This window comes from Pogona vitticeps, chromosome 6 (genome assembly GCF_051106095.1).
Source record: "Pogona vitticeps strain Pit_001003342236 chromosome 6, PviZW2.1, whole genome shotgun sequence".
Classification (NCBI taxonomy): Eukaryota; Metazoa; Chordata; class Lepidosauria; order Squamata; family Agamidae; genus Pogona; species Pogona vitticeps.
In genome coordinates, this window is record NC_135788.1 from 25,597,867 (window position 1) to 25,719,762 (window position 121,896).

General features: G+C 41.1%; 1 protein-coding gene and 2 long non-coding RNA genes across 3 annotated transcripts; 2 read left to right on the forward strand and 1 right to left on the reverse strand.

The window, feature by feature from the left end:
* Window positions 1–29,376: 29,376 nt before the first annotated feature.
* On the reverse strand, window positions 29,377–36,261 carry LOC144583829 (uncharacterized). The gene is made up of 2 exons (XR_013537800.1): window positions 32,998–36,261; window positions 29,377–32,754 (listed from the first exon to the last, which is right to left on the reverse strand). It is a non-coding gene; the product is annotated as an uncharacterized LOC144583829 (long non-coding RNA).
* Window positions 36,262–53,712: 17,451 nt separating this feature from the next.
* On the forward strand, window positions 53,713–59,047 carry LOC144583830 (uncharacterized). Its single transcript, XR_013537801.1, has 2 exons — window positions 53,713–53,930; window positions 58,610–59,047. It is a non-coding gene; the product is annotated as an uncharacterized LOC144583830 (long non-coding RNA).
* COL1A2 (collagen type I alpha 2 chain) lies at window positions 59,044–121,377 on the forward strand. Its single transcript, XM_073002786.2, has 50 exons — window positions 59,044–59,162; window positions 60,125–60,160; window positions 64,570–64,653; window positions 65,407–65,463; window positions 70,015–70,059; window positions 71,575–71,628; window positions 72,233–72,286; window positions 72,825–72,878; window positions 73,990–74,043; window positions 74,890–74,943; window positions 76,503–76,547; window positions 76,909–76,962; window positions 77,062–77,106; window positions 79,810–79,863; window positions 80,465–80,563; window positions 80,666–80,710; window positions 80,831–80,929; window positions 82,390–82,443; window positions 82,567–82,674; window positions 85,293–85,346; window positions 85,486–85,584; window positions 86,164–86,217; window positions 86,412–86,510; window positions 87,502–87,555; window positions 88,266–88,319; window positions 89,008–89,061; window positions 90,058–90,111; window positions 91,421–91,465; window positions 93,187–93,285; window positions 95,623–95,730; window positions 97,047–97,100; window positions 97,706–97,759; window positions 99,580–99,633; window positions 99,763–99,816; window positions 99,910–100,017; window positions 100,880–100,933; window positions 101,044–101,097; window positions 103,232–103,393; window positions 105,006–105,113; window positions 105,950–106,057; window positions 109,467–109,520; window positions 109,632–109,739; window positions 112,511–112,564; window positions 113,245–113,352; window positions 114,545–114,598; window positions 114,708–114,815; window positions 116,681–116,927; window positions 118,446–118,636; window positions 119,413–119,655; window positions 120,902–121,377. Exons 4-50 carry the CDS (start codon window positions 65,461–65,463, stop codon window positions 121,046–121,048), a joined length of 3,819 nt encoding a protein of 1,272 aa, XP_072858887.2. The 5' UTR covers window positions 59,044–59,162; window positions 60,125–60,160; window positions 64,570–64,653; window positions 65,407–65,460; the 3' UTR covers window positions 121,049–121,377.
* The last annotated feature ends 519 nt before the right edge of the window (window positions 121,378–121,896 follow it).

Sequence of the window (121,896 nt, forward strand, 5' to 3'; positions counted from 1 at the left end):
TGATTCTATGAACAGGATGGCATGAATCTGTCTTCTCCACCGTCATGCTCTCCAGTGGTGTTGAACTACAACCCCCATCCATACCAGCTGTCCTGCTGGTTGGGGATGATGGGAACTACAGTAACCCTCTGGACACTCTTGGTTGGGTGAAGTTTTTTTTTTTTTATTTCATTTATACCCCGCCTATCTAGTCAATTGTGACCACTCTAGGCGGCTTACAACATGCATTTAAAAAAGTATCACATCACAAATAATGATTTACATAAATTAAGATAGAATAATAATAATAATAAAAAAGTTCATATAAGAGATCGACAATATTTCCCTGTGTTTGAGCTATCCCAGCCCAGTTTCTCAGATTTCACAGACAGCCAGCTCTGCTATTCTCACAAAGTTTAATTTCTGAAATGACAAGAGTTAGAGCCCTGGTTTGTTAAGATGTAGTGGCTCCTACCTTGAAACCTCTTGTTTAAGTAATCACATTTGCTTTTTATTATTGGTATCAGCAGCACAAGATGTTGCCCTGTGGGACAAATGCTACCACTGCTACCACCACTGTGTCCCCCACCCAATAAGAGCAGGTGCAAAAGCTTTTCTGACAGCTGCCAAGGCCCAAACCCCTCATTCTGAATGGTTTCCCTCAGAGCAAAGCGTAACGAGAGAGGGGGCCATAGAGGAGGCCTCAGCCACAGACTACTCCACACAGCCTGGCCAACCTCTCAGTCTCAGGGGAGCCACTCAGAGGGAGAGACTTAGTTGCTTCAGGAATATTTGCCACGGCAACTGTGACGCCTTCCAGAACATATGTTATGCTGCGTTGCTGAGCTGGTGAGAGCAGGATACATGCCAGCAGTGAAAACAGGGACCTAATTCACCACCCCTCTGTTGTCTGAGGGAGCAGGTCTCAGCACATAGGAGTCACAGAAGAGGTCCTGACACTAATGTCAGTGACACTAAAGCTTAACGACTTGGTTCAGGTTAGCTCCATCTTTAGCTATTGCCTGCTGGTACATTATTTGCTGTTCAGGCCCTGCAAGTAGAGTTCCATATGATACAGAGACATGTCTATTAATCATCAACAGAATACACTACCCAAGACAAGAGCAAGGAAGATTACATGAAATACATGATGAATTCCAAAAAGCTTATTTCACAGCAAATCTGTTTCTTAAGAAGCCAAGAAACTACCTTCATGTATCTGTGTGTTCCCACTAACTTAACATTAAAGTGTTCATATAGATATTGTGCACCTATGTGTTTGGGACATGGTGGCGTTGCGGGTTAAACTGCTGAAGCTTCTGTGCTGCAAGATCAGAAGACAAGCCGTTGTAGGATCAAATCCATGCGACGGAGTGAGCTCCCATCACTTGTCCCAGCTCCTGCCAATGTAGCAGTTTGAAAGCATGTAAATGCGAGTAGATAAATAGGTACCACCATGGTGGGAAGGTAACGGCGTTCTGTGTCTAGTCGTGCTGGCCACATGACCATGGAAACTGTCTACGGACAAACGCTGGCTCTATGGCTTGGAGACAGGGATGAGCACCGCCCCCTAGAGTTGGACACGACTGGACTAAATGTCAAGGGGAACCTTTACCTATGTGTTTAGTAAAATAATGCTCCACCTTATTATTTTAAGCACGTAGATAAACACACGAAACCGGGCCTTCTCGGCGGTGGCTCCTCACCTTTGGAACAATCTCCCTCCTGAGATCCGCGCGGCCCCTTCCCTGGGCACATTTAAAACTCAGCTAAAAACATGGCTTTATGTTAAGGCCTTCCCTCCTGCCAGCATTTAATTTAATTTAAGTTATTTTTCTCTTTATTTGTTATTTATGATTTATGTTATCTTTGTTAATCGATATTTTTATTTTATGTTCCTATAATTGTATTAATATTGTTGTTAGCCGCTCAGAGTGGTACAGATGTATCAGATGAGCGGGATATAAATCAAATAAATAAATAAATAAATAAATAAATGTATGACTTTGTAATCATTATGCAAGGGCCCATCCCAATCTTAGATTTTGGCCCTAAAATCTCAGAGAAAGGAAAACTGTTTCCCCATCAACCTTTACTGTTGTTATCACTCCTCCTACATTGTCTGAATGTATCCTATTGATGTTAGATGCCTTACTGTGGTAACTCTAATGAGATGTCTGAGGTATGTGAGATACTGTATTCAAGAAGTGGTTTACCCTGGCACCCCCGAATGACTTTGCATAACTGAGCAGAGATTTGAACCCAGATCTTCTAGTCTGACACTTTTTCCACAATACCAGACAGGCTGTCTGCCTGGGTCTTCATAGTACCCTGTTCCTAGAAGTGTTTCTGTGCACAAGGCAAATAGTGTAGAGGGACATCTGAAAAGGAAATTTCTATGGGCTGAAGAATCACAGAATGGTCTCCCATGATCATCTACTCCCATAAATCATGGGTGGCAAACTTGCAGGCTATACAGTTCTCATTCTGCGCAGCCCATTTTCGTGCCCTAATTTCCTGCACACACAACAGATGAGAGCGAAAGAGAAAGGCACACACAGAGAGAAACAGTGTGTTGTACAATCCTGAAGTGTTATAAACTGCTTCCCGTATTTGCCTCTGACCTGGGCCAGCCCAAGTGATTCTGCTGCCTGAGGCGAAGCTGCAAAATGGTGCCCACCCCACTCAAAGTACAGAGTGCCAAAAAAGAAGACCCTTGGGTTTTTTAGCAACTGAGATAGAAAATTCCACAAGCACCTCTCTTCCAGCTTGGCAGTAAAATTATATCTACAGCAGATTAAATAACTGATAACGTCCTGCTTGTTCATGGCACTGCAAACCTACTGCCTGAGGCAGCTGCCTCACTCTGGCTGAAGGGTCCTGATTTTGACTCTGCCAATGCTGAAATCTAGTTTCACCAGCTGATGATTTGTACCTTGGCCACTATGGGCATGTGCCCCCCCCCCGGCCGCCAGTGTAAATTGCCTGAAGGAAATGCCATGGAGGGAGAGGATCCTCACCCCTACCGGAAATTAAAAGCTACAAATGCACCCTTCGTTATCAGCTTAGCTTAATAGTTTTTCCCTTTAAAAAGTTACCAACCCTGTTTAGTTTTCCAGAAACCAGACCGACACATATTCTGCCCTTTCATTTTAAGTGGTGTTGCTGGGGTTTCTTTCTGGATCAAATCATTAACTTTTACAAAAGTTCCTGTGTTGGTGTTGCTTCAAACCTTTTTTAAAAAAAAAACTACTGCCCTTCTCCTTAAATTCGAAGAGGGATCTTAATTAGAACCTCATGGCCCTGTCTGGGCAACTGGCTTCTCACTGGCAAAACCAAGTCTGTGGTCTGTTAAAGCAATGTGGGTCAGCTGTAAGGGAGCAGGGGGAGGAGAGAGGGAGGAGTGAAAAAACGGTAAAGATAAACACTTTGCTTTTTCAGAGGCAAAGAAAAAATGTGGTTAGGAATTATTGCAGGGAGGGGGACAGAAGAATTCAGCAGTAAGAGCTCCATGGCATGGGAAGAAAATGTGCAGGGTGGGTGAGTGTGAACAGAATATGTACACATTTTATTCAAATCCCATTGCCTCTGCTTTTGCTCCAGTGGGTGTGAGTAGTTTGCTCGCAGTATCTGTCATTCCATGCTCATCCTCCTCCCCTTTCTTTGCAAAAGTGAAAAAGGACACCAGCCTCTCCGTTTCAAACTTGCCAGCATTTCCTTTCCTTAAAAGGGATGTGAACTGTGCTTCAGCCAACAGATCTGGCTCTCAATGCCCCTTCCCTCCCTCCCCCCACCACCCTTCAACTTAGTCTACGTGGCTAAGCCTTTTTCAGCATCAGATCTACAAAGAAATCTCCACTTAGTAAGAAAGTTCACTAAACATTCTTATGATCAGCTTTTTAAAATGTCAGTTCCAAAGGCTTAAGGACCTGGAAACTGCATGACTGATCAATATTTCAAGGCTGCTGGACAGGACCCCATAACATACCACTGCTTCTGCCAGAATAGAAGATACCCCTCTTTTTGTGCAGTCTCTTGTGTATCTCGAAAACCTGCATGAGAGTGTGCCATGGGGCATTATTTTTGGTACAAGAAAAGTTTTAATTCCACTGGTGTTTGATCTGGATATGGAAGTACATCAAAAGATCTTCATCCATTTCCCATTGTATCAAGAACCACCGGTTCAGATTTCTACTTTCTAATAAAGGGAAGAAAAAGAGGAGCACAGCAGCTAGAATCCTGTTGCTGGTTTACATGGGCATAAGTTACACTGTGTAACTCACTACAGCAAATGATCACTTACTAACAAATTGCTGGTTCCATTCCTAGGTGCCAGCCTACTGTGCACTTAAGCACACAACATGTGATGCAACCAGGACTTCGTTAGCAGCAATTAGCCACAGTGAGTTATGCAGTTTAACTTATATACTGTATATGTAAATCATCAACAGGATTCTGGCTAGATTTACATAAGTGTGCACATACAGATTTCTACATAGAAAGAGTTATTGTGATTTAAATAGAAAAGCCTTACATCTCACCATAGTGGAAGAGACCAGTCAAGTAAGTGATGTGCCTGTCCAGTCTGCTGTTTAGATGTTAACTGCTGACTAGTTGCCAGCTTTAAGGCCCCGGCTGTTTTTAGTTAAGAGTTCTTTATGTTTACACCAGACTTAGACTGGATTGTCCTTCAAAGAGAGGGTACCTTTATAGACAGAATTGATGCTCTATGTAAAGTGCAGCACAAAAACTACTTTGAAAGTAAGGCACACTGTGAAAATACAGGGCCAGAATTTTTCAGTAATAACTGCCAGCATAACTCCATTGGTGTAAATTTCAGCAGTGAATTGCCACCAGTGAAGAAGCTGATGCTGTTTTTAATTGTCATTCTGCAGTCACATAACTTGGCATGTGACCAGAAAAAACAATACTAACTTCTTAAAAGGCAGCTGAGTTTTATACCAGTGCAGTTAAGGTAAAGGTAAAGGTTCCCCTTGATATTTTAGTCAGTTGTGTTCAACTCTAGGGGCGGTGCTCATCCCCGTTTCCAAGCCGTAGAGCCAGCATTTGTCCGAAGACAGTTTCCGTTGTCACGTGGCCAGCGCGACTTAGATCCAGAATGCTGTTTACCTTCCCACCGAGGTGGTACCTATTTATCTACTCACATTTACATGCTTTCAAACTGCTAGGTTGGCAAGGAGCTGGGACAAAGTGATGGGAGCTCCCTCCGTCGCGTGGATTCGATCTTACGACTGCTAGTCTTCTGACCCTGCAGCACACAAAGACTTCTGTGGTTTAGCCCGCAGCGCCACCACATCCCCACCAGTGCAGTTATGTCAGCATAAATATGGAACAGGATTCCAGTCATTATATTTTAACTGACCTTAGCCCATGTTTGAAGAAACAAATACAGACAACAGCCTGATCATTTGATTCTAAAATTTACCAGGTGTTACATTTCAGCCACTTATGGATTTCCTTAGGGAGCTAGTGTGAACCAATGATGTCACCTTTTCCACTTCAAACTAGCTAAGCATCCCTACTCTGCTGGTGAGATTAGCTAAAATCCTCTTGCCTAGTTACGCCAGCATAACACAAATGACAATATTTGGAGGCAAATTGCCTTGATTAAGAAGTCACCATGAGTAATTATTTGTTATGTACTGAGTGGCGTGACTCAGCATGCAACAGATGTTTATGGTGATTTCTTAAGTTGAGGCAATTTGCCTCCAAATATTATGCTAGTTGCATAACTATGTAAGAGAATTTTGGCCATTGAGATGTCAGCAGAGTCCATGACAATTCCACACTAAGGACTATGATCTCTCCTAATTTGAGGTATAAACTTAAAAGCACTGAAAGGACAATGTTTAAGGCCATTCTGGGTTTTCGGAATCTAAATATGGTTTCTAGCAATCTTATCTATAAATTCTGACCTCGAGTACATTTGCAAGCAATAATAATGATCACCGAACACTGCTGGCTTTATTTTTATTTTGTATCTGTTGTAATTGCAGTTATTGTAGTCCTAGAAATAACTATGATCAAAGCAAAGGAAGTAACTATACCAGCAGTATAATCAGTGCTACATAAAATGAGAGAAACACAAGTGTTGCTTCTACAGAAACTGTACTTCTGTTGGCCAGAAATTGCATTTGTGTAGCACTGAGAGCAATATCTTTTTATCTCAAAAATGAGGTGCATCCTCTATATCCTGCGTCTATGCTGCTGCTGAAATGGTCCCATGGAACATTGCGTTGCTAGAGATGAAAAATGTTCTTCATCCCATACCTGTCCATCCTTGAGATTGTAAACTTTTAAAAAATAAGTTGCTTTGTTGTCTAACACCTTCTTGAAAAGACACATTTAACAAGAGGATTAAATCCCATGCTGATTCATAGCATTGTGGGGTTTTTTGTTTGTTTGCTTCTTTTGTGAACAAAGTACAAACACTGAGAATTGCATTGTGGCCCCTTGCAAAAACTCTTGTAACATTGCAAACATTCTGGCACAAGATAAGCCAATCGTCACAGGTGGTGTGATAAGAAACCTTTTTCCCAATTCTTGCCTCTGGAGGTAGATTGGAACTTTATAGTGAAACGTTGCATAGCAGACCTGTCTTCCTCTCTCCATTTCCCTCATCTCTCTTGTGTGCAGACATGTTGGGATGCTGCAACTAAACTAGACAGGGAGGCATGAAGCTGAGCTTGAGTTGTGAGGTAGGAAAACGGGGAGTTCCAAGAGATGGCCTTTTCTCCATGCTCCCCAGATGAAGAAAAGTGAATCGTAGGGTCGTTGCTTACATGCCAGCAGAAAAGAAAACATGAATCAACAAAACATACAGTGAGGACACTGAATAGCATTAAATTCTATATATTCAATTACAGGTACATATGGAAAATCAGAAATTTTGAGGCATTATCTAAGCAGTGGTACCTGCCAAATGCTGTAATATTGGCACCAAATGGTCACTTGAAATTTTGGGGGTGTACTAGGGGACCATAGCTCAATAACAGGGCACATGGTTTGCATACAGGAGGTCTCAGATTCACTGTCGAGAATTTCCAGGTTTGACTGGCAAAAGATTCCTGCCTGAGATCCTGGGGAAATGCCGTTTATCCCTGGAAACAATGTTGAGCTAGGTAGATCAATGGTCTGACTGGGCAGGCCTCAGATTATCTCCCTACATGCTGCTGAAATGTCTTCAGACTGAGATGACTTCACCATCAACTGTGTGGAGGAGCTATCCTTCTCCCCCAATATTGGCCTCTCAACTTTATTCCTTCCCTTCCTCTCTCCCTCGCAGTTTCTTTGTCTGTTTTCTCTATTACTTGGCCTCTCCCACTCACTTGCTTTTTCCTTTGAATGTTGCCCTCTGGTCTGGTTTATTCAGCTTCTTCTACTCCAGGCTGATTTGCACTGACTTTTATGCCATGTAGTCAATGGAAAATAATGCAAATCAGACCATCCCAATCCTTGCATTTGTCAATGTAGTCTCACCTTCAATCTCTTTCTCTTTCTCTGTCTGTCTACATCTCTTTCGGCCTGCTTTAAACACTGTCTTCTGGCTTTATGTGGAATTAGCTTTCTTTGCTTCATCTAGAGCAGTGGCCTCCGAACTTGAGTCCCCAGAAGCCTTCACCAATAGCTGGGCTGGCCAGGATTTCTGGGAGTTGTAGTCCAAGTGGACCCAACATTGGGAATGACAGATCTAGAGCTTTGCTACTGAAAATATTATAGTGTCAACAAATATTTCCCTATTGTTAGATAAAGTGCAGAAATTGGGAAGATACCCCTAGCCTTAACTAACACACATAGACACTGAGGCTTGTCTTAGTGGGACGCATGAACTGCACCATCTTGGTAGAGCCTGCTCTAGACCTAATACAATTCATATTGCTTGAGAAACTCTCCTCCAACACCATATTTGGAGTGAATCAAACACAGGCACCCGCTGTGGAAATGACACAAATATGGCACATTCTAGTTATGACAAACTAGGAAGATCTTTGTTCCAGCTACCAACCAGCCCCATGATTTCAGCCAGCCTTCTTCAACTTTGTACCCTTCACATATTTTAAACAGGAACTCCCACGAGCCTTCACCATAGGCTATGTTGTCACTGGGAGTGAGCAGTTTGAAGCACCTAGAGCACACCATGCTGGGGGAGGCTGACTTTGAAACCTGAATGAGAATTTGAATCCAGATGGCCACTAAGCCAAGCCAAAGTTCAGTTGGATTTACCATACCAGTATAGCAGTTGTTGTTGGTTAGTCATTAAGTTGTGTCTGACTCTTTGTGAACTCATGGACCAGAGTGCACCAGGCCCTCCTGTCTTCCACTGCCTCCCGGAGTTTGGTCAAATTCATCCTGGTCGCTTCGATGACAGTATAGCAGTGGCATTATGCAATTAATGAGAAGGAAGAAGTGTTCGGGAATGCAATTGCTGGCTTCTGCTGTAATTCTTGACTCACTAAAGATTTCCTATTGTTTCAGAAGATGAGACATTGATTTAGTGACCACTGACAATATCTTTTTTAGTTCTTATTTTATGTTTTAATTGATGCTTCTCCTCAAAGTTGGCCCAAGATATTTTGCTGCCCTGAGAACAGGCACTGATTAAAGTGTCAAATAAGAAATAACAAAGGTATTCTCAGTAATCTCTAAATCAATGTATCATCTTGTTTCTCCTAAATTAAGGTGCATATTACTCAAAACCAGCCAAGGTAGCTTGATACAATTGGTAAATAAATCCCATAAACACCCTGTCTCAATCCTTGGCATAAACATACAATGATATCAAAGTAAATAAAAGTTTGCTGCTCAGTTATAACACCCACAATCTCCTGCATGTGACACCCTTCTCTCTTCTGCTAATGGTAGGGAAGGCCTTACATTTACTACTAGCAAACTAATCACTTCTCAGTCTTCACTATAACTTGTTCAAGATACAGATAGAGGTGCTCTTAAGTTCATTTAGAGGGGAATTATATTTAGCTAATTTTCTTTGGCTCATTTACAAAGACTTACACACTTTTAGAACAGATATGTATTCTGGCTGGCGAGAATCCCTGAAGCTTTCTTAAATAGAGGACTATTTTGCATTTCATTTAATATGAATGAATTTTCATTCATTCAAATGAAGCCCTGGTCTTCAGAAAGGGAAAAATTAAGGCAGGTCTTTTCTGTTGGGAGGTGTTTTAAACAGCAATCAAAAATGGAATTCAGCAAAAGGTCCTAGATATTCAATAGACATACTCTCATTTTTTTCATTCTATGAAAATACATCTTTCCTCCCCCAAAACGAAAGTAGCCTAATGTATTTTACAGACATCACTGCACAGCTGCTATTCCTGAATTGTAGGCATACCCAGTGGAGAAACACATGAACTCTTTCTAAACAAGCCTTTGATATGACTCATAAGGAGCCTAGGTGGCACAATATTATCTGCTATTTTGATTTTTTGAGGGGGTAGAGTGGGGAGGTCTACTGCCTCTCTGCAGGGAAATCTTTTTCTCTTGCTCTCCTCTTCCTTCCCTCTCCCTTCCCCCTTTCATTTCTTCTACAAAAACTGGAAAAGGAACACAGAGGCAGTTTTTATAAAACTGCAGCAGCAGCAGCAAAGAGAGAGAAAGATGAGAAAGATCCTATTAATTTATACACTTCATTTTATTGACCTTATACAAGGTGACATGTATAAATTCAAAATAATACAAAATATACGTACTCTTAAATCTAATTTAAAATAAAATCATTAACCAAAATGGTGTGAGAAATTACGTAGAAATTACGTAGAAATTGGTAGATGGCAGCCAACAGTGACTAAGTCATGCCAAGACCTACAATCCACGTCCTATTTTTATAGTTCAAAGATCAAGCACAAGAACACTATGTGTATACAAGTGTACACATATCAGTTCTTGTCTACCTGAATGGAGAACTTGCTAGGAGAGATACTATGCATGTAGGGAAGGACCTACCTGCACCTTCCGCCATATGCAGGAAGGCTGGGGGAGCATTTAAAGGCAGACACATAAGAACAAATGTATCTGTTTTGTACCAGGTTAGAGGCTGACCACACAGGCATTTAGCCCACTGTTCGATCTGTTCCAGGGATGGGCTGGTTTGCTCCTAAAGCTGCCAATCAGACAACATCTTTGTTGGAGCGAACCAGCCTACTCCAGAGCATTCCTGCACACACCTTCCTGGCCCCTGTCAGGGGCTTCTAGGTTTTTTTATTTTATTTTATTTTATTTTGGTGTGAATTAGATCACTCTGGTTTGGTCTATTTCCAGAGTGCGTGATCACTGGAAACAAACCAAAATGAACCTTCCTCTTTTTATTTGCCAATATTGTGGAGAATGCTACTTGATGATATTGACAAAGTAAACTCTTCTTTGGCTCCATGTAGAGTCCAAGAAAGTTGTTTAAAAACATTTAAATGTGCATTAGAGCAGCAACTACATGCTGCATCATTTTCAAAACAGGTATGTGTATTACAAGTTAGATATAGGTATTACCTAATTCACATACCAAATTTGTAATACCCATACCTAGTGCTGTTTTTAAAGTAGCAGTGCATAGTCAGTGCTCAAAGTAGTGCATAGTCGATGCTCTAATACACATTTAATTCCCTTCCCCACTTTCTTGGCCCCTCCACAAAGCCAAGGAAGTGTTCAGTTTGCCAATATCATGAAGTGTCTCTCTTCTTAAGCCACTTTGCTATACAGTACTGGCAAACTGATAGCAGGCTGCTGCAGACCGCATAGGATTGCTTGAGATTGGTATGCCATTTGGATGTAAGGATTGCATCAGATGGCATGCCAGACGTCCCAGCAACTGTGTTGAGTCCACTCCAGCCCACTGAAATTGCCATGTGTAGACAAGCCCTTAGATTATTTGCCCATCTTGCCTAGGTCTGTGTAAGGCAGCTTTCTAAAGTACAGTAGCTCTCTAAAGTCTCAAAGAGAGAAAGACTCTTTCCTATCAGGTGCTGTCTTCTTCTAAGTGGCAATATCAGGATTGAACTTGGGTTCTTCTGAATGGAATGCAGGTACTGTACTTTACCAAGTGAGCTACCAATTTTTCCCCCTTTCCCTTGCACACATTTACTAAGCTGTGCAGATCCCTATTGTAAACTCTTCCTGGCAATTTTAGTGCCTGGGGCTTCTGTCCTATTAGTTAAGCTGAAGTCACATGAGAATGAAGAAACAATATGAAAGAATGGGAAGAAACATCTGAATCTGGATGTATGATAGCCATATTGGTTCTACCTGTCTGTTTTGTCTTTCCTTCTCATTCAGGGCGCAGTGGCTGGAGGTGGTATAGACGCTTGGGGCAGACAGGCTTTCCACCTCTAAATTTTATTACCCTCTATCTTCCATCATGCTGGGTCAAATCCTTGGTCACCCTACCTTTGTTACAGCTCTGCTACTACTTAGCTAGTAAAAATGTTGCCTCTCTATGTCTTGAATGAACTGCATGAAAAGCAGAACCCCAGAAACAGTTCTAGGCATTTCAAATCTTCTTAAAAGACCTGCCTTCATGTCCTTTCACATACGTACTTTCTGTGTACTTATGGTTTCTGGATGAAAACTGGGACCAGGATGAAGACCAAATCTTGAAACTTGAGGCCCTCCCCCCCACCAGATAAAAAAGAAGGGAAATGATACCCTCTTTACTCAAAATGCTCTGTTCCTATGACATGGTAAACACTACAATTTAGGATACTGTCACTTATGGTTATGATAATTGCTATTCCTAGCATCGTAGGCCTGGTAACAGCTGTCTGCCTCTCCACTGGAACAGTGACTATATCATTTAGAAGCACTTTATTTAGAATTCAGAATTTACAATATAGTTGCTCATCCCAAATGACTGGTATTCCCATCAGCCACATCCCCTCCACCACCTAGCTTCATACCATTTTCAAATTTTATTTCTTCTTCCTACCAATGATATAAGGATTTAATGTTCTCTCTTCAACAAATGTTTCATTAAGGTGGTAAGTGCACAAAGCTGTGCTGGAAGTAATATTTGCTCTGGGAAATATGCAGAGCATCAAAAGTGGGCTATAAAGATTCTTCTGTCATTTGCATGCTAATGACAGAACATTGTCCCAATGTTCTTATAATATTTAACATTTTCAAACAAATATTAATAGTAGCATGGAACGTTAGACATTATTATGTCACGTTTGTGCATACACTGGCCCCGCACCACTCCGTGAATGTTTAGATCCTCGATTTCTAAAACAGTTAAAAGATGCAGGAACTACTTTTCTGGAAAAGACCAAAGGCCCATTTAAGTCATTTTTTGTTTCTCTTCTGTAAACGTCTGAAAAACTGTCACAGGACAAAGAATTGTCCTGTACTGTCACAGAAGGCAGGAGCAGATCTGTGAAATCATGCACACAACCAATTGTGTGACTGACTGTGCCAGAAGTAGCTTGACAGAAGGGGACAGCTACTGTGTGATTGCCCTCCCTCCCCTTTTTGATGGGACATTGGCGTTAATATTTTGTGGTAATATGTTTTTTCTGTTTCCATATGATCTCTGGTCAGATTTCCAAAGTGTTTGCAGTACAATAAAAACTCGTAAATTCCAGCTGATCAGAGACCACAGTAAGTTTTCTTTCAAAAAAGAATTATTGCAAGCAGTGATCGCCTTCTGTTGTACTGCCTCTGAAAATCTATTACCTGTGCACATCTGAGGAGCTAACGAGAGTGGCCACTAAAGTTGGTCTGATGTGCCTAGACTCAACAATTGCTATTTAAGTAACTACTTCTGCACAGTCCTCCACAGAGACTAAACATACCGGGGTTAACTTCTGGCATAAATGTGGCAGTATAATAAGAGGTTCTCACATTGTAATTAACAGTAAAAACATTTTTCAAAAGAAAACCAAGCCATCTGATGGTTAACAGCGCAAGGCTAAAGATGGTCACTCAGAAGACTGCTTTTGTGGATCTTGTTCCCAGGGAAGCAGGCATAGGGTTACAGGTGAAGTATTTTTGTTTTATGGTTGTTGTGGCTTTTTCGGGCTTCTTGGCCGTGTTCTGAAGGTGGTTTTTCCTAACGTTTCGCCAGTCTCTGTGGCCGGCATCTTCAGAGGACAGCAAGCTTTTTGTTTAAGTTCTCTTCTGCTTTTCAAGTTTATTCAAATCTTTTATTCTCTGATTTTATTGTTTAATTTTCTAATACTGTAGCTCTATGCAAGTGTGAATTATTCAGACTACTAAGTACATAGCATCTACATATCAAATAATAATAATATAAAGTCAATTCTGACTTGTGGTGACCCTTTTTCAAGGTTTTCCAGGTAAAGAGTACTCAGAAGTGGTAAACCATTCTCTTCTTCTGAGGGGTGCTCTGGGACTGTACAGCTTGCCTAAAGCCACACAAGATGGCTCTTCTCCGTGGAGGAACAGTGGGGATTCAAACTCCCAGCCTCTGGCTCCACAGCCGAATACTTAAATCACTGAGCTCTCTGTATCAGAATTGCCTTGACGGTGCATGATTATTATTAAATATCAAATAAATTCTTCTCATTTCAGTGCATTATATGTGACCCAGCCCTTTCTCAACCATTAGTACTCAGCTGCTCTGCAAACAAGGAAAAGTTCAAAAACAAACAAAAAGGAGCCAACTTTCGTTGATCTATATTGAGCATCACTGCTTTGTCGACTTACTTTTTGTGGTTCTGGACAAATGAAGCAGGGCTCTGTAATTCTTTTTTTTTAATCACATGTTTTAAGGTAATGGGTGGTTTCATGGAATGGATGTGTGCCTATACTTCCAACCATAATTAAAGGAATTATATGATCCTGGACTCATTCTTTGGAAACCTGAAAATGGAGGCTTAGTTGACGGATAGTAGGGTGGAGATTGGAATAGGAAGTCAAAGAGCCAAAACTGGCAGGTTGTGGCATTTATACGTTTATTCTGAAGAACATAACCTTCTGTTATACCCCAAGGAACTGATTTACTTCTCACAGGATTTTAAAGTGAAGGTCAAGGAAGATTTTCTTTTTAATTGATAGGGAAAGACATAAAGGATTTGTTGACTTTAAAATTCTAAGACACAAGAAATGATTTCAAAAAGTGGCAGGTATTTATGCATGTTATACAATCATAGAATAGTAAACTGAAGAATAATGGAATAATGAAGTTAGAATGGGCCCATAAGGCCATCAAGTCCAACCCCCTTCTCAATGCAGGAATCCAAGTCAAAGCATATCTGACAGGTGGTTGCCCAATTTTCTTTAGAGTGCCTTCAACGTTGGGCGCCCACTATCTCCAGAAACAATTGGTTCCATTGTTGTACTGCTCTAACAGTTAAGAAGTTTTTTTTACCTGGTATTCAGCCTCAATCTGGCTTCCTGTGGCTTGAGCCCCTTATTATGTGTCCTGCACTCTGGGATGATCGAGAAGAAATCCTGCCCCTTCTCTGTATGGCTACCTAGTCCTTCATTTCTCTCCTTCTAAGATGAAAGAGAGAAATGAAGGACTTAAGACGTAAAAGGTTCAAGTGTTGTTAACTATTTTAACAATAGTGTTTCACAAACAGGAAATGGAAGGTATATGAGACATACTAGCAAATATAAACATCAGTTAAGATGATCACAATTTCCTTTATTAGTTTCATATTTGGGTAGGACTGTGCAAATAGGATACTTCCTCCTATGAAAGAATTCCCAAGAATTCTCCAAAGTAGGGGAACTGGCATTAAAATAACAGATGCAGCTCAATGTAAGCAAATGTAAAGTGATGTACACTGGGACAGAAAACCTTAATTTCATAGACATGCTGATGGGAAGCTGAGCAGGAAAGCAATCTTTGGGTTATAGTGGATAATTTCGCAAAAACATTAACACAATGTGCAATGGCTCTGAAAAAAGCTGGGAATAATTAGGAGAGGAATCAAAAATGTAATTGACAATATTGCAATGTCTTTATACAAATCTAGGGGGTGAGCATATGATGTATATATCTGATCAGGGCACCTAAAAGGAATATTGTGGATGTGGTGGAGTGGCAAAAGCTCATAAAAGACCGACCAAAATGATTAAAGAACAGGAGCTTTGGGAGGAAATGCTAGAACAGTGAGGGCTTTTTAGGTTAGATGTAAAGTGGGGGAGCATGGTAGAAGTTCTGCATGGTGTAAAGAAAGTGCAAAAGGAGTGTTGTGGATTTTAACAACCACTATAGCCCATGGTCCAAGTGGAAATCAGAAAGGCAGGTGCAAACCGCAAGGTAATCTATAAATTTATTCAAACAGACAGAGAGAAAAGCCAGCAAATTAACAAAATGGTAACAAGAGTGTTTAAGCAAAGAAAAAGTTAAAATGCATATGAGCTCATTCTCAATTTATCCCTCCCTCTCACAGAATGACGGCCTTCCAGCCATGATGTCAGGAAAAGCTTTCTCCAGTCAAGATCACCATCTAGTTCATAACCTATGCGAGTGAGATAAGAAAGAGGTGGAGAGATTTTCAAAGTTTATCTACCAGTCTCTGGAAGCCTGCTTACATTTGTTAGGCATTTCCTGTGTACTCATATCAACATTTATTCTCCTCTTTATCTTCACAGAGTTGACTGTCTGATTCAGCCAGACAGTCAAAGAAGCATATGGAGTTTTTTCTTTACCTTTGCTTAAGCATCTGAGAATGTGAAATTTATATACAGTTATAATGTAGAAAAACAAGTTTGATTATCATAGGGAGAAGCTTTTCCTTTTCTCCTGCAATATAAAATCCTGGGATTATCTAACGAAGCTTTGAGTTGGAGATGAAGAGAGCCAAAAGGAAGCTCTTCATTCAGAACATAATTAAATTGGCATCAAACCCTGGAATTCATTAACAAAATAGTTCTGGCTTTAGTGTACCGATGGTCAGTTGGTTGGGTGGCTCTAAAAGGGGGTTAGACACACTTCTGCAGAATTTATCAGAGGCGTAGCAGTGTTTCAGAAACAAACAAAAACAGAACGGAAGAGAAAAGAGAGAAAATATACTATGACATCTTAAAAATCCATGAAATGTATTTCAAAGTGAGCTTCTATGGACTTACCAATTGTTTCTTCAAGTGTTTGAAGAGGACTGGATCGCAAATTTTAACAATTCACATTGAAATATATCTATTGCTTCTGTTTTTCCTTTTCCTTTTGTTTTCGTTTTACTCATGGAAGATAATACTATCTATGATCAGTCATTTCAGGGACCATATTACCTCCACCTTCAAGCATTGATAATTATTCTAACAGTGGTGATGGAAGCTAATGGAGATATCCTACCATATATGAACATCAGTTAAGATGAAAACTAACTGCTATATTTTAATTGTCACTTTGTTCCTCTATATCCCCACTTGATCATGGGCCCATGTATAAATGATTGACATATTGTCTCACACTTAAGTCTGAAGAAGAGGACTTGATCCATAAAATCTCAGCTTAAAATACAGCAGTTAGTCTTCAAGGTAGCAGAACATTTTTGCCACTTATTTTTGTTTTGTCTTGTTTCTTGCCTGACATCACATTTTTGAGTACGTAAGACCTAAGCAAGGCTGTTAAGGATAAAATACTCTGGAGATCACTCATTCATACAGTTTGCTATATGTCAGAATTGGCTTGACGGCACATAACAACCACCATCACCGCCGCCACCAGGATGAAATCTGGGGTGTTTCCTATTATACTGGGGGAAGTCATGAGGTGCACGTGTCGGCAGAATTTTTTGGGATGCTGTAAATAAAAAGGGTTATATCATTTCTTACACATTCATAAATGTAGTCCTTATTTTTTTTCTTTTTAAAAGCAGCACTAGGTTGGCTCAAGTATAACTTTTTTAGAAGGAGAAATTCCATCTTGTTTCAATCATTGTCCACAGCTAGTTTTCCTTAACAACTGCCAGCTGCATTCCTTTTATGCTGTTGATTTGGCTTCAATTCCAGACAAATTTTGGACCTCAGAGCATTTAAAAAAAAAAAAAACCCTCTCTTTCTGCCTTCTTCTCTCTTCTAACAGAAAACAGACATGCCTTTGGTTATATAAATATGTGATGAGCTGGAGGAATAAAATGGCTCCCATATACTTCCTTCGCATTCATGATCGTTTGGGGAGGAGTTGTCACAAAAAAAGGAAAGGAAAGGAAAAGGAAAAAAAAGAAAATTTATACTGAATTCCAATAAAAAGGAAGCCTCAGCTACTTTCATTATTTCCAAAGTTGGTCATCTGCAAAGATCCAATGCAGATGACCAATTTGCTGCTTTGGAATTTTTATTATTATTATTTTTAGCCACATATCCCAGAAGCTCCCAGGATTCTGGGAGTTGTATTCCAAAATATAACTTTTCTACATTCTGACATCACTGCACTCCTCCTCTTCTAGGAACATCCCCTCCATATGCATTCCCCAGTATGGCTATGCCTCTCCCATTGGAAAGCTAATATTCATGCATGCACACCTGTTATGGCGAACCTTTGGCCTTCCTTGTGTTTTGTCCTACAATTCTCATGAGCCTTATCCAGCATATATAATGACAAGAAATTATGTGAATTAAAGGCAAAGACATCAGGAAAGTCAAAATTTTGTGGCCCTGATTTAAATAACTGCATCCTGCTGGGTTGCCATCTGTCTTCTGAAAATCCTTCAAAATGAATTTTGTCCTCTGTGAAGTAGGATACATGGCAACCTATTCCTGGCAGGGTGTATTGGAACATGTTCTCTGTTTGAAGAGCTGCTCAGTCAAAATTCTGCTTAAAGATAATGGATGCCTGAGGTGCCCATCATTTGCTCTTGGACAGTGGACTTAGCAGGCACACTGGTCACCTGGACAGAGTCCACAATGTCAAAGTGAAATCTATTGCACTCCTATTGATGTTATACTAACTGTTGGTAAATGTGTATCTATACATTTGAATCAACATGTGCACATTTCATGCAAATCTGTGTCTTCTTTTAGATGATACAGTTCCTTTTTTTGACAGTAAATAAGGGAACACCATAGCAAAGAAAGGAAATGTATATTGTCAATCTTCAGGTAGCAGCTCAATCAATCACACATAATAGGAAATGCATACTCCTACACTTACATTTTTTCCCAAGCAGGCAATTATTTCAAATCTCCATGTCTGAGCAATAAGATTGGCAAATGAAGCTTGTGTTTATTTCCCACTGACCAATCACAAAACAAAAGCAAGCTAATTGTAACAAGAGGGCTGAGGTAAACTCATGCTGGGGAAAACAGCAAGAGTCCCTGTTAAGAGAGTTCCATTTCAAATAACATGCTGACTATATCAGCTACTTCTACCTTCATTTGAAAATGCCACCAATCTTGACAAAGATGGCTGGAAGCAATTGATCCCGGCTTCCAGTTGTTTACAAGCTGCAGCTCAGTAAACTAGCAGATTCAGCCCTTGGAATATTAGAATGGATAGAGGACCGCAATTCATCCTTGGAAAGGAATCACATACTTAATATTTTGAAACTAGAAAGCTAGAGTTTAATATAGAAATATAGTGGGATAGAACACATGAGTTCTTAGTTCCGGTTAATCAGAATGGAGATGCAAGGAGCCATGGCTGCCAACTACTTCTTAAAAGGAAAGACAAGACATATTTTCTCCAATAGAGGGCTGAGAGAGTTTGTGAGAAGAAAAGGAAGTGACATCAGTCTACATAGACGGAAGGTATAAAAACCAGTAACCAGAATTATTGCTTTCCTTTACACTTCATATTGGCCATTGTAATTAGGTGTGCAGGTTTTCAGAAACTAATAATTAATTAATAACATATATCAGTGAAGCAAGGACTAGATGCTTGGCTCAGGGAGAATGAGAATGAGGTTTCATAGACGTGTGAATATTCAACATGGTATTGTAGTGGGCAGAACTAGGGACACCCCTAATGGAAGACCTGGATTTAGAAGACTGGTTTGATTTCATCCCCTCCCCCCCCCCCACACTACTGTTTCAATCAAATTCCAGTTTACCTTTGTAGCAGCAAAAATATTTGGAGATTTGACAATGGATTCGATCATGGACCATTCACATCACCTGCAGTTTGTCGTTATGAGAAAGGTAATTTGTATTTTGAGGTAGGGTTGAACTGCTGATATTTTACATGCATGAAATCCCCTTCTTCACAAGACTGGATGACAGCTAATTTCAAATATGATGCCCAGTCTTTACCGCTGAAAAGGTTGGACCACTATGTGAATGAGGTTTTATCTTTATTTCTTCCCCAAAGTATCCCTTTCTTCATTACTAGGCATTTGCAGGTGTTGATGATGAAGCAGACAAGTTTCCTGGGGATCAAATCCTGAGATTCAGGCATGGAATGTTAATGCTCAAGAGTGGAGTCTGTTGGAGCAGGAGGTGGATCCTCAGATCTCGATTTTCCTCTGTTTTCTAGCACAGGAATATTATCACTCCCTTCATGCATTTTCTGAATATATTGTGCCTTGTCTGATAATGTCTGTTTCTCTGTTGTTCTCTAGAACAGAAGGAGGTAAAAACATCCTGGAAGTGGAAGAATATGAGGGGAAAGGCATGTGTGTTATATTTTTAACAGCAGGTAGGGCTAGGAAAAAGTTCTGTGAAAAAACATTTTCTCATTCATGCTTCTGATTCCTCATCCTGATATTTGACCCTGGTCCCAGAAGATTCTAATATGGTGAAATGTTGTGTCAGATCTTGAGATCTGACGAGAGGGTGGAGCGCTACTTTTCAAGATAGGTAAAGGTTCCCCTTTACATTTAGTCCAGTCATGTCCGACTCTAGGGGGCGGTGTACATCCCTGTTTCCAAGCCGCAGAGCCAGCATTTTATCCATAGACAGTTTCTGTGGTCACATGGCCAGCGTGACTAGACATGGAATGCTGTTACCTCCCCACCGAGGTGGTACCTATTTATCTACTCGCATTTACATGTTTTCAAACTGCTAGGTTGGCAGGAGTTGGGACAAGCGACAGGAGCTCACTCCGTCGCATGGATTCAATCTTGCAACTGCTGGTCTTCCGACCTTACAGCACAGAGGCTTCTGCACTTTTCAAAATACCTTGTTGCAATTATAGCTGCATTCGTAAAGTAATTAGTTTCCCTATTTACAATGTTGAAAGTTAGTCTTTGCTTAACCATTTCTTTAAAAATAACTAAAATAATCACCATTTTGTTACTTTCAAAGAAAATGGCATGCTGCTCCTGGCGTTTAGCCTATAGTACAAAACCACAGTCTTTTCATCTAGATCATTATCTCAACATACAACAGAGCATGAAACAGCAGCATAAGGCACAGCACAAACCAACATTGTGCTGTTGGAGTAGCTATAATAGAACTTGGTTGGAGGTGTTTAATATGCTATTTTCTTTACTCCACAGGGGGCTCCATCTTTCCAGTTATAAGTAAATAACTTTTCTAAAGACAAAGTCAGCCTGTAGGGGGACAGTTAGCAAAGAAAGCAATTTATAAAGATTCTGATCAATTCCAGATGAGGAGAGCCATAAACCTCTGAAGATGACAAGGCATTCCAACAAGGCAGATCCAGATATTTTGTAGTCATCTGAAAAGACAGCTGTTTCACAGAATATTCAGAAAGACAAGTAATCATTTCCATTATAATTTTCCACATTATATATTTCTTCATCATCAGTGTAAAGCATCACAGTAAAGCATCATCGTTTGCATCCCATTGAAAGAAACAGTAAAAATTGCTTTGAGTTAATGACCTTGAATCCCAAATGAAAGGAATCCAAAGGAGCAACTATAACAAGAGGAATAAAATTGGGGATAAGAAAGAAAACCAACAGTTTCATTCTGTTCTTTTATCTCTCAGCAGCTTTGCTGATAAAGGAGGATGTGTGTTATATCAGGTAAATAAAACTGTGATGAGCAAAACAACAGCGAACCACAGTGATTACAAGTGTTTATGAAAAATAGCAGTTGGGGGGGAACACATGTGGAAGATAAATGCAAAATAATGTTTCAGAGTCCATAGAGAACCTCTTGTGTTGCAGTCATCTGACCCCGGCCACTTCTATTATCAGTCTTTCCTGTTGCCGTGGTTCCAGAAGTGTAAGGTAGGCCTCAGTCAGTGCTTGTCCACATACTGCTGAAGTGCAAAACAAACGTTTTCTTGGACTGCAACACTCAGAATCCCACTGTTCGCATGGTCAATGGATACACTGGCTGTGGGATTTGGAGATCTGTAGTCCCAAAAAGCAACACATACTCCCTCTTGCATGTTGACAAGGCAAAAAGGATGGAGACACAGAGACCTAGCAGTGGATACCCTTGCTCCTGACACAAGAAGTATTTTTGTTTCCAGCTCATTTATTATAAATATACATTATAGTATAAATGGCCCTTCTGTTTTTTAAAAAATCAAATGCCCATTTCAGCTCTAGCTCATATAAGAATGACCTGTGCTATTACATAGATTCTGTCATACCTAGTATAGCAAGTATATATTCTTTCCCCATAGAATACCACTATGTTTGCAGTGGGATGCTAGCCCTGCAGACTGCACACAAACTAAACTAAGCTAACCCATACATTCCTGTCGTGATGTATGGAAGTGAGAGCTGGACCATAAAGAAAGCAGACCGACGAAGAATTGATGCCTTTGAATTGTGGTGCTGGAGGAGGCTCTTGAGAATCCCCTGGACTGCAAGGAGAACAAACCTATCAGTTCTAAAGGAAATCAACCCTGAATGCTCACTTGAAGGACAGATTCTGAAGCTGAGGCTCCAGTACTTTGGCCATCTCATGAGAAGAAAAGAGTCCTTGGAAAAAACCTTGATGTTAGGAAGGTGTGATGGCAAGAGGAGAAGGGGACGACCGAGGATGAGATGGCTGGACAGTGTCTGCGAAGCAACCAACATGAACCTGACACAACTCCGGGAGGCAGTAGAAGACAGGAGGGCCTGGCGTGCTCTGGTCCATGGGGTCACGAAGAGTCGGACACGACTAAACGACTAAACACACAACCCATCACAGTTGTCCATACTGGCTAAGAGGGTCCAGGACAGTGCCAGGCATTGGTGTACTAATGAAGCTGGATACTCTAAGGGGACATGCCTTCTACCCAAGAAGAAGCTTGAATAACTTTAGAAGGCTTCCTAGGACAAATATAAGAATCCCTGAATCAGTGGAAAGAGTCTCAGCCTCCCTGTGGAGGCCTAGGAAATCTCAGCCCTCCCACAATACCACCTCTTTGAAATAGACCCAACTTCTTCCTTTGCCTTATGAGAAAGTTGGGATTTTGTATTCCATTTTTTTTAATGTTTGGAACTCTGGAAACGGAATGCTGAGAATTTTAATTTTTATGGAGACTCTACTACTGTACTTGATCAGTCCAGGTAAGGATTGGGAAACAATAGCAGGCAATCTATGGTTGGTTGCCCAAAGTGTGAAATAAGAAGCAGTTTGGTTCTGTATAGACTAAAAGGCTGTGTAAACCTCTACTCAGAAGCAAACCTCATTAAATGTGGTGAGACTCGCTACCAGGCAAGTGTATATGTGACCGAATCCTTAGTGCTATCTCATAGCCTTGAATGGCAAGTGGTTTTATTTTTCTGTCTGGAAAAAAATATCAGTGAAATAAAATGTTAATTTTTTAAAAAAGGAAGAATAACACCCAAGTTAACAACACCGTCACAGCATCCTGTTTTGAAAAAGCTGTCACTTATTTGTGAGTTGTATTTGTGAAAATCCCAATTGTATATAAATATTGCATTTCCAGAAAGAACTGGAATTAATGTCATGTAGCACCATCCTGGTGGTGTTGTGGATAGAGTGACATCTTAGGACTCAGCAGGGCTGGGTTCAAATCCCAACTAAGCTACTGAAACTCACTCGAAGTGTGGGACTGGTAAACCACTCCTTAAATAGCTTACTTACCTTGAAAGCCCTCTTAGGATTCCTATTAGCTATTCCAAGTTGATAGCATATCACATCAACAACAAGAACAAGCACCATCCTAAATACATTTACTGTATTTTACTGTTTCAGTGAGCCCCACCAGAGAAGTGTTTGTAGGATAACAGAAACTGTTGCTGAGAAATAATAAAATAGAAATACTACTTTCTCACCTATATGTTTCTAAACAGTTTTGCAAAAGATTTGCTCCATTTTGACTCATTCTCTAAATGACAAATATCTGTTCTCTTCTGTCATTGAAAATACTGCAAGCATAAAAAGTTTAGGAAAAGGAGGCTCTGACTTCAACATACAAGCGTGTGTTTCTCAGTTGGACTCTTAATATACAGTCTGATCTCCATCGCCCTGACACGTCAGAAAGCAAAAGAAGCCATTCTAATCTGGCAGAATTCCTGCATGAGATTCCTTTTATCTTAGTGTGAGCAAATGGAGTCAAGCCTTTGACTCTCTGTTGTTTAAATCTGCATATGTTTTCCAGATGAAAACTTTTAACTATGCAGCTATGAGAACTGTGCTTGTATAGCAAAGAAACGGCTACACACACACACACACACACACACACACACACACGCGCACACTCACACTCACACTCACACTCACACTCACTCACACACACACACACACACACACACACACACACACACACACACATACCCCTCTACCTCAAAATCCTAAAATTTGTGGGTTTTTTAGCATTTTCATTCCTCTGGAGTATTTTCCCTTCCAATTTTACAGTCTTATATGTTTCACTCGTGCTTCAAAGTGAATTGCAGCCCTGGCTGCATTTACATCTCAAGTCTCTTTAAAACTGGAAACTTTAATATGATGTTGCAGGCTTATGTTATTCCTTGTAGGGCTCTGACACTTTATCAACTATAGATGTGACCCTTATCCCACTGAGCCTCTTTAGATAGATACGTTGCATTTGGATGTGAAAATCACATGTTTCTTGCAAAGAGAGAGAGAGAGGCAATCTAAGAGTGCATCCTTTTTTTCTCTCTCATTTCTTTTTTATAGTTTGGAGGGAAGGGGAAAAACATGGATAAACATCTGCCTATGTGTAAGATGCATAAGGGGTTAGTTGATTCTACAGACACCTGATAGGGTGAAATGTAGTAAGCAGGGGAGGGAAATGAATGTTTGCAAAAACCTTCCTTGGATTCAAGCTTCTGAGGATGACGTGGAAAAGAAGTCACTGAATTCTTTTAGGGGGAAAAGGAGTGTTCTACATCAGAAGCCAAAATAGTCACACAAAATTAAAAGTCTCTTATACAGATTGAGGATTGTTATTTAAGGCTCTAGTGCTATGCATGCTTATGAAGAAGTAAGCCGTTCTGAAAACAATGGGACGTACCTCTGAGTATATACGAGAATATGTTTCTGTTGCAAGCTTTCCTATTAAGTCATGTGAATGTAAGCAGACATTATTCCGGGCATAAGAAGCAATATTTATTTATTTATTGGTCTTGGATTAGGGCACCATATGTTATTTGTTCTCACAGCTGAGAGGTGAGTGCCAGTTTTAGCAACATCACCCAGGTATCAGAAGATGGAGGGAAACTGCTATGTTGGTAGCAGTACAGACGTTTTTACAAAGAAAACCCGTGAGGGGTGGGTAAGATTCTCCTCACAGCAGTGCAATACTGTAAAGACAAATCAGGCTTGTTAGCCACACAATGCTAACTGATGGGTGATGTGAGACAAAAGATAGGAAAGGAATAGGTGGAATGAAGCATTGATGAAGAAGACATGGCTGATTTCACACTGCAACTTTTTTTGGATTTTATTTTGTTTCAGGGACCCCTCATGGTTCTTAATTCACAATGTCTTTTCCACAGTTCTAATTATGCCTGAGACTATTCCTATTCTCTGAACGAGAAAATGGAAGATATGTTTATTGCACTCCTTAGAAATCAAAGAGACTAAAATAATGCAGGGAGTATCCTGCTGTATAGCAGTGATTTAGGCTGCTGCCACGTGTGTAGGAGTTAAAAAAAATAAGAGGCAAAGGCAGCAGAATACCTTCGATTTGACGAGCTAGAAAAGAATTAACCAGAACTTGGAATTCCTAACGCCACATCAGCAAAATTTGGAATCTTTGCAATGCAGAGTTTTTAAAATAGCCCAGGATGATGACTACTTTACAGACTAAACCCGCTTTCACAACACAGAAAACCAGTGATGTTTCTTCAGTACTTTGCCTAGAAAATAACATTCTTCAAAATTAAAGCACACAAAAGACAATCCCATGTACAAATGGGATACCGACATACATGCAGTGGCAGACCGACATTTTGGGGGGCCCTTCACAACCAGCAAAGAGGTCTGGGTAACCACTGTTATTGTCTTCAGTGGAGTTCTTCCATGACAGATCACAACAAATTTTATTTTAAAATGTGAACTAAAGTCACTTCTGCCCCCCCCTCCAGGATTAGGGGCCCTGAAGCTTAAGGTTCTTTAGTTTCATAGTAGATCTGCCCCTGCATATACAGTATATATGTATGGGTGTTGTTGAAAGAAACAGTATGAGACCAAGAAGAGACATAGAAACAGGACGTCTATAAATCAGCCTTCTGGCTATGTCAGTCCATGAGGCTACAAACTGGCTTGAAGAAAATGGCATTCTCTAGAGTTCCTGGAATATCAATTTTCAGATAGTCTTAATTATATAAAATACAGATATTTTCTCACATAGCATTTTTTTAAAAAATTCAGAATGTAGTCTTAATGCCACATGTTCAAAACATCCTAAATACAGTAGAATCTTTTTCATATGAATGAGTTAATATACTCCCAGTCTATAAAGTGAAGCTATGGTGAAACACAAATCTCAGATTATAGAGTCACCCATTCTCCACACTTCTATGCATTAGAAGATGTGATGCTACTGTTTCTGTTTAAGAGCCAAACATAATTTGCTCTTGCAACTGAATGCAACCATGGTTTGCTGGAACCCCAAACAGGGCTTAAACAACAGCAGAAAAAGTGATTTTGAGGAACCAATAGTTTGCCATACTATGGTTAAACTCCAACTAGAAGCAGAGTTTTCTGATCATCCTTCTTCACACAGAGATATTTAGAAGAGGAGGTATTTGACTAAGGCTCATTGTTCCTTGTTTAAGTACCTCCAAATGAAGATTTGGGAGGTGAACTAACTATAACCTGAATAACTAGAACCAACATTGACAAAAGGTTTAAAGGCCGAAGAAGATATATTGTGCTTTTATGGGCTTAAAAGCTTGCCTTGTTTGGCTCTTCATGCTCTGTATTCTCTAAAGGTCCAAATCCTACTCAGATCTTAAATCACTGAAATAGAGGATATGGTACATTTTCTAACAGAATGTCCTCTGTATGCAGATCTGAGGGACTAATATCTTAAATTCTTAACAACTGGGATCAAGAACACTTCCCCTTTACGTACAGTTTTATTTATGCCAGCTGGCATAGACTACTACATACCCTATAGGACCTCTAAATTTGCTAACCAAGCCATAGAAAGATAGAAATTATTGCCTGCTTCACAAATTATTCAAGTTAATCTTACATCTTGATACTTTTTGAGAATGCTTATTTTATTTCTTTATTACTATTATTTGATTATTTCATGCTTCTAATGCTTGTTTATATGTACTTACATTAGCAGCCAAATACCAGTTTAAAGACTAGTTTATGGCAGGGGTCTCAAACACATGGCCCACGGGCCATTTGCGACCCGCTGGATGATAGTTTGTGGCCCCCATCTTGCCTGCCCCCCCGAAGCGCTCACGCGTCCTCTGCTGTCAAGAGTTTAAAAAAAGCCTCGCCTAACTTGCCGGCTCTCTCCCAAGACAGCGCCTCTTGCACCCTCCATCCAGAACTGCAGCCTGCCAGCCAGCCCACCTTCTGCTGGCTGGCAGGCTGCCGTTCCAGATGGAGGGTGCAAGAGGCAGTGTCTTGGGGGAGAGCCAGCGAGCAAGGCGCACTGCCAACCTTTTTCCCTGAGCACCCGAGCCACTGCCAAGCGATGCATGAGAGTGGAGCTCGCTCCCGGCCCATCCACGAAGAGCGCCTCCAAGCCGCCAACAGCAGCTGCCGCCCTGCCACCTCTTCCAGGGAAGCGGCTCTCTGGTTCTCTTTCTCTCTTGGCACTCCCAGCACAAGCCCGGCCAGCGGCCACCTCAGCGCCCAGCGGTGCTTCCTCCTCCTCCTCCTCTCCGTCCTGCTTCACCCACCTCCACTCTGGAGGATGCCTGGGCTCGCCTCGCAAAGTTTGCTTCTCTGTCGTGGTGGAGGTAGCTGCTGCTGCTGAGTGTGCCTTTTTTGAGGGGGCCCTCAGAGGAAGGTTGCCAGACCTCCGTGTGTGTATTTGTGTGTGTGCGCACACCTGTGGGGCCCCCGCCCCGTTCTGTTTAATTTTGTGGGTATTGGTGAGGGCTTTTCTTCTTTGGCAAGGTGAATCCTGTGAGGGTTTTTTAAAAAAAATTATGTCGTGCACTCCTCCCCCAGGCTAGGTGGTAAAGAGCTCCCTCCTTTCTCCACTTCTTCATCCTGCTGCTGCTGGTGGTGGTGGCAGTGAAGAAGGAGCCAGAGGGGGTTGTGGCCAGCGACAATGGCTCTTGCGCCCCTCCTCCTCCTCTTCAGAGCCCCAGCCAGGCTAAGGAAACTCCTGGGCGGCTTCCTCAGGCTCTTGCTCCACTTGGCGGAAAATCTGATGCGGCCCAGCCTCACCCAGACTCTGCCTCCAGCGGCCCCCAGGTAAATTGAGTTTGAGACCCCTGATCTATGGTCTTGTGTACAGCCTAATCAACTACACAGCAATAAAGTAATTGTGTTTGTATACCACATAGTTTTATCTGCACCCCCTAAGCTTGCCTCCTGCCCCTTGGAATAGTGAACAGTGCTGCACCATTGCCAGTTATGAATTAAGATTCTAGATCACCTGATTTCTGCATAAGAATTAGAAAGAATGTTTTCTTGTTGTTCATGTTAGCAGAAAATTTCTTGGGCCTGGCCTACCTTTCTTTAGTATAATAAATTAGAAGCAATAAGCACACATTGTTAAGATTCATAGCATATGTAACATTTCCCCTGTTACTTTACCACACATATTTATTATACTGTATAGATAGATGCCCCTTAGAGGATTCATTAACTGCAAGGTATCTCATAGAACTAGATAAACAGTATAACTGTTTGCTTTTATAGAAGTACTTTAATTCCAATTTTCATAGCTGGGTGGCAAGAGCAAGGTCTAGATGCCATGCCTGAGGAAGTATCATATTTGTTCCATCAATATTTGGCTTTTCAATGAATATCCTAACGGCTCACAGTAGTGGGTATCATTATAAATGAGTACCTTGTTTGAAAGGTCTGTCATGTAAACAACTTACTGAAGCTGGTACTGTTTGCATTGGAAAGCCACAGGCTGTGTGATATTTATTTACCTCCAGGTATTTAAACACTATCAAACCACAAATGAAACATGCACTTAAAACTGTTGGCAGCTAAGTGGTGGGTAATTCATAGGCCACGATATCCTGGTCTTCTCCTGATGCTAAGAGTCTGTGGTACTCTAGATGTTGCTGGACTGCATTTCCTGTCAGCCTTTGTTACCATGACCAATAGTGAAGGATACTGGAGTTGTACTCTAAAAATGTATCTGGAAGGCCACACCTTCTCCTTTCCAAAACAGAGATCAGCACCTTGGATAACTCCTGTGAAGTTTAGACTAAAACCCAGAGTGTATGTACTGCACCTCTGAAATGCGAGATACCAGCCTGCACTGCCAAAGGTGAAAGGAATGTGTGGGGAATCACTTTCTAAACTATAAGGCAAACCCCTACATTGTACCCTATCCCTTTTTAGGCATAGCCCATGATAGACTCAAAGGCATGGTACTTCTAAGGTGTAAGAAGGGCAGCTCCAAATGGATGGAAATTGGCCTCCTCTGGTTGCAACGTACTATGCTAAGCAAGAGAATTTCAGCCATTGTTCCAATTTGCATACATTTATTTTTCTTCCTCTGCGGGTACGACATTCGTTTGCTCCTGTGAGATAAGGCCCATGCAATGCCAGTGCGGTTTAATGGATTGGGCTGGGAGATCGATACAACAATGCAGAGCCTGTATGATACAGTGGACTGGAAGAAAAAGGAGTATGATTAGATGTTCCTGGACCAGCTACTTTCCCCTAGGCTGATGTATTACCCCACAGGTCTCTTGTGAGGACAAAGTAGGGAGAAGAGTCCTTGAGAGAAAGAAGGGCTATAAATGTAGTGCGCGCACATGCACACACCAAAAAGAAGGAAAGAAACATATGTAAAGCATGCTAAAAGAAAATAAATGCTTAAGCTAATGCCAATATTTTTATAACTTCTCAGTATTTATTTGTTGCTTTTTAATATTTCTAACCTTAGGCATGTATCTAGCCCTTGCTGTTCCATGTGGGCAAGCTTTATTATTTCACTGTTTTTGAGAAATAGCTCCCCTCCCCCACTTCCATGGCTGAACGATGAACCACATCTTCTCGTCCTGAAGGAGGGAAGCAAGACTGGCTGTGATGTGATCATTCTTTCCATATGGCTTTGTTTATACGTTTGAGCTTGCCTTTCAGACCACAGCGCTCAACTGGCAGCTGTTTGTAGGTTAATGAAAAAAGGCCTTGCTCAAATTCCAGCAGTACCACATGCCCAGTACTTATATGGCTCAATGCCGCAGTGGGGGAGGGGCGCAGTAGAGGTGGGTCACCGGAGGCATTCCCATGTTCTTATTTATGCATCCCAACCTCATATTTTTCAATCTGATATGTTTAGATTACGCTTCTCACAATCCCAGCATGAACTGTTTTGCTGTCGATACTGGGGTTTGTAGGCCCACATGTCAATCAGAAAGAATCAGAATTAGCAGATTTTTATTTACCTCCAGGTATTTACACACTACCAAATCACAAATGAAACATACACTTAAAATTGAAGTTGAAAACTGAAAGGAATTCAGATTGTATGATGATATTTTTAGTGGTCTATAAAAGTATCACCTACTCATTTGTTTGAATTTTGTAATGGCCTCATAGCTCTTTTTTTATTTCAATTTGATTTCCTGATACTCTGAAGGACTATTGTGGATGGTGATACAATTCTGATGCTGCAGTTTCCTTGAAGATCAAGATGTAACCTAAGCCAGCAACAGCTGTCAGAAACAGTGAGCTGATATATTGCTAAAGACCTGTGTGAACAGCTCATGTAGACCCATAGAATATTTCTGTGAGAAGAACTCAGTTTCTTCTTGATTGCACTCACACCAATGTATGTATGTTAGGGAATAAAATCTCTGGATGTTATCATAGCAAAGGGTGCTAGCAGCAGTGTTTAAAGCTATTAATTATCCAGTTTAAAACACATTAACATTATAAAGTAAGTGCCTAATATGAGTCAGAAATCCTAACATTTTTTCCAGTACACTGGAAAATGTGTGATTGGAGCTGAAGCTTGTTAGTGTTGGAGAGACATGATTCCAGCATAGTTTAATGTCTGAAAAATCAGACTATTTTTTTAAAAAATCACACACCTAAGTCTTAAAGGCCAGTCAGGAAAAGGGAAGATAATTTACCAATTTATTTATTTTATTTATTTAGATATTTTTATCCTGCCTTTTTCCTTAAAAATGACCCAAGGCGGCTTACATCATTGAAGGACAATTATTAAAAGCTGAAAACAATGGGTATGCAACAAAGGTTTACATCATTACATGAGATAAGAAGTGTCCCTGCTGTGCACTCAGATGCTTTTATCACTTTTTCATCCTTTATCAAAAGGCACAGTTTTCTAACAACATTTTCCTGCCAGATTATTTACAATGCTTTCTTGTTCAGTTGACTTCTTTTGCCTTCAGTTACTCATATTATGCAGAGATTCACTATGTCACTTGTATGACTGAAGAATTTTTGAAAACCATAGAATTGTAGAATGAGAAAAGCAAAAGTGAATGGAAAAAATGGTGAACCACCCAGAGTGGTTGTTCATTAATGGGGCAGCATAAATAAATAAATAAATAAATAAATAAATAAATAAATAAATAAATAAATAAATAAATAAATAAATAAATAAATAAATAAGCAAGCAAGCAAGCAAGCAAGCAAGCAAGCAAGCAAGCAAGCAAGCAAGCAAGCAAGCAAGCAGCATCTTGGGAAACAGCAGCACCAGGTTCCTATTCATGGAGAATATTCATAGGAAACATTTCTTACCTTACACAAACATGTGGGATCACACACAGCTGTGAGAATACATCACAGAAACAAAAAAAATCAACTGCAGAGATAGGTGGTTCCCAAAGCATTTCAGAAAAGGTGTTTATAAATGGAAGCATTTACGCTCATTATTAAATAAAGAAAAATCATGTGATAATGCACCAAAAACAAAATTATGCTTAGAAGCTGGCATTTTAGGGTGAGCAGACAAGAAATACATCTATGTAACACAGATTTCCATTTGTTTTGGTTTCTAGACAAAGTTCCAAATAGATTAGTTGTGGACCCTTTGTGCACGGCAGGAGAGGAAGCTGAACACGTTCCGTATGTGTTGTCTCCAATGCATTTTTGGTATCACCCGGCAGGACAAAGTTCCAAATAGAGTAGTCCTAGGATGAGCTGGAATTTTTAGCATGTATACATTACTGAAACAGTGATGTCTACGTTGGCTGGGCATGTCATGAGAATGGCTGATGGTCAGATTCCAAAAGATCTCCTGTATGGAGAATTAGTGCAGGGAAAGCGCCCCAGAGGGAGACCACAGCTGCGATACAAGGATATCTGCAATAAGGATCTGAAGGCCTTAGGAATGGATCTCAACAGATGGGAAACCTTGACATCTGAGCATTCAGCCTGGAGGCAGGCGGTGCAGTATTGCCTCTCCCAATTTGAAGAGACACTTGTTCAGCAGGCCGAGGCAAAGAGGCAGTCATGAAAGCAGCAAAATCAGGGAGCTGGACAGGGGACAGATTGTATTGGTCTTCAGCGTGGAAGGCATTGTCACTCCTGAATTGGCCTTCTCAGCCACACTAGATATTGTTCCAAGACCTCTATTCAGAGCATGTTACCATAGTCTCTTGAGACTGAAGGATGCCTACTAACGTCATAACTGAAATCAATAAAAGTATACATTGTGGAGAAGGGAATGGAGACCCTTACTCAGATCTCTCGCTCTATTTGTGCAAATGTATGTGTCTGTTACTGTGAGTTCCTTAGAGAGAGGATGGGGTTAACAGTTAATAAATACCACATCTTCATCATAATAATTAAAAAGGCATTTTATTCAAACATTCCCCACAAACAGGGTTTTTACATTTTAAACATGTAACTTTTGTATCAAAGGGAAGGAGATAAGAAACAGGTACGTAAGTACAGCTAGTCAACTGCAATTCAGAAGCCCCCCCGCCTCAAAGTACAGGAATTCTCATAAGAAATAAACCTGCCACACAAATAAAAATCAGTACATCTGCTTGAGATAACTGTCTTCTTGATATGTCAAAGGAAGCCTCAGCCAAATGTTTATTCTGACCCCGAACCTCCCTCCACCCCACCCCCATATCCTGATGTGGACAAAGTTTCCTGATGTAGAAAGTTGGAAAAGAAAACATGGTCACTTGCTATGAACTGTTAACAGGCTCTTGCTTTACTCTGCTCGTTTTAAGTATCTTGCTTAGTTTGGCGCAGGACTCTGTTTTTTCTGGAAACATCGTTTTGCTTTTGCTCATTCTTCCAAAACCGCAATGTGCACCGAAAAGACGTTCCTGCTCCACGCTGTCAGCTTTTAAAAGTCTCCTCGCTCTTCTGGGCCTTCGCTTCTCCAACCCTTCCCAGCTTTGCCTATGTGGAGGAAGAGGAAAATGTCTCTTGGTTTGTTGTTAAGGTTCTTGGGGGGGGGGGGGAGAGAGGAGAAGATTTGGTTTCATGTATTGAATGGAAACAATTACAGCAGAAACATTTGCTGTCACTTAAGAATCTACTCCCACAATGCTTAGCCTTTAGCAGGAAAGAAGGATCCCAACGAACAATTTGAACAGAGAAGAACAAAAAGAAAAGACAAGAAAAAGACAGTCTGATCACCACCTGGAGCCTGCTAAGTAGAGGGCTCCACATTTGAGGGGAAGTCTCTCATCCCCACCCATTACTGTAGAGCAGACATGTTAGAAATATATGTCTGTGGCCAAGCTGTGATCATTAACATCTGTTTCAGTTTTATGCTATACCTCACTCTGGCATTCATTCAAAAAGCACCATTTGCCTGCAATGTAGTGTAAGATCTCTTAAAGGGCCAGATGTCCTAAGATCTTCCATGTCTTTCTGAACACAGCTTCAGTGTAATCACATTAGGCGGCTGAGTAGCAATTCCATCCTTCACCACTGAAGCATAGGAACAGAGGCGGTGCATGGGTTTACACTCTTCCATAGGCATTGATATTTGCAAAGCTGCTAATAAACAGAATGTGTTACTCTTTTCAGCATCTCTGCAGAATGACCAGAATGAGCACAGGATGGTCAGAGGGCCCTTTATATGAAACTAATGGGAAGATAAAGCAGGCCCATATGCCAGGGGTTCTGGAAATTCATTGCAAATAACCTAAGGAGAAGCACTATTTACCCATCACTTGAACAGAAAAGGCAGGGCTTCTTAGAACCAGAAAATAGCCTGAAAGGCACATATGTAGATACATGTGGTGGTATAAAGAAATGTTGGGTGAGAGAGTTCAGGGAATACTTATCAAATCTGCAGAGTACACAAATTTGGGAGGACTAGCTAGTACGCTGGAAGACAAAATTCAAAAAGATGTTGATAGGCTTGATCAGTGGGCTGAAAACAAGAGAATGAGATTTAACAGGGGTAAGTGCAAAGTTCTACACTTAGAGGGGGGAAACCGAAAGCACTGTTGCAAGATGGGGGATACTTGACTCAGTAACACTACGAGTGAGAAGGATCTCCAAATTGTTGTAAATCAAAAACGGAATATGAGCCAACAGTGTGATGTGGGTGCAAAAAATGCAGTTTTAGGATGCATTAACAGAAGTATAGTCTCCAGATCTCATGAGATACTAGTTCCCCTCTATTCAGTACTGTTTAGGCTTCATCTTGAGTACTGTGTCCACTGCGTCCAGGGTGTGACAGGGCAGATCCACCAAGATCCAGGTCTATAGAGCCTGTGTCCTGAGCACACTCCTGTCCTGCAGTAAGTCCTGGATCTTTTGTGCACGGCAGGAGAGGAAGCTGAACACATTCCATATGCATTGTCTCTGATGCATTTTTGGTATCACTTGGCAGGACAAAGTTCCAAATAAAGTAATCCTAGAATGAGCTGGAATTTTTAGCATGCATAAATTGCTGAAACAGCAACGTCTCATTGGCTTGGGCATGTCGTGAGAATGGCTGATGATTGGATTTCAAAAGATCTCCTGTATGGAGAATTTGTGCAGGGAAGTCACCCCAGAGGGAGACCACAGCTGTGATACAAGGATTTATTTATTTTATTTTTTTATTTTATTTATATCCCGCCCATCTAGACAAAAGTCTACTCTGGGCGGTTGCTTGCCCAAGGATATCTGCAAGCAAGATCTAAAGGCCTTAGGAATGGATCTCAACAGATGGGAAACCTTGACATCTGAGCGTTCAGCCCGGAGGCAGGTGGTGCAGCATGGCCTCACCCAATTTGAAGAGACACTTGTTCAGCAGGCCGAGGCAAAGAGGCAGTCCTGAAAACAGCAAAATCAGGGAGCTAGACAGGGGACAGATTGTATTTGTCTTCAGTGTGGAAGGGATTGTCACTCCTGAATTGGCCTTCTCAGCCACACTAGACACTGTTCCAAGTCCTCCATACAGAGCACGTTACCGTAGTCTCTTGAGACTGAAGGATGCTTTATCCAATGCTCTAGGATGACCAAGAACAGAAGAAACACAGTGAAACAGAAATTACCTGGGAGTCCTCTGCAACTTTTGAAAAATGGGTATTTGAACATGTTAAACACCATAAAGTGGGTAATTGCCATGTATTTTGAATCACTGAGCCTGGAAACTTCATGAAATGGGGATTTATCTTTCCCACCCCCCACCCCTTGCATAAAAGCAAATCTGGAAGTGAAACAGATATGGGTGCTTTCTATATTGGTTGCCATTTATTCCCAGTAAAAATGTAGCAGTGGCTGCATACGTATCAGCAGCATTTTAAAAAGTGCCAGGGACTGGGTTTCGTATAAGCAAGAAGAAGTGGAAACCAACATAAAAGTTCCATAGCTGAGAGGGGAGGTGATGGTGGACCTCTGTGCTACTCTGGCATCATTTAGCTTGTGCATCACAAACTAATCCACTACTGGTCCTGGAGCTTCTTTGTCACTTCATGTGCACGCTGCAGATATTTCATCTTTGGACTCAAGAGGAAACCTCTCACTCCCTCTTTAGCGATAGGCTTTTGAGTTCATAAATACAAATACCAGCTCCTGACCACTGCTCTATACTTGATGGTTAGGAAGGGAAACGTCATGATACAAGAATTCCCCCACCCTGCTTTCTTTTCTTGCAGCAGGAGCAACAGTGCCACATAGCTGACTAACTGGGAGGAAGCCAAGTCAAAGCCCGCCCTGAGTAGACGTGGCTCTCAGCTCAGCGATCCCAGAATGGAATCCCAAGCTCACCAGCAAAAGAGAAACCACAGCGGACCTTGCCACACACTCTTTCACTCTGGCACACTGGCTTTTAGCAGCCTTTGCTGTGCTTCCTTAGTCCCTCCTCTAAAAGGTCTCCATGGCAGAGTGCCACATTCCTATTCAGGTCAATGGCAAAATAAAACTTTGTTCAGCACACCAGGATTGCTCTGGTAGCTCAGAAGGAGGGGAGCTGCAGGAATGTCTTTTCTGCATCTTTAATTCTTCGGCTAAGGGAGATGGCAGTGACAGGCCTTGAGTACTACCTTCCGTACCATTGCCTCTTTTTCTTCTGAGGAAGTTCTTTCTTAATTCCAAAGTGCTGGCATCTTAATGTGAAGGCAGACAGTCTGCTAAATGCAGTTAGAATACAGTGGTGCCTTGCTTGACGACGTTAATTCATTCCAGCGAAATCACTGTAGAGCGAAAACGTCGTCAAATGAAATAAAAAAACCCATTGAAACGCATTGAAAACCGTTCAGTGCATTCCAATGGGCTGAATACCTGCTCGTCCAGCGAAGAACCTCCACACAGCGGCCATTTTTGATGCCTGTAAAGTGAGGAATACATCGTAGAATACAGCGAGGGGCCATTTTCTTCAGCCAGTGGCCATTTTGAAACCCGACGAACAGCTGTTTGCTGATCATCATAAAGCAGGGAACCGATCATCGCTAAGCAAAACTCCCCCATTTAAACCGTCATTTTGCAATCGCAAAAGCGATTGCAAAAAACTAATCGTGAAGCGGATTCATCGTTAAACCGGGTAATCGTCCAGCGGGGCACGACCGTACCGTCTTTTAACTAGCAATGGAAAAAGGCATCAGGCGCAGGACTCAAGTTATAACAGTTTTCAAACTGAGATAATCCATATTCCGAAAGGACTTAACCCTCAATTCCAAATTCCTGCTGGGAAAGTTGACAGCCTTCATTGAAATAAATTCAGGGACAAACCTTGCAAATTTAGGATGTAATCTTGTAAACAATGTTCATCATCCAGACTAATTTTCCAGAGACTTTGATCTAATGTCAATAAGGATCACCTTTTCCAAGACCCAGAAAGCAAGCAATTCAGTTATTATAAAACTACAGAAAAATTTAAATCTAGGCTTCAATGAACATATTTTCAAGCTTAAAATAAAAGGCTATTGCTAGAGATATATCCCAGAAAGAAACCATGGTCCCAGCCTAATGATTCCAGTCTTGCAATAAGACAGATATATTTAGAGTTTTTTAAATGTGCTTGGTTAAAATCCATGACTCAGATGGATTTTAGAAAAACCTAAATGGCTGTTATGCCAGTCCAAGGGTGTGCCCTTTTCTGGCCTTGTCATTTTGGTAAGTTTTGTGTTTATATATGTACATTCATGTGCAACAAATTCACTTTCAGTGGAACACTGAAAAAAGAACAACAGTTATCACATTTAAAACCTTTTAGCATCCCCAAAAAGCATAATTCCAGACATGTCCCTGATGTGATGAAGTAATTTCAGAGACTTTCACAGAATTTTACATAGGTATACAAAAGCACACACAGAAACACAAATTCTGCAGACTGAAGACCGTGGTATGTTCTCACAAACACTGCCATATAGTGTTCTTTCCTCACCAATAAATTGTTTACTTCCTACTCTTCACCAAAGCAGATAGGCTACTAATTCAGAAATGCAGTCCAATAGCTGGAATCCTGTTGTGCAAGTTAAGCTGCATAACTGTGCTGATATAATCAGCTGCAGCCATTTTGGGGGAATTAAAAGCTTCCTCTCCCCACCCTGACTTCTGGGGTCCCCTAGGGTTCTTTTTTGTCCCAGGGAATACCTTGGGAGCTATGGAACAGGAGGAAACTCTTTAATGTCACTAATTCCTGGTCCTGATCCTACTGTGTGGCAGTGGCTGATGACATCATCAGAGCTGCATAATATAACTTGTATGACAGGATTTTCCACTTATGTTGAATGGTGTCTTCCTGCAGGCCATCATTGCGTGTTGAACTCCCAGACCACAAACAAGTCAGATGTAGTGGTTGTTGTGGGTTTTTCAGGCTCTTTGGCCATGTTCTGAAGGTTGTTCTTCCTAAGGTTTCGCCAGAACTCTGTCTGTCTGATTCTTGTCCTCTGAAGATGATGGCCACAGAGACTGGCGAAACGTTAGGAAGAACAATGTTCAGAACACGGCCAAAGAGCCCGAAAAACCCACAACAACCATCAGATCCTGGCCGTGAAAGCCTTCGAGAATATGAGGCAGATGTAGGTTTTGAAGAACTTCTAATTCTCTCTGTGTGTACCTGTGTGTGTATGTGTCAATTACAATCAATACAAAATAAATAAAAATTTAATTTTCTAAACATTGCTATTGTTTCCTTGTACAGTAACACAAGTAAAACATTAAGTACTGAGGCTCCAAGGTTATAGTAATAGGTAGCTAGGCTAGGCCCAGCAAGTAAGAAGCCACAATAAAATCATATATCAAGCTAGGTAGGGAACGCTGACTCTGAATTCAGTCTAGAACAGAAAGAAATGGCTCTTTACTCAATACAGTACTTTTTTGAAGCCATTTTCTTTGCCAAAACTTCCCTTTGACAAACAGTACTTTTGTTTCTTGAGAACTCACCATTGCAAAGATTTAAGGGGTTCTGATTTTCTGCCTGCCATGAATTTGGGCACATGCTTAGCACTGTATACATCTGTAACCTTACTGATATCAGAAACACATCCACCATCTTACAGATGCGCACTGATCTTGTCCAGCTGAGTTGTTTTATGGGCCATGGAGAGACACTTATTCACAGTGATAAATTTATACAGGGAAACATTGCAGTTGATACATTTGTGGTAATTGTCCCCCTAGCCATCATGATTGCAAATGCTATTCCAAGCTCTACATTGGTTTCTTGCTGTAATATTTCTGCACAATAGTTCAGAAGCTAATACAGATTTCACGGCACAGTAACTGTCATCCATCCGTCACATTACTGACATGGCCAGCCGGAGCATATACAACCAAATCCTACTCCTTCCTAAGAGAACTGAAGAACACAGTGTGGGTGATCAGTGTGGAGGCTTCCCAGATATTGTCAGGTCAGAGTCCCCCTCACCTGCAGCCAGCATAGGGAGGAAGGCTGGGAATTGTAGTCTAACTACTGTATATCCGGAGGGCTAAACTTTTTACTGTATATAGGATTAAGAATCCTGGCTCAGCTGAGACTGACTACTTACCTTACTGGCTATGTAGCATTAACTGTCCACTAGAAAAAGGTCTTTGTAGATGTGCATTTTTTGTGCATCACCTAGGAAGCGAACATATTTGAGAAACAAGTATGCTTCATTTTTTTAAAGACAAAACAAAACTTTCTTTCTAAAGCTCCAAGCAAGCTTTGGCCATTTCTGTGAGTTTTTTGTAAGAGCCTTTGACATTAGGCTGTATGAGTAGCAGGAATTCTTGTGGTAAGCTTGAACAATTTCGTTCCAATTATGGTGAATACTTCCAGAAAGCCTTTTTAGATCTTCTCTTTTTTAAAAAAATCAATTTTCTGGATTTGCAAAGGGCAATATGGAAAAAATACCTACAATCAGAATTTTCTCAATTCTTTTCTCTTTTCTTTTTTGCCCCGATTCCAAAGTGTTGCTAAGAGACAAATGGAATGTCAGAGTTTTAGCACAATTTATTTTGTGGTCTCTTAATTTTTTCACTTCTAGTCTGGAATATACATTACTTTATGCACAAATCTGGCCCATCACCCAACCTTCTATTTCAGTTTATGGGATGCAAGTGGTGCACACAACATACTGCAAGACCAGTGATCTAAATGCTAGTATTTACCAAGAATGATGGCTGTGTCAGCTCTCATACCTTGCTCTTCAGATACTTCAAAGGGCCGGCAAGTCCAGATAGCAACTTGAAGCACAAAGTACCAGTTGCTAAAGTTGGATCTGAATGTTGCCTGTTAAATTATACATTTAAACTGCTATTAATAAGCTAAATGTCCCACAATCCCCAAGCAGACATTAGAACCCAACTGACCAGTGCAGATTTCAATTTGTACTTGGAGGTTTGTGTGTTGTCAGTAGGCAATTGGATCCACCATCTAACTCAATGGTTCCCAACTTCAGGTAACCCAGCTGTTCATGGACTGCAATTCCCAGAAGCCTTCATCACCATCTGTACTAGTCCAGGTTTCTGGGAGTTGCAGTCCAAGAACACCTAGGTTACCCAAGGACCACTGATCTAGCTCACCATTTTGTCACTGGGCTCCACCTCTGCAACCATTATAGTGCAGATGTTCTTCACTAACATACCTTTGGCTTCTGGTTGACAACAAACCAAATCCCCAAAAAATCAACTTCTCTGAGCAATATATCCAGAACCTTCCAATGCACATCTACCCAACAGTAGTTCTCACTAAGAGGAATTTTTAAAAAATGTATAATGCAGGCACAATCGTTGGTGTGCCTTGAGATTCACAAAGTCTCCAGTTTGCATTAGTGGTAGCAATCTGACTTGAGCAGCTAGCAGCAGGAAATATGAGAGTCTGGAAATGTAGATAGCCAATAAAGGTTCAGCTGGGACAGCACAGGCTTAAAACACATCTGGAATGTGACTGCGTCAACTACTTTCCAGGGTAAGTTATGAACTGGAAGGAGCTGCGGAAAGTGTAATTTACCAACACACACACACACACACAAAGAAGAAACATCCTTTTCATGCTAAGACATGCAGCGCTGCCTGCGGTTCCATTATTTATCTCCTCTCCAGGCTGATCCTCCTTATCCAAAGTACTGTATATAGATGTCAGAGCCTGGGGAAAGTTACTTTTTTTTTGGACTACAACTGGTCAGACTGGTTGAGTGATCTAGCAAAATAAATTTTCCAAGCTGTACCACAAATAGGCGAGCCCCATTCTGTTTTGTTCTACGCATAAATTTTGCACATACAGTTTGATCAGGTGGAGCACACTGGGAAGAAGGCATCTTGATCGTAACAAATGGTAGCCTCCAAACACAATGGTGAGCTTGCTTGCTTGCTTGCTTGCTTGCTTGCTTGCTTGCTTGCTTGCTTGCTTGCTTGCTTGCTCCAAGCATAGGACATGTTTTCTCAGGCCATGATCTTTTGTTTGTGTGCCTGTGCATGCACATGGAACACAAAATGAATTCAAGGGTGAATTGAACACACCCAGTTGCATGAATGAATAAGCAGGTTATATGGAGAATTAGTTATGCTTTCCACTCTGCGAAGTTTTTAGATGTCTGATACAAAATGACTTGTGCTTATCTACTAGGGAGGTGGTATGATTGTGCTCTATAAGCCTGGCCTGCCACATCGGACATGTAAATTGTAACTATCAGTCAAATACTGGTAACACAGTTGAATGACCTACCATTCACCATTACATGGAACTGCCGGATGCTGTACGCAAGGTCCTATAATCACACCAATGGCTTCCTGCCACAGAGTCCTCCTGCCTCTCATCCCCCATTGCTGAGGGCTTTTGGTCCAGCAATTGTATGGTGCAGTCATATACTCTGCAGTATTCTGGCCTGCACTGGCTTCTGAAGGATGGCCATAACAAGCACAACAGATTGGCTACTGTGATACAGGCACCAGTAACCAGAAGTCTTGATAACTGCAATGTGCTTTTTGTGAGTCTGCCCTTAGATTTTACCTAGAAGCTGAAGCGAGTATATAACATGGAAGGTTGTTTGCCGGATATCTCTGCATATATTAACTATCTGAGGGAACAGTACTTGCCACTAAACTAAGTTTAAGATTTTTGTTTTAACGGTATAATGACTCAGATACCTATCCCTTGTCAAGCTGCCTGAGGTCACTGGAAGACATGTTTAAAAAGTTAAGGGCCAGAATCCTCTTTTGTCTGTTTTTGCCACTAACTCCACAGCACAACATTTCATGGGGAATTGCTACAAGTTATGAAGTCAGTGTAGGCAGTTTCTGTCGTATACCGAGTCACTGTTAGTAAATGCCTATACTCACTTCTTAACATTTGTCAATTCTCTATGGATGTGATACTAATGGAGTTACGCTGGTAGACATCCTGTAAGTAACAAGATTCTGGCCAATTTGTTGCTCTTATATTTCCAAGCCCGCCCACCCTCAAATAATGAGTTACTATAATAATTACTTCTTTAAAAATAGCAACTCTTTACTGTTGTGTTACACAGAAGTAATTACAAGTAACCAAATTAATTACTTTTTAGCCTATTAAAACCTACACAATTTGAGTGCTGCAAGGCATGGACCTGTAATTAAAAACTCATTTATCTGCCATTTAATTTATCATTAGCTCAATGTCCGCAATGGTGTATGAGTCCAGCCCAAGGCAACACTTGATTCACGTGGGATTTTTCCTACCTGTTTCGTCAGGCCAGGTAGCATTAAAATTATAGTAGGTAAAGGTAAAGGTTCCCCCTTACAATTTGTCTAGTTGTGTCCGACTCTAGGCGGTGGTGCTCATCTCCATTTCCAACCCATAGAGTGTTTTGTCCGCAGACAATCCTCCGTGGTCACATGGCCAGCGTGACTAGACACGGAATGCCGTTTACCTTCCCACTGAGGTGGTACCTATTTATCTACTCACATTTTTGCATTTTGCATGCTTTTGAACCGCTAGGGTGGCGGGAGCTGAGACAAGTGATGGGGGCTCACTCTGTCACGTGGATTCAATCTTACGACTGCAGGTCTCCTGACCTTGCAGCACAGAGGCTTCAATGGTTGAACCCGCAGCACCACCACGTCCCTAGTACCACGGAAAAAGTAGTACTTTTCCTTGTTAAATTACAATTGCATTGTAACTTTGTTGTACCTTATTTATTTGGAAAGGTAATTTATAATAAGTAACCTGTAACTAGGTACTCTTGAGCTTGCATCCAGTTGGTTGCTGAGGGTAGCAAAATGGTGGACTAGGCAGGCCCTGGATCCTGCTCTTTTACATTCATTTTGGAAAGGCAGTGTTTTATCATAGCTACTATTTGTACTAGACTTGGGCACCTGGATCATAAAGAAACTTAGTAAGCTAGACTTTTCAGGTTTATGCTTTAGCTACAATATATCCAGCATGCATAACTGAATTATGATCCTATTGCCTCCCTAAATATTGACCTACACCAGAATAGGTCCAGGGGCATTGTCCAAGGGTGAACAGGGACACAGATGGACGTGAATGCCAGAACATGCCCACATCCTATTGACTTTCCATGTCTATATGTAGAATACTGCCATCACATTCTCTTTTTTTCAGCTGCACATTAAAATGAGGTATTTCTCTCCTGTGTGCACGCCCTTATGTTCTTCACTTCCTTGCAGATCTTCCTGCTCTATGGCTGAAATCCTGTTACACAGTTCCACATGGTGAACAGAGATGATGTTGTAATCAGCAGCAAATCACCACCTGCTAAAGGGAAATAGCTGCTGATTAAAGGCAATTCCTAGGCACACAGAACTACTACACAATGTGACATCATTGTGTTGCATGCTCAAGAGGATTTCACCTATGTATTCACTATCTTTCATACAAAAAGGGAACACAGAGAGAGGGAATTTTCAGTGGTGGCACTTTCTTACATTGTGGAACTTCCTAGATGTATTCATCTTGTTTCCTCTCTGTTAGGTAGGTGACTGTATAGTATTATTATTCTGCATACATTGAAATACTGGCAAAATGGTATGATAATAATGTTTTGAATTGTTAGAAACTGAGCAAAGTTATATCAGTTTATAATTTGGACCTGTTCTGGCATCTATACATCAATTAAGTATTATAGATAAGATAATAATTTTGAGTACATTTTACATCTAATATACAGTTTTAGAGGCATGGGTCAATTTCTTTTCATAAAAAATGAACTGACATCTCATTAATGTCCTCGTTCGTCTACTGTGACATTTCACATTAAGTGGTGTCACTGATGAGTGACTTTACCAGCAAGTTGTGTGATTCAAAGATATTATAATGAATGGGTTATGCACAAGCAGAACAGATTTTGGATGAAGAATGGAAATAGAAGAACAGTTTCCAAACTGGTGCCCATCCTTGCTATATATCTAAAGCTATTCATATAGGTAAGCTGAAAAGGGATTTGAATGAATTTATATACATACTGTTCAGCAAGAATGATAACAAAGGACTGTCTGCTATGATATATAGGAGGTATTTTGGTTGGAGCATTTTTTCTGCCCTAAGGACCAGATCTTTTTGGAAATTTCCCCAACAATGTTCCTTTTATTTTGCTATATACAGGCTCCCCCCCATGAGTTCTTTCCTTTTGCACCCTCCACAAGTTGTCAATTTGTTTTTGTACTGCTTTATGCCAGTGGTAGTATTGCCCTTTCCAAGCATTGGCACTAGTGCTAATGCAGTCTACCCATTTTAACATAACGCCCCTTTGTATTCTCAAAGGCTTTCATGGGTGGGATCCCATGGTTGTTCTAGGTTTTTCAGGCTGTTTGGCTGTGTTCTGGAGGTTTTTCTTCCCAACATTTCGCCAGTCTCTGTGGCTGGCATCTTCGTAGAGCAGGAGTTAGAACTCTGTGTTCTGGTGTAGTGTGTGGGATAGTTGAGTATTTGTAGCTGTGGGATCAGCTTTTTGTCCTTTTCAGGAGATTGGGTGATTATGGTGATCATGGTGTTTTTTTTTATGGGTGTTTATTATTATGATAAGATGAGATGATCTGTCACTGTGGTTGGTGGGTGTTGTTAGCTAGTCTTTTATGTGCAGTGATCACCAGTCCTTATGGCTGGGTAGAGTTTGTTGACCTTTTTGCAGGCTGTACTTTTCAGTGCTGGGAGCCAGGCTTTGTTATCTCCTCTTTTCCAAAACTGCTACTGAGCTGAAGCTGTGCATGCAAGGGCAGCCATTGAAAAGGGTCTCACATGGACAGCCGGCGTGTCATTCATCGGAGTGAAACAAGTGATCTTGCATGGCTTTCCCCCTCCCTTTCTCTGTTCCCAGGATGTTATGCATGTGGGGAAGTTTAGGGACCCTGATGGACTTTAGAGAGTCAGCTTTTTACCCTCCTACCTACTGCTGTGCTCTAGAAACCTCCACTGCCAGCTAACGATGTGGGACGAGACTCCCATTAAATCCCTTGATCTTGCAGTGCCAAATGGCCAAAAAAGAGAGAAGGGGATGGTGGTCTTCCACCATCTGGAAGACCCCCACAAATGTTACTGTTGTCATTAGCAAAACAGCACAGATATTTAAGCACAGGAAGGCTAAGATGACCGCTACCAAAATCATGAAAGATTTTGCTAATCCCATTGTGATTGGTATAAACTTATATAAATTTCAACACCATGAGTGTTTAACACCTGTGCACCAGTATGAGATATGCATGCAAGTTTCCAAAACATTGTTGGAGATGTGGAACATCAATTGCTACCTTTTTTTTCCATATTTGACAGAAACATTTTTTAATATTTTCCATATTTAGCAGTGCCTCTCCTAATTTCCTTCAAGCTGAACCATCTCATCATACAGTGTAGCTGCACTATAATGCTATAATGGTTTGATAACACTTTAACCATCCTTGCTGCATTCTATGGACTCCTATGGAATCTTGGAATTTGTAGTTTGGTGAGGTACTTAGAAATTTCTTCCATTGAGAACGCACTAGAGTTCTGGAGCAGACAATTCCAAGTAGGCCACAAGACCGCACATCCCAGGTTTTCCTGATACAGAGCCATGATAGGTCAAACTGCTTTAACTGTGCAGCCTATACGAGGAAGGTAGAGGCATCCCCCTTTCAAATATTCTCTAACCATTCAGAAGGCCAGTCCATCTTCCTGACAACTGGAAAGCACCCAGTATGGTACAGGGCATTGTGGGAAGCATAAAAGTGTGCCTTATAGCTAACCATCACTGGACAGCATGAGTACACGTCAGTACTGATGAGGCCAGATGGGGCACAAGAATTCCTGTGTGTACCAGAAGATGCAGCGTACAGATTTTGGCTCTTTAAAAGGTGGAGCAAAGCCAGCCAGGATGAAAAATCAGATTTTGAGCTTTGCTGTGCCTCTGTTTCCCATACAGATTCATCCCATTGGTTAGGCATCTTACTATTTGGCTATAATGCAATGGAAGCTTTCACTGAAATCAGTTAAGATGCAATCTTCAAAATTACTAATCCTGGTGATTTCCGTGATAATTAATATATATGGAAATATGTGGTTTCAGCAATGAAACGTCAATGTCATGTACACCCACGTTGATCCAGGTTCTCCTACTGCCGGTTCATATGCAGCCAAAACAGCAGCATCTCAGAACAAGTTGAAAGTATCAAGATGCTTTATGAAATCCTAAAAATTCTTCAGGAAAACCACCTACCCTGACTCGAGGCAAAACTATACATTACAGGGTGCCTGTCATTAGAAGCCAAAATCTTTTAGTCTTTCAAGAATGTGATTAAGGGCACGACTATATTAGACTCAGAGCAACAGGTTACTTATAATCAGAGCCAATCCCAGAGTATGACCTGCTGGATAACTCAGTGGGTTAGGCATCTGGATGCAAAGCTGGAGGTTGGGAGTTCAATCCCCTACTGTGCCTCCTTAACAGGACTTGTGCTGGACTCAGTGATCCATAGAATCCCTTCCAGCTCTGCAGATCTAACATTATTATAAATTATAAGTATTTGACCTTGTAGGCCTTTGTGACTGAGTAACCATATTTGTTAACAAAAGTGTGCGCTTACCTCTCAATGATGAATCACAAAGCCAAGCAAGCTAATAGTTGCGAAAGGCTCCAGATGTAAGCATGAGATGTCTTCAGCACTTCTAATAAAGCACTGTCTGTAATGTATAGTTTGATTCCATGCAGGATGTTAGAATCCTGAATAGGGGTGCTTCGCTTGTTTTTCACTATTAGAGTTGTGCTTTAAAATGGACTGAGGGTTCATCCACGCAGTGGAGCTATCTCAGCTTATTCTAGTGGTTGCTCTGTGTTATTCAGGTCTTGTTTTTGTTGCAGATTTGAATAAATCATCTCAGCATTTGCTTCAACACATGAGGAGAGTATTTGTTGCTGGATGCACTGGGTTTTCCTAGTAATGCTTGTCTGCACACATCTAGAATTACCCCCTGATGTCTCATCCTCAGCCCAGATGGCTCCTTCCTTTTGCCTGTCCTCTGTACCTGCTCCCTGCCTATGTCATCTCCTCCTCCCTCCCTTCTTTGTTTTACTCCTCTACAGGACATGGAAGAGTGGATGTGGATTAGCAGAACGATGCTCATAAGGAAAGGTCATCAGATGACACACGCCCACAAAATGTATAGATTTGTGTGAAAAGAACATAAGTACTAAGGTCCACATAAGCACAGGAGCAGCTTGGAGCAACTCATGATAAAAATACTCTGCCACCTGGTAGTGGTGAAAAAAGACCTGAAAAGCAAGGGTCATTTTTGTCCTGTTTTGAATAGAACACATTATTGAGTTTGAAAGGGCCTATAAGGCCATAAAATTCAACCCCTGCTCAATGCAGGAATACATATCAAAGGATATCTGCCAAGTGGTTGTCTAAATTTCTCTTGAATGCCTCCAGTGTTGGAGCACTTACCACCGCTCGAGGTAACTGGTTCCACTGTTGTACTGCTCTAACAGTTAAAAAGTTTTTCATGACATTCAACAAAAATCTGGCTTCCTCTAACCTGAGTCCATTGTTGCATGTCCTGCCTTCTAGGATGTTCGAGAACAGATCCTGCCCCTCTTCTGTATGCTTTTCAAGTATTTGAAAAGTGCTCTCATATTTTCCTCAGTCTTCTTTTCTCAAGGCTAAACATGCCGAATTCTTTCAGCCTTTCCTCATAAGGCTTGGTTTCCAGCCCCCTGATCATCCTTGTTGCCATCCTCTGAACTTGTTCCAATTTGTCTGCATCCTTCTTAAAGTGGGGTGTCCAGAACTGGATGGTCAAGATGAGGCCTAACCAGTCTGATATTACTAGTTTGCCTTGTGTTGTATGGATAAAAGGTAAAGGTAAAGGTTCCCCTTGACAATTTTTGTCCAGTCGTGTTCGACTCTAGAGGGTGGTGCTCATCCCCGTTTCCAAGCCATAGAGCCAGCGTTTTGTCTGAAGACAATCTTCCGTGATCACATGGCCAGTGCGACTTAGACACGGAACGCTGTTAACTTCCCACCAAGGTGGTCCCTATTAATCTACTCGCATTTGCATGGTTTCAAACCGCTAGGTTAGCGGGAGCTGGGACAAGCGATGGGTGCTCACTCCGTCACATGGATTCGATCTTACAACTGCTTGGTCTTCTGACCCTACAGCACAAGGCTTCTGCGGTTTAGCCCATAGTGCCACCACGTCCCTATGTTGTATGGATACTGGAGTGCAATACCAGTATCAAGAGTTAAGTACAACAAATCTTCAGTGTGGATGGTGGGCTCTCATCATTTTCTGCCTGTCCTCAAGCTCAGTGGCAGGCAGAATGCAGTGCACCTAGTTTCTTACTACCAGGATCCTGAATTCCACCTGTCAGAGGCAAATACCAGTCACTACAAGAGCCTTGTCCTACAAAACAATAGCACAATCCATGAAGTTGGAAGTCCTCAGCAGGTGAGTTTCAGAATGGAATCTTTGAAATAAAAGACAAGGATGTCTCTATGCGCATATTTGTTTCTCCAGGCATTTCCTTTCAATATAAAAACAGAGATTGCAATCTTCTCACACATAAATCCCCTCCAGGCTTTCCTTCAAAATTTTCTTCCTTTTACCAGCAGGATTTTTTTTATTTTATCTTGTCAAAAGTGCACACTTTTCATTGTTGCTATTGTCAAATAATTGGGATTAAAAATCCTTCTTGATCAACTGGAGATCACTCAAACGTCTACCACAAGATCCAATCCCCCCCCCCTCCTGCTCACTCCCACTCTGCTTCATATGTAGGCAGTGATACAGAAACAGACATAAAATTTTTTTCTTGGCCCTCAGTAAGATTTTCTTAAATAAAATAAAAGCTTGCAGCAATGATTTCTAACCAGAATAACTCTCAGCAGGAATGATGAGGTACCAGCAAGCAAAGGAACAAAGAATACTTTAATATATTCAATGTCATACTTTTAAAAATATCTTGATTCCAGGTTTTGAGGAATGTACCTTTCCTGTTTTTTAACCCAAGCAGCAGTACAGGCAAAGACATGTTAGAGACTGCAGAAGACAAATAGAGCAACGCATGGATTATAGGAAGCAAATTAAATGCAATTTAACCACAAAAGGCACTGAGGGTCTTCCCCTCCCTGCTCAGCAGTGAGCAGGTTATTATCTGGAAGAGACTTTTAATAAGACTGCTTTTACTCCTCAATGAACAGCATCTCACGAAGGAAGATCTCTGTCTTTCAGTAGTAATATCTGGAAACAGAAAAAATTGGAGGAACTCAAAAGTTGTGTAGAATCTCAGCAGCTTACATGGGGGAAGCTGAAATGCACACTTTCATTCCTGTTGTGATGGTGAAATGTAAATCAAGAAGTTAAATTACTTTGTGCAGGCATAACGAAGAAAGGGAAAAAATTGGGAGGCTCCCTCCACACATCTAGAATGTTTGAAAGAATGAACCATCAATTAATGCTTTCCACATTGACTTGTTGATGAAGTCAATGCCACAAACCATCATCACCCATCACAAAAGAAGGGACACTCTCAGGGTCACATCCAGGAGATCATCCATTTCTTCCAGTGAGCTAGAGGCTGTGACTTCAGAGAGAGGTACCCAGTTTGTGTCCTTCAGATGTTCTTAGACTATGACTCCAATTCCCTGTGGGCAGCATAGCCAAAGGGATGGTGGGAGTTGCAGTTGATCGATGTCTGGAAGAACAGATCCTGAAGTTGAGGCTCCAGTACTTTGGCCATCTCTTGAGAAGAGAAGACTCCCTGGAAAAGACCCTGATGTTGGGAAAATGGGAAGGCAAGAGGAGAAGGGGACAGAGGATGAGATGGTTGAACAGCGTCACCGAAGCTACCAACATGAATTTGACTAAACTCCGAGAGGCAGTGGAAGACAGGAGGGCCTGGCGTGCTCTGGTCCATGGGGTCACGAAGAGTCGGACAAGACTTAACGACTAAACAACAACAATGTCTGGAAGGCCATACATTTCCCACCCCTATCCTAGAAAATGCCTAGAAGTCCTCTCCTATGGTTGAAAACCTCAAGGAAAGATCCATCCATTTTACCATATCATCTTTGATATGATAAAATTTCTTGTAGCTCATTAACAAGTGTTTTTTTGGGGGGGGAGAAGGGGGATTCTTTCCCGTTTGGGGAAATGGAAAATAATTGGAACCGGAAAGGAGAATTCAGAAATAATGTAAGTCCATTTGAAAGAGATATGCCAATTACTTGGCAAACCAAAGCCCCTCCTGAGGTTTAGCTGATCACTGAATTGGTGCACCCTGGCACCAAATACCTTCAGGTCTGTCTGCCACTAATTTTGCTTTCCCTGCAAACACACACTTTGCAAGGTAAGTCTGGAACAAGAGGGGAGGGAGCAAACATAATGAAAGGAGATGTTTTAAATAATAAAAGCCACAGATTCAGGATCCCACTATCCTTCTTGCAGGGGTGGAAGTTTCAAAGCAAGCTTGAAGGTCTGCAATCTGTTATTGGAAATGCTGGGACAAATTGCTTTCACTCCTGCTAGTTTGAGTAAACTGAGAGGAACTGAGTGTGATAAATCCCAGGAATTTTCTGGATGTCTTCTGGATCTTCCAAACTTTTGGCAAGGTGTCTTTCAGGAGACCTTAGCCACAATCAATAATCTTTTTTCTTAGAATTGACACCAACCCTCAGAAGTGTTGCTCATGTTGGCAGGAAGAGTGCGACCTTTATGATGTAGCTGTGACTTCCCTAGCTTTTCCCCCCTCCTCTTTCTTACTTTATGAAGAAGGTTTAAGGAAAAAACAAATCTGTAGCAGGACAGCCTTCAGAACACAGAAGTCTAGCAGGGATCTCCAAATGGGTGTGATATTTCTGAGCTCTCAGATAATTTGGGGAGACAATGGTGTTCTTCCTATTAATTCTCTGAATATCTATGGAGACACTAGGCTGAGTCTAAATCGCACACACAGAGATATGCCTTTCTAGGTCACCTTTTGAGGCATGACCTTCACAAGCCGGCTTGTGTCACAACCACCAACACCACCCTAATAGTCATCATTATGGCGTTTCTACAAATGCAGAATCCCCCTCCACTTATTTTGTAAACCAAGAAATGTCAGAATCCCTCAGAATGCAGCCAAGAATCACTGCGAAACAGGGTTAAATTCTGAATCCAGAATCCAGTGGAGCTACAGTTCCGACAGGGGTAGGTGCGCCTGAAAAGAAACATCTGTTGCTTTCAATGGCATGCCAAGTGCCCACAAGGTTGGGGGAGTGTGAGTTAGGATGGTGGGAATGATGATGCTTCTGCACATGCTCAGAGGTGCTCTCCGCCGTTCCAAAGCTGAGAGCACTTTCCAAGGAGCACATTCCTGACTCCAGCTTTAGTGAGCTCAAGGAAAGTCAGATGTGGCAGATTTTTTCCCTCAGCCTCTAACTTGTTGCAGTGAGCTGATGGGACGGGGCAAGAATTTCAGCAAATTTCCAGAGAGAGAGAGAGAGAGAGAGAGAGAGAGAGAGACGGGGGATGAGGGATGGGTGGAAGGAGAGGCTCCCAAACTCCTCCCGCCCTTTTGGCAGCGGGGAGCGTAGGAAGCAAAGAAGAGAGCGTGGATGCTCTCGCTTCGGAGTCACTCCAGTAGGATCGGCTCGTCTCCCCAGCCCCGCCAGCCGAGTCCCCCTCCCTCCCCCCCTCCCACGGCCTTGAGATTCTCAGAGAGAGGGTGTGCTTCTCCAAAGGAGGGACCAGAAGCGAGAGGCAACCCTGCCCTCCTCGGATGGAAGTCGGCTTGGCAAGCGAGCAGGGACCACGTCAGCCGGCCCCGAGAGGGAGCGAAAGAGAGGTGGGGGGGGTGGGAAAAAGGAAGATCCGGGACGTCCGTGGGATGAGAGGGGGAGGACGCCCGACCAATCTAAGGAGGCGGTGGAGAAATCCGGGAGGGGGGATGAGGAGGGGGCTCTGCTAGGACTCCAAGCAGAAATCTGAAGCACGCTTTCTTGGAGAGCCAGATCCCTTGTGGCTCATGGGATTTGCTACCGAGCGCAGGGGCTTAGAAGTTAGTACAGAGGCTGGCTTCGGTTGGAGTTTTGGCGAACCCCCCTTCCCTTCAAGTAATGCAGGGGACCCTCCTTTTTCTGGAGGCTGAGGGCGGAAGAGGGGCGAGGCGGTCAGTTAGAGACAGAGATGATGCCTTTGGGCTCAGAGGACTCTCATATTTCCCCCCCTGTAAAATGGGACCATCCCCTAAATACCTGGCTAGGTTGTTAACCCAACTAAGGGGGACCAACTGGAGGCTGTCTTTTGCTGACTAAGCAAGTAAGGGAGGGGGGGACGTACAGAAGGAAGAAAGGAAAAAGTACATCCAGAAGAGAGGCAGGCGGGGCCAATGTGCTTCGACGTGAAATTGCCACAAAACTGACTAGCGCACGGAGAAGAACGCTGGAAGCATTTCTTGCTGCTTTTAATGCATGGGGACTGTCCAAAGCACTGAGCTGGGAAGCTCATTCGTAGGCTAGACTAATCTTATCTTAGAACCGCAGAGCTGGAAGAGACCCTGGGGGGTCATCCAGTCCAGCCCCCGTCAAAGAGGCACACTGGGGAATCGAACTCCCAACCTCCGGCTCCGCAGCCAGATTCCTAAACCTCGACCTAGTTTAGTGCTAATTTGTGTGACAAGATTTTTTTGGATTCGGGGCTATGGGGAACGTTTCTGCCTTGAGCTCTTGCAGAGTGAGAATCAAAGCGCAGAAGTCCGTCTCTAGATGGTGCCCTAATGTGGGACTGAGTAGGTGCCTCCCAGGACGCAGGCACACTGCCCGCTTGGCAGAGCCTGGGAAAGTTCTTTTTCTATGCGTCTGGACTACAACTCCCAGAATCCGCAGCTTTTCCGAACTCTGGCATTTCGGAGCAGAGAAGAGCGTTGGTCGCCCAACACTAGAGCTCAGTGGCTTAGGCAGGTGGGGAGTTCGATTCCCCAGCACGCCTCCGTGAGAGGGGCTGGACTCCATGATCCATAGCGTCCCTTCCAGCTCGGCAATTCTGAGATGATTATGAGCACATGCCAAATGATTCCTCTTTTCCTGCCGCAGTCCAGACCTCGTTTCTTCCAGTGTAGCTCCGTTCCATCGACTACGCCAGGATAAGTGAGGGACAGAGAAAGGACTGAAAGCAACTCCATAGGCGTCAGGATACTCCTGCTTTTGAGAAGCATCGAGGGGGAAATTACCTCGTTTTTGGACCGCAGCTCCCAGAATCCTCTAGCCAGTGGGGCTTCTGGGAACTGTAGTCCAAAAAAGTTTTTTAAAACCCCCAGTTCTGAAGCTCAAGGTGGATGCTAAAGCCATCAGGGTCCGACGTGCCCAGACGTCTCCCTTTGCCGGCTCGCTTCTCTGGGCCGTCACCTGGTTGACGGACCCTGGACAGCTCCCGCTTTGAACGCTGCTCGCTTCGCTGCCTGCCCGCCGAGTCCCAGAAAAAAGTCTCTCTAACGTGGAAACCTCCCCCCGAAAGAAAAGGAGGGGTGAAAATTGGGAGGGGGAGGGGGGAGGGGAAAAAAGAGAAAAGAATCCAGACAGCCAGTCAGATTTTCCTTTATAAAGCCTCAAAGTGTCCACGTCCTCAAAAAGAATGGAACCAATTTAAGGTCCCCACCTCGTTGCCTCTCCCCGCGCCTGAGAGCATCCCTCCCCCCTCCCTCCCCCCTTTCTCCCTCCTCCTTGCGCCTTCCTCTTCCCTCTCCCTTCCTTTCGCTCTGCCTTCCATCCCACCCAGAACAGCTGCCAAAACTGCTGGGACAGGTTGGAGGGGGAGGTCACGTGACGAGCCCCGGGCTCCCGGGCGCGCCACCCTCCACACACACACACACACACACACACACACACACACACACACACAGAGGCAGACACACGCCCTCTACCCCCCCACCCCTGCCAGAGGTTCGCCGACCTCCCATTGGCTGCGGCGCGTTCCACGGCTCGGCCCGCGCGAGGAACCTCCTGCCGTATAAATAGGGCCGTCGAGGGCTTTATTATTTTAGCATCCCGGGCAGCAGGTTTCTGCTAAGTTTGGAGTTACGCGCCCCCACGACTGTATGCCCGAGTCCCTCAGGTCCTAGCTCCACCACCTCCACCGACCCGACAGGGACTTTGAAACACAAGGAGTCTGCATGTCGAGCAAGTAGACATGCTCAGCTTTGTGGATACACGGATTTTGTTGCTGCTCGCAGTAACTTCATGCCTAGCAACCAGTCAATGTAAGTGCTTTTAGCTTGTTCGGAGCCGGGCGGGGAAGGGAAAAGTCTGCTGGGGGCGCGGGGGGGGGGAAGAGAAGTGTCCTGCCGTGGTGCTCTGCCCTCGATCTCTTTTCTGGAGGGAGAACCAAGAGGTTCTGGGCAGTTGGGGGGCCGTTCTCCAAAAACGACGGCAAGACTACCGCCAGTTTGCGGGTCGTGCTGGCTGAGGATGATGGGACTCGTGATACAAGGCGCCTGAAGGCACCAGAGGGGAGCGAGCTTATAGGTTCTCCTCTCCTCCGTTTCCATAAGAGAGAGGGATGGTTTGTTTTTTTGTGTGTGTTGAAAAGTCACTGAAGCCCCCACTGCACTCCCTCCCCCGCATCCATCCCCGGCTCTAATATGGGGTTATTGGCAGGAAGCCAAATCATCTACGCCCCCTCCCTCTCCTCCACCCACGCACTCCAGTCTCTTGGAGGAAAAAAAAGGAAAAGTAAAGAAAGAAAGAAAGAAAGAAAGAAAGAAAGAAAGAAAGAAAGAAAGAAAGAAAGAAAGAAAGAAAGAAAGAAAGAAAGAAAGAGGGTGGCATTAAAAAAACAAAACAGCAAGCAACTCCTAACCAAACCAAAATTTCAAACAGACACCATTAGATTGGCTTTTACCGACGGGGACCTTTTGGTCCTCATTAATTCGTAGGGTCGCCATAAGTCTGTGGTGACTTGAGGGCCCATTACAAGATCGACAGGGAGAAAAGTCGATATTTTAATCAGGTCTGCATTATCAACCTTGGAGAAGTTTAAAGATGATTGCTTTTAAAAAAAGCCCCACGTTGCGGAAGAAATTCGGAAAACAACAGAGCATCAAATCTTAACGAGCGCTCGCTTTTTAGGGCGTTGTACTTGAGCTTTGTGTAGCGCCGGAGCGCTGCAGACGCTCGCAAGGCGCCCTCTAGAGGGAACGAGGCGATAGCGCAAGGCAGCCGGCACTGAGGTCTGGAGTCCAGACAGAATTGAAATCATGAAAATGTTAGTATTATCGTTTCTAAGAGATCTTCCTTGCTTATCACACACACACAAGGAGAGAACAGGAAAAGTGCTTGAACTTCTTGCGGGTCAAGTTGTTCCAAAATGTTTTTAAAATATACTTTGGAAGGGGGAGAAGATCCTTTCAGAAAACTACGACCAACAGAAGTTTTGAGTTTCCTGGTCTTTTTGTTCAAGAAATAAATGGATGTGACTAATGGCTATTCCAGAAATCTTCCAGTGCGTTTTACTAAGCCCTGGCGACCCCTTCTGGTAGAGGAAATATGAAGAGATTTTCCTGCCAAACCATATACCTTTTTAAATGCAGGATGAGATTCAACAGCTGTTTTACACTTGGCAAGAACGTTTTCATTAAACAAAATTCCTTGAAATAATATTACTCCCGGTCTCCTAAATTTTCAACTTCTGGGTAATGACTTGGGGGAAAAACTGAGATGAGAAAGCGAAGTCTGGGCAGATTAATCCCCAGATGATAAATATCTGTTATGTTGGTATGTAAGGTCAGGATGATTGCTGAGTTAGATTAAGCTGAGATACAGCAATCCCTCAAAGGCCACTTACTCAGTTTCATAACTGAGCATGGACTTAAATTTGGTTTTCTTGTGCACAAAGGAAAGTTTCCAACCAGCTCACTATGTGAGACATGAAGATCATCTTTTATTGGATCTACTTCCATCAGTGTGGGAGCAGGCAAGCTTTAGTATCCCATCTTCCTGAGAAAGGATTCTGAGTAGCTCAAAACCTTGCATTCTGCAAAAACACAGGCTGGTCTACCAAAACATTGTCACCATAACTATTTTGAATATTTGCAAGCAATGGACTTCACATAAGCTCATGCAGTACATCTGTGTGCCAGTAAATCCTAAAATATGTAGCATGTTCCAAGAGTTGTATCTATTACCATAAAGGAAAGCACGCCCTGCCACGTTTTGTCTGGCAGTCAGCTGGGTTTTTAGGAGAAGGTTGGCAGCAAGGGATTTAGTTTAGGAATTGCTGCAGTTAATGCCACCGAGCAATTCAAAACAATAAAGGAGGAGTTTCATCTTCCTGGTTTAAGCCTATCTTCTACAGCTGAGGCAATATTAGGATTCACTGCTCCCTCTAGTGGCAAGTAGAAAAACAGCTGCTTCTTCACCAAAAAAAGTTCTGTTCATAAAGATAGATCGTATTTTCCAGAAGAATATCTGATATTATTTATTTATTTATTATAATGCAAATGCAGTACATGAGCCACCTCTACCAAAACCCACTTATCCAATGCTATTCCTCCCAAGACAGTAAAAGATTCCTATTATTCTTGATCAACTTTGCTTTTAAATTTTATCATCATCATCATCATCCATTGGAAAAATGAAGCAAATTATAGACTTTTCACCCAGTCTTTTGGTCTACTCTGTTGATTTAGATTGTCCTTCTAATTGCACGAGAGTAAGGCCCACTGAACATAATTTTTGATTTCCTTCTAAGCCAACATATGAACGATTGCACCACATAATCACTCTTAGTTACTCACTCTGAACATGCAACAGTCTTCCTAAATGAGTAGTTTTATTACTTGCCAACTCCCATGGCACATCAGATTCTCTCCCCCCCCCCATGTGTTATAAAGGTAGGGTTTCCAGATCTTGGCACAACACAAAGAGGATAATCATTGCCATCATCTTAGAACTGCAGAGTTGGAAGGGACCCTATAGATCATTGAGTTCAGTCTCTGTCAGGGAGGCACTGTGGGGAATCGAACTTCCAACCTTTGGATCTGCAGCCACAGTCCTAAACCACTGGGCAATATAACCGCATATTTCACTTTTGGTCTAACAGAATGTTCACCAGTCTTTTTCTCCTGTCTTCTGACACAAGTAGTGATTTAGTTGCCTGTCACAGCAGACCAGAAAGAAGAGAGTAGGAAGGAATATTATCAGAAAAAAAGCAGAACAGGAAAATCCTCTGCATGTAGCATCATTTCTTATGGCCTTTGAGCCCTTTAAGGGGCAAGCAGTGTTCTTTGTTCTGAACTGAGAGCCACAATTGCACGGCTATCGTGTTTCATGGGGTCATTAAAACTGGTATGTCGTGGGCAGTTTAGTGAAGGAGCAGAATCTAGGACTGTGGTTCCTAACATTTGGTAACCCAGGTATTCGTGCACTGCAGTTCCCAGAAACCCTGGCCAGCACAGCTACCGGCAAAGGCTTCTGGGAATTGCAGTCCAAGAACATCTGGGTTACCCAAGGTTGGGAACCACTGATCTAAGAGATTCAACATCAAGTTCCCACTCAGCCATGAAATTCAGTGGTGATCTTTAGCCTGTTAGTCTCTCCCAGCTTGCACTACCTTGCAGGGGTGTTGCTGTGACAGTGCTGTGGGAGGGGGGAAGGAAAGCTGGGTACGCCTTCCTTGAACACATGGGAGAGAAGGCAGGATATAAACAAAATTAGAAAATAAACAACCCAAAATTTGAAAATTTGAAAATATGAGATTCATTAGAATATGATGGAGCTGGAGGTTTGTGTGTGGAGTGGTGGTGGAGGGTTTTAAGTCTCGTAAACCTCCCAGGGTAGTGCTTGCACTAATTGGGGTGGTATACAGATTGAATAAACAAATAAATGAAGTTACAGTAATTTGTCTGGATTCCAAACAGTTCTTATGAGCATGTCCAGGGGACTTTTTGATCTTTTCCTTGGAGCAGCAAACCCCTCCCCTCTGCCACATCACAAAGTATGTGTGTGCATGCGCATGTTGCTGTTCCAGAAGCACAATTTTAACTCTCCTTGAGTGTACAAGATTAGCAGTCCGGGTTTCTGGATCTTGACTTATGCATTGTAGCTGTGTGCACAATTCAATGCACAACAGTTTCCCAATTTAAAGTTTAGCAAAAACGTCCAAGAAGAAAGAGGGATTCCTTTGTTAATGAAGCTTCTAAATGCCCCATACTGGTTACAGTCTCTCAGTAACCATGTTCACTGAAAGACCAGCCTGCCCAGAAGGCATTTTTTCTACTCACAACAAAATTAGTTTTGTGTTATTTCTGAGGGTGAGGGCTGGGGAAATGGCTTCAGCTTGACTTTGCTGAGGTTTGAACACTGTATTTGCTTTCAGCCATGATGAGGTGATTACAACATTTTCTTGGAGATATATTTTTATGGCCACCTTTACTGGTCTTCGTGAAGTTCCTTGTATGAGCTGGAAGTGCATACACGTATGCTTGAGGGGTGGTGTTGGCCTGTTTTTCTTTTGGGGTGCCTACATTCTCACAGACTCTGTCAGTTCCTACTCTGGAGGGGTCCCTTGCCTTATGAATGGTTTTAGGGCGCTGAAATTTTTTTTGGGGGGGAAGGAGGATAAGACAGGGCATGTTTGGCACACCACTCATGGCCCGAGCTAGAACATTTAAAAAAAATATTTTATTTAGTATGGACTGTAGATCCCAGAGTTCTCCATGCTGGCAGGAGAACGATGGGCATTATAGTTCAAAAAAAGGTAAATTTTCCTAGCTCTAGCCATTCACCACTGATATGCCACAATGACTGACATTTTAGCACTTTAAATATGTCAGGCCATGAATGCAACATTTTAATAGTGATAAATGCAGGACTTCAAATGAAAATGCTTTGTAACTTAGAATTAACCATCTTTTTATATTTTTCTCCTTATTTTTTCCAGATGTAAATGAGGTCAGTATAATTATTTTTAAAATACCACATACAGTTGAATGGTCAGAATAGACGTTTTGTAATTACAATTTCTGGGTGGTCATTTACTAGTTCCAGTTCCCCAGGAGTGCATGGGCAAGCTGCTGATTATTAGACATTATGGTACTGCCCTGAAATGTGCCCACCCCTAGTTTCCTAATGGGCTGTCCCTCTTATTAAAAAGCCTCCTACCTTCATAGGTGAAAGTAAGATTAGGAGGCTATGGCACAGCAGCAACAGCAAGAGTCACACTGCATGCGCAACAATTTTGGATATTCCTAATACAATTTTTAAACCAAAGTTCCTTTAAAAAGATCACTGCATTTGAAAAGCATGAATGAATTCAGGTATGACTTTGTGTTTGCCATTTACAACAGTTAGCAAATATTACTAATGTAGTTTTCCCATGGCTGCTAATATAGTCAAAGTTAGTGTGCATGTTCATATTTCAAATAAATATTGCTAATTTTAGGTTTTTCTCTAATTTCATATTCATTCCTTTCTAGGCAACGGCAGGACGGAGGGTAAGCTATTTCAAGAATATTATTCTAGTATAATAATTACAATAATACAACCTTTGAGGCTTCTGTTGTGGTGGTAGATAAGAAAATGTCAAAGAGGAAACCAGGGGGAAATAGGTCTCAATGTACAAAGTCATATTGTATTTATGTTAATATAAGTCTAGACCAAGAACATGAACTTGAAAATAAAGGCCATTAATTTCAGGTGACTGTGCTTAAGAACACATCTAAGCATACCAGCAGCCTACATAGCTATTGAGAAGCATGGTGCACTGTGTTCAGTGGTCTAAAATCCAATTACAAATCCAAACCAGAGTAGACTGGCTGAAGCACAGGGACTTACACAAGTCCAGAATTCCCATTTAGCAATTGATTTCCTCTGTCTACTGCAGCTAAGACTAGCAATTGGATTTAGGGAAGTGTGCTGTATTTTCAAGTAACAGAATGGAAGCCTTCGTTGGAAACTAGTTCACCAAAGTCAATGAGATTTCTGATGTGTTTAAGATTCAGGTATTTGGGGAATGAAGGCAGATTGTTATAGACATGCAGTTTTAATATGTATCCATAGAAAAGGAATAGCTGAAAGTGTTTTTGAAGCTTTATCAAAATTTAGTAGCAACAAAGGGCAGGGTAAATTACCCACTTACAAAATATCTCCAAGAAATGTGCGTGATTGGTTTAGGGATTAATGTGTAATAAATGAAAACTGCTCAATGCAGAGCTGATCAACAATAGATTTCTATGTGTTTTATGAAAGGAAATGAATATTTATGTTAACAGTATGTATTCAGACAGTTCTGGAACTGTGTACAACTGACTAATTTTGCAAAAGCCATTTTCCTGGCAGTTTTAGTCACATTTTAATCAATAGATGGTTCTTAATACTGTAGATTTCTATGCCTAAAGTAGAATAATTTCAAAGACTTGTTTACAGTTCATATTGTTTTGTGTGTGTTTTTTTTCAGGGCCCAAGAGGAGACAAAGGGCCACAAGGAGAAAGGGTAAAGAGCTGTAACTTACATTCATTTTGCTTGTGGTGTTTGAATTACTGCTAGGCAAATAGGAAAGAGCGTGGTCATAGGCTAACAAAACGCTAAATTTTTGTTAACTGTATAATCCTTCACATGTCTACAGAGAACTAAGAGCCAATAAGAAAAAGACTTACGTCTCGGATTTGTGGCTTCAGTCTCCAGACTAAGTTAATTGGATCCAGATGAATAATAATTCCATCCCCGTGAAATCACTGAGACAGTTTAATGATGATCAGTTAATATTCCTATGTATTTTAATGAGTCCCCAAAGTTATCTTTTTAAAAAAGTTCTATTCTATTATGTCCTTTACCCCCTTTCCTCCCTCTGAACCATTTGAGAGGGCACTCAGTTTGTAAAGAATCATAGTTAGCTAAACTTCGGCTTGCTAGCTCTTTTTCAGCGTCCATTTCCTCAGACAAAAGATGCGTACAAGCGAGAAAGTAGTCTGCATGATGGAAAAAACTTACTTGTGGAAATGTGGTGCATTTGACAAAGTCCAGTAGGGTCAAGAGCATCTGACCTCACTTGAAAATTAATTGAGGAGAAATGATTCTCAGCTCCCATCAAATACAAAATGCATTAGCTGATAAAATAATTTTCATTTGGCGGGGCTGAGGGGTGGGCAGCTATTTGTTTATGAAAACATATGATAGCTTGATACTGGAAGAGAGAAGAATAAATTTATTTATTTATTTATTTATTTATTTATTTATTTATTTATTTATTTATTTATTTATTTTTACCCCGCCTCTCTCCTTAAAAAGAAGCCCAAAATGGCTTATATCATTAAAATACATTATTTAAAAGTATACAGTGTTTTTAAAGATTCAAACAAATACCACACTAAAATGCTGTAAATAAATATAACACAAAAACACATTCAAAGCAGTAAGGCACAACAACCCATTTAAAAAAATCTACTCAGATGGCCAGTCACTAAGGGAAGGCCTGCCAGAAAAGAAAGGTCTTTGTCTGCTTGGAGAAAAATAGCAAAGATTGGGTTGACCTCCAGTGGGAGGGAGTTCCAGAGTCTGGAAGCAGCAACAAAGAAGGCCTTCTCCAGTGTTCCCAGTAACCACACCTGTGAAGGTGGTGGGACCAAGAGAAAGGCCTCTGCTGATTCAATACATATCAAAATCCACCCACATAATGGGCCTCAAATGTCGATTATGCCTGCCAGACAAGAAGCCTTGCCTCTTTGTTGATCACTACTGATTGTGTGATTATAAGCCAGTCATAGTTTCAATTAGCATTGGTGGTTTTCCACAACAATTTCATTGGGCCAATCAAGTGTTACCTTACTGAGATTTAGTTGATGCAGCTGTCTTGCTAATCGTTAACACAAGACTTATTTTATAGCCTCTTTGGCACACCTATCTGTGAAAGTTGTTGTTAACAAACACAAAAGGGTCAGAGACTTGCCAGCTCAGGAACGAAGGCTGCAATTAGACACTGTCAAAAAGCCTGAGAGGTTTCCTCCTATAGTGCCCTTTCCTGTGGCCTGCCCCTTCACACAAACACACAGCCGTAATCATTTCTCCTTCCCACAAATCTCTCTCACAAATCTCACCCACAAGGAACCTCAGAAAATCCAGAATGGACAAACGGAGAATATGCATTGTTATTTTCACTCATTGACATGTCCAGGTATTGGGATGTCATTACCCCTTCCTGTGGTGCTCTTATATCATGACTGTTAAATGGGGGAAGGATTGACTATGCTCACACATTGATTTCAAAGGTCAGAATTCTCTGTAGTGTGTCTGTCATAGAGTTAAAGAAACGAGTAGCTAGGACTTAAGAGTAGAGTTGTTAAGTGACTGCAATCTACATTAGGAAAAAAAATCAGGAAAAAGCCATATGGGCCTTCAAAACAATACAAATGCAAGAACCATCTACTTTGCACATTCCATTTTTAACATATATATGGATATGGGCTGATTGTGCCCGGCAAATTCATGTTTCCTACTGTCTATATGAAAATGTTTCATGTCATGATACATTTGTGTTAGGATTGGAAGCCACAAGTGGTTGCTTCTCCCCGCCATGATGTGCGTATCTGCAGTGGTAAACATGAATTTGGGTTTTGCTATTTTGTAAATGATGATGGTCATACAACTGGGCCTTCAGGACCTGCTTAAGTTTCATTCTTCTCTCAGTAATCGCTTAAACTGAAGCATTGAGTGTCATTCTCCATTCTGCGTAAAACAACACCCACTGAGCCTAATGCATCCCGTCAGCTCTGTATTATGGGATATTGGAAGCTGGAAAACTCTGCTCTCCTCCTCATATTTATGGCCTAGCTTGGCCACAGCCTCTAGGAGAGTGTGATAGGCAGCTGGTTTGTTTTGATGAATCAGTATGTGCAGGCATGACAGCATTCTACCCGTGTGCCATGGAAGCAAGATTTTAAGTAAATGTTAACCCCATTTAGTTGTTACCATTATTATTGTCAACACAGAGAGGAAAATTGAGGTCCACCCTGCCTCCCTTGTTGCTTTTTCTGGGTGAGCAGGGATACGTCCCAAACAGACAAGAGTTCCTGCTCTTGTATCCATTCTACCTATGAGTTTGGGCCCAGATTTTTCATTATGATTTGTGCAGCAGAGGTAATAAGACATTGCAAATTATTTATTAAGGTTGTGAACGCATCTCTGAGAGAAATTTGCCTTTGGTTTGCCAGACTGCCACATGGCATTTCATATGGTCTGTAGAGTTGTCTGGATACTCAGTAAGATGAAGCACCTCGTAGAGTAAGGGGTCTGCCTTATTAGGCAGACTACACAGTCCCAGAGCATCCCCAGAAAAAGTGAATAGTAACCCACATCTGAATACTATGTCCCTAGAAAATCTTGGAAAGGATCCCCATAAACAAGTATTGATCTGACAACACATATGTTAATTTAAAAATCTCCCATAATCATGAAAATCAAATTATGCAATCATAGTTTAGAAATGATTCTAAGTTTGATTCTGCCCCAATTCTCCTTCTTCATAGGAACAGGTATTGGGTCTGATTGCTAGATCTAGCTTGATATTAAATATGAATCAGGAATGCTGATATAAATTCTGTTTACTTAATTGGTATGGTTGTTTACCTATAAAATATGTTCAGTAAAGTCTGCCTTTGATTTCACCTGTAGATTAATACAGAATTTAAAAGGTAGCTTGACAGTAATAGCAAAATTGCATTGTTTTCACAGATAAGATCTGTAGTCTTTGCAAAGAAAAACAACTGAAAATTATGAATCAGAGAACACACCTGGAATTTATATTGTGATATTCAAGTAATTAGTATGGAACTGTACCAATAACTGATAGGAATTTTCTTGACTTTGTTCACCTGAGATTAATACTGCTTTAAAATACATATTTTACAGTGAAATAATATCATAGTTGTTTCACCTCACTCCACTGTTATTTACAGAAATCCTTGATTTATTTTTCAAATAACCCCAAGAAACAAATTGTAATTGACCCTATTTTGCCATCCCTCAATAACATCAAACAATGCATACATACAGAGTACATCGGCCTATCTGGAGACATACAGGATCAAGAACAAATATCGGCACCAAGGCATTTAAAATGGCTGTTAGGACACTTAGAGTGTTCTCAGCTGGCACCTTCATAAACATCCTAGTACAGAGCTGGGGAACATATGCCTACCAGATATTTTTGACCCCCTCCTGTGCTAGTTCTGCCTTTTGGGAGGTGCAGTCCAACAATTTCTAGTGAGCCATGGTTTTTCCAGCTTGTCCTAGTATGACACTGCCTACATGTGGCAATGGGGAATCTTTCCAGCTACAGTAACGTATGAAGAACAAGCATTTCTACTTGCTTATTGAATTTTTTAAAACTGTATTTATTTTTCAGTCTTACTCACTTGCAAAGGGCAATGCTCTGTCAACGCTTCTAAGAACAATATGGGTAAAACTTAGTGTAGCATTGGGCACAATTTCCAAATAGCTAATGGGATAATCCTTCTCCATGCATTAAGGCCTCAAACGTTATAATCCCATGCATTATTGACTAGCCCAGTATGCTTATGTATGCTAGAGGAGCATATATAAGATTACAGTCCAAATTTTCAGTCCTACCCTGTTTACCTGCAAGTAAGCTCAACTGAATTCATGGGGAGATATTTCTGAGTAGACATGTCTAAGATTGTACTGTTAATCTTTTACGAACAAATTAAATTGGGTAAGTGAGATGGTTCTAACTTGCAGATGATGTAAGATATGGGTGTATATATCTGGGGTTGTCCAAGATTCTGTCTTTGCATTCAAATGCCCTTTTTTCTTAAAAATCTCCTCTAGCCGTTTCTATTTTGCTATTGTAGTTATTTATTTAAGGTGGTATATATTTTTTCCAACAGGGTCCACCAGGTTCTCCAGGCAGAGATGGTGAAGATGGTCCACCAGGCCCTCCAGGCCCCCCTGGTCCTCCCGGTCTTGGCGGAGTAAGTCACCCAAAGTTTTATTTTATTGGCGATGTGCTTAGATTGCTGAATGATGCCTAGAATGTGAAGCAGGTCGTAATAAGTCTATCAACTTCAAAAAGCAGAAGCCGTCTCTTTGATCACCTCTTCTCAGGTGTGTCTCTAATTACTCTTGTGATCCATAGATAAGACAATCCTTTGAAAGAATGCATTTCTAATATACTGCTTTATTTGGTTCCTTCTATGTCCCTTCCCTCTGCGTACTCAAGAGCCATTGTCCTAAGCAAGGTTTAATTTAAGCATCTCCTGATGAGACAGACTGCTGCTCACACACTGTGTGACAAATTCTGAAGATGAATGATGATCTTAATGCAACTGTAGATAACACTGTCCGCTACCTTTCACTCCCTGTTCTTCCAATATTTTTGTTTGTCATTGCAACAATGGGAGACTTAAGATACAATAATGTAAATCTACTGCCCGGCATTAGTTTTTTTGTCGTGTGTGCATGACTGTAATGTGCCATTAAGTCGATTCTGATATATGGAAATCCTAAATAGGTTTCCAAAGTATGTGATATTCTTAAGTGGTGGTTTTACCAGTACCACCCCTGAGTACATTCTGGCTGAGTGGGGACTTGAACCCAGGGTTTCTGGATCCTAATCTACACTGTGTTGTATAAAGGGTATCTTATTTTTTATAGAGTATATTCTTTAAATTCTGAAGAGGTTTCTCCCAACGATATTAATTTCTCCTTTCCCCCCTCTCCCACAGAACTTTGCTGCTCAATACGACATATCCAAATCTGCTGATTATGGCCCCGGACCTATGGTAAGCAAATGTTTCATTTCTCACACACATGTACGTGGAAGCCCAATTTGCACTCATAGGTGCAGCCTCTGCTGGAGGAGCCCATGTATGAAGACCTCCTAACATTATGAGTCAGATTTTTTTATGTATGCCTAGCTGCCATTTTTTGGAAGACAACAATGTAATGGCTGCTGTCCTTTCCAGGTGTATAGTTTGGTCATTTCAGACTCAGCACCTGATGGATTCATGAAAGAGCCTCTCTTGGATGGTGAATGTATATTATTTTGACACATGCTCAGGCTGTTCTGCTGCACGTGGAGGCCTTCCAACCCATTTTCCTGAGTGAGATCCCAGACATCTGCCCTATAGTCCTGCTTTAACAGTATCACCTTAGTTAGGCATCCCACAGCTCAGGCAACCCTCTTGTGAACTATACATGTCTTAGGTGAGGAAAGCTTATGGTGAGAAAAGCTTCGCTTCACTTACTTGCCCTCAGGCTGTATTTCAAAAGCTGAGAGAATTGTAGAGAGGTCCAACAGCATCATCCTGCCACACTCATGAAAACTGAAAGTGGGGGGACCTCTGTTTTGCAACCCAGCTCACCACGGGCTACCTGATACTACAGGCTACAATAAGTGCTTGGCCTGATGGACTAGCTTTGCATCTAAATTTCTTACCCATCATGCAGCTACTCTAGATCCATGCCTACTGCTTGCAACCCCAAGCACAATTGTTTGGAAGTAAATCCAAGTAAAGATGGTTAATAATAACTATACCGCGACATGAGTCATACTGGATAACTCTTACTGCCTAGGGTATAAAAATTAGATAATGCAGAGGCAATTTTTCATTATTCGTCCATCCATTCATCTTTCTTTCTTTCGCATCTGTTTCACAGACATGTTAAAGAACAAATGTTGATCACAGATTTCATAGCAGTGTATTTGCTTAAACTGTCTATTTAGTTAGTCACTATCACTTGGCCAATGTAAGTTGGACAAGGTTTTCAAAGAAGCTACATTTATGATCATTCCAGCTCATTAGCTCAGTGGTGTAGCTATCTGGCTGTGGAGGCTGGGAGTTCAATTCCCTTCTGTGCCTCCCCGACAAGGGCTAGACTCAATGATCCACAGGGTCCCTTCCAGTTCTGCAGTTTGAAGAGGAGGAGGATGCTTAATTGGCATTATATATCTTATTGGAAGCAAGACTTGCCCATTTCAAAGAAATATATTTTAAAACAAGCTTATGCTCAGGGTTGCCACAAGACAGCAGTCCTTGAATTCATACAAATTATTTTTATATAAATGATATTTGAATGGTGATGTTTATCTAGGAATTCAATAGTACCAGACTGAATGATGAAACTGACTTCAAAATAATTTGGATTAGGGTAGGTTTTTTTAAAAAAAATTACATCCCATCTTTTTACACACTTCTACCAGTCTTATGTAAAGGTAAAGGTTAAGGTTCCCCTTGACAATTTTTGTCCAGTCGTGTTCGACTCTAGGGGGCGGTGCTCATCCCCGTTTCCAAGTTGTGGAGCCAGCATTTTGTCCGAAGACAATCATCTGTGGTCACATGGCCAGTGTGACTTAGACACGGAACGCTGTTAACCTTCCCACCGTGGTGGTCCCTATTTATCTACTCGCATTTGCATGCTTTCGAACCGCTAGGTTGGCGGGAGCTGGGACAAGCGATGGGCGCTCACTCCGTCGCGTGGATTCGATCTTACGAGTGCTTGGTCTTGTGACCCTGCAGCACAGGCTTCTGAGGTTTAGCCCACAGCACCACCACAGCCCATTAAAACAGTTCCAATCAAATCAAAAGTACAGAAATCCTTTGCAACAAATTAGACATCCCAAAGCATAATGTAAATAGTCATAATAAGATAATTACTAGGAAGTAAGTTAAATTGTACACAGTGGGACTTACTTTACAGGTAACTTACAAAGGCAGGCACCCTATTAGAACATGTAGTTGTAATAGATACAACAGTTTTATACTATTTTTACATATGTACCTGAATTTAGGGAAACTCAAACCACTTTGGTGGTTCTCTAGAAGCATATGGACACAGCATGAGCACGCTGGTTTTGCTTCCGATGCTTCCAAGTTCTGCCTAAGAAGGGCTGCCTCCAGTCCCATGTGACTTAGATCTCATTCAAAAGTGTTTCACCCTGGTACCTTGTGCTACTTGATGCCTCTACCCACCCTCATGTGTAACTCTTTTCTTAGTCCCTTGCTAGAGGTGGTCTGTTCAACACAGAAGCCAGCACCTCAGTGTCAGATATATGCATCATAGCCCTCATCTTTCCATTGTGTGTTGTCATGAAGCCAATGTAGCTGTGGAGTCACAGCCATGCAGATACATCCTGGGAACATTTGACTATGACTCCCAGAAGCCCCATGTACATGGGGTTTAACACTCCTCTCCTAGACTTTTTCTTGCAGCATGCAAAAGATCTCCAGGTCTTGTGTGTAGGCTTCTTTAGGCAGGATCTTATCTTCTGTTTGCTGTAGGATGCAAAAATATTCAAAGAGTTATTTTTACAAAGACGTATTAGGTGATGTGTGTCATGCCGTAAAGAAAATAAAGCACACACAGTTCAAAAGAAATTATAGCAACAGTTTGAAGTAATTGACTGTTAAGAGGTTAATGGCCATCTGCAATCACTGTTTTAGCATGGACAAAATACTGATAAATCTATTCGATTATTCCAGTAATGCTTCTGATCCAAATCTCCACATGACTTCCAATGCCTGATCATATTCAAAAGAGACTTCCAATGTATATATGGAGCTCTCCTGCCCACAGGATTGTTCCTATTCACTTAAATGGAGCAGCTCCACTTGTACAAATAGGCATCTTCCATTGAAGTTAAGAGATTTCAGTTGGGTCTGGTGGAAAATGCCTCTATGTTTATAATAGGAGTGCATCTTCCATCCCTTACACACTACATTGGGGGCTTCACTATTGAAGTTGTTCCACTGGTGCATGTGGAAACATTCTGGAGTAAATAGTGGGAGGATAGCAGGGAAAAGCCATTTTGCATTCCTTAAGTAATATCAGGGACAAGAAACAAAACAAAACAGCAGCGAAGAAGTAAAAAATGTTGTGACACCTTAAATATTAATATTTATAATTTGAAAGTGAGCTTTCATGGACACAGTCCACCTCCTCAGACATAAGAGTGATCTGAATAAGAGTTGTCACTCTTTGTAGAGATCTATGGGAATAGAAATTATAGTTTTTTCAGTGGCTGGGACCCTAAGATAAGTTGACATAAGGAAGTTCAAGGAAGGAAAGTTTTCCACGTGCTTCTCCTTCCTGCAGATGAAAAGTCTTAGTAGAAGCTTGGTGTTTCTTCCTGGAAAATGTGAGATGGGATGCTGGGAGAGGAGATAGTCTGCAGAGGCTATAAAAATAACATCCTTACTTCCTTGAACTTTTGTATGTTAACTTATCTTGGGATCCAAGGTACAATTTCATCTTCCTCTCAACAACTTCAGGCACCCACTCCCACTTTGTTAAGGAAACTCCTAGGACGTTTCCTGGGGGTCATGAATAACAGTAGAGAGAAGAAAGGACCATGAAACTTTCTTTCTTTGAACTTCCTAATGTTAATTAATTTAGGGTTCAAAGAAATTTATGAAGAATACTATGAAGAAGGATCAAGGATCGTTATGACACTGAGAGCAAGGCCAGGGACTTGGCTCTCCCCAACCATAGCTCCTTCCTTCTAAGCATAGAGCCAATATAAGAAGCCTGAAGGTGACTTGGTACAGAGCAAGGAGGATGGGGAGCAAGGGTAGATAAAAATGAGCTGACATTATGTTAGATCCTATATCTTCTTCTTTTCGCCAAAGAACAGCGAGAAAGGAGAGAAAGATTTTTTTTGTTGGAAAGGTAGCCCTATGGCTTATATTTGTGGAACTTCTCTGTGCTTCTCTTTACGGTTAAAACTACTGAGGAGAGCTGATACATTTCCATGTTTGAGTGTCTCCAGATGCTTTTAAACAGGAAGCCCCAATGCCCCTTGCTAGCATAGGAAATAGTGGAAGATGTGGGAGTTGCAGTCCACATATGGAGAGGTGTTGAATTTTTCACTCCCTTTCTGTACAGTGGTAATATTGGGTGACCTAGTTGTTGCCCATGGCTCAATCAGAAAATATGGAAACTTCAAAATGGATAATAATCAGAGATTTACTTGAAACTATTGTGGACTATGTTGTCGGACAACTGTAGCCAGTTGGTTCACTCCTTTGTATAGCTTCTCTTCTTCTCACCATAGACCAGAACAGTAAGAATTATGAGTTCAATCCACTGTGCCAGTAGGCAAGAGCTCCTGGACTCTGGAATGCACAGGAATACTTTATTGTTCATTTGCACCCACTAATTTATTGTGGCCCTTAGGACGTTGCACTGATAATCTGATTCATAAACTTGTCTCATCTCACTGTGATTGAGTTTCAGGTAAATAACTAAGCCATATTAAAAACTCACTATGAGGTCATCTGCTGATCATTTACAGCATTACATGATCCTGATTCATTTCTGTATTTTCCCTGCAGGGTATAATGGGACCCAGAGGCCCACCTGGACCAAATGGACCTCCTGTAAGTATATTGTGATTTTACAGCCATTGGGAGGAAGATCACTCTGTTAGATCAGTTGTTCTAAAACATGTGTTCCCTTGTGAGAAATTGGAAAATTATTGGAAAATCACTAACAGCCCCACAAACTATAATGTTGATTATCACAACTCACTCCAAAAATCTTATTCAGTTTAAACAGTTGGGTTGGAGTTCTATTGCCATTTGAATTAGAATACTAAAATGCTTACCAGAAAAAAATGTCATTCCTTAATTAATTAATGAATTGGCTGCAGAGCCAGAGATTGGGAATACAGTTCCCCACTGTGCGTCCCAGAAGAGCCAACCTGTGTGGCCTTGGGCAAGCTGCACCATCCCTGGACGCCCCCAGAAGAAGGGAGTGGTAAACCACTTCTGAGTATTCTCTACCTGGAAAACCCTGAAAAGGGTCATCATATTATTATTAGATGCTAATCAAATTAGCTCACATGTGAAATGATCCATGCTTACAATTTGAGGGTCAGCACCAATATGACCCCAGTTAATATTGCCATTAATTTATGATCTGGTTTCTCCTTTCCATGATCTTTTCTCAACTTCTAACTAGTTGGAAAATGAATCCTCTTTCCATACATGCATACACATTTTACCCAGATTTTGGGAAATTTACCACACTGGCTGTGAGATCCTGAGAATTATAACCCAAAAAGTTAATTTTCCCTGTTTTCATGCTTCCTGTTTTCCCAGAGCCTTAAGATCACTATTAAGAACGGCCAAAGCACACAATGTCTGAAATCAGTATTAAGTTATGGCTCGAGTAGGACTATTGAATCAATGGAATTTATGGAGGAGTTGACTCTGCCAGTCCCCAGAATGGGCCTGCTCCACTAGTGATTTACTACTGGATTTCACCCAATGTGTATGTGTGTTACCTCTCCAAGTTCCCATTACCCATCTGTTTTGAGCATCCCATGTTAGGGTTCCTGCATTTTTAGAATCCCAACTGAAGACAAGGAACAGTAAGAAGGGAAAACAGGGATAGCAGATCAACTTGGCAGACAGGTGACATGTTCACGGTACAGTATTTTCACGCTAGTGAGAAATATTGTACTTCTGCTTAAATGATAGGAGTTATTTCTACATTTCAATTATACACAAAAGTTAGTATAAGCACATGTTGTCTCCAGAGTATATTGTTCTACAGTTCTTATCCGCCCCAATCGGTATGACTGATGGTGGGTGATGAAAATTCTAGTCCAACAGATCTGAAGAGTCTTAAGTTAAGGAAGGCAACTCTAGGGCTTCCAGATTGACTTTCCCATTTACCAAACCATCGGTCCTTCACAGAGTTGGGAAACATTGCTTTTTGGGAGTAAATAGATATTCTGAGAATTGTAATCCAATAAAGTAAATTTCTCCATCTGTGGTGTTGCTGGCTGGTCTTCCTCAGAACAGTCTACATTTGTTTCCTAACCTGCAGAGCACTTACCTTCTGGCACAATATTCAACACTAGGTAAAATGTGTTGTTCCCCTTCTAGGGTTCTCCTGGCTACCAAGGACCTCCTGGTGAACCTGGCGAACCTGGCCAAACAGTAAGTAAAACTATTCAAACTATTGGGGTGATTGAAATGCTGAAACACTTGTGTACATAAAAGGTCTGCCCCAAAGTTTATGCATCTGGAGAGTTTACTTGGATTGGTTGTTTGGGATTTTTACAAAAGAATAAAAATGGATATAGTTACTAATGATTTGCTGTTATTCTAGATGCTACACCTGCTCAGTTTTTTCAGAGCAGAAAAAAGTGAATGGCTTTATCCAACTTTTATAGCCAGTTTATAAAAGGATAACCACTGTAGTGGATTTAGCCAAAGGACTTTGACAAGGAGACAGGATCTTGCTAGATAGGCTGGCCATATTTTAGATTTCTGCAACTTTTACACTTTGTGTGCATAAAACTACTGAGGAATCTGAAAGAAGATTGAGTAATGACCATGAAGAAATCTAGTTTTATGAAAACCAATAGCCATTAAGTCTTGCCATCCTCTTCTTCTTCTTCACCACCCATGTGGGATAAGGGATTTAGAGTTAGGATCTTGTTTCAACCAAATAACTAATTCATATATAACATAGAAGAAGCTACTGTCTCATTAGAACTCATAATTTACTTTCAAATTAACATCGTACTTTTATAATTAGGGTCCTCAAGGTGCTCGTGGTCCAATGGGTCCTCCTGGAAAGGCTGGTGAAGATGTAAGTATTCTTTACATTGGGATTCCTGGAATAACTCACTAGGAGCCATTTCCTTACCCTGAAATATTGACCCACACTTCACTATCACACTCGTAGAGGACTTGAGGATACCATGCATCTCCACATTTCCAAGCGTCTGATAGTCCAAATGGACTGGATGTTCCCTTAAGGGCTTTGAATAACAGGCATTTTAAGAAAAACAAATTGAGGCTGCACTCCAGTGATGCTGTAGTAGATGCCGAAATTCCCACCAATCTTATTCTGAAGATTAAAGGAGAAGTTTTACTGCATTTGTGAAATGGAGAAAAAGGCATTTTAATCCTATTGCACAAATAAAGTCCTGCAGAGTAAAATAGGTCCTATCTTTGGTTTAGAATGATCAGTAGTCTTACCCTCTGATTGGGATTATAGCCATAAAAACATGAGATTTATGTGTCTTGAGTTGCATGGTGAAATACCCCATCTACACACTTTTTAAATAAGTTCAATTTGTTTGTTGTTGTACACAAGCCATTAAATGATTATCTGCTTTAATTAGGGTCATCCTGGGAAACCTGGAAGACCTGGTGAGAGGGGCCCTTCTGGACCTCAGGTGAGTGTTATCTCTTCTGTTGTCTTTATAATCTGTTATTTGAATGTAGAAATATTGTTCTTTTTGGTTGTTGTGGGTTTTTCGGGCTCTTTGGCCGTGTTCTGAAGGTTGTTCTTCCTAACGTTTCACCAGTCCTTGTGGCCGGCATCTTCAGAGGACAGAGGATAACACTTGTTCTTTTTGATCATGGTAATAATTAAAATGCACAAATATCTGTAATCGGCATGCTACTATATTATTTCAATAAATGTACCTTAATTCTGATAGGAAACTTGCAGGGATATATTTCAGTGATTTGGTTCTTTATCTTAGTAGTAGCTTTAGAATAAATACAATATTGCCTATTTTATCTGAGACATTTGACATTCCAGATGTTTACATTATTGACAGATATGTCAAAATGGCTTCTTTTGGACTGATTCTCGCAGAATATCTTAGCCAAGTACCATGCTGGGGTTACTCTAGAAGTTGTAAACCACATCAACCCTAAAAATGTTCTGGGTACTTTCCACATCTCTGTATAGGAACCAGCAAGTAGAAGCCCTCTGAAGAAGACAGGGGAAGGGACAATAAATCAAAGCCAGAACATATATATAGTCCTCAGTATTTCCAGCATTGGACTAATTATGAGTCAATGGGTGATAGGGAAAGCACCTTTGACTAGAGGTGAAGAATATGCAGTACTCATGTTGTCAAACCACAACTTTTGCTCATCATTATGTTGGTTTCAGTACAATCAAATATAGAAGACTTTAGCTCTGGATTAGACAATGCTAGAAAGTATCTGTATAATTCAAGAGAGCATTGAATATGTTATAGTTATATGCACATTAAATTAGATCTCATGGGGCATGTTTTAAGGCACCAATCTCTGAGTTGTATGTTCTGGATACTGGAGAAGTTACTTTCTGGGACTCCAGCTTCCAGAATCTTGACTGTCCATTCTGTCTAGAGATTCTGGAAGATGTAGTCCAGAAAGGAAACTTTTCCACGTTTCGGACAGTTTTCCAAATGTGTGTGGGGTGGAGACCATCTGCTTTGTCCATGATATATGGAATCAGTTATTTTGTTTAGAAAATAAAGACTTTTCTCTTGATGTTTTCTTCCCAAGGGTGCTCGTGGCTTTCCTGGAACACCTGGTCTGCCTGGCTTCAAAGGAATAAGGGTAAACATTTAACTGTGATAAAAACACCATTAAAAATAACATGCATGATACTCACCCCCTGATTAATTTGCAGAACAGTTTTTGTCAGAATCAGGGACTGTTTCTGTTCAGGGACAAAAGTTTAAATGAACAGCTTGCATGATGAAGTGATCTTCTAAATGTAGAGCCAATTTATATCACTCCACGCACCAATAGGAAATAGGGATATTCACTGAGTCAGTTCTGTCCATTCACCTGTTTTCAGCTGTCCCAGCATACCCAATAGCTTCTTGTGCTTGAACTCCAAAGATATATAAAGGTAACTGGCTTGGAAGACTGGAGGTTTACTTTTGACCATTTAAGGACAACATCAAGCCCTCCGGTAGTCAGACAAGAACTCACACTATTCTTGACAATTGGCCATATTGACTGGAGCTAGTGAAGCTAACAACATTGGAAGGTCATGGATCTCCCTAGACAACACCATGTTGATGTCCTTGTTTCATCTTGGTCCACCAAAAGTAACCAGAGTATCTCTTTTGACAGGAAAAGCTGCTTGATAGTTGTTGTAATTTGTAAAGTCACAGCAGGGCATGTCACAAGTATATGAGTACACCTCCTGTTTGGGGGGGAAATGCCCCAAATATTGCCTTCTTCAAATGTATATATTGGAGGTGTATACATTTTCCATGATGTTGCATGTTCTAATTCATTCATGTACAGCAAACCTCCCCCCTCCATCCCCATCCCTTTCTTCTGGATGTATGAGTGCATGAAACATACTGTTTCCTTAGGTGGGGAAAAGCTTCAGAGAAAAGCTTAAGAGTAACTATATGTATATATATATATATATTTCATTTATCCTAGGGCCACAATGGTTTGGATGGTCGGAAGGGAGAACCTGGTACTGCCGGTAACAAGGTAAAAAAGGATTTCTCTTACTTTAATGTGCATGGTTGGATTCTCCAAGGAGACAGCACACACCAATTAGTAGCAATGTTATTTCTCTATTTATATGCATATGGTTTTTAAAATGTATCAGTTCATACAGACAGCAGGGTTTTTTTAAAGGCAAATCACTCTATGCCATGAAAGAAGCATAAAAAGATTTTATCCTGAACATCTGAGACAAAAGGACACAGTAGGATAAAGTTGCAGAACAAAATACTATAATGAGAATTGTAGTAAATTAAAAAAAACTGTCAAAATGTACAGTGGTTCTAATTCTGATTCCTATACTGAGAACCATAAATCATGAGAAGCCACTCATAGGAAATGTCAAACCTAACCCTGAAAATTCCTTCAGGTCTGTCTTGTTTATTCACAAATAGTGATAATGGAGACCAAATGTCTATCTGACTTGCTTTATTCTCCTTTAGATAGGCTGGTTTTCATCTACTCCTTTGTGTTGAGTTGTCATTACATTGCTTCCAACTTACAATGATCCTAATAGGTTTTTTTAGATATGTGAAAGAGTCAGGGTGCACTGTTGCCCTCTCCAATGAATTTCCATGGCCAAGTGGAGATTTGAACTGACATCTCCTAGTCAGACTCTTTCCTCATCATATTACACTGGCTCTTAGTAGATGTAGTAGAAATGGAGCAGATGATTTCTGCTGGAATCTGTGAGAAGAGAATGACCCATAGGCCAAAATCCTGTTGCTAGGTGATGCAATAAAAGCATGCACAGCCCAATATCAAAGGAGTGACTCCTTAAATTAATGGCAGTCTGCTGCTACTGGTGACATTCCTGATGCGCTGGCACAGCTGCGCAAGAGGATACTGGCCATAGCATCAAAGCAGTTATCAGACAGAAGGTTCCTATGGAAACAGAAAAACTTGTAAGCAAAACCCCAGCTTATTCCAATGGGAGGAATGGGCTTCCGGTTCACCTGTATTGCTGAAATGACAAGGAGATGAATTGGCCTCCTGGGCAAAACATGACAGAGACCAGAGAAGGTTGAGGAAGAAGGTTTTATCTTTCCAGAACACTTCGCCCATTTTCCATGAATGAGATGCCCCCCCTGATATATACATGGAGAATCATAATTTCAACTACAGCAATTCATACAAAACAGTAAGACTGTTTTGAGTGCTTTAACTGTACTTCTTTGTGGATCAACCTGTCCAAATATGGCTAGTCACAACTATGGTGGTTGCTTTCAGATATCAAGCATATGGAATCCAGTCTAAAAAGTGTTGTGTTTAAGTGCCACAGAAATCAATGGGACGTAAGCTATTCACAAAGAGCATGTTTCGTTGTTTTCAGTGAGACTTTTTCTGACCTGCACCCAGCACTGATATGACCATTCTTGTGGTTAGCAAAAAGAGCTAATCTTGTAAGAGGTTTGTTAGATATAAAACTTTGGTGTTCACATTCTGTATTAGCTGAATTATTCCACCAGCTAGATAATACTAAGCCTTGCACTGAAAGGACAATCTGAAGTGTTTACTGAATAGATGATATTTGATATTTACAGGGTGAACCTGGTGCCGCTGGTGAAAATGGTACCCCAGGACAGCCTGTGAGTATTATCTGTTTGTAACCTACATGGTACTAAATGAAAGGAACACTGTTCCACTGTCATTTTTTTAATAGTCCACTAGTCAGATAAAGTAAAATAACTTGTTTTCATCTCTCTCGTAGTATTTTATACAATTTGATCGGACTACGTATCTTATTCTTTTGTAGATGACAGTTAATTCTGCATTTATTTATATACATATACATCCTAGTAAATTCAGTCTAAGGTGTGCATGGTTAACTTTGCTCAAAGGTGTATCTGGATGTAGAGAAAAGATAGGAATGATTAGTGTCGTGCAGGTATTTGACGTTGATAATGATGACGACGATGACATGAGCATTTGCATGTACTTTGTGTTTAGGGTGCTCGTGGTGCCCCTGGTGAAAGAGGAAGAGTTGGTGCTAATGGCCCTGTTGTAAGTGACTACCAATTTGGACAACCTTTCATTTAAAAAAAAAATATTAGTTTTTCAATTGTATATGAAAAAATTGAAATTTGCATTTGTTTCCTTTAGGGTGCTCGTGGTGCTGATGGAAGCAATGGTCCTACTGGTCCTGCTGTAAGTCCAAACTTTAATATTCTATCTGTCATAGTCCTGCCATGAATGACATAAGGTGTTCTGTCCATCACCTGAGGTTTTGAAAATCCCCCCATGTAGATCGTCAAGCAATATCTCTTGGTCTTTTTTTTTTTTTTTTTTTTTTGCTTACTAAATGTCAGAGAATTTCCAGAAGTAAAATTCTGTCATTTCCAGATAAAAAGCAATCAGCTGCTAAAACATAGCAGGAAGTATTCTAGCAATCATCCACAGACTATCTGACTCAAGGGCAAGAGGGCATGAGCTAAAATCTAGTACTGAATATCAATGTATTTAGCACAGATGGCTAGCATAAGTGCAGTCAAACTGCATAGAAACCCCAGAGGTCTCCTCCAGAATAATGCTGGAATTGGCTGTTCTGAGAAGTCACTCACTCACACACATGCATGCATGTGCACATGTATATGCAGAGAGTTTAGAAATCTGGAAGGCCCTTCTCCCCATCAGTTTTTTAAAATGATGGGTGCACACCTTTTGAGATAGGACAGCTTTGCTGACTGCAGATAAACTACCAGCTGCTGGGTTAGGGGACAAACCAGTTGGTTTAAAAGCAGTGTCTGAAATCTCTCTGAGCTGACTCCAGATATCTCTCCTATGAGGACATGGGCGATATGCAAAGGGAAAGATGGTAACAGGGGCTATGGACCAACAGTGCACTATTTCTGTTTTATATGCTGGCTTATTCAGTGTGCACCAGTTGACCCTGTCTCTTCCACCGCTGTGTAGCATCTTGTTCCACAGCAGACATGGGAGTGCACAGCTCCTCAGGCCAGAATTTTCCTTTCCTTTCCTTTCCTGGTAGGTGCTGGAAGAGTTGTAATGAACTTGTAATGTGGCATTTAATGCCAATTTTTAAGAAACTGAAACTCACTAATCTAGGAGGAGGGGGAATCATCACAGTAACGTTCCTTTAAAGGCATGCCATGTAACAGCCATGTCATGTACTATAATTTTATGTAGATACCTACAAGAAACAGGTGCAAATAAGGCTGTAGAAGTGTGCTCGGACAGAAGCAGGATTAACTACACCTCTCTTGTCAAAGATACCTGTGGTTGCCATGCAATATCTAGACCCTCAAAATAGGATATATCCTATATATATAGGATATAGCAATAGCTGCAAGTGATTAATTTCTAAAACAGAGATGCAAAAACTCCTGAACATTATGCCTCATGACAGCGTTCTTGCACTTCTCTGAAAATTCTTTTTTTCTACACCATCTCATTTCCATTCTGCCTTTGTGGCTCAGTTCCCATGGGGAATTAATTATGCATGGTTGCTTGCTTATATGGGTAAGCAAAACCAGGAGGTTGCTCCTCATGAAATTGCTTCCCTTGTTCAAGGTTCATTGCCCTCATGTCCTGCAATCACCATTAACTAGTGAAGCTTTGGCCAGATCTACTAAGACACCTCTTATGACCACTAGAAAACACCAACCAGTTCGAACACATTTCTAATCTATTTTTCCTCTGTAGAACTCAAAGCAAACAGACTCAGTTTTTGCTGTCTTCATGGACCTGCAAAATAAGGATTCAGTGACTCAACTCCTGTTGTGCTTTTGAAAACAAAGTATTGTAAGTTAAGAAATCTCCATAGACATTATCTGTTCCATACTAAGTTCCATGATTCGGTGTGCAACAGATAAGGTCTGCAGAGATTTCTTAACTTTGGGCAATTCATTTCAGAAAGATATGATATTTGTGCACAACAGGGTTTTAGCCAGCATGTAAGAAAAGTATAATGGGTTATGTTGAGCTTCATTGGTTGAATCTAGTGTGGTTTTGTTTAATGGCCACAGACAGAACTGCCACCATGCAGCAGTATTAACGGAAGACTTTGCAGGGTGGCTGTGTAAATAGGCATTGCTCATTAGCTATTGATACTGTCTTGCCTATCAGCATTAAGAGCTGCAAGCTATTTTTGGCTGGAGTAGATCATAGGGACACATCCATGCATGCAGGTGTGCACACTCTTCATTGTACTGAGATGACATGTTTTATCCAGGACCACCTGTCTGCTGAAATCTAGCAATTCCTAGGTGTACACTTTCACTGAAGTCAAATCTTCTCCCACCTCCCAGTAATCTCCACAAAGATTAGTTTTGCCCCAGCAAGCAGAAGTCTTGGAAGCAAAGGAGAATCACCTGTTTCATCAGTTCTCCTGAACAATGGGGCTGTGGGGAAACATGGTTGAGGTACCTCCAGCTTTGGGGACTGGCCAAGGGATGGGGGTGGCTCTAGGATCCCAGCTGATGTGCTTTGGCCATAATGCTTCAGTACGCTGCTCTGAATGGGATGTAGAGTATACAGGGGTTTCGTTTCATTTTATTTTGAAAAGCTGATCTAAAGGAAGAACATGAGAAAGTGTCCTATAGATATAGCAATGCATCATGGCAGTAGGTAGAGTATCTTAACTATAATCCAGCCTTTCCATCAGGTGTTTGTCCAAAAAAAGATGGTATGAGAACAAATCCAACCTCTTAGAACTTGCCTCATTCTCCAGTGATTCATTCCCCTTTCCATTGCTTGGAGACAGGAGACTTGTCATTTCAGCATCTACGTTAAGAAAGTATGCCATGATCATATCATGGTCATTGATTCATGCGTCCCTAGCTTTCTTTGCTATGTTTATTTGCTTTCTAAGACTTTGTCTCTTTCTTGCAGGGTCCCATTGGTGCTGCTGGACCTCCAGGATTCCCAGGTGGTCCTGGAGCCAAGGTATGTACATGCTGAATAGTGTGGCAGTAACCATAAAGATACCCTCTAGCAGAGATGCTCAGAAAAAATAATAATATTGTGACATTTTAAAGAACGTAATGTCAAAGCCGTATCATTTGAAGACTGTCACCTACCCTCCACAGCAGATATGTGCAATGCTGCTTTATTTATTTATTTGTTTGTTTGTTTGTTTGTTTGTTTGTTTGTTTGTTTGTTTGTTTGTTTGTTTGTTTGTTTGTTTGTTTGTTAGTTAGTTAGTTAGTTAGTTAGTTAGTTAGTTAGTTATTGGATTTATACCCCGCACCATCTGGCTACCAGGCCACTCGGGGAAGCTAACAACAATACAAACAACACAGTATCAAAACACAATAAAAATAAGATAATACAAACTTTCAACAGATACAATAACTAGTAGTATATATGTGTGTGTGTGTGTGTATGTACAGTATATCTCTACATTGCCAAAGTAAATATATCTCAGATGTGCATTGTTTTGCTGAAGAACCTGCCAAACTCTGGTCATGGTTATGAACACTATTTAGGTTGTCTACCACCTTGTGCTTGATGATTTATGTATACCCACAATGTCTTTCTCAAACAGGGTGAAATTGGTGCTGTTGGTAACCCTGGCCCATCTGGTCCTGCCGGTCCCCGTGGTGAGGCTGGACTCCCTGGTGCAAGTGGCCCTGTTGGTCCTGCAGTAAGTGACATTTTGCTCAATAAAAACTTTTAAACTCAGAAAACATGGTCAAGTGGTCATTTTAAAAAAAAATAAAACATCTCTTTTTTCTTTTCTTTTTAGGGCAACCCTGGCACCAATGGCATTAATGGTGCTAAAGGAGCAGCTGTAAGTATCCACATGTTGTTGACCTGAACATATTTCGTAAGGAATGATGTAGGTGCTGTAGAGAAGATGTTGGGATTATTTATGTCTTCTTTTCTCTTATTTCCTTTCTTTTTTGGACAGGGTCTTCCTGGTGCTGCTGGTCCTCCAGGCTTGCCAGGCCCTCGTGGTATCCTTGGAGCTCCTGGCCCCTCTGGCCCTGCCGGTGCTCGAGGACTTACTGTAAGTGATGTTGCCTCTCCTGCAGTTTCCCTCTCTGGGTAGTTTTCCCTTCCACGCTGGCAGGGCACACTTTCAAGGCCGTGTTGTTGTTTCCGTTTGTTTTCGCGCTCACTCACATGTTCCGCCTAAGGAGGTGCTCAAGCTGTGGCCTACGGCTTCCAGATCGGAGCACAGTTTTGCAATGCCCATGCTGAAACATTTGACCCCTTTGCCACGTTACGTATACATCAGTGACTGGCAGCAGTAAAATAATCACCACCCAGCTTCCCTTGATTCCATGATGATCCGTAAGATCCAACTGTCTACAGTCACTATCTTTTTATTCAACACCTGTTTCATGCTTGTCTTAAATGTCCAAAGCATTTTCTAAAGCAAGATTGAGGGAAATCATTGGACTCAAGCTCCCCTCAGGTTTGGTCAACATAGCCAGTGGACAGAGAGGATGGGAGTTGCAATCTAGCAGATTCTGAGGGTTATCTCTGCCTTAAAATACATTATTTCAATAATTTTTGCCAGAGACTTATGAGATGGCCACTGTTATGGTATTATATTATCGACATTTTGAGTGTGGGAAGATAGTGAAGGCTAAAACCACATTAGAGGTCTCATTTCATTTTAGTGTCACAGACTGTATTAACTAGACCAGCCTGTGTCTCTGAAGCCATCTTGATACAGAGATCCCAAGCTACAAGTTCTTACCTAACAATAATTGTGTGCCGTCATGTCAATTCTAACTTATGGCAGGCCCTTTCAGGATTTTCTAGGTAGAAGGTACTCAGAAGTTATTTACCATTCCCTTCTTCTGGGGGCATATTGGGACTATGCAGCTTGCCCAAGGCCACACAAGCTGGCTTTTCTCTCTGGAGGCACAATATGGAATTGAACTCCCAACCTCTGTCTCTGCTGTGAGATACCTAATTCACTGTGCTATCCAGCCAGCAGGTTCTCACCTAACACCATAAAAAATACCTTAAGGGGTAGACAGATCTGCCTGGTCCACCAAAGACAACAATGTGCTCTGTCAAATACATGACAAATACATTATGTCACAATCTTTTATAGTGGCCCTCTTATCCCCCTACATATCCTCTTCCTCTTGATATATACATAATGTGGGCCAGTGCTCCAATTGGTGGGGGACAGAGTGGATCTGGTCCTGTTGACATTTGTTGCCAGAGCTCATAGGTCTGGATTTTGAAAGACTGCCATGAGCCATGAATTGGGAAAGGGAGGGTATGAAGTTTCAATATGGCTCTTCAATCTCCCGCACTCCCAATCTGAGTCGTAATCCAGATTAGGAGCAGCCCAATTGGACCTTGTGCAAGTCTTTGTAACTGAGCAGTTTGCTGCTGTAATTCTTTGCCGAATGGAGAACATGTAGCTCAAAGGTTCAGATCAAGAACAAAGGATTTTTTTTCTAGAATGTTCACAGCTGCAATGTTTTGTTTTGTTTGTTTTAGGGCGAGCCTGGCCCTGCTGGATCCAAGGGAGAAACTGGTAGTAAGGGTGAGCCTGTGAGTATTATAATGTATCATCCAGCATAATGGGAGATAATCTCTATTCCACTTTTTTTTATAACCCTAGCATTGTCTTTTACTCAAAATGGCGGCTTTTCTGTTCTCTTTGCAACAAAACAGGGTTCTGCTGGCCCAGCTGGCCCTCAAGGTCCAAGTGGTGAGGAAGGCAAACGGGGTTCCACCGGTGAGCCTGGATCTTCTGGTCTTCCTGGCCCTGCGGGTTTAAGAGTAAGTCAATTGCCCCCTTCAAACAGAACACACTGGAAGTTAGCAGGGAAATCTTTGGGGAAAGCCACATATTTTCAGTGGTAGAGCTACACTTACAGGGAGGTCCCAGATTCATTTCCTTAGTATCTCAGGCCAAAAGGATCTGTGATCAGATTATGGGAAACACCTCTGCCTAAAACCCTAAAAGGCACATTGTATAGTAGATAGGATAGCTCACTGGATTATTTTCTGAACTGAAATAAGGCATTCCCCCTCCCATTTGATTAGACTGTCTGCATTTACCTATGTCTGAATGGACTTTCTAGTGTATAGTGCAGGGGTGGATCGTGGGTTGAGGCAGGGGCCACATGCTTGCGTGGCCTTTGAGCTCCAGTTAAAGGATCTCAGATAGCAGAGTTGGTAATGATCTCTGTCCAGAAAGACAATGGTGACTATTAACAGTCATGTTAGCCATTACTAAGCTAAGTAGATCACTAGTCTACAGTTTCTTATGTCTAAAAGAATAGCCCATGTGTAGCATCTTGGCAAAATATTCAGTAGCTTTCGATGTGTTCTAATTAATCATAGTATTCTTCTAATAAGTGATTACCAAAAAGTAATTCTAGGAATAAAAGTGAATACTGAGAAAGGAGGTGAAGTGATATTAATTTGTCTGTTCTTTTAAAAAAAATGTCTTTAGAAGTTAGCTCATATATTAGTGAATGAAAAGAGTACAGTACAGCCACTGTATGCAAGATTGTGAGCATTTATCCAGATGTGCTGAATTTGACTCAGTAAGGAATGGGATTTTCCATTGCTGGGTTTGCAATGCCAAGAATCCAATAAAGGTCTGGGGGGGAAATTAATGTGTTCCATTTTAGCCTAGCCTGCATAGCAGGCAGTGATCTAAAATGGAATAAAATAGGAAAAGTAAAGGAAAGTATGCTATAATGCTTAGGTTCAGTTCTGGTAACAGTGAGAATTTATTTGCATATATTTGTAAGAGTTGGATATCTCCTATATATGAACTCTGACCCTACATAGCTGTGGAAATACAGGCCTGGATCCAAATGCTAGTCTCAGTTATAGTAGACATAATGGACAAATAGACTTCACATGTCAATTTATCATGTAGCAATTGATTCAGGTGGTCTATTCCATTTGCAGTGAGTGGAGCAGGACCTCTTTATCTGCTGGATCAATATCAACAAATTCAAGTTCATCACAACCTTATATACAACATGCAAAGGTGCAGGCCTTGTGGTCATTTTCCTGCCCTCTTGTGGCCTGTGTTCCACCTCCTTGTATGCTGTATATCGGGCTCCCTACTATCCATGGCTTTAGGGATTTGTGGTACATCATGGAATGGATCCCCTTCTATAATTGGATTTAGGCCAGACTGTGTGATATGGAAACGAGCTGCTCTTTCTGAACCCAATTTGTGTTATTAATCTCTGGTTCTGGGAAGAGAAACAAGTCACATACATCATGTGCAGTGTTTTTCAAAACAGTTTCTATTTTTAGATACAGAGTTAATACACAGGAGTGCTTCCTTTAGCAGAAAAATACACTTTTTAAAAATTTGCCCAAACCAGTAGCATTGGAATAAACCATAAATTGGATAAATAGTTCATTATCAAAGTTCCCAAACTCATATATGACTTGTGGTGCTTCCCAACACCCTCTACCATAGTCATAAGAGGACTGTGTGATAATGTCATGGGAAGGTACCATTTTAATAGTCACAAAAGTGTTCCACTTTGTGTTTTGTTTTTTGTTGTTTCCACATTGGATAAATTTTCATCTGCTTTTAAAATCAATGAATAGGACTCAAAGGCATAGAATTGTAATTAGGAGGGTCCCCAAGGGTCTCCCTGCTGGCGCAGGATATCTACGGCTAAAGCATCCCTGGCAGATCACCATCTAGACAGAGATTTGACAAAAACCTGGGCAAAATATCTCAAGATTAAAGACATGTCCCTTTGATCCTAAGGTCAGGTAGTTAGTGCACAGTTGTGTCACTCTTGATTAAATCAATTGAGAGGGCTGTCCCAACCCATTTCAGTTGATTGGATCAGGATCCATTCTCCAGAGCTAATAAGAAATGGTACATAACCTTCATAGACTATGCAGTCGTGGCTGATAGTGCATGCTGAGTACAGCAATCATACTGGAGCCATCGTGTTTCGCTCTGTGGGATGTTTTCCATTCTGTTGCTTGTATTCTACAGAAGTAGCTCTAGTCTCAGCCTTTGGTCCTCCAGATATTTTGGATGATAATTCTCAGATTCCTTCACTGCTGGCTATGACTGTTGGGAGCTGAAGTCCACTAACATCTAGGGACCCAAGTTTGAAAACCATGGTTCTAAAGTTCTATATATGTTGGTAGCAGTATATTGAAAATATGCAAGAGGTAGGGAGATTTGATCTTAAATTTGCAACCACACTCCAGCTACCTATGCATGTCTTGAATGAAAGTTGTGTTGTAAATTGATAGAGAAAGTTGAGCCATCCACTATATAGCCCATCACAAAATGTCAAGCATTCCTTTGAATCTATAACCATAGCAAGCCTTGTCTTTTTTTGCCTTCTGGCTGAAACCTTTATGTTTCTGAGCAGATCTTTTCATTTTCTTCATAGGGTGTTCCTGGATCTCGTGGTCTCCCTGGATCTGATGGCAGAGCTGGTGTTATTGTAAGCAGACAACTACTTCTTCTGTTTTTCATCAGTTTTACAAATTAGTCAAGTAGGCATTTTTTCCCCTACAGGGCAGAGAAACATTGATCTTACCACTATTCTTGTTCCCACTGATTTTGAGCATCTCTCTTTGCAGGGACCTGCCGGCAACCGTGGTGCTACTGGTCTACCTGGTGCTAAAGGTCCCAACGGTGATACAGGTCGCCCTGGTGAACCTGGTCTGATGGGTGCAAGAGTAAGTATGGGTCAGGGTGGTGTATGTGACTTTGTAAGGCAGCAGCATCCAAATAAATTGATGGATGTAATAAGTTTTAGAACCCCTTTACATTCTGAAACTATATGGCTCAGTGACCCATTTTAAAAAAATGTTGTACACTTCATGGCAATTTAAATAAAGTTTAGAATTTCTAATGATGAGGGTTCTTTTTAAATTAAAAAATTTTTTAACCTTTCACAACTGTGGTGGGAAGTAGATTACTTATATTTCTATCTACAGATATAAAACAGCGACCGCAATCCTGTGAACACTTAGGTTGCAATCCTATACTCACGTACTTGGGAGCAAGACTCATTGAACTCAATGGGATTTGCTTCTAAATAGTCACATATAATATTACACTGTTGCTTGGGATTTATTATACGGAGTTCAATGGAGACATTTTCTGGTAAACATCTGTGATTTGTAGATAGCAGCACACCACTTTATTCTCTTTATCCATGTATTTAAGCATGCATGAGAGAAGAAAATTGATCAAGTTGTATTCCAGTTTCAAACAGGCCAAAAGGCAATATTAAGCTGAACTGTGTTTTTTAGGGTCTCCCTGGTCAATCTGGAAGCCCAGGACCTGCTGGCAAAGAAGGTGCTGTTGTAAGTATCTCACACCTTTTGCTTGATTTTAATGGCCTTTAGATTGTTCCTGGACTATTGATGTATCAAGAGATAAAAGAAGCAATAGAAGAGAGTGCATTGCTCAGATAGTTCAGGTAGTTTTAAATGAAATAGCCATCTGCGGGCAATGAAGCTGTGCACTTAGAATAAGAATTGTGTGCTTTTCCTTTTAGGGTCTGCCTGGTGCTGATGGTCGTGCTGGCCCCATTGGTCCAGCTGGTCCAAGAGGTGAACCTGGCAACATAGGATTCCCAGGACCCAAAGGTCCCAATGTAAGTACTGTGAAGCTTGATTGTGTCATTGAATAACAACACAACAGCTTAAAGAGTTGTCCATGGCATCATTCTCACACCGTTGCATTTAATGCTTCTAATATTCCAGCAGTGAACACCAATCTGGTATTCCTAGTGTCCTGTTAAAACAGTAATCAGCCTCTGGCTTGACTGACATTGGCCTCCCATTCCAAACTTGGGTGCTAAGACCACTAAATGTCCCTAGTTAAAGTCTACAAGGCTACACTGAAATTTCCTTTGCTTTACTCTGCCCCTTGTTGTGATCATCTGCAACCCTGTTTACTTGCTTACTTATTACATATTTGTCCAGTTTTGACTAAAAATAGCATTCAGATGGCTAACAGTATCATTAAAACCATTTAAATTAGTAATGCTATTTACAGCATTATAGTTGATTAAACAATTAAATGGCGGTATTGACAAGATGCATTTTCATGCCTTCTTGAGTGCATTGAGGGTGGGAAGCAATCCAACTCTTTTTTCCTTTTCCTTTTCTTTTTTGTTAAGTACCAAAGCTTATATATGCTTTCACAGGTTTGCAGAGCGGGGGGAAATCAGAGATGATCTTGGACAAGATGCTGTCAGTGTGGGCTCTGCCCATTCAGTACTGTCTCACAGTCCCCGCCAAATTATTGCTTCCTGGGAAGAGAGGTGATGAATCATGTGTCATCACCAAGTGCCGCTTGTCTTGCTTGCTACCTCTATTTACCTATCCTTTCTGAATCAGTGAGCAACTTGGTGCAGTCATAAGCAGAAATTGTATCAGATCCAGGGACTTCACACAGATGGTGGGCCTCCTGCTTGGGGCAGGGAGGCTAGCACATGTCCAGCCATTCTAACCCCTGATATTTCTGTCCTGATCTTGGAGTATATGAGAGGTTTTTTGAAATACATATGTCAAATTAAAATAACTTGACTAAAGCTATGTTGCATTCTGATCCAATGTAATTTTCTTCTCTTTCTGTCATAGGGTGAACCTGGCAAACCTGGTGACAGAGGCAACGTTGGTGTTACCGGCTCACGGGTATGTACAACTCCTTTCTATCCTGTACCCCATTTAGGGGTATGTCATTTATGCAGAGATGTTCAATATCTGTGAGAAAGACCTGTAGGTTATGGAAATAATTTATAAATGCTAGCAAGCTAGGTATATATCTAACTCACATTCAATCACCAGAGGCTAATATCTTGCATAATCCTCAATAGCATGACATTTTTTTTCCTTTCATATGATTGCTGAAAATGAAAATAGACTTGGTCTTCGAGCATCCTGCAGATAAATAAATAGGTTTATAAACCTATCCCATTAACATATTGTTTATTATTCCCTTATTTTTAATCCAAGCCAGGCAATTTTTTTTTGAAGAACGATGTGTGCAAGGGAGGGTATGTGTGTACATGGGCATGAGTGCAAATGCACAAACATGTGCATACACTACCAAGTAACTTTTGCATATGATCAGTATTAAAGCAGAATTTGAAAAATTCACTTTTCTGGACTATAACTGCAGCCAACATGGCTGTCTACAGATTTGATCCTTGGCATTATTACAATTCCAAGCTCTGGATGAAAGTCTATAGATCACATTTGATGAAGCAAGAAAACTTTAATTATTGTGTAGGTATCTATCAACAATTCTGAGACCTTTCTCTTTTTGCCAGAAAAATAAACATGCTATATGTTTCAGAGGAAGACTGTGTAGACCTTATTTAACTAAAGCTCTATTGTTCTAGGGTGCACCTGGTCCTGATGGAAACAATGGAGCTCAGGGAGCACCTGGTGTCATTGTAAGTACACAATCATAATTGTTAATCTCGGATGAAAACAAATAGAGCTCCTATGCCCCTCAGAGTGGCTGTCCATTAATTTCAGTGGGGAACATTGTTCTGCACATGCAATCCCAAGGTAGCCTCTGAAAAACAGGGGGAATACCTGTTTCATTACTTCTGTTTGGATGTCACAGTAAATTGAGTTTTTGCAGGACAGCAGTGAACATCAGCAAGCCTCAGGTTTCAGTGCTATCCACTCTTCTTTTCTGTTCTAGCACAGCATACAGGAGGAGAATTCCAATTAGATTACATTTGGACACTATACTAGATTTTGATTCTGGTTTGATTAAACTAGCCATTGTCATAGACTGTGGTCTGAAGTTGTGTCAATTCAAATAAACCATAGTTAAGAACAATCATAATTAGCGAGGTTCAGACAACCAAACGTACATGTTTTGCTTATTCAAAAGCAGAAATAGAAGCTTTGATACTCTTCCTCTCAGCCACAATGGAAATAAAAGGGGAGGAGATCCAGTATGAGAGTCTCACCTAGCTTTATTCCATCATAATAATGGTAGTTAAATCATAGTTTATTGTAATGTCAAAATACAGCCGCTATAAACTCTCGGTATACAAACATCATTATATCTCTGTCTCTATACCTCTACTTTAAGTTCATCACTCTTTTGTGTTTTATTTTCTCTAGGGCAATCCTGGTCCTAAAGGTGACGCTGGTCCAGCTGGTCCTCCTGGCTTCCAAGTAAGTGAAGTTATGATTAACCAAATACCAATTTGTTTGGTATTTGGCACACTTGAAACAAACAGTGTGCCACATCTCAGTACATTTTAATTAATATGTAGTAACACACATATACACAACGCCATGACTGAGGGTGATAGAGACTTAATTAGCCTGCCAGCAAGGTTGATAATAAATGATTATGACACCTTGCTGAACCTGAGACACTGATTAGCTCAGCTCGCTCAGCTAGTTAGCACCTTAAAATAACAGGTCAAGATTAGTGACATTCTTTAAAGCCTCTTCTACTTATGTCTGAACATGCACATACTTGAAAGTAAACCGTGCCCAGCTTTACCTATTCTTTTCACTTTGAGCTTGAATATATGTAGTAGCATTTATGGAGATAAGAGACCCGCAGTGAATGGTTCTCATCAGATAAAATCAGAAAGTAGAAAACACAGGCTTCTCACTGTTTATGATGTCTTTAGGCACATCTGAAATGAGTGGTTGGTCAGCTGAACTGAGTAAGCATTTCCATTTATAAGAAACCACAGTACAGTAGTGCTAGGCCTATAAATACCGTTTCCAAACCCAAGTTTCTCCACATGATCTCAAACTCTCATCAGCCCCAGCTAGCATCACCAGTGGCGAGGAGCAGTGGAGTTGTAGGCCAAATCATTTGGAGAAAACAAGATTTGAAAGGCCTTTGTAAAGGAACTAAGCTGTCTTGCCCACTGCTTTGCTTTCATTTTAACATGTTAATCTCAGAGGTTATTGAACACACTTCCATGCAGGTGGGGCTAAAATAAAGTCAGATTTCTGAGGTGCATAGAAAAGGCATTAGGCTGAAGACTGTGAATTTGATTCTCCATTCATAGAATAGCAAAAATTCCACGAATGCAAGGATATTTGCTAATGCTTTACTGCAGGACTGGCAGGTTCTCTTGCAACAATTTATATTGCATTAGAGAATGGCTCATGATTGTTTTTACTTCATTTCCTCCTTTCTTTTAGGGCCTTCCAGGTCCCTCTGGCCCAGTTGGTGAAGCTGGCAAGCCTGGTGAAAGGGTAAGTAGTGAACACACTCATTTGCAAATGAAACACCATCATATGTCCTACATAAGGGCCAGAGACACAGCCAAAGGGAGAAAGTCCTGGTTACCCATATCAAGACTGAAGGATGCCTATGATGATGATGAACACTGAAAATATTCTCCTTTCCTCATATTGCTATGTATGTGGCCTTTAATGTGCCAGGTACAATAGCGGGTTCAAACAATTAAAGGACATGACCTAAAAGTTCTGGTTTTATGATGTTCCTGTGGAGGTAAACCCCACAACATAGTTAAATCCCATTTTTGGCTGTATGTCTCCCACTGTAAACACAAGACATGGTGGTCAGAAACAGCAGCCCATTACTTCCTAATCTTGACCTGAAATTCACCTCTTTCAAACAGAGGGATAAGGCAATTTAGTGTACCTATTGTGCGCTATTCCAGCCAACATTTCCTTGTCTCTAGTCATTCATCTGTGTAGAATATGCCTCATTCACCAGTGTGGAATACACTGTTAATCCTTAGACACGTGGATATTTAGTCATATAATAAATTAGTAGCTGTTCCCCCTCCACCAGAAATATGCATGGTCTTAAACTGATGCCTTGTTTAATGTTGACCAGTCTTTATTTTCAATCTAAATCACTCAGGGTGGTGTTTGTGATGTTCCCCCCACTTTTTAATCCTTGGAGTAATCCCTTGAGGTTATACTTAATCTGAGAGACAGTTCTGGTCCCAAGGGTTGTAAGCAACATTCCCTCTAGGTTTCTGTCCCCTGAGCAGGAGCATTGCTTTGTGAGTGGGGGGGATGGGGGCTTCATTCAAAACAGGAAGTAAACAAACCAGTTTCTGGCTGCCTGTGTGCAACCAAGCTCTGGGCAAGCACATGCATGTACAGCTTAGAGGGAACATTTGTTGTAAGATGGCTTTATGGAGATCTGCGCATGGCACTGTGGCATATGAAAACTCCAGTATCCTAGCTTTTGCACCATGCAACCATTTACAGTATTCTACCATGAAATAAGATGGCACTCAGATTCATTTTCTTGGGCTATGATCATTCATCTTATACTAGCAGTTGAGTAAATAACAGTATAATTCTAACAAGATCAAATATTAACATCTGAAAATATATGATGCACTTTGATCTGATATTCTCATACCTATGCAGAAATGTAAAGCCAGATTCTGATTGAAAATGTTTGACTTCTCTTTGTTACATTGGATGAAAAAATATCCTTAGCCAATAGCTACAAGAATTCTTAAACAACAATGGAGAAAAATATGTGTAACTGGTTTCTCTCTCTCTCTTTTTTGCTTAGGGTATTCATGGTGAATTTGGTCTCCCTGGTCCTGCTGGTTCAAGAGTAAGTATACCTTTAGCTGTGCTTTACTCAGCTTTATTGCCATTATAGAAGACAGAGCTTAGAAAAGTTACCACTTTTTCACTACAGCTCTCAGGATCCTCCAGCTTGACTCTTGGTCATGTTATCTTAGGGACTCAGAGAACTGTAATTTTTTAAAAAGCACATCATGTTCTGGAGAAATCCACAGTCAACATAGAATCTTTTAATGGAAAAGTAAAAATAAAATACATATTTATATTATTTATTTTTTTATTTACAATATTTTTGCCACACCATTACCAGTGGTCTCTGAGCAGCCAACTTCTCTAAAGTTCTGCCTATAAAATATCAAACTATATTAGCATTCTAAAAATTCATATAGTAAAAACCAACACAGTTATTTTCTGTGGGGAAAATTTCTAGGGGGAATTATCGCAACAGTTACGGAGAGAATATTGCTGTTGTTATGTTCTTTTGATGCAAGTAATATACTCACAGGCTAATATATAGAGGATGGCCAGTATCCTCTTATGGGGTTCAGTCAGCACAGTGGGAAAGAGCAAAAGCAAAAAGCAAAGTGTGCTGCTTATATACCACCCTGTAGTGCTTGAAGCACTCTCTGGGCGGTTTACAAGTTAATTAGGCTGGTTACACATTGCCCCCCCCCCCCAGTGAGATGGATATTCATTTTACCGACCTCGGAAGAATAGGAGGCTGAGTCAACCTTGAGCCAACTACCTGGGATTGAACCCCAGGTTGTGAGCACAGTTTTAGCTGCAGTACAGCGGTTTAACCACTGCACCACATGGCTCTTCATATCACTGGAAAGATATCACTGGAGGCAACAGATTGCTACCATTCATCAATTTCAAGCTGCGCACAACTTTATATCATTGCACACAAGTTGTGCACACCCCAAAATCAAAAAAGAAACTCTTTAATTAGCAGGAGTCAGCCAGTAAGACCTCAGAACAGTCAACAATCTACAAGTACTGTACATATGTGACCAGACACACATCCATAAAGGTGTGTTCTTGTTTGGACAGCAATTGCTCAGACTGCTTGGCACAAACTGAATTGTGAACTCGATGATAAGGCCAGGTTAGTCTGGCATAGATGGAAGTATGCTTAGGAGAGCAGGATTTAGTGCACTTCCTTAAAAAAAAAAATCAGTGTCACTAGGACGAGGCTGTAGAATTTCTCAGCTATGTTTTGGTTCTCACTAAATCGAAAATGATTCAAGGCTTGTGACACCAACTCTCTAACCCAAGGGAAGGCAGCTTTGAAGGATCCAGCAGCCCATCTCAGAAATCAACAAAATCCAGGGAAAAATTCAAATCAAATCCTGCTCGAAGCCAGCCCATTTCCAATTCCATTTTTGTGGTTCGGGTTTTTCAGAGAGGATTAGGGAGTTTATTTTACTGCAAAATCATTGAGCAAAAAGGGCTCCTTTTTTGGCCAGTTTTTGTAAAGCAGGTGGGCATCTGGTGCCACACATAGCTTCTGGGTTACACTTTGCCCATCCCTGCCCTAAAAAAAATTTGGTGCAATTCTCCCACAGCTAAATTGAGCTAATTCTTCAGTCTGAACCATATTCAGTAGCTATACATTTATGTGTGTTTGTAAGTGCAGACAGCATTCATTATCTGTATTGCACATTCCTTTCCAGCTCTGTTGAACTCTCAACTTTCTCATTAAGCTGTTGGACTCCAGTTAACCTCAGATTAATCTTCTGCTTGCAGGGTGAGCGCGGCCCTCCAGGTGAAAGCGGTGCCACTGGTCCTGTTGGTCCCATTGGAAGCCGTGGTCCCTCTGGTGCTCCAGGACCTGATGGTAACAAGGTAAAACAGACTGTCATTTTTCTGAAAGACTGAGGAAGGCACTATCGTATCAATGTAGGGGCTGATAGTAACATTTTCTTGTCTGTCCATGAAACTCCGTATGTGATGGAAAGGCATATTTTTGGCCGCATATCTTTTATATTTACTTATTTAAAATATTTTTGCCCCACCTTTCTTGTTGAAAAGGCTCCAAGGCAACTTACAATATTGAAAGACAAGATTTGACATTTAAAACAATGTGTATAACAATGGTAGTTAACATCATTAAAATATAATTTTTGAAACTAAGAATAATGAGTAAAGAGGCATCTTACATCATTAAAAGACAATATTAGAGTTAAGAACAATAATTATACTTTTTTTAAAAAAAGCCACTTTGAGAAATGGAAAATACAATAATGGAAAACACAAATAGTACTAAAAATCCAGTCAAAAAAGTAATGCATAATAATACATCTTGAAAACACACACACGTAGCTAGTTACTATCTTAAGAGGTTGCATCATGGAGAATAGGGAAACTGGGAAGTATTAGAACAATTTTTGATCAGATATTACAGGAACCATGTTCGATCTTTTCACCAGTCCTTGTTGCTAAGGGTGTACCTTTGAAAGGGGGTGTCTGTGATACAGAGAGACCTCAGTTCTCACATTTTGAAGTTTATGTGCATGCATTGGTCCTTCCCAGTTCTTTGCTGTGTGAATAGTGGCTCCACATCAAGAATCTAAGTTTGATTTTGGAGCTCTTTTGAATGTGTGCATGGAAGAGCTTTTTAGGTGAAAGGGACCTGGAAACCTCACATTGCATCTAGAATACCATTTGTTCACTTACCTACTTGTTACCTTCATACCCACCTTTCTTCCAGTGAGCACAACGTAGCATACATAGTTTTCTTCTCCAAATTGTATTTGTCACCATAACCTTGTTAGATAGGCCAGACTGTTTGTGTGGGTTGGAGACATGCATTGAGACAAAGGTCGTAAGACCCAAGGTCACAAGAGAGTTCATTAGATCTTCCAAGCCCAAATTCAATGCTTTAACCACTAATCACACCCTCTTTAGGTCATGGTCTGGATGGATGGATGGATTTAGTAAGTTTGTAAGGTAGTAAATATGCATCATTTGTAGACCTTGATCCAATTTGCTTCAATCCACAGGTGACATTGTAGGGATGTATATGTTTAACGGCATGAAGGGTGGCTGTAGCATTAGTGATGTTGTGGGGCCTGCAAATAGAAAGGAACTGTTGTTTTATGGAGAAGGAGCTTTCTAGGTGGTGATGTGTGTTACAATGCTTTCTTCAAAATGGGGTAAGCCACCCCACCTGCATTTGCTGCCTGCCAAGTCACAGGCTGATCAAAGCTCCGGACATCTGCCCTAATGAGCATCAGTAGAAAGGGATGTTCTACAACTCTTTCTAAACAGATGAACTCTGATCCTAGGAAAAATGTTTTTAGTTGGCCATCAGGATTCAGGCCCTTAATGATGTGTGATGTGTCCGGTGTTTTTACCAGAATAACTGAAGATGCCAGAAGCTTTTGCTTAAAATCTTTTGTTTGTTAGTCACTCTAATAAGTGCATATATATATTTTAGTGATTAATTACATCTTTTGAACCAGTTCAGAAAACTCTTGATTGAGGTGCTGTTTAGTTCTCATTGTCTGTTTATATACTGCGAGCAAAGAAGATACAATTCATTGGATCCCTGGACACAACCAAAGTTTGAATGGATCCAGTTTAACATCAGATGAACATTGAACATCTCATGGACATTCTCCAACTTAAGCCATTTAAATCAGGAATACTGGGTGCAGAAATGTGGTCTGACCATTTCCACTTGGGACACACTTATGTACTGTATTTCCAAAGATATACTTGATGAATGGAAAATTAAATAACATGATAAGAAACACTCCACATGTGATCTTCTTTAGCTGGTTTTTAATTTATAAACCAGACACTGGGAAAGTTGCTTTTTCTGGACAATGGCTCCTAGAATTCCCAGCCAACATAGTCATGCTGGTTGTGAGATTCTGGATATTGTAGGCCAGAAAAGTAAATGTTCAAACCTCTGGTACAAACATCAGGCAGTACTCAGTAATGTTGTATTTTATTTATTTATTTATTTATTTATTTATTTATTTATTTATTTATTTATTTATTTATTTATTTAATTAATTTATATGCCGCCCACTCTACCCAAAGGTCTCTGGGCGGCTTACAACAGAGCACTAATACACGACTGACACTGACAGTAGGCAGTGCCGTGCAATACCGATTTTTCACGAAACCTGGGGCCTCTCAACATTCAACATTTCATTTTTCTTGTTCTGCTAGGGCGAGCCCGGTAATGTTGGTGCAGCTGGTGCCCCAGGGCCAGCTGGTTCTAACGGAATCCCTGGAGAAAGAGGTGCTGCTGGCATGCCAGGAGGCAAAGGTGAAAAGGTAAGACCCCCAAAGACAGCCTGGATCCAGAGGCTTTCACAAGGACTTCCTCAAGGGAAGAGAGTGAGAGCTGTATTCTTTGAATACAGAAGATTCCAGATCAAATCCTCATTATCTCCAGGGAGATCTGGAACAAATCCTTACCTGAAACACTGGAGAGCTGTTGTCAGTCACTGTAGACTAATGGTTTTCAATGGGTAACCTAGGCGTTCTTGGACAGCAATTCCTGGAAGCCTTCAGCACCAGCTGTGTTGGCCTGGAGTTTTGAGAGTTGTAGTCCGAGAACACCTGGGTTACCCAAGGTTGGGAATCACTGGTGTACACAGTAGTGAGGTAGATGTACTCTTTGTATGACTCAGTATTCCCGTGCTCCTGCTTTTGAAAAAGGTATCTACAGATCTTAGGCACCTAGTCAAAGAAGGCTTTACTAGCCATTAAGGAAGGAGAGAATACTCAGCACATTCTTCATTCTTGTTGACTGAGGCTGTTTTAACACAAAACACCTTGTGAAATTCCTCTCCTATAGACAGGTTCTCTTCAGGTTCTATGTAATCTGTGTGAAATATTTCTAGCATTCTTTTCACAGTGCCTCTTTAGACAAAGCAAGAGTCATCCTTTGCACAATTTGCACAGTTATGCACAAACATGCAAATTTATGCAAAAACATCTTTTCCACCAATGCAAAAACACTGTGGAGATTCAAAGACGATGGCATCACCTGACCATCTGTTCTAGTTAGAGCAATCTTGCAGTTCCTCATCCTTGTCTATAATGACAAGTCAAATGAGGATTTATATCCCTACTAAACATTTCTTGACTCCCAATCCTAAACATTTGTACTGATGCATGTTCCTATGATACTCTGAGAATATCCATTCTTCAGCTAACCAGCGGATTCTCAGAAGCCTTAGGTTTAGGCTGCTAGGCTTAGAAATTATCTGGTCTGAATTATTTCTGTACCAATATATATCCCACCATTACTTCCGGTGTGTGTTGTCTGTTCCTTCCCATTTATCCACATAAGAACCCTATGAAGTAGGTTGGGATGACAGAAAGTGCTTGATTTCCCAGTGAATTTCACGGGTCAGTGGAGTCTTTCTGAAGTGCTTGGCTGTGTGTACTTTATGCCACATTGCTCTCAATGACAATACCTGGGTAGATCTGCCACCTTCCTTCCCTTCGCTGCTTCAGATCCAGTTACAGTGAGGAAACTAGATACCTGGGCCATATAAACCACCCCCCTACACACACACACACCAATGGCTCCTTGAAACAGTGATTATTACAATTCATTCTGTGTTGTTCCTTCATTTCAGGGCCCAACAGGCTTCAGAGGAGAACCTGGAGCAACAGGAAGAGATGGTTCCCGTGTAAGCATGCTCATGTTACTTTATGTGCTACAACTCTTCTGTACAGGATTTTTTTACATATATATTTGGAAGATTAAGAGCATCCTCTAAAATAGTTGGAAGGTGTGAACTATATATATATCTTCTAGTCATCTATAACATGTTTTGGGTCCTAGATTTTTTTTTAACAGAGGCTTTTTATAGAACTCGATAGACTTGGAAACAAGATGCAGGCACTCAGTATATCTTGTTTTCGACAACAAAACGCTTCCCCATCACTGCCGTTGCTGAAAATTTGGGGCTAGAACAGGCAAATCTGGCCCTAATATTCTTTGATTTTGCTCGCTCATGATTCGAACCAACTCATGTCCGTCTAAATCAGTTGATGCAGTGTCTAATGCAGTTATACTGTATTTTCCTTTATGATCTACATAGTTAGGTCGCATATCAGAACAGATTTCAATTGCTTGTTCATTTTCATTGACAATTCCAAACAATGCTAGCTTTTAAAAGCACTAGCGTCTTCATTTGTGCAGTTATCCATAATTTGCCAGTGTTCTTTTGCTACGATCTGAACCAGAGGATACAACATGAGATTCAAGCATATCATTTCACTTGACTTTCAGGGTATCCCTGGGGCTGTTGGTGCTCCTGGACCTGCTGGAGGTGCTGGTGAAAGGGTGAGTACCAGTCTTTTCAAATACAGAAACCCGTCCCACTAAAAGGGTTGAAAATATTCAGGCATGCAGAGAATACAGCTGGGGTTTGCACATGTGCAGAATACAAACATATGCACAGACAGAGAGGACAGGACTCTTCCCCTCCTGGTTATCATTTGCCAAGATGATGATAGCTGATGTCGTAGTCCTTGCAGCTCAGAATGCCCTGGAGAGGTTTAGTGGGCTTTCCAAATCTGTTTCATAATTTTTAAACAATGTTTTTAAATTTTATATGCTTTAGTTTTAAAACTTTAATTGGTACAATGGTAGTTATATGTGACTTTTGAAAATGAGTTTTATAGGCTACCTCAGATCCTTGAGAAAAACAGGGTTGAAATTAATTGATTAGTTACGATGAGGCTGTGTACAACACACCACACATCCTTTAATATCTGATACTACATAATTAAATAATGCATATGCTTAGAATTTAAACTTGCTGAACTTAGATCCCTTTAAAAGCAATGGAACAAGTTTGTTGCGGAATGAATGCAGGCCCTGGGTTTGCAGAGTAAAACCACTTAGATGTTTTGATCAGTAGGGATGATTATAACTAGTGCTGCAGTAAATTTGGAAGTGCAAGTACAGTATGCATCAAGACAATCTGCATAACCATCACACCCATAGTGAGAGTGTAAAAATTCGGGCAGCTGGGTCAGTCCATAAAAACAAATGAGGAGCAGGTGCTTTGTAAATATAATGGCTCTTAATAACCTGGTCAACACCAAAGCACCTTCAAATATTTTGCATTACCACAGGGACAGGTTTAAACAATATAGTGTCTCCAGATTACTTTCCTAGCTACTGTGGGGATTGCAACTAAGGTTAGAGAGATCAAGGCAGATAATAGATGATGACATAATCCATCATATTCAGAAAGTCCTGGGATTATTTGGCCCCAAGAGCTGTGGCTGAATCATGTCACTGGTGATGGCATCCCCTGCCACCCCCACCCCTTTGGACTTCCCTATTCCCTTTAAGCTGAGGTGCAATACACGCAATAAGTGGGACAGTGGGGGGGGGGTTAATGAAGGGTACAGATTTCCCCTGAAGTCATAAATCATTGAGAGCCATTCCTGTTGTCATGCAAAGTATTCTGGAGTAAGTAGGTTTTTAGGGGTAATTGAGGCCTATTAACTTTGCAAAAGACCTGCTAAAATTGTTTTCTGATACTGATGGACCCAGACAGATGCAATTTTAGCTTTTGCTTTTGACTTGCAGTTTGAATTCTTCTACCAACTGTGGTCAAAGAGCATTTGCCAAGGGGTCCAGTGAAGAAAGCCAATAATTTTGCACTATGTGCTCAGAAATCCTCTAGCCTTGTGTTTCTGAAATAGCAATACTTCCCCTCCCCCACAGTGTGCCACTCAACACACTGCATTTAATACAAGTTCCAGAAGACAATGGCCAGAATCTAACTGGTGGTCATTTAAGACTTACATAAATTCCTGCAGCTAATTGCAACCAGTTGGTGAAGCTGCATTTTTGGGCCTGACAAAACACACAAGGGACCATAATAATAATAATAATAATAATAATAATAATAATAATAATAATAATAATAATAATAATAATAATAATAATAATAATAATAATAATAATAATAATAATAATAGATTGAGAGGGAGACATGAGGGGAGCATAGCAATTTTTAAGGTTATAACAACCAGCTGGCCTCTCAGCAGGACTGAGAGAGGGGGCCTGTTTCCCCTCTCCTCTCTTCTGTCATTCACCTTATAGCCTAGTCTGTATCCTAACCACACCGATCCTTTGTGTTTTAGGGTGAAGCTGGTCCTGCTGGTCAAGCTGGTCCCCCAGGATCTCGTGGCATACCTGTAAGTGGTGAAATAATTCTTTTCTTTAAAAATAAAAAAGATGTAAAACTAACAGGTTCTAAGAAGCTTGGGTATGGGAAAGCAGCATGTATTGGTCACTCCATGTGTTTTGCTGTCTCTCAACTATAGGGTGAACGTGGTGAAGTTGGTCCCGCTGGCCCCCAGGGATTTGCTGGCCCTCCTGTAAGTATGAAGAAGAAGATTGGCTTCCTACCATTTTGTGGTGCTCTGTAGTCGTAATGCCTTTTGTCTAACATTCTCTATTGAATTCTAAAGGGTGCAGCTGGTCAACCTGGTGCCAAAGGAGAAAGAGGTCAGAGAGGACCCAAAGGTGATGTAGGACCCCAGGGTGCCATTGGTGCCGTCGGTAATGCTGGTCCTGCTGTAAGTTGATGATGCTTTACCTTAATCTGTGGTTGTATGTATAGATTTCATATATTCTTGATATCCTTTGTCTTACATTACATGGATAAATTCCTTAATCTAGAACTTGGATTGAACCCATTTGTACAGTATCAAGGAACTGTTCCAAAGAGCACAATGTATATCATTGGATAAAAGAACAGGCAGTACAAATCATTTTCTTAGTAACCCTAGAAAAGTAGTAATAGCTAAGATGCCCCCCTGGAGGAAACATTCAGAGTCATTTGAACCTTGAGCCTTTATTTAATTTTTCTCCACAGATTTTATACATAAATACAATAGGTGGTAAATGATGAATGGCAATGACTGTTTTTTCAGTGTAATTTAAATTATTTCTGCTGGTATCATTGATAACAAACAAATGTGACCATCAGAAATACTTTTATATGAGAACTTAAGTATGATGTTACAACCTGTTATTTACCCATATCCTGGTAACACCACATGGCTAGTAATATACTATCCACCATTTTCTAAGAACATTTATCATATGTATTGGGGGCGGTAGTGCTGGGTGGTAATGCAAATACCCTTTTTTGGAAAAGTGCCTGAATAGTCCTGATGAAAGTAGACCCATCAGAGCAAATGGGATTTATATAAATGTTGGTTTTTTTTCATCCAAAATAGATTATTATCCCATTTTTATAGGGCACGTTACCTTCAGCAGGTTACCTTAGAAGACAACAATAGGGGCGGAACCCACTTCTTGTACGTCAATTGCATTAGTGTCAGGGATTGTCGTGGAATCGGGATTCTCTGATAGCAAGAACATTTCAGTATGTTCTTTCTCTTAACCTTTCTGTTTTTGCTTTCTTATGTTTAGGGTCCCCTTGGCGCTGCAGGTCCTGCTGGTACTCGTGGTGATTCTGGTCCACCTGTAAGTTGAGAAACATCATATGTTTCACCCCATCCACCCACCCTGCATCTCATCTGCAGCTGTTGTTGTTCTTCATGGTTCCTAATCTCTCTCTCACTGTTATTTTATAGGGTATGACTGGCGCACCTGGTAGTGCTGGCAGACCTGGACCTCCTGGCCCTGCTGTGAGTAATTACTAAGAATGCTTCATATGTAAAATCTGATGGGTCAAAACAGACTTTCCTAACCAGGTGCCATCGAGATCTCTTGAACGATAACTTCCATCTACAACTGGTTATCATGTAACAGAACAATCTTGGAAAGCATCAGGCAGGGTTAGCATTAAGGAACAGTTAGCTCCTTCTAATTCCTCTTCACAAAGAACTACTCAAGATAACTAGCATTCCCTAGCAGTTGTTCAATAAGATCAGAAATGGTGGACAAGCATCTTTCAGCCTTTGAGAATACTGTACATCTTTCATTCTGCTACCAAACTACTCTTGCAATATCCAGCTATCATAGCAAGGGCTGCTTTGTCAAAAACCTTGGATTGAACAGAAGAATCAAGTATGAATTACACCTGAACAAATATAATAATACCCCAACACAGCTCTCATAAGTATTTACTGGCCAAGAGTAGAAGGAAAGAGTAACTTGGCTAAGGGGAGAGAATCAAGGAGAAAGGGGTTGGGTGGAAATTAAGCATCACTTACTGCTTCTATTGTCCAAATTTTCCCCTTCTGTCACTGTTTTCAAGAGAAGAAATGAACTAGTAGTCTTAATACATGCACCTGAATTGGAGGCCTTGAACATGATCCATATTTCTGTACTGTGTACAGAATTTCCACAGCAAAGCACCTGGATTTCCTCAGTGGATAATTCAGTGTGCTATATGTTCCTTCCATTAGAAAATGTTTTTCCAAAACAAAATTTTTTGACAGTGTATATCAATGACAAAAATCCTTTTGCTTAGTGTAGTCAATCAAACTAGAGTGGGCCCATTAAATCAGTGGGGATTTGGTGAGTTAACTCCTCTGTAAGTTCTGCTGATTCAAATCAGCCTTCTCTAACTGCAACTTACTTGAGCGTAATAAATTAGAGTAGGCCCTTTTGAATTAATAGAACTTACAGAGAGGTTGATTCACTAAATCCCCATTGATCCAGTCAGCCTACTTTAGTGTGTTTTACTATGCTAAGCAACAGGAGTTTGGCCAATAGCTTTATCAAAGCCCTGCCCATCCTTTTTGAAGTTTTGTACATAAATCCAAGGTTGTAATTGGGGGAGATGCATTAGCTCTGCAAGTTGAATATTTGCCCTCCATGCAGGGCATCCCAGTTTCGGTTCCCGGCATCTCTACATGTAAAACCACACAAAACAACACTGAGGGATGTATTCGCGAAGGCTTTCACGGCCGGGATCTAATGGTTGTTGTGGGTTTTTTGGGCTTCTTGGCTGTGTTCTGAAAGTGGTTTTTCCTAACGTTTCGCCAGCACTCACCCAGTTCTGTGCTATAAACATCATCCTTCATTGGCCAAATGCCCTCCAAGTATGTTGAATTACAACTTCCATCCTCCCCAGTCAACATGACTAATGGTGAGCCATGGCCATGGATGGTGGGAGTTGTGACCCAACACATCTCAGAGGACAGTGACATTGAGGAAGGATGTTCTACTCCAAACTGATGGGTGGTAGCTGTTCAAAATCTTGTACAGGTGTCTTTCATAGCCCTGGAGGTGCAGTGAGGTTTTAAAGAGCTTGGATATGTTACTTTATTCAATTACAGCTTCCAATCTCATTGAGAACAGTAATCCAAAAAAGTTCCATTTCCATTCTTGCAAGCATTCTATCATTGAGCTCTACCCTTTCATAATCTGGAATTTTGTTTTGTCTCATGGCCCAGACCAATAAGCCCCTGAGGTTATAATTCTTCAAACATGTTTAAACACTGACTGGGCAATTCTTTTTTTCCCCGAATGGTTGGCTTCCCTTAAAAGTGGCATATGGCGAAGATCTGTTTCTTAGCTATCATGCCTATCTCAAGATGTTGCAAGTACATCTGATAGACAAACTAAGGAAATGGGGAACTTGGGAGAAAAGTTTATAGCTTCAAGCATTGATCAAAGAAATGTCCATGACTAGTGGACTTACGTGAATAGCGAATAGTGAGTCAACTGATTGTGTGCTATATTGTTAAAAGAAAGCAATACTGCATGGTTAAAAATCCTTCACCATTTATCTTTGTCAGGCTTTTGTTGTTTCAGTTAATATCTTGTCCTCCATAATATAATTGTGTAGTCACATATATATTTCATTCCTAGGGTATCAGTGGCCCTCCTGGCCCCCCTGGTCCCGCTGGCAAAGAAGGCATTAGAGGGCCCCGTGGTGACACTGGACCCACTGGCCGTAGTGGTGAAACTGGTATTTCTGGGCCACCTGGTTTCCAAGGCGAGAAAGGTCCCAGTGGAGAAAGTGGTGCTGCTGTAAGTTATTCAGAACAATTTCCTAATTCCAAAGGTCACTTTTTAGGCATTCTTCTTTTTGTATTTCACAGGAACACAGGTATCAGCTAACTTGAGTTATTTGATTTGCTTTAATTACATCCCATTTGGATTACTCTAACATACTGTATGTGGGGCTGCCTTTGAAGATGGTATGGAACCTTCAAGCTGGTCCAAAATGCTGCTGATGAGAACCTATTATAGGGGGCATATAAGTCCCATTACACAACCTTCATTGGTTACTGTTCACGTTCACCCCATGCCCCTGTCTCTTTTTCTCAACCCAAAGGGCTCACGTTAGTGACGTTCCCTCTTTCATTCGCTGCCACCAGTGGATTTCTTTATCCATGCTGTAAAGGACTTTAGTCTGACACAGGCTGCCAACAATAGAACTTGTTTATTAAAGGGTATCAGGGTTATTCGGGATCACAGATATTCTTTATTCATTTCATAGAATCAAAATCATTGAAATATTCTGCCACACCTTCAATTGCCTCCTTTAGTAGGACAGTTCATCACAAGTTTGTACTCAACCTTTGTGTATATATAGTTTTTGTATTTATATGAACTCACATCTAAGATACAGATTGGGTTAGAGTACCTTGAGAAAAAGGAATCCTGGTGGCAGATTCTGAACTTTTGGAACCACAGTGTTAGGTTTCTAGTTAGGACTTTTTCCTTTCAGATACTCCAGTTCAACAACTGAGTAGTATACTCAAACCCCTTAAATAACTGCCCCTTCAACTTCTATTGATAATTTTCTTTACCTCTTCTCTGCTTGTGTGTAGTTTAATTTTGCAACATAAATGCTGCACCCTGCTCCTCAAGAACCAGAAACAGCAGAATTACGTTTCGTAGTTAAATGTTCACCAAACTCAATTGGAGAGCTTGACACACTGTGAACAAACTTGCGGTACAAACACCACAGAAGGAAACTGCCAAACATTTTGACTTGAAGTGCTGCCATGATGCACAATTCATTGCAATAAACGTTGTATCTCCCAGTAATGTTAATCATTATGGGTCACAACAAAAACAAAATGATACCAAAAAAACCTTCTTATGAACAAGCCAAAACTTCCATTTTAAATAAGAAAAATCAAAAATATCTTGCTTTCCTAAACAGTTGCTCTACAAGGATAATTCCTTGTAAATTCCATTTCATTTATCATGTTGATAAATGAGAGCAGGAGAATATTATAACTTCTATAAGATCTGCACCAGATGTGCAGTTTTATGAGATGTCAAACTGAATGCTATTTATGAGCTAAATGAACAATTAAAATATTTTCTTGTTGGTTAACAAAATCATCATTAGGCCTGTTCTGCCATAAGCATGAATTCACAACCCCAAATATAACAGGAATAATAAGAAATAGAAATTAGATCATGCGGCAGTGTGTTGAAGGACTGTCTGGTTGGTCACATAAGTGGCTACGTATTAACTTGAGCTATGTCAGAAGTTCTGAGATCGTACTAAATTATCAAATAGACAGGAAGTGCGAGTTTGTATTTGTGACACAAATGTGGTGCTCACTAGTCTCTAAATATGATACAAATTTGTTTTCTCTCTCATACACACTTCTTTATGCAGGGTCCCCCTGGTACCCCAGGTCCTCAGGGTATTCTTGGAGCTCCCGGTATCCTTGGTCTTCCTGGCTCTAGAGGAGAACGTGGTCTCCCAGGCATTGCTGGAGCAGTTGTAAGTACAAAAATCATTCAGCCTTCCTACTAGATGACAACTGTGTTTCTCCAGAATTAAAATGACACATGCCAAGGACAGGGGTGAACTTTAGCCTGACTTAGAATAATGAAACTCCTTTATTTTTATTTATAATAATGGAGCATCTGAGCAAAATATCAGCTTAATAGTTGAATAATCCCTTTTACACATTGGTTATGTACGTATTCATGTTTTCGTGTGGCAAAATGGATGCCTGGGATGGAGGCCATACCTGGATGTATGCTGTACCTTTTCCCATTCAAAGACTCTGGGTCAGAAACATGGGATTCCTCCTTGGTAGTCAACCATCCAGGGATTCACCAGGCCCCTTTATCTTCAATGATACTGCTGTACAATACAACCTGGGTCCTGCAGGCAGAGTAAATAACAGTGGGAACTCTATTGCCTGTTGTTTTTTGCTTTTAGCCTGGACGAAAAGCATTGTGTCCAGTCAGGAACCATGTATAGAATCTTGTTGAACTTTGGACAGGTCAAGCCTGTCCCACATACCTTTCCTGTGGTAGCCCCAGCAGGAGCAGCATCCCTTCTCTGTTTTGCCTTTTCCCAATCTGTTACCGCTCCAGATATGCTGAGCTACAATTCCTATAATCCTTTCGCCAGCATGACCAACAAATGTAGAGGGTACTCAACGGCTGTGGGTCATTGTAGAAGATCTGACAGGAACTATTGATGTTAGATTAAAGTTAGAAAGTGTTCAGCTAAGTGTTAAATTGACATATATAATGTGTTGAGTATCTAATCCATTTGCTGTGTAACCAACAATGAAAGGTATCTCTGCTGTTACTGTTTTTCAGGGTGAACCTGGTCCTCTTGGTATAGCTGGTCCCCCAGGCGCCCGTGGTGCTCCTGGTCCCATTGGCTCCCCTGGCGTGAATGGTGCTCCCGGTGAAGCTGGACGTGATGTGAGTAATTCATTCTGATTTGGAAGAAGTGGGGAACATAAATGTCTACCTACCTTCACAGCAACATTTAAAACTAGCAATGGAAGGCTGATTCAGACATGCGTTAAAGTCAATTTGAGACTTATTGTTTAGATGGGCAAAGTGGATTGGGATTCAATAAAAGGAGGGTACTTCTAAGGCACTTCGTGAATTGAAATGTGCTTAGGGAAACATTGACAGCAATGGGCAAGATTCCACAAACTGGTGCACTTTAAATGCCATAGGTTTCAGTACCAGATAGCTAAGAACATACTTAACATTCCCAGTGAAATCAATGGCGCTTAAAGGGCTTTACCTGTGCCTACGGGTCATGTGCCTTGTGAGTAGATAGTAATCGTTTGTCACATGCAGCCTGCACAAAACCCTCCTGCCTTGAAATGTAAATATGCCAGAAACATAGCAATCTAAAAGAATCACAAAAACATAGAGAATAACAAAATCAGCTTGCAAAAATTGCTGTGCCTTTAATTGGTGCCCAAAGCAGAGGAAGGTGACTGAGAGGAAACTTCTCGTGGGAAGATATTACATATTTGAGGTACTGTCAATAGGAAGGCTATATGTCGGAAGCCACTGACCAAGACTTAAGAAGGCATGTAGTACAGTACTCAGGTCTGTATGGATGCTATTGCTCACCCTTATTAGTGCACATTAGCTGGCAACTGGGTCCTCCTAAAACTTCCTATGCAATGCTTCCACCTTCAGGTTGTTGTTTAGTCGTTAAGTCATGTCCAACTCTCCGTGATCCCATGGACCAGAGCACGCCAGGCCCTCTTGTCTTCCACTGCCTCCTGCAATTTGGTCAAATTCATGTTGGTTGCTTCGATGACACTGTCCAACCATCTCGTCCTCTGTCGTCCCCTTCTCCTCTTGTCTTCACACTTTCCCAACATCAGGGTCTTTTCCAGGGAGTCTTCTCTTCTCATGAGATGGCCAAAGTATTGGAGCCTCAGCTTCAGGATCTATCCTTCCATTGAGCATTCAGGGTTGACTTCCTTTAGAATCGATAGGTTTGTTCTCCTTGCTGTCCAGGGGACTCTCAAGAGCCTCCTCCAGCACCACAATTCAAAAGCATCAATTCTTTGGTGGTCAGCTTTCTTATGGTCCAGCTCTCACTTCCGTAGATCACTACAGGAAAAACCATAGCTTTGACTATTCGGACTTTTGTTGACAAGGTGATGTCTCTGCTTTTTAAGATGCTGTCTAGGTTTGTCATCGCTTTCCTCCCAAGAAGCAGGCATCTTTTAATCTGTCACCATCTGCAGTGATCATGGAGCCCAAGAAAGTAAAATCTATCACTGCCTCCATATCTTCCCCTTCTATTTGCCAGGAGACGATGGGACCAGTGGCCATGATCTTGGTTTTTTTAATGTTGAGCTTTAGACCATTTTTTGCGCTCTCCTCCACCCTCATTAAGAGGTTCTTTAATTCCTCCTCCCTTTCTGCCATCAGAGTGGTACATCTGCATATCTAAGGTTGTTGATAGTTCTTCTGGCAATCTTAATTCTGGTTTCGGATTCATCCAGTCCCTTGTATTTCTGGGAGTTCTCGGTCCACATACTGCTGAAGCCTACCTTGTAGGATTTTGAGCAAAACCTTGCTAGCGTGTGAAATGAGTGCAATTGTATGATAGTTGGAGCATTCTTTGGCGCTGCCCTTCTTTGGGATTGGGATGTAGTGATCTTCTCCAGTCCTCTTGCCACTGTTGAGTTTTCCAAACTTGCTGGCATATTGAGTGTAGAACCTTAACAGCGTCATATTTTAAGATTTTAAATAGTTCAACTGGTATGTCATCACTTCCACTGGCTTTGTTCTTAGCCATGCTTTCTAAGGCCCACTTGACTTCACTTTCTGGGATGTCTGGCTCAAGGTCGGCAACCACACTATCTGGGTTGTCTGGGACATCCAGATCTTTCTGGTATAATTCCTCTGTGTATTCTTGCCACCTCTTCTTGATGTCTTCTGCTTCTGTGAGGTCCCTACCATTTTTGTCCTTTATCATGTCCAGCTTTGCACGAAATGTTCCTTTAATATCTCCAATTTTCTTGAACAGATCTCTCGTTTTTCCCTTTCTATTCTTTTCCTCTATTTCTTTGCACTGTTCATTTAAGAAGGCCCTCTTGTCTCACCTTGCTATTCTTCAGAGCCAAACTATAAATTACACACCATCAGGACCAAACTATAAATTACACTCCACCCATCAATTGAAAGAGTATTTCTTAGGTGCTGATTGTCTGTGATTGCCCTAGCAAGAGCTTTTTTTTCTTCCTGTGATTTGCAAATGAGTAAGACCAGATAGGTGGTATATAAATAAAATAAATAGATAAATAAAATAAGCACATTCTTTTCTGTTGTCTGACTTTTTCAGACCTGAAAAACTGTCTCAATCATGTTTCTTTGAACACTTATGTGATTTCAGATTATTTGTAACATATAGTCTGATCCATAAGGGAACTGTCAGGAAATGAATTGTACAGAGGATTGCAACCATTTTATTCTGAAAGATAGTAAGCCTGGGATTGTGGATAATCAGTGGAAGCTTATTTTGGCACAAATCCATTAATGCATAGTCTCTACCATCTCTAACATATGTCTTGGTCCTCCGGCATGCGCCAAAGGACTGTGATAGCAGTCTTTCAAGGAAATGTTTCAGTTAGAAAATACCACATGGGCGTAATGAGGGAAATGTCCAGCTGCTGTAATAAAAACCCAGGAAAGCCTTAATCTTTTCATTAAAAAAACATAGTTCTCTCCCAGTGAGATGTTGGATCTGCGAAGTGGTCTGGAAGGTGGAACACCCGTTAATCTGGCAAAATAAAGATATACGTAATAACATTTGCAATCAATATAGAGAAACGAAATGAGCATAAAAGAATTCCTGTTTTTCTACAATGCCTTGATTAAACGAGAACATAACCTACTTCAGCATTGTTGGGCGATTCCACAAACAACTTGAGGAATAAATGCAGTGGCATAAAGAGTTGTTCTTAAAAAGCAACCATTGGCTTTTGTGCTGCTGAAATTTTGGTCCAGGACTACAGCTTCCTCTAGTCTTTCCCCTTTTCTCTTCATAACCAACCCCACCATCTTACTTACTGCTAGCAATCCATAGCACTCGGTAGTTTAGGAAGTCAGAGAATGAAGATCTTGTTATTCATTTCCCCCCAAGCTAGACATTTTGAGTAAAGTTCCTACTTTCACAGATAATGCCCACCAATAATCATTTTTGCTTCCGTTGGTTGTTCCACATTGGACGTCAACCTGTGCCACGGGCTGGGGATTGCTGGGGGGGTAGGGAAGGTTTCATATATATATGGACATGCCATACTCAGCTTTTTAAATTTCCATGTGATTTTTTTTTCTCCCTTCACAGGGAAACCCAGGTAATGATGGTGCTCCAGGCCGCAATGGTGCTCCCGGTTACAAGGTAATCCCATCCTTTCTTTCATAAGTGGAATGGATGTAAGTCCGTTTCTGTAAGTCCGTTTCTACATACTTACCTAGACTGTCTGTTTTTCTTTCACATCTGTCTTTGCAGGGTGAACGTGGTGCTCCTGGAAGTCCTGGCCCTGTCGGTGCTGCTGGTGCTCCTGGCGCCCACGGGATTGTTGGTCCTGTTGGCAAAACTGGAAATCGTGGTGAACCCGTACGTGACCTGCATTTGTTTTGTAGAAACCAAGGTGCCTCTAAGTAAGGCAGGCACAATTAGCTAGGGGTCCAGTTATTATCTGCACAGTCTTTTATCTTGGAGGTCCTATGCACTTTCTCCCCTCAGACCAACACTCCCATTTATTTGATTTTAAGTAGCTTGCAAGCAGGACACGCAAGAACATTTTTGCATGGCGCAGCTCCCCTGTCCAGTGTTCTGCTCAACCACTCATACCTCTTCCAGGACAATGCATTCCATCCCCCTCTCCCCTCTGGTTTTTATTTTTGCCCCATCCAACAGATACTGAGCATTCTGTGGCCAGTGAGCATGCTCAGTCCTTATTGGACTGTTTTGAAGAGAAATGACACCTTAAGATTTCTTGTGTGTGTGTGTGTGTGTGTGTGTGTGTGTGTGTGTGTGTGTGTGTGTGTGTGTGTGTGTGTGTGTGTGTGTGTGTGTGTGTGTGTGTGTGTGTGTGTGTGTGTGTGTGTGTGTGTGTGTGTGTGTGTGTGTGTGTGAAGGTTATTGATATTTGTGCAAACTGGTTCCACTGAACAGGCTGATGCTTTCTCCTTGTTCTTCTGTGACTGCAGTTTGGCTAAAATCCTGCTTAACTTTGACAGCTGAGTTTCCTGATAGAAGAACTGGCTGTTTAAGTATCATTGTGGACCCTAAGGATCTAGTGATACCAAGAGATATAGATGACTTGATGATGACATTTTGGGTGACCCTCAGCCTCTAATCCATAAGCTACCCTGTTTCCCAAAAATAAGATCTAGTGTATATACTCGAGTATAAACCTAGCTTTCAGCACTTTTTTTTGGCTGAAAAAGCACCCCCTCTCAGCTTATACTCGGGTCAGTGTCAAAATTACATATTCTCCCCTGCAGTGCCCCCACTCATCTACGGGCACCTGCAGCCTCTGTGAGTGGTCCAATGACCTGGGTTAAGTACACTGTATTTCTGTTTCCAGGATACTCCCATCCTCCTCCTCCTGCATATTCTATATACTCCTCCATCTTCCTCCATCTTGTTATGCAGCAGTAGAGCAGTAGATAAGCGCAGAATCGGTATGAGTCCTCCCTGCGCAGGCAGTGAAGTGTGCTTTGCAGCTCAGAAGGACAGTATCTTCAAAAACATTTAACCTACTGATGCCTCAATTAATGTAATGTTATTGATATCTATTTTTATTTTTGAAATTTACCAGTAGCTGCTGCATTTCCCACCCTTGGCTTATACTCAGATCAATAAGTTTTCCCAGCTTTTGGTTGTAAATTGGGTGCCTCAGCTTATATTCAGGTCGGTTTATACTCAAGTATATACCCACAAGTATATTCCCCCACAGCGCCACCACGTCCCCTAAGTATATACGGTAACCTGAAAATAAGCCCTTTTTTAGGATGCTCGTAATATAAGCCCTACCCCAAAAATAAGCCCTAGTTAAGTGAAACCCTACCCTCCACCATTGTGCAGCAACCAGAAGAAGATGACATGACTGTATTTGAATAAACATAGATTGTTGTACATGAAAAAAAAATCCCTTGAAAATAAGCCATAATGCATTTCTGGAGCAAAAATTAATATAAGACCCTGACTTATTTTCCAGGAAACACAGGACACCTTCCTCTTGTTCTTCATGCCCATGTGAAGGAAAGCACCCACATGCACATCATTTCTCTCACTCCTAAGCACTCTGTCTGGCCTTTCTCCAAACATCATCCCCAATACAAAGAATATTGTATGGCTCACAGCCCAAATCTCTTTAGATTTAAACTGTGGCCCTTGCATGTCGAATAGTTGTGGGTGCTGACTATAAAATTGTTCAAGAACCTTAATAAAATAGTAAGATAGGTTCATTCCCATTCACTGTCAGTTACTCCCCCATAAAAAAATCCCACTTTACCTAGGAGGTCTCCTCTGCTATATATTTTCACAATCTTCAATATCAGTGGTTTAAGCATCTGGGTGTAGAGTCAGAGGTTGGGAGTTCAGTTCCCCCACTGTGCTGGCCTTGATGATCCATGGATTTCCTTCTAGTTCTGCAGTTATAAGATTTATTTATTTATGGTTATATTGTAAGCCATGGCATTCCAGTCATCCTGAACCTTCCAACGGTGCCCATTAATGGCAGCAAGAATAACAGGAATTACTCTATTCCTTATTGCTTTTTGATGAAGTCTAAAGGTGTGATGTCAGAGGGCTTAATTTGTCCCAGCAAAAACTGCAGTGCTACGTTGTTTGGGCTACTATTTTACCCTCTGCACTGTTCAGTTTCCTTGCAATAGAAATTCATGTGTAAAGCAGTGTCCTGCTGGAGGAAAAAAACTATAAGTGGGTATATTCTTTCATTTGGGAAAGTTTTCAGCAACGGCCAGGATCATTTGGCTATGTTGGCTGATGTGTTCTGGGATTCCAAAAAAGAAGTAACTTTTCAAATATCACTTTATGTAATGCATGGTAAACAGGAAGCACAAGTCATCTGTGCTTCTTATTACAGTAATTAGTTTTCTCTTAATATCTGAACCACCATAGCAGGTACACAGCCTTAGTAAAGAACCAAATTGTATGCCACCCCATTTGGGGGGGGGGAATCAGTATTTCACTTCGGATATCACAAATGAAGTGCAGAAGAGGATATGTGAAACATTTGTTATGTTCTTCATATGTACTGGATTGGTACATTTTAGCCAAGAGAAATGTACCAATCCACCCTTAGGTTTCTGATTCTTGTTATCACACATATATTCTTTGTTGTGTTTTCTTTCCAGGGTCCTGTTGGTCCCGCTGGTTCCACTGGTCCCGCTGGTCCAAGAGGACTTCCTGTAAGTCCAGTTTATGGTTTATTTCTGTATTTATGGTGAGTCTTTTCTTACAGAAGGATGGCCCTTATGGAGATTTGAAAATAGGGAAAACCTTTGCACAAACAAGGATAGTGATATCTGAACAAAGTAGAGAAATGGAGTATAGTGGGGATCTCTCCCAAGGTTAGAAGAATTTGAGATTGTAGTGACATGCACTCCTTTGACAAAGAGATAAAAGACGAAAATAATTGTCAAGCCAAATCATTCTGAAATGTAATCTCATAAGCAAATGTGAGATCTGTGCCACTTAGGGCTAGCCTACAATGTGTGCAAAATATATGCCTCAGAAAACTAACTGCTTAGAAACATTGCCTTTTGTAGAGCACCCAGAATCCCACAGCAACTATGGCTGGTGGTCATAATAACCAGGGGATTTCAATCTCTTGTAGTCCAAAAATGTTACTTTTCCAATCCATCCCCCAAAAAACTTTCCCCATTCAAGGCTGCAGTCTCTGCCTGTTACCAAAGATTGCCATGAAAGAGTTTCACTAATAGATTTTTAAAAAGAGCACAACGCCACACTCACAAACACATCGTGCAAACCAGTATTTCTGGAATTATTCATACTGACGTTGAGCTTCATTGTTTGGTTTGCTGAAACTCTTCCTTTTTCAGTGTTCATGTTCTTGTTTCTTCTGTAGGGCCCACAAGGTCCCCGTGGTGAGAAAGGTGTTGTTGGCGACAAGGGACCCAGAGGTCTGCCTGGGTTGAAAGGACACAATGGACTTCAGGGACTTCCTGGCATTGCTGTAAGTTTGTTATTTCAACAGGAGGCCCCAACAACAACAAAAAAAATAAAATCCCACTGATAAACAAAAATTATAATCTTCTTTGTAACCTATGGCAAATTCCATGAGTTATTCTGGGCCAGACTCTGTGAAGATACCTCCATAAATTCCCTTTGAAGTATAATGGAAGAAAGAGATTTGCAACCAAATGTAGCAGTGCAGAGTGATCCTGATCCTGGTTTCAGCCTGTAGGCTAGCTAGTCATATCCTCTTCCATGATGCTTAAGACAATTTTCTCTCCCTATTCCTGAGTTTTTATCCACCCCTCACAACAGTCAGCCAGCATTTCATGCTCAGTGTCATGGGGAGCTTTAGAAGCTTTCTTCCTTTGGAATCTCCCCCTCAATGGTGTGGGTTTCCCACCAGACCTGTTTGTATCTTAGAGATGGGTGGTGCCATTGTGGCTATCCAAGGTTTGACACTTGGAGAATTAATGTACTGTTAATATGCAAGGAGATCTACTGGGGTCTTTCCATATAGCTTCATATTGCCTATTTACATTGTCAGCAGTCTTGCCATGTTTCAAGCATGTGTCATGTTACCTTTTAGCTTCCTGCAGTGCCTAATTTACAAAATCTCACAAGAAATATCATGAATTGCTCAGTACCATCTAGAAGCTTCAACCCTCTTGCCTAGAAATCATATCCCTGGTTCAAAGTATATGAGGTGTCACACTAGCTGTGATTATTTAGAGAAGGCTTTCACAGCCAGGATCTAATGGTTGTTGTGGGTCCGGAGCACAGAGTGCTGTCCTCTGAAGATGCTGGCCACAGAGACCTGCGAAATGTTAGGAAGAACAACCTTCAGAAGACAGCCAAAGAGCCCGAAAAACCCACAACAACCATTATTTAGAACATTGGAAACACACTTTGTATATTCCAAGAGATACTTTTGTCATTCATATTACTTTCTGTTTCTTGATACTGAGTCCTCCTAATATATATAGAGAAATAGGTAGACACGCAGAGAGAGAAGACTTTGAAAATGAACTCAGGATCAAAACAAGCCCTCTGTAGTATTCCACCCCTCCCCCCCCAAAAAAAACACAATTCATCCATTCTGCAAGTAGTATAAATTTTCTGCAAGGAGAAAGGGGCAAGTCGAAACACTGTTTTCAGTTTTTCCCCTCTTTTATTTTGTCTCATCTCAACAGGGTCATCATGGAGAGCAAGGTCCATCTGGTATCCCAGGTCCTGCTGGCCCAAGGGTATGTCCACTCACATGATTCTGTCTCACTGATACACCACCTTTCTCTTCTTTCCTTGTACCTGGTGTACTGAGTTGTGAATATTCTTCCCCCACCCTTTCTGTTTTAGGGCCCTGCTGGTCCTTCTGGTCCTGCTGGAAAAGACGGTCGCAATGGTTTGCCTGGACCTGTAGGCCCTGCTGGTGTGCGTGGATCTCAAGGTAGCCAAGGACCTTCTGTAAGTATGAATTGTGATGCTGATATGGTGAAATGAAACAATAAACTTTAATATTCACAGCGTAAATCTGGCCATGTTTATTTAGGAGCATTCAGTGGGAGTTACTCCTGTGTAAGTTCGTATATATTTGCAGCACAAGACTGCCATCCTACGCACACTATTCTAGTAATAAAACCTACCATATGCTTACTTTCAAACATAAGATTCCCTAGCATGCACATTCCAATCTTGAACTTATTTAATTAGAAGGAATTATTATTGATTCCTATAGAGCTTAGCCTTCTGAGTCCCTCCCAGTTGGAAGCATATTTATCTGGAAGGAAACTCTCTTGAAATGAACATGACTTATTACTAGGTAAATGCCTCCAAGCCTGAGATTTGCAGCTGCAGTCATGTAAACAAAGAGCGCACAACCTGTAGCACTTGGATCCTTGCGTTGTAGTTGCTAAAGCCAGTGAGAGCCCATCCAATTGTTCCTAGAAGTAATTAGTCAGCTGCCACCCCACCTCTGAGATCACTATACACCTGTTACTAGTAGTCGAGATGAGCACCCGTCTTAGTAAAGATTGCAGGAAAGTGCATGCATGCATGCATATGTGTGTAGCCTCTCCTCACATTATCACCCGATAGAGCCTTTAGGCTGCAAATGTCATTCACCCCTGCTATACCTACTGTACTTGCTTTGGAGTAAGTCCCATTGAACGCATTGGACAAAATCCTGTTCCATAACTTTGCACTCAGTGCAATTGAGATTAGATGCTAGAAACATTTAACTTACACTAAATGAAAGCTCCCTATCCCCCACCCCTGCCATTTTAGGTTCCAGGGCTCCCTTTTTTTTCCTGGGAAAGCCTTGGGAACCTCATGACAGGGGGAGCCTTTAAAAGTCAATTTACTTTCGTCTGTTTACTTTCAAAGGTTTCCCATCCCATCCTGAGGCTCTCAAAGGCCCAAGGGAAAAGGAAGCCTGAGGGAGCCTCAGAACCTAAAACAGGGGAGGGTGGGAAGCTTTTAATTAGTGTAAGTTAAATGTCTCTGGTGCCGGATTCAAATTGTACCAGGCGCAAAGTTATGCAACAGGGTTTCCCCCATTGTGGCTTACCTCTGGATACAGATAGGATCACTGCAAACAGGGATTGTTCAGCTTCCTTTGCTGTTAAGAGGAGGAAGCCTTTTCTGTCTGAAAAATGAATATAACATGAGTGCTATCCCCTGGAAAACAGGCACATGGGCACTGTACTGTTTAGCATCATGGAACAAACGAAAATTATTTAGAAGCAGACCTGATATTTCCAATTGGACTGACTTCCACATTATGTTTAGGGCTGCAGTTTAAGACCAAATCCTAAAAATGTCTAGAATCCACCACAATCTTGCTACAGTTCTTATTGTTTCAATTAAAATTTTCAAACTAAGCCAAATAACATAGCTTTTAATTACAGACCAGACTGTATTCATATTAAATTCTTCCCCACTGCCTGCATTGTACCAGATAAAGGATTCAATCTTAAGTATATATGTGTTACATCCTAGGTCCGCTGTCTCATCACTAATTTTAGTTGATGCATATCACTTCTATAGTAGCTCTCCCAGGTGTGAGTTCAGCAAAATTAACCCTTGATGGCGTTTTTACTGTTTATGTGGATTTGAGATAGGACATTTTGCACAAGCAAGCAAAGTGTAAGATAAACACATGCCTACTCATTTCTAGAGATGGGACGGCCTGGAAAAAACCTGGAAAAATTGGGGAGGGGGATGCACACAGTTTTTTTTCCTGTTTTTTTCTCAAAGCCATTTTATATGGCTTCAGAATTTCCAGAACCCTTACATCTCTACCCATTTCTTCCAACCCTGAACATCTCTAGGGTCCACCAGGACCACCTGGTCTTCCTGGCCCAGCTGGTCCCAATGGTGGTGGATATGAGATTGGCTATGACATGGAATACTACCGGGCAGATCAGCCTTCTCTTAGACCCAAGGACTACGAAGTTGATGCCACTCTGAAATCATTGAACAACCAAATTGAGACCCTCCTCACCCCAGAAGGCTCTAGAAAGAACCCAGCTCGCACTTGCCGTGACTTGAGACTCAGCCATCCTGACTGGACCAGCGGTACGTTGTAAAGCTGGATGCTTGACTAATAGCTTCTACTTTGGTTGTTGTGGGTTTTTCGGGCTTCTTAGCCATGTTGTGAGGGTGGTTTTTCCTAACATTTTGCCAGTCTCTGTGGCCGGCATCTTCAGAGGACAGCAAACTGTGCTCATGTTGAGCAAAGTACAAAGCTTGTACTTTGCTCAACATGGCATCTGGATGGTTTCAATGATTACTAAAATTCCACTTGTGCAGATGATCAGTAAAATGCATGTGTCCTTAGTTGGATGAAGATGAGCATAGCTGCATGTCCTTTTCTGTTCTATATTTTATTTGGGATGCACTTCCACAACACCAAGGAATTAAGTGTGAGCTATCCTTTTCACAATTCTTTGTCAGTTCTGTGGAGGTATAGGTAATGACAGATGGAGAGTTGGGCTTTTCCACATACAGTCGTGCCTCGCTTAGCGAGCGCTCCATTTAGCGACAAAATCGCTTTGTGATGAACTTTTTGCGATCGCTTTACGATGTTCCCTATGGGGTATCTTTGCTTTTCGATGACCGATCATCGCAAAGCGACCATTTTTGCACAGCTGATTGGTGGCTTCAAAATGGCCACCGGGGAAAAAACATGGCCGCCCGCTGTTTTCTGGGACGGATTCCTCGCTTAACAGGCAGCGAAAATGGCTGCGCTGTGGAGGATCTTCGCTGAATGGTGAGTTTGAAGCCCCTAGGAATGCATTAATCACATTTTAATGTGTTTCTATGGGATTTTTTATTTCGCATTGCGACGTTTTCGTTCAACAGTGATTTCGCTGGAACGAATTAATGTCGCAATGCGAGGCACCAGTGTATAACAAACTGTCTCCCTGGAAAGTGTTGTGCTGCTTTCCATGAAGCACAAGCCAGGAATCTGATTCAGCACCACATCTGGTTCCATCTGGTTCTGTAATAAGCTAGTTCTTGTTACAGTTTATGTATATTCCTTACATTTAATGGATTATAACTTTTAATTAAAATTGTCTGGAGCAATCCATCCCTTTAATCTTCAGTTGTTTTTAATATAGTTAAATTTAGTTTGGTTTAGTTATATGCTCCTTTCTTATTGTAGATGGTGTACAAACTAGCTGACAATCAGTATCAGGTTAGCATCACGTGAAGAGAAGCAAAATTATAAAATACAGTAAAATTCAAATTAGACAAAATGGACAATTCAATAATCATAGCATAAAATGTAATATTTCAGTGAAATAATCTAGATATAATACATAAGAATCTGAATTAATGAGATTAACAGGGTAAAATGAACAAACAAAAGCTAACACAAACTTGTTTATGCATGTCTTGCTGCTGGCCAAGGGGTACTGAAGCAGTCTGGTTTAAATATACTGTTATGAAATGAAGCCTCCCACCCCAAGACTTTTGTAGTTTTGCAGTATACAGTACATCCACATGGCTCATTTGGCTGAACAGCAGTGTGAGTGTTTGATAAGAGTATTTGATAAGTCTTATTTGCTGTTGCTTTTTTCGAAATGACAGGATTCTACTGGATTGATCCTAACCAAGGCTGCATCCTGGATGCTATTAGAGTATATTGTGACTTCTCCACTGGCGAGACATGCATCCATGCCAATCCAGAAACTATCCCAGCTAAGAACTGGTACATTAGCAAAAACCCCGCTGAGAAGAAACACATTTGGTTTGGAGAAACTATCAATGATGGTACTCAGGTGAGCACGCACACTGCAGATGTTCTCATCAATGTGTTACCGAGTCCCTAGTCTAAGCAAATTAAACTTTGTGTTAAGAAGTACTTTTTACTGTCTCTCCTGAACCTACTTGCCAAACAGTGTCAGTGGACATTATCCTTATGTTTTGTACAGGGTGAGAAACATGCTATCCTTTGAATGTTTTTGGACTGCAATACCTATCAGACCAATCTAGCATATGCAATGGTGATGGATGAAGGGAGTAGTAGCCCAACAACATCTGTAGGGCCAAATGTTCCCTATCCTTGCTTTAAGTTATGAGAGAACACATGCACACCCCAATTCTCTCCATGCTATTCACATGTTTAAAGTAAATCTGTTACGTCTCCAAAGGGACTCATTTTTACATGGGTAGTGACACCTGGACATCATTTGATCACTGTGTTATATTACACTGTGTCTGTGTGATAACCAATACATTTTTATGGAATGGAGTCCCTCTGAATAGGATGTAAAAGTCCAACTATTATATAAGAGTATCTCTAGCCTCAGAGATGGAGAACTAGTGGCCTTCCAAATGTTTTGGTCTGGGTACTCCAAATCACATGGAGGGTCAAAGGTTCTCCACCCTTTTCCTAGATAGCCATCTTTATTATTCATTGCTCTTTATTGTTTATATTTCTCCACCACTGTCGTTGCCTTTAGATGCCATTGTTCATTCATTTGACTTGTAAAAAACCCAGACATATTATTCCTGTAATTTTAACTGTGTGTTTCCTATAACCCTCTATTTTTAGTTTGAATACAATGACGAGGGTGTGACTTCCAAGGACATGGCCACTCAACTTGCCTTCATGCGGCTCCTGGCCAACCATGCCTCTCAGAACATCACTTACCACTGCAAGAACAGCATTGCTTACATGGATGAGGAGACAGGCAACCTTAAGAAGTCACTGATACTGCAGGGATCCAACGATGTTGAATTACGAGCTGAAGGCAACAGCAGGTTTACTTTCAGTGTTCTTGAAGATGGCTGCTCTGTAAGTACTAGTTCTTTCTTTTTAAAAAAATGCAGTATATCTAAATATTATCATCTTCCTGCAATGCCAGATTATTTTGAAAGAACACAGGTCATTTATTTTTATTCTAATACTGGGAATCCTCTGGACCTGCAGCTGTTGCTGAACTCCAATTCCTATCACCTCAAGCTAGTCTGACTCATGATGAGGTGTGATAGGAATAGTAGTTCATGAACATCTAGAGGTCCAAAGGTTCCTTTACAGCACAATCATATACAGTAAGATGTCCCATTCAGCTGAGAGAGTTTACTCCAAGCAAGACTGTATCCCAAGCTTAGTTTATGGAAGATATGTTTTCAGTTGTTGAAAGTACTCTTCCAGGGTGTTAAAATATTTTCCTGTAATAATGCTGCACTTCTTGGTCATTGAATTAATACAGAAAAGCAAACACGTACAGTGGTGCCTCGCTTAACGAGGAAATCGCTTAACGAGGAAATCGCTTGACGATTAGGTTTTTGCAATCACAAAACGATGGTTTAAATGGGAAAAATCTGCTTCACTATGATCTGTTCCCTGCCTCGGGAACCAATTTTCGCATTACGACGATCTAAAAACATTTGATTGTCGGGTTTCAAAATGGCCACCGGGTGTACAAAATGGCTCCCTGCTGTTTTAGGAGCCATTTTCCGCTATACAGGCACCCAAAAATGGCTGCCCCTATGGAGGATCTTTGCTGGACGGTGAGTTTTCAGCCCATTGGAACACACTGAATGGATTTCAGTGCATTTCAATGGGCTTTTTCAATTTCGCTTTATGATGTTTTCACTCTACAGTTATTTCGCTGGAACGAATTAACATCATCAAGCGAGGCACCACTGTACTGACTGAAATGCTTTTGTTCAGTTATTCAGAGTGCAGTTTGTGGAAGTATATTGTTGTAAGTTAAGAAATCTCTGTAGACATTGGCTGTTGCATACTGAGGGAGATTTCTTAACTTGAGGCAATTAAACTCTAAAAATTAAGCCTTTTACATAAAAGCACAAGATTTCAGCTACTGTAGGGACTTTGCTCTCTGCCTAATTGCTACTGCGCTGAATTCCTTAAGAGCCAAAAAAAAGACAGGAAGAGGGGAACTCAACACTAACAGAAACAATTCACAATTCACATATATATATATATCTGGGAATGCCTGTTGATCCCTGATGAAAGCCGTCAGTTAATGCCTTGAGAACTCTTCTAATTACTGTTTACTATTCCTGTCTTCCAGAAAAAGAACAACAAATGGGGCAAAACGATTATTGAATACAGAACTGATAAGCCATCTCGCTTACCCTTCCTTGACATTGCACCTTTGGACATTGGTGGCGCTGACCAAGAATTCGGTGTGGACCTTGGCCCGGTCTGTTTCAAATGAATGAACTCTAACTAACTTAAACCAAAACAACAAAAAATATTCTCTCTTTGCCATTTCTTTTTTTTTTTAAATACTGAAAGCTGACTCCTTCCATTTCCTCTGTTCATCTACTTGCTTAAACTCTTGGCGAAAGAGAAGGAGAAGGATTTTTTATTGGAACGTTGCACAATGCAATTTAATACAGCCCCCCCAACAAGGAATCGGAAGGTGTGTGGTTTTTTTTTTTCAAGAGTATGTCATCTTGTTGTGGAAAATGTCAGCCTTTGTGTAAAACTGAAAAAAACAAAAAAACCCAAACAAAAACCAAATAAAAAAATCCTGAAAGTTTGCACCACTTGTGGCCTTTGAGTATCTTCCACAGAGGAAGTTTAAAACCAAAGCTTCCAAAGGTTTGAACTACCTCAATACACTTCTAAGCCAAGTGCTGTGTGATCCACATTCTTATACATAATCGGAGGTGTTTTTGGTCCCATTCATAATAGAAAGGTGCTGATTCAGTATTATGGAGTATATTGCCAATACTTGAACTTCAATGGTGCTAGTTTCATTTGAAAATCAGAACCAAAACCACTTATCTGTATTAAGTTGTATTGTTTTCTTTGGAATCTGTTTCAAAATAAAGTGAGAACTGACCCCATCTCACCGCCAGACTAAGCATGTGGATCATTTCTCTACCCACCTCACCCCAACCTGTCTTCGTCCTCTTCTTCAACATCAGGTGTCCATGCTTTTTTAAATCTCATTTTCATCCTCTCCAATGGGCAGAAAGGAAATCATCGTTTCTCAAAAAAATAAAAAAATTGTACCTATTTTGTATATGTGAGATGTTTAAATAAATTGTGAAAAAA

Coding starts and splice junctions, on each gene's coding strand:
- COL1A2 (XM_073002786.2), top strand. Junction 93,286..95,622: donor CAGGACCTGATGGTAACAAG/GTAAAACAGACT, acceptor TTGTTCTGCTAG/GGCGAGCCCGGTAATGTTGG. Junction 99,634..99,762: donor CAGGATCTCGTGGCATACCT/GTAAGTGGTGAA, acceptor TCTCAACTATAG/GGTGAACGTGGTGAAGTTGG.